The sequence below is a fragment of the Mustelus asterias genome, chromosome 1 (assembly GCF_964213995.1).
Source record: "Mustelus asterias chromosome 1, sMusAst1.hap1.1, whole genome shotgun sequence".
NCBI classification, from domain to species: domain Eukaryota; kingdom Metazoa; phylum Chordata; class Chondrichthyes; order Carcharhiniformes; family Triakidae; genus Mustelus; species Mustelus asterias.
The window spans coordinates 39,015,663-39,159,841 of NC_135801.1; the positions used below are offsets into that span (position 1 = coordinate 39,015,663).

A 144,179-nucleotide genomic window follows, 5' to 3' on the forward strand; every position below is an offset into this window, starting at 1 on the left:
TGGGACAGCCCTGTCAGCAAGGACTGGAGCATTCTATGGAGAGGGGACTGGGGACATCTGGATTACAAAGTGTCTTGGGACGGAGCCTGCCCTTGATCAGTGCTTTGTCAACCCTGGGGTGGTGAAGAACTGCAAACATAGCCAGGACGCTGGAGTGACTTGTTCAGGTTAGTGGGCTCACGTAGCATGCTACTCTCTCCTCACTCCCAGGGCCCAGGAAAGGGAGTTCTAATTACCAGGGCTTGTGCCTCTAGGGGAGCCCAAACTCAAAGACCATATAACCTGTCACTCTGGATGGCCAGAGTCTAAGGCAGCCAATCTGACTCATTGACCATTCCAGTTGACAGGCTAATTGGCCAATGATTGCTGTTGTTATGAGCAACAGCACTCATTGGTCAAGCAGTAGTGTGTGCCAAATTCCTTTCTTACTTTGCAGTCTTCTACCTGCATAAAATTGTTCAACCCCACTGTGCCTATAGTTCCCAATTCTGGGGACCCAAGGATGTTGGGGGAAGGGCTAAAGGCAGGGATTGGGTGAAATAATAGAGGCCTGGAAGCAGGAGAAACACCAAGGCCCATGATTTCTCTACCTTGCCCTGCTCACTTTCCATAACCTATAAGATCCTACCTAGTCAAGCCTCACTTTCCTAGTTGCATGTACCTTTAGTATCCTATCTAGTCTAATACCACTCTTCCTTTGCTCCCTGTACTCATTAATACCCCACCCAATCTAGTCATGCTTTATGATGTCATTCTTTATACCTTTAATATCCCACCCACTTGAATCCAACTCTTCTGCTCATATTTTTAACTCATCCACCTCAATCCCTCTCTCCTGATCATTCCCCATATCCTTTAACGTCCCACTGAGTTTAATCCTACTTTCCCGCTCGCTCCTTGCACCTTATATTATCCCACCCAGTCTAACTATACTCTCCTATGATCCTAATCTTCCCTTGGTAACACCCAGTAATCTCTGTTCTTCATCAATCTTCTCTAACCTCTTGCTGCCCTTACTAACATGCAGTGAATCTGTGCCCCATTTTTTCTTTTTTAAAAATAGTATAATGTGATGTCAAACCTATTCCCAATTTTCCAACCATGGCCTGCCCTGAGATTCAAGTTCAAACAAACTTCATGCAGTCTTGAATCCCTGTGGAAAATCCAGACATGGAGCCCAATGAAAGTGCAGGTAATCCCAGAAATGTTGAACCTTGTCCCTTTCTCTTTTCCAGGTCCAGTACCCATACGGCTGGTGAATGGTAACAACATGTGTTCTGGAAGAGTTGAGGTCTATCATAACTCTGCCTGGGGGACAGTCTGTGATGATGACTGGGATGTAAATGCAGCGAGTGTTGTCTGCAGAGTGTTAAATTGTGGGTCAGCACAGACTGGAGCTTATTATGGAGAGGGGACTGGGGACATCTGGTTGGATAATGTGAGGTGTAATGGTACAGAACCCACCCTCGATCAGTGCTCTGCCAACCCTTGGGGGGTGAATAACTGCTCACATGAGGAGGATGCTGGGGTTACCTGCTCAGGTGAGTACAACACTTGTTCTTGTCCATGTTATTTTGCCTTGTATCTTTGAGAGAGATTTGCCAAGACCACAGGCCTTTAGTGCTGAGACCACATGCCTATAGGCAGGGTGTGGGGTGGTAAACTTAGATTGTGATTGATAGTCTATGGGTAGACAGCTGTGCAGTGAAATAGTTTGGTATTGATACAGATCTATGGGAAGAGCATTGGACTGTGGGAACAGTTTGGGACTCATATAGGGCATATGGGGAGAGAATGGCACGTGGGATTAGTTTGGGATTGAGATTGACCTATGGGGAAAAAAATGGGTGCAGGAATTAGTTTGGGACATTTACAGGGCAATGGAACGAGATTAGGTCAATTGGATTGGTTTGCGGTTTGATACTGGCATGGGCAGTGAAATTAACAACAAGAGGAATATGTTACTCTTATACACCTTTACTAATGATAATATGTCCCAAGGCACTTCACAGTAGAGATTTTCAAATGAAGTTTGACCCGGAGATAAATAAGGACATTAGGACAGTTGAACAAAAACTTGACAAAATGGCAGATTTCAAAGAGAACTCTGAAAAGAAGGAAGTGAGGTAGAGAAGTAGTTGAGGGAAGTAATGGTCAGGTTTGGTACAGCTGAAAGCCCAGCAGCTGTTGGTGGAGCAATTAGAATCAGAAATACGGAAGAAGCCCAATTTGGAGGAGTGCAGAGATCTTGAAGGATTGTGAGGTTGGAAGAGGGCAAAGAGCTTGGAAGGGGATGAGGCCCATGGAGGAACATGAAAGCAAGGAATCGTAGGTTTGGTGGAGGCTACAGAGATGGGGAGCAGGTGTTGAGGGCCATGGTGAGATTTGAAGAAGAAAATAATTGTAGGGCTGTAGGAAGTTACAGGCATAGGGAGGGGTGAAGGGTGAGGGCCATGGAGGAATTTAAAAACGCAGCTGAGAATTGTAGGGTTGAAGAAGGTTACAGAAATAGAAAGGGTAGTGAGGCTAATAGAAATTTGTAGACTTGAAGGAGGTTTCAGATACTGGGGCCCTAGAGTTATGGAGGGCTTTGAATACAAAGATGAGAATCTTGAAGGTGAAGTGTCGTTGGACAGGACGCTAATTGGTCAATGAGTACAGTGGTATTTGATGTGTGTTAGGATATGGGACAGCAGAGCTTGGATAGCTGAATGTTTGAGGGTAGGAGTCCTGAACAGGAGAGTTTTAGGGACCAGATCAGAAACTCTAAAGTAAATTATGAAGTTAGGCTAGACCCCAACTATTTTTGATTTTGGTATTAATGTGAGCATAAGATGTTTCACTCCAGGTGTGATTCTATTGACCTACTAGGAAGTTTTTATTAAAACAAACTTGATTTAACAATACAGTTTAACTAAGAAAAATTACATAACCTTTACCACGTGAAGTACTAAAGTATGACACAGTATGATTCTTAACTGCTAGCTGTCTTTATTAGATCCAATTTAAGTAATATTCCTCATAGATGTAAACTCCTCATCAGAATCAGTTAGCAAAAACACACAGGCTTACATGAGTTGCCAGTCCTCAAGCCTTTTAACCCCTCTGCACAGGGAGAGACACCTGTCTTCTGACTTTCATACAGCAGCCTTTAGAGAAAGACCTGTTTTCAAACAGTAGAGGGAGAAAACACCTCTTGCCATTTGCAGACTTCTGGAAAGAGATAGCTAGTTTCTAGCAGATCCCAGACTTCAATTTCCAGGGAGAGAAAGAGCTGCTGCTTCTTTTAAATTTAAGCGGCAACTGCCTGCTTGTCTCTCTATAAGCCTAGCTCCATTCACATGACTCTGCTTGTCAAGCAGCCTAATTAAAGTTCTGAAATCCCAGGGGCCAACCCTTAAAATAACAAAACTGCATTAACTCAAATTAAAACAAACACCCCAATAATTAGGAGCAATTACTTTTCTGCAGGCTCAGCATGTGGGCTGCCACTGCAGACAATCAGCACCATAATCAGAGCTGCAGTATAAAACAGTCCCTTCACAAGAAACATGACACAAGTACATTTCTTAAAGGCAAAGTATCTTCACAAGAACGTCAAGTCCAGATGTGACAAAGGGCAAGTGTGTGAATTTTGACTGAAAGAGTTAATATTGGACTGGAGAAACAGTACCACCTAAATGATGATGTAAGGGAGAATCGCATGACTAGAAGGCAGGATGGGAAAAGCTCATGCTTTGGACTAAGGAAGACCTCCAGTCTTGAATATCTGTAAATAGTTATATTCTTACAATAAACAGTTATTGCTCAGACAACTATGTCTCTGAAGCCAATCACAACCAACATACACCAGATTTTAGCAGCAGATGAGCTGAGGCTGGAGTATGTGGATTTGATGATGGTGAGTATTTGGGATTGGAAGTTCTTCTCAAGATCAAACAGGATGACGAGGCTGTTTTTTTTTTTTGGCATGGATGTGTCTTAAGGGTGATTTAATTGAAGCATATGTAATTATGAAGGTCCGAGAAAGAGATTTGATTTATTATTGTCACATGTATTAGTATACAGTGAAAAGTATTGTTCCTTGCGCACTATACATACAAAGCATACCGTACATAGAGAAGGAAAGGAGAGAGTGCAGGATGTAGTGTTACAGTCATAGCTAGGGTGTAGAGAAAGGCCATAAAGGGCAAATTTCCCTTACCAGAGAGTTAAATATTAATTTTATTTATTAGTGTCATAAGTAAGCTGACATTAACACTGCAATGAAATTACTATGAAAATCCCCTAGTTGCCACATTCCAGCACCTGTTCGGGTACACTGAGGAAGAATTTAGCATGGCCAATGCACCTAACCAGTACGTCTTTCAGACCGGGGAGGAAACTGGAGCATCCGGAGGAAAATCAAGCAGATGCGGGGAGAATGTACAGACAATGACCCAAGCCAGGAATCGAACCCGTGTCCCTGGCACTGTGAGGCAGCAGTGCTAACCAAATAATCAGGGGTGATAGATTTAAAGCAACTGAGAAAAGAATTGGTACCTTTTTAAAAAAAATTTAATCTGGTTGCCTGTAGCCTTATTACTGGATCCCAAATGAACCTTTAAACTATTTTAGTTCAACAGCGATATAACTATCAGGCAAGAACTTGGATGCTGAATTCGCAAATAATATCAAAAAATATTAAATGAAGGTTAAAATAAAACAATATACTAATCAATTAACTAACAGAGCAAAATAACAAAAATGTATACTTATCAATAATAATGCCATTCAAATGGATGGTCACTCCAGAAGAAACACAAAATGGCTTCAACACTTCTTGCCAACTGGAATTCTGCCTCTAAATCAGAAGGAAACTGCACTATCTGGGATACACACTGACAAGAATTCTGCCTCTGTCCCTGGGCCCAGTGCTGCACTACCCATTCTCACCTCCAACAGTAATTCTAACTTTGCTCTGAGAAAACACATTACAGGGTCCTTCACTTGTATACTCAAGCAAGATGGTTCCAAAAACCTTATTCTATACCTAATTCTGATATCACCCCACCTTGATCCAAAGTTGTTGTTAACAGCCAATTGGTCAAATATATAAGGGTCAGTATTATAGTATAAGGCACATAAGGTTAATTTGGGACTGAGTACAGGCAGTGAAGTAAGAAGGCACATGATCCGGATCCAGTGTGGTGTTGGGCAGAGATGTGTGTAAACCTAAGCATAGAGACAACTCCCAACTTGTACCCTTACATGTGAAAATGGTCCTAGTAGTTAATAAAGACTTACAGTTGACCCACTGAAGGCTCAAAGACTTCTTTAAGAGACGCTGTTTTGTAACCAACGCCCTCCCAACATGATTGTGGCAATGGGATAAAAACTAAGAACCTTATTAAAATGCAAGACAAACCAAAATGCTGGAAGACTAAGAAAAATCCAACAAAGCTTTCTGACTCAAAAAGAAGTTCCTAAAGACCAGATGCAGAGAGGGAAAAAAAATTACCAGGAAACAAGCAGAGAAAAGCTTAGAGGTTGAAGGCAGAGATTTAAACTTTCTTACTGCAGTAGAAGACTCCACTGAATCCCATTTAACCCAAATTCAAGAGTCCGGAACCTGCAAGGGTGAGCTATTTTTAAAAAATTCCAGGCTCCAGCAAGTCCTGGGAACTCCTTCGGAGTAATTCAGTGTCAGAAGTTCCATTTGAAAGAAACCTGTCACTAAAACCCAATCTCTGAGTCAGAGCCTGAACATGCCGATTCTAAACATGTCTAAAAAAATAACAATAATTAAATATTTTTAGAATGTGTGATTGTCCAGCTCAGTTTAATAAAAAACGAGCTGAAGCTCCATTTCGACTGTCTTGACAGTTTAAACAGTAAACTGCTAAGCAAATGAAGTCAGCAGACAGCTGACCCAGGCAGTCCATGTTTTTTAGAGGCGAGCCTTTTCCATTTTGCAGAGCCTGCCAAATCCGGTAAGTGTGGGAAATTCCTTTGCCTCTGAGTGAATAGCTCACCACCTTGAAATCCAGAAGATCTAAAGTTGCACATACACTCCTAAAAATAGATGACAATGTGGGCGGCATGCTGGCAGTGGTTAGCACTGCTGCCTCACAGCTCCAGGGACCCAGGTTCAATTCTCAGTTTGGGTCACTGTCTGCGTGGAGTTTGCATGTTCTCCCCGTGTCTGTGTGGGTTTCCTCTGGTTGCTCCGGTTTCCTCCCACAGTCTGAAAGACGTGCTGGTTAGTTGCATTGACCTGAACAGGTGCCAGAGTGTGTCGACGAGAGGAATTTTACAGTAACTTCATTGCAGTGTTAATAATTAGCCTTACTTGTGACTAATAAATAAACTTTAAAACTTTAAACTTTAATTCCACACTTCCAAGTCAACTTCAACTAATCCAAGGCTCAGATCGATCACAAAATGAATGTATTTGGAGGAAAAAATTCTTAAGATACAGCATCGGTTCAGTTTTTAAGTAAAAAGTTGGAAAACCTGTAAGTGAAGGAAGATCTAATCCTGAAAAAGGCAATCCAGATGGTTACAGACAGACCTTGTGAGCAGCACAGGATCATCTTAAGGGGAGAGAATAAAACATAATGCAGAGACCAACCTTCAGTCAAGCTAGTTAAGCAATAAAGACACAGAAACATTGTAAGTCAGAAAGGTAGTACCAGAACAGACCGGCACAGTGGCCATGTCAATGCTCTGGAGTGAAGTACACTCATAGGTGACATAAATGTCCTGCAAGTGCAGCCCAATGCAAGGGGGTATTAAAGAAGAACGCTAAACTCATGTGGGTTTTCACTCCATGAAAGGTCCTCCATCCCCTCATGAAGCACATACAACAGCAATTGGATCAGATGACAAACATGGGAGTCATCTCCCCAGTCATGCAGCTGACCTCATGGTGATCCAGGGTGGTCCCAGTCACAAAACCGAATGGTTCCTCCAAATTTACATCTAATTGGTACAGCTTAACAAGGCCATAGCCAGAGAAGTTCATCTAATGTCCTCAATGGATGAAGGCCTCATTAAACTCTTGAAGAGTTGCAATTATGGTATCTTCAAAGCTAGATACAAGCACAGATTCTGGAAATTTATGTTAATGAATTCCACTGACAATCCCTTTGATCTTGCTACAACCCGTCTACCATATAGGATCATGTCAGCACCAGAAATATTCCAACATATGATGCTGGTCATTTGGCACATGGACATTGTCTTTGTTCACAGTTCCTGAGTGGAGGAACATGACAAAAGATATGCCTCAGAGCTAGAGTGCCTGTAGGAATGATGACTGACACTGAATGACAAGTGCATGTTTTCCAAACCATCGATCCAATTCTTGGGATACATCATCAGCAACATTGACATTGCTATGATGGCCATGGGGGATTGTTAATGGATCTCCCTGTGGGCCTCATAGAATATGAGCCCACCTATTAGGTGAATGGAGGCTATCCCGATAGGGAAGGGGCAGTGCGGGATTTAAAACCAGCTGGCTCCACTCAGGCTGTCAGTTGAAAGACTTTGGGGCTTGACCTTTGCACTGTAGCTGCCGAACAGCAGTTTGAGCACATTGTAAATAAAGGGCGATGGTGACGGAAGACTGGCCTTAGTAAGATTGGCGACAAGGAGTAAAGGGAGTTTTTTTCTTCCCTTCAGACCATTTTTACTGTTGAGACAAATAATCCTCCGATAAGAAAAATGCATCTTTTTGGCAAACTTGAAACCTACGATGTGAGCATAGAAGACTGGGCCTAATACACAGAGCGCACAAGTTACTTTTTTCAGGTTGACAATATTGAAAAGGTGACAGCATGCAGGATGCTGAACTTCAGTGTATTAAAAAGCCTGACCTACCCGGATGCCACCGATTCCAAAACCTTTGATGAATTGATGGACTTGGTTAAAGACTATTATGACCTCAAACTTGCCATGATACTCCAGCGACACAGCTTTAACATGGCGAGGCGAGCCCCTGGGAAATCTGTCACCAAATTTCTGACCAGGTTACAAAAATTGGTAGAGCACTGTGAATTTGAGCCATCCCTGAATGACATCTTGCAGGATAGACTGGTCTGTGGAATTAACAATGGGACAGTCCAAAAAGAATTATTGACAAAATCCAATTTGGATCGAAAGAAGGCCATTGAGATAGCTCTATCATTGGAGAATGCAGAGAAAGGAGCTTAGGAACTACAGGGGATGTCGGGCAGTAGTGTCCTCTGATTGGGGGGGCGAGGCCTCATGCAACATCCATCCCTCAACTGAGAGCAATGGTATTGGTAAAATATCACTGAATCCCTTACACTGGTGGAGCCCAAGTCGCATCACCAGGCAGGCAAGGAAGGGCAGGAGACAACCTTCAGACTCATAGGGAACATATTCCAGAAGGTTGTAGATGGTGGGCTATTGCAAGTGCTCCAGAAGACTACAACTGAGGGAAAGATACAGAAACAATCAAATGTATGCTATTTTGAAAAAAACGCAAGGCCAGCACTGGACCATACCTTGTATGAACAGGGACAATGCAATTAATTCGCATCACCATTTCAAAGCTTGCCTCATAATGGTGGAATTGTTAATAAATGGCAACCATTAAAAATGGAAGTGGATACAGGGGCTGTGATTCTACATTATCGGGGAACAGACTAATGATCGCCTCCGAGCTGTTATTCAGCTCCTGAACTTACAAAACACAAAGGCCAGACTGGCCACCTACACAGTGGAACCGTTACATATAAAGGGCACCAGGGAGACGCTAGTGACTTATAGGTGGCAGACAACTCAACTTCCACTCATCATTGTGCGGAGCAAGGACTTAGCCTCATGGGGAGAGATTTGCTCCAATACATCAGACTGAACTCGCTGAAGATCTTCAGGCTGGGCACAAGAGGACTGTATGAAGTTATCAATAAGTACCCCTAGGTTGTCCAGGAAGGGCTTGGAAAAATAAGGGGAGCCAAAGCTAAGATCTACGTTGACACTGATGCTATGCCTAAGTATTTTAGAGTGAGACCAGTTCCATACTCCCCACTGGAAAAAGTAGAGTTGGAACTGGAATGCCTGGAAAAGCTGGACATAATAAGGCCTGTATAAGTTACAGAGTGGGCCGCACCTGTTGTTTCTGTCTTTAAGCCGGATAAGTTGGTCCGACTTTGTTGAGATGATAAGCTTACTGTCAAAAGGGTTTCTAAAGTTGACAGATACACCATGCCCCAGATTGAACACCTGTACGTCAGGTTAACTGGGGGGGGGGGGGGGGGAAGCATTTTCAAAGTTGGACATGAGCCATGCATATCTCCAACTTAAATCAGACCAGCCTTCCTGAAAGTACATGACAATTAATACGCACAAAGCATATACAAGTACACTCACCTACCCTTCAGGGTCTAGTCTGTGTGCGCCATTTTTCAAAGGGTCATGGAGAACATACTCCAAGGGTTACCTTGGGGAACGATGTACCTGGATGATGCCTTGGTCACAGGAACTTCAAAACATGGAAGAGGTCGTACAGTGCTTCTTGGAGCTCGGGGTATGCCTGAAAAGGGAAAAATGTGCCTTCCAAGCAAATGCCATGACCTATTTAGGGTATTGGATGGATGGCAAAAGGTGTTCATCTGGTGGAGGACAAGATGAAGGCCATTAAGGAGGCGCTAACTCCAAGGAACTCCTTCCTGAGGTTAGTGAATTATAATGGGAAGTTTATTGCGAATTTGGCTTCTTTTCTGGCCCCTTTGCATATCCTCCTACAGAAACATCAAAGGTGGTTTTGGGAGGTGCCGCAGCTGGAGGCTTTCAACAGCATTCAACAGAAACCTTGTCCTCTAACTTATTGGTCCATTTTGATCCCGAAAAGGACCTTATCTTGACATGTGACGCCTCCCCTTACGGGGTGGGGGCAGTACTGGCACATCACTGGCGAGATGGAACAGAGAAACCTTTGCATATGCAGCTAGGACCCTCTGGCACTGGGCCAAGGTATTCCCAGATCGAGAAAGATCGACAAACAGCATTTGTCTTCGCTGTTTAAAAAATTCCATCAATGCATCCATGGTAGACACTTCACCGTAGTAACTGATCATAAATCATTGCTTGGACTTTGCTCCCATTGTCTCCCCCAGATATAGCATTGAGCCTTGTTACTGGGGGCTTATGAATACCTACTAGAGCGCCACCCCGGGACCCAGATAGTTAACGAGGATGCACGGAGTCATCTGCTGTTTCCCATTAGCCTGGCTTTGTTACCAGATATGGAAGAGGTTCTGATGATATTCAATTTTTTGGACAAATTAAAGCCTGGGCACAAAAGGATCCAGTGCTATCTAAATTAAAATATATATAATTACATGGAGGATTCAGAGGACAGTCTTCAGATGAAATGAAACACTACTTGATGAAGAAAGACGAGCTCAGTGTTTAGGATGGCATTATTCCCTGGCGTTCCTGCATAATTGTCCCTCGCCCAGGGTGACGTCTGGTACTTATGAAGTTACACCATAGCCACCCTGGGATTTCAAAGATGAAAATACTAGCCAGGAGCTATGTATTGTGACCCAGCCTTGATGCAGACATTACCAAATTAGTCAGACATGTGAATCATGCCAAGAGATTCAAACCGCCCTCCCCCCTCAGCCTCCCTTGTAGGCCCTGGGTGCAAGTGCATATGGACTTCGCCGGACCTTTTTTGGGTTCCATGTTTTTAATAATGGTCAACGTGCATTCCAAACGGTTGGAAATACATCGCATGAATTCTACCATTTCCCATGCTACCATTGAGAACTTGTGACAAAGTTTTTGAATGCATGGAATACCTGAAGTCCTGGTCTCTGACAGTGGCACTGCCTTTACAAGCACCGAGTTTCAGACCTTCATGCTTTCCAATGGAATCAAACACATTCGGACAGCAACCTATCACCCATCATCAAATGGATCAGCTGAAGGGCGGTGCAGACTTTTAAGTTCAGTATGAAGAAGCAACCTGCAGCGTCTAAAGAGACCAAACTGACATGATTTTTATTAGTCTATAGGACTACCCCTCACATTGACAGGAATTGCCCCAGCGGAATTGTTAGTGCGGTGCAGGCTTCAAACAAGATTAAGCCTACTGTTCCCAAACCATAAGGGAGGGTGGAGTCCCAACAAAAGAACCAGAAGAAGAACTATGATTCTGCAATGAACTATGATTCAGCAGACACATTTGCTAAAAAAAGGATGCCAGCTTTGTTGAAGAACTGAAAGCCAATCAATGAGAAGACACCACAAGTAAACTCCAATAGATTCACCAGAAGCAAATGCGCATTGAGGAGTGTGCTTGTATCTGCAAATTCTGCCAACTAACATGGCCTTAACAGAGACCAAATGGAGGTGCCACAAAAACTTGGTTTGAGCAACAAAATCCTTTTATGGTTATAGGTGACCTCCTGGTCTACCACAAACAGCTGGTAGCCAGTGTCCCTGTGGCCAGAGATCCTTCAAAAATACACCAGATTCACCTGGGCATCACTGAAGTGCATAACATGGGCCTAATCCACTTTCTGGTGACCAAAGGGACCACTGTAAATTTCTAGGTTTGAGTGTTGCACAGACAGGACCAGAGGAAACTCATTATCCCCATGCAATTCCTGAACAGGCCTTGGGAAAGGCTGGGTGTTGACCTGTTATCCACAACATCAACTCTTCCCTTACAGTGGAGGACGACTTCTCCAGGTGCATGGCGGCGAAACAACTGTACAGGTCTACTTCAAAGGCAGTAATTAAGGTGGTAAAAGAGATATTTGTGAGCCATTGCACGTCCAAAAATGGCTCACAATTTTCCAATTAATACTTTGCACACTTCTCCACAACATCTGGCTCTATACCAGCTCTGCAAGATACCTACAGTCAAATGGAGAAGTTGAAGGAGATTCTGCGCACTAAAGCTCAGGTTGACACTGCAGAGGGCACAGTCAATTGAAACAGGAGGAATGTGTCTTATCCCAAGAACAGCCATTCCCATTGCATAGTGGAGAGCTATCAACGAAGGTACCCAGATAATCAGGAACAACAGTCTTCCACTCTTCCGATTGAACTGCAAATGAAGTATCGAAGGGTTATACAGTCACCTGGGGGATAGTGATAAAGTGGTAATTATGATGATGTAAATAAGTGGGACTGATAATGTTGTATATAAAGTAAACTAGTATAGCTTCAAATGTATTGGATAAAGTTTATTTTTTTAAAGTTAATTTTTTTAGTGTCACAAGTAGGCTTACATTAACACTGCAATGAAGTTACTGTGAAAATCCCCCAGTCGCCACACTCCAGTGCCTGTTCGGGTACACTGAGGGAGAATTTAGCATAGCCAATGCACCTAACCAGCATGTCTGTCAGACTGTGGGAGGAAACCGGAGCACCCGGAGGAAATCCACACAGACACAGGGGAGAACATGCAAACTCTGCACAGACAGTGAGCTGAGGCTGGGAATCAAACCCGGGTCCCTGGTGCTGTGAGGCAGCAGTGCTAACCACTGCTGCTGTGCAGCCTCCTTGGGAGGAGGCATAATGTAAGATCTGGCACATATAGAGTTCGATCCATTTCCCACATCTCTGCCGTCACTGCTTCCCCTCCTCCCCAGAACCATGATAGCTCTCCAACCCCCTTGTCCTCACTTTCCAACCCACCAGCTTCCACATTCAAAGGATCATCCTCTGCCATTTCCACTAACTCCAGCATGATATCACCACAAAAAACATCTTCCACTCAGTACCACACCCCCACCCACCCCCCGCCTACCCCATCAGTATTCCACAGGGATTGCTCCCTCCATGACACCCTGGTTCAATCCTTCATCATACCTACCTCCTTATTCCCTGCAATTGCAGAAGGTGCAACCCCTGCCCGTTTACCTCTTCACCATTTAAAGACTCAAATATTCCTTTCAGATTAAGCAGCATTTCACTTTTACCTCCTTCAATTTTGTCTATGCTTCCAATGTGGTCTCCTGTATACTGGTGAGACAAAACTCAGACTGGGTGACTGCTTTGAGGAACACCTTCACTCAGTCTGCAAGCATGACCTAATAATCTTCCTGTTGCATGCCATTTTAACTGAGCATCTTGCTCTCATGCCCATATATCCATCCTTGGCCTGCTGCAATGCTCCATAAAAGCACGGTGCAAGCTTGGAGGAGCAGCATCTCAACTTATGGGCACATTACAACCCTCGGGATTCAACATTTGAGTTTAACAACTGTAAACTGTGACCTTTCGCCTCCATTTAAAAACTTTTTTAAAAATCCCATAAGTTTATTGTCTCAGTGTAAAAACCCTCCCTCCTGTCTATCCCCCTCTCCAACACACACATGCACATACGCACACATCCATATGTCCCTTTTTCTTAAGTTTCCTATATCTTGTTACAATCTCTCCCTGCTGCAGTACAATATCCAACACATTTTGCCTCTCTAGTTCTGATGAAAAGTGAAATTTCTCTCCCTACATATGCTGCCAGAAGTGCTAGGTTTTCCCAGCATTCTCTGTTTGTTTTTGTTTCAGATTCCAGCAACTGCAGTACTTTACTTATTTTAGGATTAATTGGGACTGACTACCGTCCATGCAGTGATGTAAGAAGGTATATGACCCAGAGCCAGACTCAGTATGGAGTTGAGCAGAGATGTGAATAGACACAAGCATGGAGACAGCTCCTAGCTTGTACCCTTTACTGTCCATGTGTAAGTAGTTCTAGTAGTTAGTAGTGGACACTAAAGGCATGGGGAGAGAGCAGGAGTATGGCATTGAGATAGAGGATCAGTTATTATCACATTGAATGACAGAGCCGTCTCAATAGGCCAAATGGCTTCCTCTTATTTTCTATGTTTCCATGTTTAATAAAGACTTGTAGTTAACCTATAGAAGACTTCAAGTATTTCTTTATGATTTATTTAACTTCATTAAGCTCTGTAACTAACAGCAATCCCCCCACCCCCACAACAAATTTCATTGGATGTGTTCATTTGCGCACATTCCCTTAAACATGAAGACGGATGAAGTACTCTAACATGTTTTCCTTATCTCAATACTGCACCAAATGCTGTATTCATTAGGCCCAGTATTAGACTAGTCAAGGTTATGTGCTCTGATAGGGACCTAGACAGTGTAGGTTCCCTTCTCAGAATATGCTGTCATAGCATGGTTGAATCTGAGATTTTGATTCCAACATAAGAATATTAGTAGAAAAATACAGAAATAGGTATAATCTGACTTTCATTAACCACCTAATTAATTACTTATTCTTCAGTTACAGAGCTAATGATCATCTGTTGCTGGCTGTTACACTAACCACTCGTATTATAAAATAGTATGTTGCATAGTTTTGTAGTAGGTCTTCAAATCACAAAATGACTTATTTTTAGATAAGGTGTAAGTACAAAGCGGCAGCTTGACCTTGTTAGCCTTTTGCTGAATACAACCTCGAAAAATTGTCAAGTAAAGCAGGCAAATTAAATCTTACTAAAATAAATGATAAAACCTAGGCCATTTTATGGAATAAAGAGCTGAGGAGCAATTTTTTCAGTCAATGGTGGTGGGGGTCTGGAACTCACTGCCTGAAAGGGTGGTAGTGCAGAATCCCTCATCGCGTTTAAAGAGTATTTGAATGCATATTCGAAACAAAGAACAGTACAGCACAGGAAACAGGCCCTTCGGCCCTCCAAGCCTGTGCCGCTCCTTGGTCCAACTAGACCAATCGTTTGTATCCCTCCATTCCCAGGCTGCTCATGTGACTATCCAGGTAAGTCTTAAACGATGTCAGCGTGCCTGCCTCCACCACCCTACTTGGCAGTGCATTCCAGGCCCCCACCACCCTCTGTGTAAAAAAAAATCCCTCTAATATCTGAGTTATACTTCGCCCCTCTCACCTTGAGCCCGTGACCCCTCGTGAATGTCACTTCTGATCTGGGAAAAAGCTTCCCACCGTTCACCCTATCTATCCCCTTCATAATCTTGTACACCTCTATTAGATCTCCCCTCATTCTCCGTCTTTCCAGGGAGAACAACCCCAGTTTACCCAATCTCTCCTCATAGCTAAGACCCTCCATACCAGGCAACATCCTGGTAAACCTTCTCTGCACTCTCTCTAACGCCTCCACGTCCTTCTGGTAGTACTGTAAACTGCAGATTTGCGGAGCAAGTGGCCTCCTTCTATGCTATAAATTTCAATGATTCTGTGAAAAATATTGTCCAGCCTCAGCATGAGGGATGGATTCTTGATGAGTGAGCAAAGTTTGCAGCGATCTTCAGTCTTCCTGATGTTTAATGGAAGGAAATTACTGCCCATAACCGGATGTTGAACAAACTGTGACCAATCAAAGGACATGTTATCATTTCTATTTCAGGTCCAGTACCTATACGACTAGTGAATGGTACCAACATGTGCTCTGGGCGAGTTGAGGTCTATCGTAACTCAGTCTGGGGGACCGTTTGTGACAATGGCTGGGATGTAAACGCAGTGAGTGTGGTCTGCAGGACCTTGAACTGTGGGACAGCCCTGTCAGCACAGACTGGAGCTTACTATGGAGAGGGGATTGGGGACATCTGGTTGGATAATGTGAAGTGTAAGGGAACAGAGCCAGCCTTCGATTTGTGCTCTGCCAATCCCTGGGGGCAGAAAAACTGCACACACAGCCAGGATGCTGGAGTAATCTGTTCAGGTGAGTGGGCACACTCAATATACTACCTTTTATTATCATGCCTAGTCTAATCCCACTCTTCTGCTCATTCCCTATATTCTTTCATATCCCACCCAATATAATCCCACTCTCTTGCTCACTCATTCGCTGTCTGTGTGGAGTTTGCATGTTCTCCCCCTGTCTGCATGGCTTTCCTTTGGGTGCTCTGATTTTCTCCCACAGTTCAAAGATGTGCAGGTTAGGTGGATTGGCCATGTTAAATTGCCCCTTGGTGTCCCACGATGTGTAGGTTAGGAGGGTTAGAGGGCTAAAAGCATGGGAGTATGGGGATAGGTTGGGGGTGGGCCTGTGTAAGATGCTCTTTTGGAAAGCTGATGCAGACTCGATAGGCCAAGTGGCCTCTTCTGCACTGTAGAGATTCTATGACCTAATGATATTGAGAGGGATGAGAAGCAGAAAGTGATCCTGTTGACAGCCTGCGAGGTGCCGAACTTCTGTGTTCCCAGACGTCTGACCTACCCAGATGTCCCTAACTCCAAAACCTTTAATGAATTGATGGATTGTGGTTAAAGGCTATTATGACCTCAAACTTTCCATAATACTCCAGTGATACCACTTTAACATGGCAAGGGGAACCCCTGGGGAATCTGTCACCAAATTTCTGACGAGGTTACAAAAATTGGCAGAGCACTGTGAATTTGGGCCAGCCCTGAACAACATCTTGCACGATAGACTGGTCTGTGGAATTAACAATATGATAGTCCAAAAAGAATTATTGACAAAATCCAATTTGGATGTAAAAAAGGGCTATTGTGATAGCTCTATCATTGGAGAATGCAGAGAAAGGAGCTTAGGAATTACAGGGGATGTCAGACAGCAGTGTCCTCTGATTAGTGGGAGGGGCCTCATGCAATGTCCATCCCTCAACAGAGAGCAATGGTATTGGTAAAATATCACTGAACCCCTTACAGTGGTGGAGCCTAAGTCGCATCACCAGGCAATTAAGGAAGGGCAGGAGACAGCCTTCAGGCTCATAGAGAACATATTCCAGAAGGTTGTAGATGGTGGGCTATTGCAAGTGCTCCAGAAAACCACAATTGAGGGAAAGATACAGAGACAATCAAATGCGTGATATTTTGAAAGAAACGCAAGGCCAGTATTGGGACCATACCTTGTAGAAAGCCCCATAACCATGAACAGGAACAATGCAATTAAATTGCATCGCCATGACAATGGTTGCCCCTATGATGGTGTAGTTGTTAGTGAATGGCACCCATTAAAAATGGAAGTGGACACAGGGACTGTGGTTCTCCATGGAATCGAATATCAGGTACTGTGTATAACATGGGACTGACTGGTTTTTGGCTTTGGCCAAAACAAATTTCTAAATGTTCCAAACGGAATCCCTTGGAATTAAGGGAGTAATTTGCGGGCCATACCAGGACAATGTCCAGGTGAGACAGAGTCATAATGTTAATGGGGAACGGTGGCATCAAAGACTCATAGAATCATACCGTGCAGAAGAGGCCCTTCGACTCTTCCAGTCTCACTGACATGTGTGAAACACTTGACCTCCCACCTAATCCCACTTACCAGCACTTGGCCCATAGCTTTGAATATTATGATATGCCAAGTGCTCATCTAGGTACTTTTTAAAATGTGAGGCATTTCACCTCTACCATCCTCCCAGGCAACGGATTCTAGACAATCACCACCCTCTGGGTAAAAAGGTTTTTCCTCACATGCCCCCTAAATCCCCTGCCCCTCACCTTGAACCTATGGCCCCTTGTAACTGACCCTTCAACATAGGGCAACAGCTGCTCCTTATCCACTCTGTCATGTCCCTCATAATCTTGTACACTGCGATCAGGTTGCCCCTCTGTCTTCTCTGCTCCAATGAAAACAACCAAAGCTTATCCAACCTCTCTTCAGAACTTAAATGTTCCATCCCAGACAGCACTCTGGTGAATCTTCTCTGCACCCTCTCCAGTGCAATTGTATCCTTCCTATAATGTGGCGACCAGAATCGCACACAGTACTCCAGCTGTGGCCTCACTAAAGTTCTATACAACTCCAACATGACTTCCCTTCCTCAATTGGTAAAGGCAAATCTCCCGTATGCCTTTTGCACCACCCTACCAACATGCCCTTCCATTTTCAGAGATCTTTGGACAAACATGCCAAAGTCCCTTTGTTCCACAAAACTTCCTTGTGTTGTGCCATTCATTGAAAACTTCCTTGTCAAATTACTCCTTCCAAAGTGTATCACCTCACACTTTTCAGGGTTAAATTCCATCTGCCACTTATCTGTCCATTTGACCATCCTGTCTGTATCTTCTTGTAGCCCAGACACTCTACCTCACTGTTAACCATCCGGCCATCTGCAAACTTACTAATCCTATCCCCATGTAGTTATCCATGTTGTTTATATAAATGATGAATAATAGCGGACCCAGCACACATCCCTGAGGTATGCTACCAGATACTGGCTTCCAGTCAGTAAAACAGCCTTCTGTCATCATCCTGTCTCCTACAACTGAGCCAATTTTGAATCCACTTTATCAAAGTACCCTGTATTCCATGTGCATTTACCTTCTTTATAAGTCTCCCAAGTGGGACCTTTGCTGAAACCCATATAAACCACATCGACTGCACTAACTTCATCTACAGACCTGGTCACCTCCTAACAATATTCAATCAGATTTGTTTGGCATGACCTCCCTCTGACAAAGCCATACTGACTATACCTATTCAAGCCATGCCTCTCTAAGTGAAGATAGATGCTCTTCTTCAGAATTTTCTCCATTAGTTTCCCTACCACTGATGAAAGACTCACTGGTCTGTAGTTACCTGGCTTATCTTTACAACCCTTTTTAAATAAGGAATTACATTAGCAGTTCTCCAGTCTTCTGGCACCTTTCCTGTGGCCAGAGAGGATTTAAAATTTGGGTCAGAACCCCTGCAATCTTCTCCCTTGCCTCCCACAGCAGCCTGGGGCACAATTCACCTTGACCTGGAGATTTATCCATTTTTAAGTCTACCAACACCTCCAATACCCTGTCCTTCCCTATGTCAATTTGTATAAGAACCTCAATTTCTCTCCCTGAGTTCCATACCTTCATTCTCATTCTCTTGGGTGAAGACAGATGTGAAGTATTCATTCAACACTCTATCAGTGTCCTCTGGCTCCACCCACAGATTCCCCCCTTAGTCCCTAATGGGCCCTATCCTTTCCCTGGTTATCCACTTCCCATTGATATGTTTATAGAAAGTCTTGGGATTTTCCCTACTTTTATCAGCCAGAGCTCTCTCATATCCCTTCTTTGCTTTTCTAATTGTTTCTTGAAGCTCCACCCTACACTTTCTATACTTCACTTATGCCTCTGCTGATTTGCTTGCCTTGTACCTGCCAAAACCTTTTCTTTTGCTTCTCATCTTATCCTGAATATCTCTGGTCATCCATGGTTCTCTGGGCTTGTTATGTCTTTCTGTCACCCCAGAGGGAACATACTGGGCTTGTACCCTTTCAATTTCCTTTTTAAAAGTCTCCCATTGCTGTTCTGTAGATTTTGCCATAGCAGCTGTTCCCAGCTTACCTTGGCCAGATCCTGTCTTATTCTATTCAACTCTGCTCTCCTTCAATCCAAAAACTCATTTTGAAAATCCTCTATGTCTTTGTCCGTAATGAGCTTAAATTGTACCAAAGGTGGAGGTGAAGGTCCGCTTGAACAGATCGGTAGCTATACAAATATTGTGTTGTATCAGGCCAAAAGCTAAGCAGTTGGAAGAGGAAAGTGCAGTTGTAAGTGAAGTGGGCGAGTTTTTTCCAGGGTTGACACAGTAAATAGTATGGTTGGGAAGTGGAACGGTGGTGAGCAGTACTGAATTTACATATTAGCCCAAATTTTTCAATTAGCATTGGAAAAGTTCTAACACAGAAAATAACATGCACTTACCTGCCAGCCTTTTTCAGTTCAGATTTCACATGTTGGCCACCGCCTGAGGCCTCCATCATAGAAAACCAGGCCTCAGCTGGAGTGGCCAAGCCATGCCCGCGCACCGCCCCCCCCCCTCCCCCCACCCCCCCACTTTTTACAACACTAGCTACCTTTAATGTTTGTGTCTCAAACTTGTGTTCTAGCTATGTTTCACATTAGAAAATGTTTTTTTTAATTCCTTGGATAGTGGAGTTAGTGATTTAAATTGCTTTTGTCGGATGGTTCCCAGCCCAGTTCAGAGGAAGTTAGCACTTCTGGGCAATTGCCGGGTAAACTCTTACATGGGAACTTTTTAGAAGGATTGTCCAGTGCATCATTGGATTACCCCGCCAAATGCGATGCTGGGGCTCCCGGATGTTATGGGCCATAGACTAGGAGGCCTCGTGAGATGGCAGGAGCGCATGGGTGACCATAAATATATGTAAGGGAGCTTATATTGAGAGAGGGATTTAGGAAGGACAGGAAGGCAGTGAACTCATGAAAGAGAACATGAAGAATGAGATGGAAATTGAAATTACAGAGAATGCTCAGTGCAGAGACAGAGGAAAGCAGTGAAGATATCTCAGTGATGGTGGGTGATAGAGAATGAGGATTTTAACAAGAGGTAAGAGGGTAGAACAAGGTGAAATGCTGAAATGAGAAGTAGAGGGAAAGAACAAGGTGGGGTTTCTTTATAAGAAGTACACTGCCACTGTGGCAGTCTTGGCAAGGCAAGCGAAGGAATGCTAGGCAGGGAGGCATCATTTACCTTTTAGCTTACTCTTGTCAAGTCTGTGATCTGTACAATAAGCTGAAGAATGGCAAGGTCTTTTCTGTTCTGTGTGCAATTCTCAGCTAGAATTTCCTTATTCACAGGGCTTTTACCAATCAGACTGACTGATGGGAGAAATATGTGCTCCGGGAGGGTGGAGATTCTTTACCAGTCTGCCTGGGGGACAGTCTGCAATGATGGATGGGACCTCACTGACGGGGATATTGTCTGCAAGCAACTGGACTGCGGGAAGGCCTTGTCGGTAACCAGGGCCTACAAGGGACAAGGGAGTGGAAAGATGTGGCTGAGTGGTGTACAATGCAGTGGAACTGAACCTTCCCTAAGCCAGTGCCTTGCAAACCCCTTGGGGAGCAGTAACTGTTCCCACACACGGGATGCTGGCATCAGTTGCTCAGGTAAGACTAGTCTCCTTGGCAAATGTCTCAATCTTCATTAGTTCCCCAAGCAGGAGTCTGTGCACTGGGCTCCTCCAGTCTGCACACTCCCATCCAGCTGGTGGAGACAGCATAAGAAGGAGGTGACTCTGCCCATCATACTTGTGGAACAACCATCCAGTCAGTCCCACTCTCGCTGCACCGTTGTTATACTTGCCAATTTTTATCCATTTCCTCCTTTAAAAGATTCTATTGAATCTGCTTTCATTGCCCTTTCAGGCACAGTACTCCAGCAGGGTCAAATTGATGATGGCAGCTGAGAGGAGGAACAGCATTAACTTAAATTATTAAAGGAGTTGATAGGCTAGATGGAAATAAACTGTTTCCTCTGGTGGGCAAGGTTCCAGAACAGGGGCAATGGTCTTTAAGTTAGCGCTAGGCTGTTCATAGGTCCTGTCAGGAAGCACTTCTCCACTCACAGTGGAGGAGAAATAAGGAACTCTCTCACCCGAAAAAAACCTGTTGGTGCTGGAGGTCAGTTGGAACTGTCAAGATCAAGATTGATGATCAATATTGGGTATGGATAACAAGGGATATGGAGCAAAAGCAGCTAAATTGATATTGAACGACAGATCTAATTGAATGATGGAAGATCCTAGTGGGCATGAATGGACTCCTTTTGTTCTTATATTGCTCCTGTTGATAAATTCACAGATTAACAGTGTTCCTATTTCTATTTCAGGTCCGGTGCCACTGCGTCTGGTGAATGGTTCCAATATGTGCTCCGGGAGAGTTGAAGTCTATCATAACTCCAACTGGGGCACGATCTGTGATGATGGCTGGGATGTTAATGCAGCAACTGTTGTCTGCAGAATGTTGAACTGTGGGACGGCCCTATCAAAAGAGACCGGAGCCTTCTATGGAGAGGGGACTGGGGATATCTGGATGCATGATATGAGGTGTAATGGGACAGAGACTGCCCTCAAACAGTGCTCTGCCAACCCATGGGGAAAGAATAACTGTACACACAGGGAGGATGCTGCTGTGATCTGTTCAGGTGAGTGGGGTGACCAGCAAATAGGTTCAAAGTAGAGGAAATTGGTAAAAAGACAAAATTAAAGGTTCTTTATCTAAGTGCATGTTTGAGGGAAAAAGCATGATTGATGAGTTGCTGTCATAAATGGAAATAAATAGATATAATGTGATTGATTACAGAAATATGGTTGCAAGGTGAAGGTGGCAGTAACTGATTATTTGGGGCTCCTTGATTATTGGAGGGGTAGTCATAGAACATAGAACATTACAGCGCAGTACAGGCCCTTCGGCCCTCGATGTTGCGCCGACCAGTGAAACCAATCTAAAGCCCCTCTAATCTACACTATTCCAATATCATCCATATGTTTATCCAATAACCATTTGAATGCTCTTAATGTTGACGAGTCCACTACTGCGGCAGGCAGGGCATTCCACGTCCTTACTACTCTCTGAGTAAAGAACCTACCTCTAACATCTGTCCTATATCTCTCACCCCTCAATTTAAAGCTATGTCCCCTCGTGTTAGCCATCACCATCCGAGGAAAAAGGCTCTCACTATCCACCCTTTCTAATCCTCTGATCATCTTGTATGTCTCTATTAAGTCACCTCTTAACCTTCTTCTCTCTAACGAAAACAACCTCAAGTCAGAAATGGAAAGAAGGTGGGGTAACTGTTCATTAAGGATGAGATTAGCACAGTAATGAAAAATGGTATTGGCTCAAAAGAATTTGAACTCAAATCAATTTGGGTGGATATAAAAAGAAGAAAAATAAGGAACAGATGGAAGCTGTTCATAGCATCCCACCACCCTCTACAACAGTAGCCACAGTATAACAGAGTATTAATCAAGAAATAAATGTAATTTGGTACTGCAATAGTTTTGGGGAGTTTTAATCTTTATCTAAATTAGGCAAGTCAAATTAACAAAGGTAATTTTGAAGATGAGTTCATAGGGTGCATTCGGGACAGTTTCTTTAAATAATACCCTTGGTATACAGAACAGAACTGGCCATTTTAAATTTGATAATATGTGTTAACAGGATTAATTAATGATTTCTTAGTATAGGATCTTTGAGGAAAGAATTATGTGATTGAATTTCACCTTCATTTTGAGGGTGAGAAACCTAAGTCTCAAACTTAAATAAAGGGTATTACAAAGATAGAACAAAAATAGAACATGCTGGAAAATCTCAGCAGGTCTGACAGCATCTGTGGGGAGAGAATAGAGTAAGAAGACTGGAGTAAGCACAGTAAGAAGTCTAACAACACCAGGTTAAAGTCCAACAGGTTTATTTGGTAGCAAAAGCCACTAGCTTTCGGAACAGGCTGTTCCTTCGTCAGGTGGGTGGGAGTTCTGATCACAAACAGGGCACAAAGACACAAACTCAATTTACATGAATAATGATTGGAATGTGAGTCATTACAGCTAATCAAGTCTTAAAGGTACAGACAATGTGAGTGGAGGGAGCATTAAGCACAGGTTAAAGAGATGTGTTTATGTTCTATGTTCTATGTATGTTCTATGTGTATTGTCTCCAGACAGGACAGCAGGTGAGATTTTGCACATCCAGGCAAGTTGTGGGGGCTACAGATAGTGTGACATGAACCCAATATCCCGGTTGAGGCCGTCTTCATGTGTGCAGAACCTGGCTATCAGTCTCTGCTCAGCGACTCTGAGCTGTTGTGTGTCGTGAAGGCTGCCTTGGAAAACGCTTACCCGGAGATCAGAGGCTGAATGCCCGTGACCACTGAAGTGCTCCCCAACAGGAAGATAACAGTCTTGCCTGGTGATTGTCAAGCGGTGTTCATTCATCCGTTGTTGTAGCGTCTGCATGGTCTCCCCAATGTACCATGCCTCAGGACACCCTTTCCTGCAGCGTAACAGGTAGACAACGTTGGCTGAGTTGCAAGAGTATGTACCGTGTACCTGGTGGATGGTGTTTTCGTGTGAGATGATGGCATCCGTGTCGATGATCCGGCACGTCTTGCAGAGGTTGCTGTGGCAGGGTTGTGTGGTGTCGTGGTCACTGTTCTCCTGAAGGCTGGGTAGTTTGCTGCGGACAATGGTCTGTTTGAGGTTGTGCGGTTTGTGGTGAACCATAGATGGTTACCACTATGGGTACTGAACCATAGATGGTTATCACTATGGGTACTTGTACATATGTTACTCTTGTTACTGTTGGGGTTAGGGTTGGGGTGTTCCACCTGTTGGTATTGTTCTGTGGTACATTCCGGTTGGCTCCGCCTACCTATAGGAGTATAAAGGTCACTGCACTTCCTAGTGACCCTTTAGTCTGGGATTGTATTGTTAAGCAGTAAGCTGCATTCTTGTTGCTAATAAAAGCCTTTATTTCCCGGGTACCATCCAGCCTCCCGAGTGAATTAATCATAGAAAGAAAGAAATCATAGAAACCCTACAGTGCAGAAGGAGGCCATTCGGCCCATCGAGTCTGCACCGACCACAATCCCACCCAGGCCCTACCCCCACATATTTACCCGCTAATCCCTCCAACCTACACATCCCAGGACTCTAAAGGGCAACTTTTAACCTGGCCAATCAACCTAACCCGCACATCTTTGGACTGTGGGAGGAAACCGGAGCACCCGGAGGAAACCCACGCAGACACGAGGAGAATGTGCAAACTCCACACAGACAGTGACCCGAGCCGGGAATCGAACCCGGGACCCTGGAGCTGTGAAGCAGCAGTGCTAACCACTGTGCTACCGTGCCGCCCCGCATCAATTTTATTAGCAACAATTTTGGTTGAAGAGAAAAAAAAACCATGGAGCAAATGTTAAAACCCGATTGGCTTACCTTAGATCCGCGTGCCGCAGGAGCGTCGAACACATTCGACCATTGGTTGAAGTGTTTCCAGGATTATATCGATGCCTCAACAGCAATCGAAAACGACGCCGATAGATTGCGGGTCCTCCACGCAAGGGTAAGTGACACTGTGTATGCAACAATCCGTGATGCCCAAGACTACAAAGGGGCCATCGAACTACTTAAGAAGCTGTACAACAAACTGCCAAACGAGATTCATGCTCGGCACCTCGATGGCGGCAGCCCGGCGAAACGACGGGACAGTACCTGCCCGAACTTCAGCAGCGAGCCAGAGCCTGCAATTGCAAGCCAGTGTCGGCTACTCAATATACTAACGATCTGATCCGAGATGCGTTCGTGGCGGGAATCGGCTCATCCTATATCCGCCTGCGGCTGCTAGAGCAAGGTAACTTAGACCTAGCTAAGACGGTGGAATTGGCTGATGCGATGGAAACAGCCTCCAGAAGTCTTGAAACTTACCCCACCGACCACGTGGGAACATCGTGGCAAGTACAGCCACCGACTCAACTCTACCCGGCGGCTCCTAGGAACTGCGCGATCGTGCTTTCCACCTCGGACCTGACGGCGGCGGCAGCCCCAGGTGGCCCGCGGTGCTATTTCTGTGGATTGGCAAAGCACCCTCGTCAGCGATGTCCGGCCAGAACGGTATTTTGCTCCGCGTGTGGGAAGAAAGGGCACTATGCTAAAGTGTGCCGAGCGAAACCACCTTCGAAGCCAAGCAGTGCGGCATGTGACTCTCCAGGATCTGTCTCCTCGTCTCCGGCTTCGTCAAGGTCTTCAACCACGTGCGATTCACGAGCGCCGCCATTCCTGAGGACGACGACACAAGACACGTGCGACCTGTGAGTGCCGCCACTTTCATCGCCATCGACCACGTGCGATCCATGGGCGCAGCCATTTTGGTCGACACCGACTGCAGACGACCAGCAGAGGTCATCATCATCGACCATCTCAGCTGCCTGCAGTTGCACTCAAGATTCAACGGTGGCGTCAATCATCCTGGACCAGGCCAAGCCTCACAGACTCGACAAGTCCATGATGGACATAGGGGTAAATGGACGCCTGATACATTGTCTGTTTGACAGCGGGAGCACGGAGAGTTTCATTCATCCAGACACTGTGAAACGGTGCGGTCTCCGAGTACAGACTGTCAGACAGACAATTTCTATGGCGTCGAGGTCCCGATCTGTTACCGTTCTTGGGAGCTGCGTGGTAAACCTAACGGTGCGGGGCACAGTTTATGAGAACTTCAGGCTCCTCGTGTTACCGCACCTTTGCGCTCCGATACTCCTGGGACTAGACTTTATGGTCCACCTGAGGAGTGTGACCCTGCAGTACGATGGGCCACTCCTTCCACTTTCAGTGGGAGAACAGCAGCCTCCAAATTGCCTAGTGCGCTCCACGTGCAGTCTCTCGACACTCAGAATCACCCCGCCGTCTTTATTTGAAAATCTCATGCCAGGCTGCAAGCCCATCGCAACTAAGAGCAGGCGTTACAGCGCTGAGGATCGGATCTTTATTCGATCTGAGGTTCAGCGGCTCCTCAGGGAAGGGATCATTCAACCTAGCACTAGCCCATGGAGAGCACAAGTCGTGGTGGTTAAGACTGGAGACAAGCCCCGGATGGTCATAGACTATAGTCACCCATTAATAGGTACACGCAGCTGGACGCGTACCCTCTCCCGCGCATATCTGACATGGTCAACCAGATTGCGCAGTACCGGGTGTTCTCCACCATCGTCTTGAAGTCAGCCTATCACCAGCTCCCCATTCGCCCAGAGGACCGAAAATATACGGCCTTTGAGGCGGATGGTCGTCTCTACCACTTCTTAAGGGTCCCCTTTGGCGTCACTAATGGGGTCTCGGTCTTCCAGCGTGCAATGGACCGAATGGTGGACCAAAACGGGCTACGGGCTACCTTCCCGTACCTGGACAACGTCACTATCTGCGGCCATGACCAGCAGGACCACGATGCCAACCTCCTACAGTTTTTACGCACTGCGTCTCGCCTGAATCTGACCTATAACAGGGAGAAGTGTGTATTTAGCAAGCGCCGCCTAGCAATTCTCGGATACGTGGTGAAAAACGGGGTCCTTGGCCCTGATCCAGACTGTATGCGTCCCCTCCTTGAACTTCCCCTACCCACCTAGCATCAAAGCACTGAGAAGATGCTTAGGCTTCTTTTCGTATTACGCACAGTGGGTTCCCAATTATGCGGACAAAGCCCGTCCGCTCATAAAGTCTACCTCTTTTCCCCTGGCAGCAGAGGCTCGCTTAGCCTTTGAAGGGATAAAAGCTGACATCGCGAAAGCCACGATGCACGCTGTCGATGAGTCCATCCCCTTCCAGGTGGAGAGTGATGCATCTGATTTTGCCCTGGCCGCCACACTTAACCAGGCGGGCAGGCCCGTCTCCTTTTTCTCTCGCACCCTCCAAGGCCCTGAAATTCGGCACTCCGCTGTGGAAAAAGAGGCTCAGGCCATTGTGGAGGCCGTCCGGCATTGGCGCCATTACTTGGCTGGAAAACGATTTACCCTGCTCACGGACCAACGGTCTGTGGCATTCATGTTCAACAACACGTTAAGGGGTAAGATCAAAAATGATAAAATCTTCAGGTGGAGAATCGAACTCTCCACCTACAACTATGATATCATGTACCGTCCGGGGAAGCTCAATGAGCCCTCAGATGCCCTGTCGCGTAGAACATGTGCCAGTGTGCAGGAGGACCGGCTACAGGCCCTCCACAATGATCTCTGCCATCCGGGGATCACTCGGCACTTCCATTTTGTAAAGGCTCGGAATCTACCCTACTCTGTAGAGGATGTCAGGTCGATAACTCAAAGCTGCCAGGTATGTGCTGAATGCAAGCTGCACGTCTACCGACCTGACAGGGCACACCTCATTAAGGCCACTCGCCCTTTTGAACGACTGAGTGTTGATTTCAAGGGCCCCTTTCCTTCGACAGACCAGAATGTGTACTGCCTCAACGTGGTTGACGAGTACTCCCGATTCCCTTTTGCCATTCCCTGTTCAGACATGACCGCTGCCACGGTTATCAAAGCCTTGCGGGATCTTTTCACCCTGTTTGGTTACCCCAGTTATATCCACAGCGATAGGGGTTCGTCGTTTATGAGTGACGACTTGAGGCAACACCTGCTCTCTAAAGGGATTGCCTCAAGTAGGTCTACGAGTTACAACCCCAGGGGTACCGGGCAGGTCGAGAGAGAAAACGCTACAGTCTGGAAGGCTGTCTTACTGGCATTGAGGTCTAAGGGTCTTCCAGTCTCCCGTTGGCAAGAGGTACTTTCTGATGCGCTCCATTCAATCCGGTCCCTCCTGTGTACGGCAACCAACGCTACCCCACATGAGCGGATGTTTACCTTCCCTAGGAAGTCTTCCTCTGGGACCTCACTGCCATCTTGGCTGACGTACTCAGGACCTGTTCTCCTGCGGCGGCATGTTAGGACCCGCAAGTCCGACCCTTTGGTTGAACAGGTCCATCTCCTCCACGCCAACCCTCAATATGCCTATGTAGCATATCCTGACGGGCGAGAGGACACGGTCTCTATTCGAGATCTGGCGCCTGCAGGGGACCTGGAAACCCCCGTCGCTCCCGCACCCCTGGTTAGGGACCCCTTGCCCTTTATCTCCCCTCCTGACACGGCGCGGGCAGTATCGGGACCACCACTTAATCCTCTTACTCCCGTGTACAGCTTGCCTGAGTCCAGGAGATTGTCGCCACCTCGGGGCTTGCCTGAGTCCAGGAGATTGTTGCCACCTCGTGGTCCACCCGTCCGTGAGGAACTGGAGTAGTCACTGGACACCGCCTTGGAGAAAGGGTCATCATGGTCACCAGAACCGACGCTACCGCCAGTGCTGAGGAGGTCGCAGAGACGGTGCGGCCCTCCAATACGACTGAACTTGTGAATATATGGACAGTTCGTACTGTTTTTTTTGCCCCACCGGCCTTTGTTTTTAAAGGAGGGGTGAATGTGGTGAACCATAGGTGGTTACCACTATGGGTACTGAACCATAGATGGTTATCACTATGGGTACTTGTACATATGTTACTCTTGTTACTGTTGGGGTTAGGGTTGGGGTGTTCCACCTGTTGGTATTGTTCTGTGGTACACTCCGGTTGGCTCCGCCTACCTATAGGAGTATAAAGGTCACTGCACTTCCTAGTGACCCTTTAGTCTGGGATTGTATTGTTAAGCAGTAAGCTGCATTCTTGTTGCTAATAAAAGCCTTTATTTCCCGGGTACGATCCAGCCTCCCGAGTGAATTAATCGCGCATCACGGTTGTTTGAAGGCAAGAAGTGGGGGTGTGTGGATGGCCTTGGCGAGATATTCGTCTTCATCAATGACATGTTGAAGGCTCCAGAGGAGATGTCGTAGCTTCTCCGCTCCGGGGAAGTACTGGACGACGAAGGGTACTCTGTCCACCGTGTCCCGTGTTTGTCTTCTGAGGAGGTTGGTGCGGGTTTTCGCTGTGGCGCGTCGGAACTGTCGATTGATGAGTCGAGCGCCATATCCTGTTCTTATGAGGGCATCTTTCAGCCATCATCTCACGCGAGAACACCATCCACCAGGTACACGGTACATACTCTTGCAACTCGGCCAACGTTGTCTACCTGTTACGCTGCAGGAAAGGATGTCCCGAGGCATGGTACATTGGGGAATCCATGCAGACATTACGACAACAGATGAATGAACACCGCTGGACAATCACCAGGCAAGACTGTTCTCTTCCTGTTGGGGAACACTTCAGCGTTCACAGGCATTCAGCCTCTGTTTTCCGGGTAAGCGTTCTCCAAGGCGGCCTTCACGATACACGACAGCGCAGAGTCGCTGAGCAGAGACTGATAGCCAGGTTCCGCACACATGAGGACAGCCTCAACTGGGATATTGGGTTCATGTCACACTATCTGTAATACTCACAACTTGCCTGGATGTGCAAAATCTCACCTGCTGTCCTGTCTGGAGACAATACACATCTCTTTAACCTGTGCTTAAGGCTCCCTCCACTCACATTGTCTGTACCTTTAAGACTTGATTAGCTGTAAAGACTCACATTCCAATCATTATTCATGTAAATTGAGTTTGTGTCTTTGTGCCCTGTTGGTGATCGGAACTCCCACCCACCTGATGAAGGAACAGCCTGTTCCGAAAGCTAGTGGCTTTTGCTACCAAATAAACCTGTTGGACTTTAACCTGGTGTTGTTAGACTTCTTACTGTGCTTAGCCCAGTCCAACACCGGCATCTCCACATCAAGAGAGAATAGAGCCAATGTTTCGAGTCACGATGACCCTCTGTCAGAGCTCCTGACACAGTAAGAAGTTTAACAACACCAGGTTAAAGTCGAACAGGTTTATTTAATGGTTGGACTTATTTAAAGGTTGGACTTTAACCTGGTGTTGTTAAACTTCTTACTGTGTTTACCCCAGTCCAACGCCGGCATCTCCACATCAGAGCTCCTGACATCAGAGCTATTACGAAAATAGAGTTGGCTGAAGTGGACTAAGAAAATAAATTAAAATGTAAGACAGTAGATGAATAGTGGTAGACATTGAAAGAAATAATTCATAATTTTTGCATTTCATTGAGAAAGAATAGGGAAGAAGGAAGGCTAACTAAAGGTATTAAGGATGGTATTAAATTGGAAGTAAAGGCATACTGTGTTGTGAAGAATAGTGGTATGACAAAAGATAGAAATGTTTCAGAAATAGCAAATGATGATTTAAAAAGGGAGAAAATTGATGGGAGTAAACAAGCAAGAAATATAAAAATAGATAGTAAGAGCTTCTGTATTTACATAAAAAGGAAGACACTTGTTATTGTAAATGTTGGTCTCTTAAAAGATGAGACTGGCAAACTAATAATGGAAAACTAGGGAAATGGCAGGGATGTTGGACAAATATTTTCTTTCTTTACAATAAAAAGCATTAATAACATCCCAATATTGGCAGAAAATCAGGGAGAGAAACGGAGAAAAGAACTTAACAATCATTATCACAAGAGAAAAGTGCATGCAAACTAATGGGACTAAATGCTGACAGGTCCCTTTGGCCTGATGGTCTGCCTCTTATTAGAGAAGAGTTGCAATAGAGAGGCGCCCTTTTGGGCGTAGGGTGGCACAGTGGTTAGCACTGCTGCCTCACAGCGCCAGGGGCCCGGGTTCGATTCCCGGCTTGGGTCACTGTCTGTGTGGAGTTTGCACATTCTCCCCTTGTCTGCGTGGGTTTCCTCCAGGTGCTCCAGTTTCCTCCCACAGTCCAAAGATGTGCGGGTTAGGTGGACTCGCCATGCTAAGTTGCCCCTTAGTGTCGGGGGGACTAGCGAGGGCAAATGCATGGGGTTATGAGGGTATTGCCTGGGTGGGATTGTGGTCAGTGCAGACTCAATGGGCCAAATGGCCTCCTTCTGCACTTGTGGATTCTATGAAAGTCATGACTGAATCTGCCTCCACGATGCTCTTCAGAGTGCAGTCTAGATCTTAATGACTCACTGCATAAAAAGGGTTTTTTTCATGTCAACTTAGATTCTTTTGGTTTATTCAGCCTAACTCAATGTCCTCTAGTTCTTGGCCCTTCTGCCAGTGGGAATAGCTTTTCTCTATCTATCCTGTCTAGACCCCTCATGATTTTGAGCATCTCTATCAAATTTCCTCTCAACCTTTGCTTCTCAAAGGCAAAAAGCTCCAACTTCTCCAATCTATCCATGTAACTGATGTCCCTCATCCCAGGAGTCATTCTCACAAATCTTTCCTGCACCCTTTATTAATGCCTTCACATCCTTCCTAAAGTGTGGTGCCCAGAATTGAACAAGATAATACTCTAGCTGAGGCTGAAACAGTGTTTTATAAATGTTCACACAAATTCCTTGCTTTTGTACTCATTGCTTTGATTTATAAGGCCCAAGTACCATACACTTTAATGGCCTCTTTCTCAAGCTGCATTTACAATGATTTATGCATATATATACCACCCGGCCCCTCTGCTCCTGCACCCTCTTTACTTTATATTGTTTTGCCTCATTCTCCCTACCAAACATCACACTTCTCTGCATTAAATTTCACGTGCCATGTGTCTGCCTATTCCACCAGTTTGTCCACCTCCCTCTGAAGTTTATCCTCCTCACAGTTCACAATGTTTCCAAGTTGGTGTCATCTGCAGTTTTGAAGTTGTGCCCTGTACTCCTTCAAGTTTGACCCAGAGGTTTGGAGATAGCCATAGGGGTTGCCAGTGCGAGCTGTTTAAAAGGCCCACCTCGATGCAGAGGGATTTTGCATCCCTAGTTATAGTAAATCCTCCAGCCCTAACCTCTCACACCCCTTTACTCTCCAAACACTTCCCATGCCTCATCAATTCCACCTCGTACCTCCCACTCAGCTTTATGGATACTCGTGCCCCTTATGCCAAACTTTGTCCTTCCGTACATCCTTTATAGTTCCTCATGCCCCCATGCCAAGCTCTGACCTTCCACACACCTCCCACCCCAAAAGGCCTAATGCCTCCCCATGCCAAACTCTGTCCTTTGCACCACACTGCACTCTCATGTCCCCATACAAATCTCTGCTCTTCCACCTTCCCTATAGCTCCTCATGCCCCTATGTCAAACTATGGCACTTCCCATGCTCATTGCCCCCCTATACACCATCTAGAACCAGTGAACCCTACAGTGACAGTCGGATGCATAAAAAGGCTTTAAAAAAGTAATTAATTCATAACTTTCTCCTACATAGAAAAAAAGGCATTTCACTACAAGTTAATAAAAGTGTTAATAATGCCCCAGACCCTTTAAAATATCAATAATATAAACCACAAGCTCTTGAAACCACTTAAATAATGTAAACTGATATTGTGAAATTGACAGCAGGGAGCCTAAGTTGCCAATTAATCGAAGTTTTCTCTGTGGCGTAGGTGGTGCAACAAGCTTAATGAATGCCTGGCCTGCTCACAGCTAAACTCAGTCATCTCAACTTCTTGAACCCTTAAGGAGTGTTTGACTGGATTTTTCCTTCAGAGTCCCTGTCCACTGCTTACAGCAAGGAACCCTCCCATAGTCTCTTTTTTTATACTTCTTTTTGGGTTGGTTATGTTGATGAATTATCGACAAGACCTTTTGGCATCTCACGAGAGATGCTGCTTGACCTGCTGGGTATCTCCAGCATTTTCTGTTTTAATGTGTTGTCAGCCATGATCTTATTGAATAGTGAAGCAGTCTCAAGGGGTCGCATAGCCTACTCTTCCTATTTTTTAAGTTCAAGGCCTCTGATTACTTGCCCAGGTCTCTGTGACATCTATATAGGCCTTGGAGTGGGTGCAACACAGAATGATACTGGGAGCTACAAGAGTTAAATAATGAAGACTGATTGCAGAGACTAGACTTGTACTTCATTGAATATAGAGGAGTTAAATAAACTAAGGGTTTGAAATAATTTAACAGGACAGATAGGTTGAAAATTCTGCCCCTGTTATGGGGAGTCCAGAACAAGTGAGCATATCTGTAAATTAGAGCTGATGTCAGAAAATATTTCTTCACACAAAAGGCAAGTGGAAATCCAGAATGCTCCCTCCCCCAAAAGCTGGGGGTCAGTTGGAAATTTCAAAACTGAAATTGTTTTTATATTAAAAATCTATCAGAGTAACAAGTAACAGAGCAAACAAATGCTAGAATAACACAGCAGGTGTGGAGAAAGATATAAAGTTAACGGGTGGAATTTTCTGTTTTGGAGACTAAACACGTTGCTGGATGGGAAAATTTGTGTGTCTGATCTTCCATTTTTCAGCTGATTAATTGCGCATCAGTGTCGAAAGTCATGGTGGAATGACAGTGATTTGTTGCCCCACTGTTACCTCATGGGGCAAAGGTCCTGGCATTTTATTTAAATAGCATTCAAACACCTGTTCACTCACTGCAGGCCAGGTGTGTGCTGATAAGTCAAACCATGGCAACTTTGGTTTGGCAAAGTCTCCTTGGGAATTCTCTTGCTGGCCATTCAGGAAAGGTTGGAAGTCCTCCTGACGACTGGGAGCAGGAGACCCTCTCACCTGACCCCAATGGCCTTGGTGGAGCTTTCCAGTGAAATCAGTGCCCAAGGGAAACAAAAGAAGGACTGTCCTGCTGTGCAGGAAGAGAATAAATGATCTCTTTTCATCAGGACATCAGGCAGTCTAAAGGATAGAGTGCACAGCGATGTCATACATTAACAGCACATGGGACACCAGCACTAATTATCTGCCAGACACTTTAAGGTCTTATGTAAGATCCTGCAAAAACAGTGTCTCAATCCATTACTGGGGAGGGCTCAGCAGGCACAACAGGTATGCATGTTTCTGGTGTCAAACAATCCATTAAGGTTTTGGGGTTATATTTGTGTTGGGCTGATTGGGCACCTGTCCCTAACAGAAGTATGTAAAAAGAGAAGGCGAATCAAACAACCAAGGACCCCAGTTGCTGGACAGAAGCTATATGTACACTACAACCTCAATATTTTCATTTTCATGGTGGTGCCCAACAGGGTACAATGCTTATAGTCATGATGTTAGTATAAGGCTAGGCCAGTGTCTAGGCTAATGGAGGCAAAGTGACACTAGGCTGAATGAGAATTATAGCACACGAATGCACTTGCCATGATCAAGATCCTCTTTGTGAATGCAGAGTCATGTCAGAGGGGGATGCTCAGCTGTATGTGAACCTTCAGGATGTAATTCAATTGCAAAGGGTACTATGGGGATGCCATGTCTAGACTGAGGGCAGCCCAAAGGCTTCACATTGGCTCCCTAGCTTGGATAAAGAGGAACAGCATTCAAGTGGAAGCTGTATGGATGTATCAAATCTATTCTTCACAAGTACAAGGAGGAGTGGAGAATTAAGGCTGCAGATGATGTGGCCTTCTTGATAGCTTTGATGCAAGTGAGGAGAAGAAGACCCCATCATCATTCGACACAGGGAAGAATATTAACCTGAAGCACTAGAGCCAGAGGGACTCCAGGAAGACTCAGATGCTGGCGAGGAGCAACAAAATCCACAGAGACTTTTAACTCGACCATCTACAGAAGATGCAACTCATCTTTGAAGTGAGAGAAAGACAGCACCTTTGGTTGTCTAGGAATGTGGTGGCTTATATTTGCTATATTCTATGTAGGGATTTGATTTATTGTCACATGTATTAGTATACAGTGAAAAGTATTGTTTCTTGCGCTATACAGCCAAAGCATACAAACATAGAGAAGGAAAGGAGAGAGTGCAGAATGTAGTGTTACAGTCATAGCTAGGGTGTAGAGAAAGATCAACTTAATGTGTGGGTAGGTCCATTCAAAAGTCTGATGGCAGCAGGGAAGAAGCTGTTCTTGAATCGGTTGATATGTGTCCTCAGGCTTTTGTATCTCTTATGGAAGAAGGTGGAAGAGAGAATGTCTGGGGTGTGGGGGTCCTTAATCATGCTGGCTGCTTTTCCAAGGCAGTGGGAATTGTAGACAGAGTCAGTGGGTGGGAGGCTAGTTTGATTGTTAGGCTGGACTTCATTCATAACCCTTTGTAGTTTCATGCAGTCTTGGGCAGAGCAGGAGCCATACCAAGCTGTGATGCAACCAGGAAGAATGCTTTCTATGATGCATCTGTAAAAATTGATGATAGTCGTAGAGGACATACCAAATTTCTTTAGTCTTCAGAGAAAATAAAGGCGTTGGTGGGCTATCTTGACTATAGCGTCAGCATGGAGGGATCAGGACTGGTTGTTGGTGATCTGAATATCTGAAAACTTGAAGCTCTCGACCATTTCTACTTCATTCCCATTGATGTAGACAGGCGCATGTTCTCCACTATGCTCACTGAAGTCGATGACTATCTCCTTTGTTTTGTTGACATTGAGGGAGAGATTATTGTCATTGCACCAGTTCACCAGATTCGCTATCGCTTTCCTGTACTCGGTCTCATCACTGTTTGAGATCCGACCCACTATGGTGGTGTCATCAGCAAACTTGAAAATCGAGTTGGAGGGGACTTGGCAACAGAGTTAAAGGTGTATAAGAAGTATAGTAAGGGGCTCAGGACACAGCTTTGTGGGGCACCGGTGTTGAGGATGATCGTGGAGGTGGTGGTGTTGCCTATCCTTACTGATTACGGTTTGTGGGTTAGGAAGTTCAGGATCCAATCACAGAGAAAGGAGCTGAGCCCCAGACCACGGAGTTTGGAGATGCGTTTAGTGGTGTTGATGGCTGAGTTGTAGTCAATAAATAGGAGTCTGACATAGATGTCTTTGTTATCTAGGTGTTCCAGGGTTGAGTGTAGGACCAGGGAGATGGCATCTGCTATAGACCTGTTGCAGCGGTCGGCGAATTGTAGTGGATCTAAGCAATCTGGGAGGCCGGAATTGATTCATGCTAGGACTAACTTTTGAGGCACTTCATAATGATGGATGTCAGAGCTGCCGGAAGATAGTCATTAAGGCACATGCCACATAGACATGGAAGCCATCCAATGTCATTTGCTCTCAATGTTATCACTGTACCCAACCTTTTTGCCAACAGATCATTCCAAGTTTCACTGCGCACCCCTGTGGAATCTCACTATCAGCCGCACATGAATGTGTAAGGGAGGTGATCGATGCCTTTTTCAATAAAACACACCATTATATGCAGTTTGACATGGATGAAGCAAGCCAGGCAGCCAAAGCCCCTAGGTGCAGGGCATCATTAACTGAACATTTGTGACCTTGAGAGCACCCTGGCAGCAGCCCATGTAGTTCATAAATCGAAAAGGATTTTACTCTCTAAACATCAGCTGATCTGTGATCATTATTAAGCAGATCATGCAGGTTTATGCTAGGTACCCTGGGAACTCCCATGACTTTTACATCTTAAGTCACTCAGAGGTGCCACAGATCTTTGTACATCCGTGGCGTTTAGAAGGTTGTCCCCTCTGTGATAGGGCTAATTCCTAAAGATAGGGTTAATGATGCCCGTTCATTTTCAACAGAGTGCATCTGAGGAGCGATATACAGATGCACGTTCAGCCACCAAGTCAGTTGTTTCAACCAATCAGGCAGGGTTCTCCAGTACTAACCACAGGGGGTGTCTCCATCATTTTTGTACAATCTAATTTAGCGTAGGGAAGATGAGTTGCCACATGGAAACATTGATGAACTGTATGTCTCCTCAGAAGAGGAAGATATTGAAGCAGATGATTTGGAGAATGGGCAAGGATTCATTTGAGCCCAATGAGAATACCAAGGCACAGGCATGACTAATGACCTCTGATTGTGGAAGACTTGCTGTCAGCAGCAACCTCATTGTGACAAGATTCCAGGAGGAATAAGGTGAATAGTGAGCTTTCCTGAAGCCTTGATGCAGGGAAGACAATAGCATCCTCATTGCCATGATCAACATCCCACAAAAAAATCATCCATATCAAGGAAGCATAAATCACCTTCAACCATAATGACGGGACTATCCATGGAAGTTGCTGTACCCTAGGGAGCATGTAGCTGCTGTGTAATGGGATAAGCACTGCTCCAGTGCTCATTGCCAAAAAAACTACACATTTTGCAGTCCTTTCAAAACATGGAGAGAAAAGGTCACTGGCTCTGACAACCTTTAAGAGGCATAAACACCAACAACAAACTGCCATGTGTGGAGCTGCTCCCTGAACAGCTACAGGCAGCTGATCCTCGCCATGCACAGTGTTACAAAGGGGAGGTTGATCTCGTCTCTGAGAACTAACACTCAACCACTCAAAGAGAAGTACCTACCTTCATAATCTGTTAAAGTGTTTGTGAGAAGAACATAAGAACATAAGAACTAGGAGCAGGAGTAGGCCATCTGGCCCCTTGAGCCTGCTCCGCCATTCAATAAGATTATGGCTGATCTTTTCGTGGACTCAGCTCCACTCACCCACCCACTCACCATAACCCTTAATTCCTTTACTGTTCAAAAATTTATCTATCCTTGCCTTAAAAACACTCTGAGGTAGCCTCAACTGCTTCACTGGGCAGGGAATTCCACAGATTCACAACCCTTTGTGTGAAGAAGTTCCTCCTCAACTCAGTCCTAAATCTGCTCCCTTTATTTTGAGGCCAGGCCTCCTAGTTCTAGTTTCACCCGCCAGTAGAAACAACTTCCCTGCTTCTATCTTATCTATTCCCTTCATAATCTTATATGTTTCTATAAGATCTCCGCTCATTCTTCTGTATTCCAATGAGTATAGCCCAGTCTACTCAGTCTCTCCTCATAAGCCAACCCTCTCAACTCTGGAATCAACCTCGTGAATCCCCTCTGCACCCCTTCCAGTGTCAGTACATCCTTTCTCAAGTAAGGAGACCAAAACTGTACACAGTATTCCAGGTGTGGCCTCACCAGCACCTTATACAGCTGCAACATAACCTCCCTCTAGTAATGAAGGACAAAATTCCATTTGCCTTCTTAATTACCTGCTGCACCTGCAAACCAACTCCTTGTGATTCCTGCACAAGGACACCCAGGTCCCTCTGCACAACAGCATGCTGCAATTTTTTACCATTTAAGTAATAGTCCATTTTGCTGTTCTTCCGACCAAAATGGATGACATCACATTTACCAACATTGTACTCCATCTGCCAGACCCTTGCCCACTCACTGCGACTATCTATATCCCTTAGAAGAGGGATTATCTGCCCTTCAACAGCTTTTAGTGCTCAAATCAAAATAACTACTTGCGACTTTCTCTGAAAAATCAACAAGTAACAGTTTATTTTTCTAACTAACATTAAACAGGTTAACTAAACTAGTAACAAACTGAATAAAACACTATTCTAATGGAATGATGTTTAGATAATTACAATTCCCACTTATTAACAAAAAAAATTAGAACTTTTAGTCACACTCAAAATGCAATCAAGTTTGTTGCCTTCCGGAATTTTCTTTCTTCTTTGCTGATTTCTTCTGCCTTCATTATCTTCTTTTGATACCTTTATGATTGAGATGAGACTTTCTTTTAAGACATAAATGTGGCTGTGACACTGCAGAGAACGGTGACTGTCTGTGTGTTACTCTCTATCTGTAAGAGCTGAACTAAGCTATTACTCGGCAGGTGCTGTCAGGTGGCCTTCTGACAGTTTTCTGGAGCTGGGAGCTGATTTTATACCCCTGATGACATACTGAAATTTGCACAATAGGATTGGTTTACAGGTTATTAAAACATCAAATTTAAATTTGATAGGCTGCTGTTAATCAAATGCCTATTTCAAATTGATTGGCTAAAATTCAAAAACATGTTCTGATTCGAATGCCTAAAGACTGTTACCAAAGCAGCCCTGTTGTTTTTGCTTCTGATACATTGTTTCAGTCTGGGTACTGGATGCACCTGCACCTCTTTTAACTCTCTAAGCATAGCAAAAACCTATCTTTTTTTTAAACAGACAATGCTATTTTATATCTCCCAGCATTTTTACAATTTGTTTATAATTTTACAAGTACTAACTTCACAACATTGTTGTCTCTGCTGTTGGTCATCCAGATCAGTAGAAACACCAACTCAATGATCTCCATGATTCTCATGAAAGACTGAGAACACCCCAGTGAGTGCTGAGGAATGTGAACAGAGCCCTAACCCTCATCGCTCCATATGTCTGTGACTTCCACCCCGGTTCTTCATATTACCTGTGTGAATTTCTCCCTCACAGCACCCCCACTTCCTCTGTCCTCTAGCGGGGTGAATGCAATTCCTTTGCATTCCAGCAGGATGAATAGAGCCTCTGTTGTCTCATGGCATCTGACCCGTTTACTCCACCCCCCCAGGCAAAGAACATAAGTCCTGACTTTGCATTAAAGTGCATTAGAAAGAATGCATGACAACAAGATCTGTTGGGGCACTTCAGAAATGGTGCAGATGTGATATTGAACAGGGGGAGTGTGCCAGCTATCCCATTCTACCTTGCCAGGGTTTCTCCATGCTGGAGCTTTATACTGCTAAGTCTTGAATTGAAAGACACTTCTACATTCTTAGGGATTGATGTTCCAAAGGGTTAACCTTTGCCCCCAGACTGTGCAACTAGATCTAGCTCTGGACATTAAATTGGCATGTTGGACTCCTCAAAGAATCGTCAATTAGTCACTCTGGCAACAACATTCATCTTGATGAGACACAGCTGATTCTTGAGAGGTATGAAATTAACTTTTGAAGCATTTCCCTAGAGGACAGTCTCATTCTTCTGGGACTTCAATGCTGTGCAGTTGAGTACCTTGCATGAGAGCAATCAATGCACTCTCACTGCTAAACTTGAGAGTCAGAGTTCGCGGAGAAGTGGATTTGAATTTCCTGTCCAATAATCCCCTCTGGCCTCACATCATTGAGAGAGTGAGGGGAGCAGATTTCACTTAATTCGCCCTCCCTCAAGTGATGGCACAGTGATTAGCACTGCTGGCTCACAGCTTCGCGGACCTGGGTTCAGTTCCAGCCTTGGGTGACTGTGTGGAGTTTGCACGTTCTCCCCGTGTCTGCGTGAGTTTCCTCCGGGTGCTCCAGTTTCTTCCCACAGTCCAAAGATGTGTAGGTTGATGGATTGGCCATGCTAAATTGCCTTTTAGTGTCCCAAGCTGTATAGGTTTGATGGATTAACCATGGGAAACGTGTGGAGTTATGGGAATAGAGCAGAGGCAAGGGCCTGGGTAAGCTATTCTATCCGAGCGTCAGTGCAGACTCAATGAGCCAAATGGCCTCTTCTGCACTGTAGGGATTCAATGATTCTATAAGAAGGTCTTTATGCCTCAAGAGGCAGGGTAGTTCCCCATCACTGCCCTTGCAGCTTGGCCTCTTCCAAAGCAGGACCCAATATTCGTCCTGAGTATTGCCACTACGTTGTGGCTGCCTCCCACCCAGTTTGCAGCTCCAACAAGGAAGGGCACCCACTCGGCTATTATTTGAACAGTAGCCCAGTAAGGAGGAACCAGGAAGTGATGCCTGCTTTGCAGCCAGCACATCCCTTTGGAGCAAGGCGCGACCCAATATGCAGGGAAGGTAAGGTCTTTGAGCGACCCATACACACCCCCTGAATTGGGCCACCCCCCCCCCAGAGGTAACAGTGACCCACAGCCCCGTCCCCGAGCTGTTTTTATGTGCGTCCCCAGAATTCTCCCCAGTGCTCCTTGAGTGTTGGTCTGCCTGAGAAGTAATAGCTGCCTGAGTGCTCACCTCTGATATTCCCCTCAGAGGTGACGGCACCAGGTTCACGCTTATGTAGATTTGTTGTAAATGGCGCCTCGTGCCAGCTGAATATTCAGTGTGGGCTCAATATCTGGAGTGCGTGCTCACTTAGAATATGCTGATGTGTTCAAATTAGGTTCCTGCCCTTCCCTGGATTGCTACACATAAACTCCACCGCCGAAGTTAGCTCAAAATTGTAAAACGTGATCTCGCCTGTGAGAATCACGCTTTCCAAATGCTCTGATTTTGATCCCGCACCGACATTCCCGTGAAGGGTGAATGTGGCCTGAAGATCCTGCCCAATGATTCTATCAAGCAACCCCAGGCTGCTGTTCAGAAGTAAAGCAACATCTTCAGAGGTCATTGGACAGCATCCTCAAGATGATCACACAGCGACATCATACAGGCATTCCTGTCTAGCAGTCGATGTCACTCAGTGAGAGCAATTTCCATCGTTCAGCGTCATGCATGGGGAGAGTGGGAGCAAATAAAGGAGTAATGTTCAACCTTAAAAATGTTAATGAAATAACACTGCTGGGAGCCACAAAAGCCGATGGTGACGATGAATACATAAGCAAAAGCTCAGTCATAAAATGAAGGCCTTTACAAAGTACAGCTGTGTGAAAAGGCAGTGAAAAAACTCACAAAACATACTTCCAAAATGCACAATTAACAACTTTCAATACTACAGCATTAGGATAATCATTAGACTAGTAAGAACAATTAGCATGAGGTGACAACCTTTGATACTCAGATGCAACACTTACATATGCATTGTCCTGCTAACATTCTCACATTATGCCTTTGTTATTGTCGCAGATGTGGAACTGAAGATAATTGGCTAAGATGAAATTGAGCAAGACTGCATGGAACTGAGGGAGAGGATGGGAGATCATCGATGTTGCTGGTGTGGGATGGGGGCTTGCATCTGGTAGCCTTGAATGAGAGCAGGACGTTGCATCACATCAATTCAGTATCTGAGACTTTGAGAGATAAAAGCGGAATATATTTACAAACATCAAAATAACTTTCAGTGAGTGAATGAATACCTGTGCCAACATTGTGCTTTCAGTACTTAATTTTTCAAACCCTGCTACAGATGTCAGGGTTGCACTGAGATGGAGTGGTAGAGATAGAGGCAGTCTGCTGACTGCCATGCCCTGTTTTCTGAGATGACTTTGATGGATGTTCTTCAAAGGACCAAGTCTTAGTGGGTCTTTTGCCAAGTCTGTTGACAGCATTTGACAACTTTGCCTGATGTTCCCCTCCCTCTCTTTGCATCTGCAACATATCTCTAAGGACCGATTGTAGAGGCTTGTCATCAGACTTGGACTCTGAAGGAACCTGGTATCCAGCAATCCTCCTAGTGCCAGGGGCATGGCACCTACTGCCTCTGCCTGCTGTGGACAGGTGTCGATGAAGTGATTGTAAACTCTTGCCTCTAGAATTAGCTTTCTCCCAAGTGTGTGTATCTGCTCTGGCGGAGGGTGCAGGTTAACACAGTTTTCTACAGATGGATGCTCATCAGCGGTGGACTGGAGGCTGGGCTGGGGCTGCGACGCTGTCTGGAATTCAGCCCCTCATTCACTCTCTTCCTCCACAGGATGGCCCTCTTTTGCTTTGAATGGATGTTCTCAGTGACCTCCCAGGCCACCAAGGTCAAGTTAGCCAGTCTCCCGCTCCCAGGCCTCAAAAAGAAGTCTTTCCTTGGTGGTCTGCAGGAGAATCTCCAGGGAGGCCTTGTTGAACCATGGAGCAGAGTGTTAATCCTTTTGGGTGTAATTTTGTGCTTTGCCACAACAGCTGGTCTGCAGTGAGTGAATGTGTGTATGGGTGCTGTTTAAATATGTCACCAGGACCTTTCAGCTAACGGCAGGGCAGACGAATTACAGGATGTAATTGTACAAATTCCTTGCTAATGCATTATTAATGAGCCGCAAAACAGAAGATTTAATGTGAAAACCCAATCCACCGCCCAATGGGAATCACACTGATTTTCAGGCCTGCCACTGCATCTATTCTCCTAAACATAAAATTCCACTCTCGCTCTTGCTTTAGACCCCCCTCCTGTGTTCCACTAGCCCACCCCAGACAAACCTCCATTTTCCCACCTTCCCCCACAGGCACCTGCCTTGGCGCAGAATCAGAGAAGCACGGAATTATCACAGCACAGATGTTAAAGGTAGCAGTATCTACTTTCCTTAAAGTCATTGATGAAGTGAGGCTCGCCAGTCGCATGCAATTTGCATACAGTTGTGGAATAGACCGTTCTAATTATCTCCTGGCAGGGCATTTAAAGGGAACATGATTCCTGCAAGTTTGCCTTTTATTGAGCATTCATTAGATGCAAGTCAATGCAAATGTGGTTTCTGACATGTATCAGTGGGAAAATAACTCACCATCAAAGTTGGAAGAATAAAATTCCAAATACGTTTCCTGATGGTGGAAACTGATTTTTGCAAACACTCCAAATATTGTGCCTCGCCCACCATGCTTCTCACTGCTGGAGGGAGCGGAAAATTCCAGCCAACATTTTAAGCCCAATATGACTCTCTTTGGATAAGGATATTAAAAGTTACTGAATCAAGGCAAATAGATGGAGTTTATATTTGGATCTAATCAAACAATGGAACAGGTTGGAGGGGAGAAAAGGTCTCCATCTGTTCTTGTGTAACAGGCTTGAGGGGTTGACATGCCTCCTCCTGTTCCTAACTTCTTACTAAGCAGTATTGGGAGGGACTTGATATCCGAGCTAAAATGTCCAGGTAAACAACCCCAGTGAAGGTCCAGATGATCCCAAACCTGTTTAACCGTGTTCCCATCTCTATTCCAGGTCCGATGCCTGTACGGCTGGTGAATGGTTCCAACACGTGCTCAGGTAGAGTGGAAATCTATTCTAACTCTGCCTGGGGTACCATCTGCGACAGTGGTTGGGATGTAAATGCAGCGAGAGTGGTCTGCAGAGTGCTGAACTGTGGGACGGCCCTGTCAGCAACAAGAGATGCCTACTTTGGAGAAGGGACTGGGGACATCTGGATGGATAATGTGAAGTGTGATGGTACAGAGATTGCCCTTGATCAGTGCTCTGCCAACCCACTGGTGAGGAACGACTGCTCACACAGGGAGGATGCCGGTGTGATCTGCTCAGGTGAGCAAATTTAACCTACTCCTTATATGTGTTTGACTTCTAACTTGTCTGGTTATTCAAAATCTAGCTTTCTGTGTGATGCGCGTTATTACTCACGAGGCTTGAGATGCTCAAGGAAATAAAGGCTTTTATTTACTATTACAACGAAACTCCAATATATATAGTACACGATCCCAGACTGAGGGGTCCCAGACAGAGCAGTGACCTTTATACCTCTCCCAGGAGGCGGAGCCCGACTGGGATGTACCATAATAACTATAATACAGGTAGAACAGCCCAACCCTAACCCCAACAGTAACAAGTAGAACAACCCATCCCTAACCCCAACAGCAACCTATATACAGACTCGTAGTACTGGCCAGACCCTGGCTCAGTACTACCTAGTGGGAACCAACGATGGTTCACCACATTCACCCCTCCTTTGAAGATAAAGGCCGGCGGGGTACAAAATAATACAGAATAATTTGTCATCAGTCTATAAGTTCAGACGGTCAGGGGGACCGCACCGTCGTTGTGACCACCTCAACACCGGTGATGACACCGGAGTAGGCACTCGCGGTGGCGTTCTCCCCAAGGCGATGTCCAACGGTTCCTCCACCGTCTCACGGGCCGGTTGACCCCGAGGTGATGATAATCCGTTGAGTTCTGACACGCCCTGAAGTGGTGACCATCTCCTGGACTCAGGCAAGCTGTACACGGGAGTAAAAGGGTTAAGTAATGGTCCCGATGCTGCCCGCGCCGTGTCAGGAGGGGAAACAATAGTTGGGGGGGTCTCTAACAGGAGGTATGGGAGCGACAGGGGTTTCTACGTCCCCTGCTGGCGCCAGGTCTCGAATCGAGACCGTGTCCTCTCGCCCGTCAGGGTATGCCACATAGGCATACTGAGGGTTGGCGTGGAGGAGATGGACCTGTTCAACCAAAGGGTCGGACTTGCGGGCCCTAACATGTCGCCGCAGGAGGACAGGTCCTGAGTACGTCAACCAAGATGGTAATGAATTCCAGGGGAAGACTTCTGAGGGAATGAAAACAGCCTCTCGTGGGGAGTAGCGTTGGTTGCCGTACACAGGAGTGAGCGGATGGAGTGGAGCGCATCAGGGAGCACCTCTTGCCAACGGGAGACTGGAAGGCTTTTTGACTTCAACGCCAGTAAGACAGCCTTCCAGACTGTAGCATTCTCATGTTCCACCTGCCCGTTACCCCTAGGGTTGTAGCTCGTGGTTCTACTAGAGGCAATCCCGTATGAGAGCAGGTATTGCCTCAAGTCATCGCTCATGAACGACGAGCCCCTATCGCTGTGAATGTAGCAGGGGTACCCGAACAGGGTGAAAAGATCACGGAATGCCTTGATAACCGTGGCAGCGGATGTATCAGAGCAGGGAATAACAAAAGGGAATCTCGAGTACTCATCAATGATGTTGAGGAAGTACACATTCCGATCTGTCGAGGGAAGGGGTTCCTTAAAGTCGACATTCAGTCTTTTGAAGGGACGAGTGGCCTTGACTAGTTGTGCCCGGTCAGGTCGGTAAAAGTGCGGTTTGCATTCCGCGCATACCCGACAGCTTCTCGTTATGGACCTGACATCCTCCACCGAGTAGGGTAGATTGCGGGCTTTTACGAAGTGGTAGAGCCGAGTGACCCCTGGATGGCAGAGGTCATTGTGGAGAGCCTGCAAACGGTCCTCCTGTATACTGTCGAGGGAAGGGGTTCCTTAAAGTCGACATTCAGTCTTTTGAAGGGACGAGTGGCCTTGACTAGTTGTGCCCGGTCAGGTCGGTAAAAGTGCGGTTTGCATTCCGCGCATACCCGACAGCTTCTCGTTATGGACCTGACATCCTCCACCGAGTAGGGTAGATTGCGGGCTTTTACGAAGTGGTAGAGCCGAGTGACCCCTGGATGGCAGAGGTCATTGTGGAGAGCCTGCAAACGGTCCTCCTGTATACTGGCGCATGTTCCACGCGACAGGGCATCCGAGGGCTCGTTGAGTTTCCCTGGACGATACATGATGTCGTAATTATAGGTGGAGAGTTCGATCATGTTATTGAACATGAACACCACGGACCGCTGGTCCGTGATCAGGGTGAACCGTTTTCCCGCCAAATAATGTCGCCAATGCCTGACGGCCTCCACAATGGGCTGGGCCTCCTTTTCCACCGCTGAATGTCGAATTTCGGGGCCTTGGAGGGTGCGGGAAAATAGGCAACGGGCCTGCCCGCCTGGTTAAGTGTGGCGGCCAGGGCGAAATCAGATGCATCGCTCTCCACCTGAAAGGGCATGGACTCATCAACAGCGTGCATCGTGGCTTTCCCGATGACGGCTTTTAGTTTATCAAAGGCCAATCGAGCCTCTGGTGTTAGGGGAAAAGAGGCAGACTTGATGAGCGGACGGGCTTTGTCCGCGTAATTGGGAACCCACTGTGCGTAGTAAGAGAAGAAGCCTAAGCATCTTCTCAGTGCTTTTGCGCTAGTGGGCAGGGGAAGTTCAAGGAGGGGACGCATACGGTCTGGATCAGGGCCAATGACCCCGTTTTCCACCACGTATCCGAGGATGGCTAAACGGCGCGTACGAAATACACACTTCTCCCTGTTGTAGGTCAGATTCAGGCGAGATGCAGTGCGTAGGAACTTAAGGAGATTGGTGTCATGGCCCTGCTGGTCATGGCCACAGATGGTGACGTTATCCAGGTACGGGAAGGTAGCCCGCAGTCCGTTATGGTCCACCATTCGGTCCATAGCACGCTGGAAGACCGAGACCCCATTGGTGACACCAAAAGGAACCCTGAGAAAGTGATACAAGCGACCATCAGCCTCAAAAGCCGTGTATTGTCGGTCCTCTGGGCGAATGGGGAGTTGGTGGTAGGCAGACTTTAGGTCTATGGTGGAGAACACCCGGTACTGCGCAATCTGGTTGACCATGTCAGATGTGCGTGGGAGGGGATACGCATCCAGCTGCGTGTATCTATTAATGGTCTGACTATAGTCAATGACCATCCGGGGTTTGTTCCCACTCTTGACCACCACGACCTGCGCTCTCCATGGACTAGCGCTAGATTGTATGATCCCTTCCTTGAGGAGCCGCTGAACTTCAGATCGAATGAAGATCCGATCCTCAGCGCTGTAACGCCTACTCTTAGTCGCGATGGGCTTGCAGCCTGGCACAAGATTCTGGAATAGGGAGGGTGTGGTAATCTTCAGCGTCGAGAGGCTACAGGCGGGGCACGTTGGGCAATTTGGAGGCTGCTGTTCTCCCACTGAAAGCGGAGGGAGTGGCCCACCGTACTGTAGGGTTACACTCTTCAAGTGGACCATGAAATTTAGTCCAAGGAGTATTGGCGCGCAAAAGTGCGGTAACACCAGGAGCTTGATGCTCTCGTAAACCGTGCCCTGCACCGTTAAATTTACCACGCAACTCCCCAGCACGGTGACAGACCGGGACCTTGATGCCATCGAAATCGTCTGCTTGACAGGTTGAATCTGGAGGCCACACCACTTCACAGCGTCTGGGTGAATAAAACTCTCCGTGCTCCCGCTGTCAAACAGACAATAAATCAAGCGTTTGTTTACCTGTATGTCCATCATAGACTTGTCGAGTCTGTGAGGCTTGGCCTGGTCCAGGATGATCGACGCCACCGTTGGTTCGTGAGCGCCACTGCAGGCAGCTGAGATGGATGACGATGACCCCTGCTGGTCGTTCGCGGTCGGTGCCGACCAAAATGGCTGCTCCCATAGGTCGCACGTGGGCGATGGCGCCAAAATCAGCGACCCCTGGTGGTCGCGCGTCTCTTGCGACTCCGTCATCTGTAATGGCTGCGTCCTGGCCTCGCACGTGGACGAAACCCTCGACGATGCCGACGACGAAGAACCGGGCTCCGGGGAGTCACAGGCCGCACTGCTGTTCCTGGAAGTAAGTTTGGATCGACATACCTTCGAATAGTGTCCCTTCTTACCGCAGGCGGAGCACAACACCGCTTTAGCGGGACATCGCTGCCGAGTGTGCTTCACTCCCCCACAGAAGTAACACCGCGGGCCGCCTGGAGCTGCTGCCGTTGTCAGGCCCGAGTGAGGGCACGCCATCACACAGCTTTTCGGACCCGAGGGATGATGTGGGATCTGCAACTGCTCCTGCCACGCTGTCTCCACGTGGTCGTCGGGATACAACGCTAGGCTTATGGAGGCCGTCTCCAACGTATCCGCTAGTTCTATCGACTTAGTGAGATCAAGATTACCTTGCTCCAACAGTCTGAGTCGGATATAAGATGATCCGATTCCCGCCACAAACGCATCTCGAGCGAGGTCATTCATGTTCTGGTCTACCGACACTGCTTTGCAGTTACAGCCCCTGGCTAGCTGTAGGAGCTCGCATGCGTACTGTTCCGTCGTTTCGCCGGGCTGCCGTCGTCGAGTGGCTAAGAGATATCGAGCATGCATCTCGTTTGGCGGTTTAATGTAGCGCTTCTTAAGAAGCTCGAGGGCCCCTTTGAAGTCGGTGGCCGCACGGATCGCGAGATATACGGCGTCGCTTACCCTCGCGTGGAGGACCTGGAGTCTGTCGTCGTCTGTGGTGACCATTGCGGAGGCTGCAAGGTAGTCCTCAAAACATTTCAAGCAGTGGTCGAAGGTGTTCGAGGCGCCCGCCGCATGTGGGTCCAGTGTAAGACTTTCGGGTTTTAACATTTGCTCCATACTCTCTGTATCGTTTTCCTTTTTGTTTAACGACGAGAGTTTAATTAATAGTAAATAAAATTGATGCGCGTTATTACTCACGAGGCTTGAGATGCTCAAGGAAATAAAGGCTTTTATTTACTATTACAACGAAGCTACCATATATAGTACACGATCCCAGACTGAGGGGTCCCAGACAGAGCAGTGACCTTTATACCTCTCCCAGGAGGCGGAGCCCGACTGGGATGCACCATAATAACTATAATACAGGTAGAACAGCCCAACCCTAACCCCAACAGTAACAAGTAGAACAACCCATCCCTAACCCCAACAGCAACCTGTATACAGACTCGTAGTACTGGCCAGACCCTGGCTCAGTACTACCTAGTGGGAACCAACGATGGTTCACCTCACTGTGTTACTACCAGCCTCCAGATTAGTGATACAGACCTTTTGATTCAATGTTCAGGCTTTTGGGTTACCAGTTTACGCCTCTAGCTCAGGCTCCAGCGTTATGAGTCCAGACCCCGGTTTATTATTATTATTGTATTATTTATTGTATTATTAGTCTAGGTCTTTGGGTGACTCGGGTTATGAGTCCAGGTCCCTGTGCTGTGAGTCCAGGTCCCTGTGCTGTGAGTCCAGGTCCCTGTGCTGTGAGTCCAGGTCCCTGTGCTGTGAGTCCAGGTCCCTGTGCTGTGAGTCCAGGTCCCTGTGCTGTGAGTCCAGGTCCCTGTGCTGTGAGTCCAGGTCCCTGTGCTGTGAGTCCAGGCCCCTGTGCTGTGAGTCCAGGCCCCTGTGCTGTGAGTCCAGGCCCCTGTGCTGTGAGTCCAGGCCCCTGTGCTGTGAGTCCAGGCCCCTGTGCTGTGAGTCCAGGCCCCTGTGCTGTGAGTCCAGGCCCCTGTGCTGTGAGTCCAGGCCCCTGTGCTGTGAGTCCCGGCCCCTGTGCTGTGAGTCCAGGTCCCTGTGCTGTGAGTCCAGGTCCCTGTGCTGTGAGGCCAGGCCCCTGTGCTGTGAGTCCAGGTCCCTGTGCTGTGAGGCCAGGCCCCTGTGCTGTGAGTCCAGGCCCCTGTGCTGTGAGTCCAGGCCCCTGTGCTGTGAGTCCAGGCCCCTGTGCTAAGAGCCCAGCACCTTGTGCTACCAGTTGCGGCCCCTGTATATGAGTTCAGGTCTCTGCAAAGAAGGTGGAAATAGAAGCAAAGTAACAGAGTTCAAATTGTTGGAAATCAAATTGGAAGCTACAGCTGCAAACTTTGTTTTGTAAAAGAACAAACAATAAATTAAGATGGCAACTTTTGATAACAAGAGTTCATTGATCAGAAAGGTTAAAATTGGCAGGAGTTAGCATCTTTGGATGTGGAGCTACTAACAGTCATTACTAAGCAGGTAGTAATTAAGATCCCCAGTAAAGACAAATTCAGGAACTCCTGAAAATGCTAGGTGAGCATTTTGAATACAGTCCAGAATTATAACAGGCAGCAGAAGCTGAATTGAAACTAGACAAGTTCACTTTGGCAGAAAGAGAGGTGGGAAATTGAGCTGGAATTTACAGGCTGAAGAAAAGAAAAGGAGTAAGAGTTTCAGGTCCAGAAAGAAAGGGTGAATCCACAAGCTCTGAAAGGAAAGAAAGAAAGACTAGCCAGAGCTCATGCCAGGAACTGCCAACAAATTCGCAGCAGGAACCCAAGCAAATGTTTCTGCAGTCCCTATGAACTCATGCCAGGAGCTGTAGGTGATCTGGGAGTTCACATAGAATCATAGAATCCCTACAGTGCAGAAGGAGGCCATTCGGCCCATCGAGTCTGCACCGACCACAATCCCACCCAGGCCCTACCCCCACATATTTACCCGCTAATCCCTCTAACCTACGCATCCCAGGGTCAATTTTTAACCTGGCCAATCAACCTAACCCGCACATTTTTGGACTGTGGGAGGAAACCGGAGCACCCGGAGGAAACCCACGCAGATACGGGGAGAATGTGCAAACTCCACACAGACAGTGACCCGAGCCGGGAATCAAACCCGGGACCCTGGAGCTGTGAAGCAGCAGTGCTAACCACTGCGCCACCGTGCCGCCATAGGAAAGCCTTGCAAATGTTTATGGAATTTGAAAGAGTCAAATTGATTGATTTTGACCAATGGGTGCACACTCTAACATACTTTCAATGGAATAAAAGTGTTGATGTTGTTACTGGAGTTCAGATATTGTCTTTCTTACAATATTAAAATGCGCCTTGTGGAACAAAAACTACCTCAGCAAAGGCAACTGCCATGAGATTATGAATTGATTCACAGACATCTGAATCACAGCAAATAATCAGAGTTTATATCTGTGGGGAAAAGACCGGAGGGTTACAGAGGGAAAGGAAATAGATCCTAAGGTAAAAGAGAAAAATGGGATAACCAATCCCAACCTTGGAAAAACGTAATGTGGAAGGCAGAGCTGCAGAACCACACCCTGTCTGTCTTAATTGCGGCCATATTAAGGAACATATTTGGCATGCAAAGAAAACCGATGGGAATCTTCCAGCATAGCCTGTAACCATAGTCACTAAAACTATGATCAAAGGCACAAAAACCTATCAGGGTTTTGTGTGTAAAGGGGAAATGGCCATTAGTGGTTTCAAAGAACTGGGAAGGGAGATTAACATTTTCTGGAGAACTGGTTGTTTGTACACACTTTTAGCAGGGAGAATTGAAGATTTCCTATGCAGAAGCAGGACAAATTCCAAAATGATGGTTAAAAGTCTGACTGATGCAGCCATTACGGTTGAGATCCACGAAGAGAGTGAACTTGTTACCAGGCTGGTGACAGTGGATGTAGTCACAAGCTTGGCCATGCAAGGGGCCCAACTTTTACTTGAAGGTGTTACCTAGCAAAACTCAAAAACTGCAAAGAGAGGCTGAGCAAACTTAACAATTTCAGCAGCAAGAATCTGTAAAGTTGCAGACAACTGAAAAGGTTTCAGAAGCCCTATAGGGAGTTAGTTATACAATCCATGAAAGATAAAATGGCAAAGCCAGATCCCAGTAAGAAGTCTCACAACACCAGGTTAAAGTCCAACAGGTTTATTTGGTAGCAAATACCATAAGCTTTTGGAGCGCTGCTCCTTCCCCAGATCCCACAGACCTCGAGGAAATCCATAAGCAAGTCAAGAGACAGCAAGGGATGCACGCCATTTAGTCAGAAAGCTTGAGGGAAGTTACTCGTGTATTAAAAGGGCTGAAGACAAACCAAGTCAGCTGAAGGAGGCAGAAAAGGCATCAGCTAAAATGGCTGTCAAAAGTCACCTGACCTTTTACAACTTCAATATTTCTTCAGCGTCTAGAAAGCCTTAAAGTGAATTGCAAGTGGACATACCCCAACATTTGAAATTCAATACGCATCTCCTTGGGTAAACAGAAATCCATTGACAATGATTTAACTGGGGGTATAAATTGCTCTTTCCTATCTCTCAGAACCTGGAAGAATGGCAGCCATTTAATTCAAGCTGAGACATATAAAATGCTAATTATCTCAGCTAAAAGGCAACGAGGACTAGACACCCTGTCCTGGGTTAACCCAATACTTAAAACGTTAACGACCATAGTAGACCATAAGCTAAAGGAGCAGTATGAGGTCATTTAGCCCATCAAGTCTGCTCCGCCATTCAATCATGGCTGATAAGTTTCTCAACCTCATTCTCCCATCTTTTCCCAATAACCTTTGATCCCCATTGCCATTCAAGAACCTATTCATCTCTGTCTTAAATATACTGAATGACCTGACCTCCACAGCCTTCTGTGGCAATAAATTCCATAGATTCACCACCTTCTGGCTGAAGACATTCCTCCTCATCTCAGTTCTAAAGGGTCATCCCTTTATTCTAAGGCTGTGCCCACAGATCCTAGTCATGCCTACTAATAGAAACATCTTCCCCATGTCCACTCTATCCATGCCTTTAATATTCGGCTTGGGGTAGCAGCCATATTTGAGTTTTGATTTGTGGAAAGTCTGGCTGAGAACAGCCATTTTGTGCAGAGGACCTCCAGAAGTCAATTCCAACTCATAGCTCTCAGCTGAATTAATGATGAACTGCATGCGAGAGCTGGATTTTTCTCTTCCACGGGGAGTCAGAGCAAGTTGCTCAGAAATCATCACTAATACTTTCTATACACCTATGACTGTGTGGCCAAATTCCCCTCCAATTCGATTTTCAAGTTTGCTGATGACACCACCATAGTGGGTCGGATCTCAAACAATGATGAGAAAGAGTACAGGAATGAGATAGAGAATCCAGTGAACTGGTGCAGCAACAATAATCTCTTCCTCAAAGTCAACAAAACAAAGGGGATTGTCATCGACTTCAGGAAGCATAGAGGAGAACATGCCCCTGATCACATCAATGAGGACAAAGTAGAAAGGGTCGAGAGCTTCAGGTTTTTAGGTGTCCAGATCACCAACAACCTGTCCTGGTCCCGCCATGCCGACACTATAGTTAAGAAAGTCCACCAACGCCTCTACTTTCTCAGAAGACGAAGGAAATTTGGCATGTCAGCTACCAACTTTTACAGATGCACCACAGAAAGCATTCTTTCTAGTTGTATCACAGCTTGGTATGGCTCCTGCTCTGTCCAAGACCGCAAGAAACTACAAAAGGTCGTGAATGTAGCCCAATCCATCATGCAAACCAGCCTCCCATCCATTGACTCTGTCTACACTTCCCACTGCCTGGACAAAGCAGCCAGCATAATTAAGGACCCCACGCACCCTGAACATTCTCCCTTCCACCTTTTTCCGTCGGGAAAAAGACACAAAAGTCTGAGGTCACGTACCAACCAACTCGAGAACAGCTTTTTCCCTGCTGCTGTCAGACTTTTGAATGGACCTACCTTGCATTAAGTTGATCTTTCTCTGCACCCTAGCAATGACTGTAACACTACATTCTGCACTCTCTTGTTTCCTTCTCTATGAACGGTATGCTTTGTCTCAATAGCACACAAGAAACTTTTCACTGTATACTAACACATGTGACAATAACAAATCAAATCAAATAATCTATTGAAAAAGGAATCCAGAGAGGTGCCATCTCTAATTGGGGGTGGCGAAGGGAGCTCCCGAGACTTCCTTGGGTGGGTTGTGGGGGGAGAGGAGGTTTCCTCAGGTTCTGATCGGGACACCCTGATAACTGAGCAGCCGGGTTTTGCCGGCGTGTTGTTACCCTGCCCCCCTGTATGACGCTGCAGAACCTGCCCCATTGATTTTTTTCGGCAGTGTCGTAAGATCTGGAGAGAAAACCATTTGGTGGATTCTGGAGAGAAACACACTGGTTTTCTCACTGGAAACAACATTCTGCCATTTTTCAGTAAGATTTCACTCAATATCTTCAAAGAATTTCACTTTTATAATTATTCTCCATCTTTATCTGCATTTTAAACTTTGTATCTGTATTTTTAATAAATTTGTCACTTTTCTGCAATTTTCAGCAATAGTTTAGCAATAAACTTACCATTAACTTGTTTAAGAATAAAGCTTTGCCTGCTAGGTTATGTTTATATTGAAATACTCAAATTAAAAAAGAGGGTGACAAACACATGTACACAAATTCTTAGCTCATGGACCACTTCAAGGAAACGCCTTTCTTTAGGCTTTTTAATCAACGTAAAAGACCTGATTGGGTTGATTATATGTGTAATATATTACACATATATATATTAATATATGATTATATTATTATCTGTGCTATTGGTAGGAGACTGATACCTGGGCTAAAGTGTCCAGTTAATGAATCTAGTTAATCCGAGACCAGTCCAAACAAGTTCTCATCTGTATTCCAGGACCAATACCTGTACGGCTGGTGAATGGTAGCAACATGTGTTCCGGGAGAGTTGAAGTTTATCGTAACTCCATCTGGGGGACCGTTTGTGACAATGGCTGGGATGTTAAAACAGCGAGCGTGGTTTGCAGAGTGTTAAACTGTGGGATAGCCCTGTCAATAGAAAGAGATGCGTCCTTTGGAGAGGGTATTGGAATCATCTGGTCTCATAATGTGAGCTGTGATGGGACAGAGTCTTCCCTTGATCAGTGCACTGCCAAGCCATGGTTGGGAACTAACTGCACACACAGACAAGATGCTGGAGTTACCTGTTCAGGTGAGTGTAGTTTTCTGCTCGGATGAGTGGGGTTCATAGGACAGTGCTCCATTCTTGGTGAGGTGGAAATGGTCCCTTGCCAGCATCAGCGACAAGCTTCCTTGCTTAGATGAGTCGGGGGGGGGAGCCTTCTCTGCTTGGGTGAGTGCTCTGTTGTGGGTGGAGGCTTTGTTGTTCCTGTGAGGGCGGAGGAGTTCTCTGCTTTGCATTTAATGTGGTCTTTGGGTGTACTGGTTCACAAACTAGTTGGATCGGAGGCCTTGTTTTTTTCCACAATCCCTGCCAGGACTGTGGATTATCTGCCCTTCCTCTGGGTTACAAATCCATCAGTTATTTGTTCAATAAAATGTGTTGATCTTGGGGCAGATCCTGCACAGATTCATCAGCAAAATACTGGGATCTGAAAGAGTTAAATTATTCAGACAGATTGCAGAAACATGGCTTACATTGAGTTGAATATAGAAAATTAAGGGGGATCTAATTGGATTTAAAGGATTTAATGGAGGAGATAGAAAGAATCAATTTCCACTGGTGAGAGAATCTGTAGAACAAGGGACTGAACCTTAGAGTGATGCAGCTCTGGAGGGATGTCAGGAAGCATATCTTTACAGAGGGGAGTGAAATCTGGAACTCTTTCTCCCAAAAATCTTTCGATGCTTTGGATCAATTGGAATTTGCAAATCGAAGATTAAACATTTTTGTTGGGAATGGCAGTTAAGGTTTGTGGAACAGAGCAGATAGTTGGAGTTAAGATGAAGGTCTTCACCGATCCAATTGATTGTTGGGAAGACTTGAGGGGCTTAAAGGCCTATTCCTGTACTTAAGTGATCTCTTTGCTAAGAGTCTGCCACTTGGGCTCAAATGTCGTGTTAATGACAGCAGTGTGAGTCAAGGTGACACAAAACAATTTAACCATATTTCCATCTCTAGGTCCTGTACCCATACGGCTAGTGAATGGTACTAACATGTGCTCTGGGAGAGTTGAAGTCTATCGTAATTCGATCTGGGGAACCATCTGTGATGATGGCTGGGATGTAAAAGCTGCAAACGTGGTTTGCAAAGTGTTAAACTGTGGCACGGCCCTGTCAGCAACAAGAGACGCCTACTATGAAGAGGGGAATGGGGTCATCTGGCCTCATAATGTGAGCTGTGATGGGACAGAGTATGCCCTCGACCAGTGCTCTGCCAAACCATGGGTGGAGAATAACTGCACACACAGCTGGGATGCTGGAGTTATCTGTTCAGGTTAGTGCCTTTAGCATGTTCTTTGTGTGTGTGGTAGTTTACAAGCTGACCTAGTGGAATTGAAGCTCTTGTTTTATGTCTGAGTTACCAGTCCAGGTCTCTGGATTACTGCAGTCCAGGCTGCTGGATTGCTAGCACAGGCCACTGGTCTCCATAGAACCATAGAAAATTACAGCTCAGAAACAGGCCTTTTGGCCCTTCTTGTCTGTGCCGAACCATTTTATGCCTAGTCCCACTGACCTGCACTTGGACCATATCCCTCCACACCCCTCTCATCCATGAACCCGTCCAAGTTTTTCTTAAATGTTAAAAGTGACCCCGCATTTACCACTTTATCCGGCAGCTCATTCCACACTCCCACCACTCTCTGCGTGAAGAAGCCCCCCCTAATATTCCCTTTAAACTTTTCTCCTTTCACCCTTAACCCATGCCCTCTGGTTTTTTTCTCCCCTAGCCTCAGCGGAAAAAGCCTGCTTGCATTCACTCTATCTATACCCATCAAAATCTTATACACCTCTATCAAATCTCCCCTCAATCTTTTACGCTCCAGGGAATAAAGTCCCAACCTATTCAATCTCTCCTTGTCCAATAATGTACATTGACCTTTGAGGAATGTAGCACACGTTCATCAGTATGATACAGGGGACTAAACCATAGAACCATACAATCCCGACAGTGCAGAAGGAGGCTATTTGGCCCATCGGGTCTGCACTGACTCTCCAGCAGAGCATCTTACCCAGGCCCACCACCACTCCCCCGGCCCTATCCGGCACAGTTATCTCGCTAATTGCCCCTAACCTACACATCTTGAATCGCTAAGGGGCAATTTACCATGGCCAATCCACCTACCCTGCACATCTTTGGACTGTGGAAGGAAAATGGAGCACCTGGAGGAAACCCACACAGATAGTCATCCAAGGCTTCAACCAAACCCGCAGCAGTGCTAACCACTGTGAGTTAAAAGATGAAGACAGATTGCAGCAACCTGGCTTGTATTCTGTTAAATGTCGAAAATAAAATATTTGAGATGTTTGAAGGATTTGATAAGGTAACAAAGAGAAACTATTTCATCTGGGAAGAGAATACAGAACAAGACACCATAAATTTAAAATAAGCGTCAGGTCCTTCAGAGGTGATGTCAGGAATGACTTCTTCACACAAAGGGGAGTAGAAATCTGGAATTCTTCCCCCAAAATAATTGATGATGCCAGGGACCAATTGGAAATTGGTGCATAGTCAAAGAGAGTGGAAATGATAAAAGGACAAAAAGCAAAAAATGTGCCGAGAGGAAGTGTGAATGGCAGAAACATGAACAATTGCAATCTGAAAACAGAAGTAAGAGAAAAACGAGCATAAAACTGAACCCTACAAAGATGCAGGAAATAAAATGCAGGGTTTCTGATAAGAATTTGTTGAACCCAGTGTTGAGTCTGAAAGGTTATAACAGGTAAGGTTCGGTTTCTTGAGCTTACGTGGAAAGGTACCATCATGGAAGAAGGTTGTTGGTAGTAATTGAGGAGTAGAACATGATATAGTGGAGTCAAAGTTTTACAGCACTGAAAGAGACCTCTCAGCCTATCGTGCCTGTGCTAGCCACAATTCCCATTTTCCAGCACTTGGTCCAGAGCCTTGTATGCTGTGGTGTTTCAAATGCTCATCTAAATGCTTCTTAAATATTGTGAGGGTTTCTGCCTCTACCACCCTTTCAGGCAACGAGTTCCAGGTTCCCACCACCCTGTGGATGAAAAGGTTTTTACTCAAATCCCCTTTAAATCTCCTGTTCCCTCCTTACCTTAAATATATGCCCCTGGTTATTGAACCTCTAATAAGATGAAAAGTTTCTTCCTATCGATGTCTCTCATAATTTTGTACACCTCTGTCAGCTACCCCCTCAGCAATCTCTGCTCCAAGGAAAAGAACCTGAGCCTATCCAGCCTCTCTTCATAGCTGAAATACTCCATCCGAGATGGCACGGTAGCACAGTGGTTAGCACTGCTGCTTCACAGCTCCAGGGTCCCGAGTTCGATTCCCGGCTTGGGTCACTGTCTGTGTGGAGTTTGCACATTCTCCTCGTGTTTGCGTGGGTTTCCTCCAGGTGCTCCGGTTTCCTCCCACAGTCCAAAGATGTGCGGGTTAGGTTAATTGGCCAGGTTAAAATTGCCCCTGAGATGCGTAGGTTAGAGGGATTAGCGGGTAAAATATGTGGGGGTAGGGCCTGGGTGGGATTGTGGTCGGTGCAGACTCGATGGGCCGAATGGCCTCCTTCTGCACTGTAGGGTTTCTATGATGATTTCTATGAGACAACATCCTAATGAATCTCCTCTGCACCCTTTCCAGTGCAATGAAATCCTTCCTGTAGTGTGGTGACCAGAGCTGCACACAGTACTTTAGCTGTTGCCTAACCAGCAGTTTATACAGCTCCACCATAACCACCCTGCTCTTATATTCTATGCCTTGGCTAATAAAGGCAAGTATCCCATATGCCTTCTTAACTACATTACCTACCTGTTCTACTGCCTTCAGGGATCTTTGGGCATGTACCCGCATGGTCCCTCTGGTCCTTTGTACTTCTTGATGTCCTTCCGTTCATTGTGTATTCTCTTACCTTGTTAGTTCTCCCAAAATGCATACCTCACACTTTTCAGGGTTAAGTTCCATTTACCACTATTCTGCCCATTTGACCAGTCCATCCGTATATATTATCCTGTAATCCAAGTGTTTCCTCCTCGGTATTTACTACACCACCAATTTTCATGTAATCTGCAACGTTATTTGTTATTCTGGTCACCACATTATTGGAAGGATGTGATTGCACTGGAGTGGGAGCAGAGGAGATTTACCAGGATACTGCCTGGGATGGAACATTTAAGTTATGAAGAGAGGTTGGCTAGGCTTGGGTTGTTTTCGTTGGAGTAGAGAAGACTGAGGGTCGACCAGATCGAGGTGTACAAGGTTATGAGAGATATGGACAGAGTGGATAGAGAGCAGCTGATCTCCTTCATTGAAGGGTCAGTCATGAAGGGACATAGGTTCAAGATGAGGGGCAGGAGGTTTTGAGGGGTTGTGAGGAAAACGTTTTACCCAGAGGCTGGTGGAGGCGGGTTGCCTCACATCCCTTAAAAAGTACCCGGATGAACACTTCACGCATCATAACTTTCAGGGCTATGGGCCAAGTGCTGGCAGGTGGGATTAGGTGGGAGTTCAGGTGTTTCTGATGTGTCGGTATGGATTGATGGCCCATGGGCCTCTTTTGCTCTGTATGATTCTATGATACCCCTGCATTCAGATCTAGATCATCAATGTACGCTACAAACAGCAAGGAACCCAGCACTGATCTCTATGGTACACCACTGGACACAGGTTTCCAGTCACAAAAGCATCCTTTGACCATCACCTTCTCCCTCCTACCCCTAAGTCAATTGGGATTAGTTTGCCAAATACCCTGGATCCCATGGACTCTTACCTTCTTAATCAGTCTCCCATGTGTGGGACATTGTCAAAAGCTTTACTGAAGTCCGAATGGTTGCATCAACTGCACTGCCCTCATCTACACACCAAGTCACCTCCTCAAAACATTCAATCAAATTTGTTAGATATGATCTCTCTCTGACAAAGCCATTTGCCTCTCCAATTGCTGATTAATTCCCACAGATTTTTTTTCCGATTATTTCCCTACCACTAATGTTAGACTCACTGGTCTGTAATTACCTGGTTTGTCCCTGCTTCCCTTGTTGAATAATAGTACCACGTTAGTTGTCTTCCAGTCCTCTGGCACTTCTCCTGTAAGAAGTTTAACAACACCAGGTTAAAGTCCAACAGGTTTATTTGGTAGCAAAAGCCACACAAGCTTTTGGAGCTCCAAGCCCCTTCTTCAGGTGAGTGGGAATTCTGTTCACAAACAGGGCATATAAAGACACAGACTCAATTTACAGAATAATGGTTGGAATGCGAATACTTACAGCGAATCAAGTCTTTAAGAAACAAAACAATGTGAGTAGAGAGAGCATCATGACAGGCTAAAAAGATGTGCATTGTCTCCAGACAAGACAGCCAGTGAAACTCTGCAGGTCCAGGCAACTGTGGGGTTACAGATAGTGTGACATGAACCCAATATCCCGGTTGAGGCCGTCCTCGTGTGTGCGGAACTTGGCTATCAGTTTCTGCTCAGCGACTCTGCGCTGTCGTGTGTCGCGAAGGCCGCCTTGGAGAACGCTTACCCGAATATCAGAGGCCGAATGCCTGTGACCGCTGAAGTGCTCCCAACAGGAAGAGAACAATCTTGCCTGGTGATTGTCGAGCGGTGTTCATTCATCCGTTGTCGCAGCGTCTGCATGGTTCCCCAATGTACCATGCCTCGGGACATCCTTTCCTGCAGCGTATCAGGTAGACAACGTTGGCCGAGTCGCAAGAGTATGTACCGTGTACCTGGTGGATGGTGTTCTCACGTGAGATGATGGCATGTGTGTCGATGATCCGGCATGTCTTGCAGAGGTTGCTGTGGCAGGGTTGTGTGGTGTCGTGGTCACTGTTCTCCTGAAGGCTGGGTGGTTTGCTGCGGACAATGGTCGGTTTGAGGTTGTGCGGTTGTTTGAAGGCAAGAAGTGGGGGTGTGGGGATGGCCTTGGCGAGATGTTCGTCTTCATCAATGACATGTTGAAGGCTCCGGAGGAGATGCCGTAGCTTCTCCCCTCCGGGGAAGTACTGGACGACGAAGGGTACTCTGTCCACTGTGTCCCGTGTTTGTCTTCTGAGGAGGTCGGTGCGGTTTTTCGCTGTGGCGCGTTGGAACTGTTGATCAATGAGTCGAGCGCTATATCCTGTTCTTATGAGGGCATCTTTCAGCGACAGGAGGTGTCTGTTGTGATCCTCCTCATCCGAGCAGATCCTGTGTATACGGAGGGCTTGTCCGTAGGGGATGGCTTCTTTAACGTGTTTAGGGTGGAAGCTGGAGAAGTGGAGCATCGTGAGGTTATCCGTGGGCTTGCGGTACAGTGAGGTGCTGAGGTGCCCGTCCTTAATGGAGATGCGTGTGTCCAAGAATGCAACCGATTCCGGAGAGTAGTCTATGGTGAGTCTGATGGTGGGATGGAACTTGTTGATGTCATCATAGAGTTGTTTCAGTAATTGTTCACCATGAGTCCAAAGGAAGAAAATGTCATCGATGTATCTAGTGTATAGCATCGGTTGAAGGTCCCGTGCGGTGAAGAAGTCTTGTTCGAACCTGGGCATGAAGATGTTGGCATATTGAGGTGCGAATTTGGTCCCCATGGCTGTCCCGTGTGTCTGGATGAAGAACTGGTTGTTGAAGGTGAAGATATTGTGGTCCAGGATGAAGCGGATGAGATGTAAAATTGCATCTGGAAACTGGCAGTTGTTGGCGCACATGGAGCAGTTGAACCAGGAGCACTCCTCGTCACAATGGATGTCTCGGCACTCTACACCAGCATCCCCCACGATGATGGCATTGCTGCAACTGCCTCAGTACTCAGCGCCAACAACTGCCAGTTTCCAGATGCAATTTTACATCTCATTGTTAAACTTCTTACTGTGTTTACCCCAGTCCAATGCCGGCATCTCCACATCATGACCTCTCCTGTGGCCAGAGATGGAACGGTCCCTTTTGAATGCTGAAAATGGGCAGGAAGTGAGGATGTATTTGGTTTTGGTAGAAAAGGCAGATAATGGTCCATTGAATATGGAGGCTAGTATTGTGGAAGATGTCAATGAGGTCTTGTGGTACAATGGTTAGCGTCCCTGCCTCTGAGCCAGGAAGTTCGTGTTTGAGTCCCACCAGGACTTGATGGCCAAGGAAACTCTGTACATAATGCAGTCAAACAGGTTGAGTATGTAAATCCTTCCTATCATGCCAGTGGAATGTGGTAAGAGCAGGAGAGATTCCTGGTCAGCCACACTTGATGTGTAGTGGCACCCCTCAAGGTGTAAGCCACTGGTGACAGTCTCGTAACCTGTTCCTCGAATTACTAGCAGTGGAAACAGACAGGAGTCTGCCTTAGTGCACCATTAGATACGGGAAGAGAATAGGAATTGTGGAAGCAGAGGACAAGGGGAACCCTGTCATAGTTCTAAGGATAAAAATTGGAAACAAATTTAATGAAATGTCCCAGTTCAAGACAGAGAAAGTAAATAGCCCTGATACAGTTATCAATGTCCCAAAAAAAGAGATGCTGGAAGAGGCCTATGTGGGACTGGAACAAAGTACGTTGCATATATCCAATATAAAGACATGCATAGCTGAGATTCTTTTGGGTACCCATAGCAACACTGTTCATAGGGGGAGGCAGTGGCACGGTGATATTTTCACTGGCTAGTAATGACTAGAGTGAAGAGAAGACAGAAGGATCAGGAAATTGTTCTTCTTCCATTCTTACACGATTCACTGCCCTAAAACAAGATGGCCGCAATATTGCCAGCGCAACTAGGCAGCACGGTGGCACAGTGGTTAGTATTGCTGCCTCACAGCATCAGGGACCCGGGTTCAATTCGGGCCTCGGGTCACTATCTGTGCCGAGTTTGCATGTTCTCCCCGTGTCTGCGTGGGTTTCCTCCAGGTGCTCCGGTTCCCTCCCACAGTCCAAAGATGTGCAGGTTAGGTGGATTGGCCATGCTAAATTGACCCTAATGTCAGGGGGTAAATGTGTAGTTACGGGAATAGGGCCTGGGTGGGATTGTGGTCAGTACAGACTTGATGGGCCGAATGGCCTCCTGTACTGTTGGGATTCTATGGAACTCGCTGGTTGATCAGCGTGGTGAGCCGGGAAGATAGCATGCACGGCCAAAAATCCGTTTGCACCTCTTCCCAGCCCTGTTTTGCCAACAAGAACTACCACCCTCCCCAGCCACAGACATTGGGACTCTTTCCACCCCCCTCCCCAGCTGATTGCTCCCTGTGCTGGTCTCCCCTCTTCCCATCAACCAATCGCCCCCTTTGTAGAGTTCCCTTCCCTCCCCAACTGCCCACTTTGCAGAGTGCCTTTCCCTCCCTGATCGACCCTTTTACAAGTAACCCCCACCCCCACTGATCACTACCTCTGCAGAGTTGGTTCCCGTCCTCCCTCACTGCTGAGTTCCCCTGCAATGCCATCTCCCCAACCCCCTCAGGCCCTGCCGCCCCGGGACTACTAGGCTGCCTGGTGGGCAGTGCCAGGGTGCCAGGTGGACAGTTAGAGGGTGCCATGCAAGCACTGCCAGGCTAACACTGCCAAAGGGACATTGCCCGGCCCTGTCCCCAACCCCCGGGGGCTGCAATGACCTCGGGTCCCACCGGCGAGGCCATCATGTCTGGTCTGCACCAATGGAGACCAGTAGTGATTCTCGCCAGTGATGACCTCGACTGGTGAGCAGGTAAGTGCAAGTGAGCCTGGATGTCAGCGTCCGAGACTACTAATGTTATTTAAGGGTGGAAAGGTGATTTTGATGCAAAACAGTGCCGGCACGATCTGGAGCAGCGAGAAACCGTAAGATCATCAACTTGTAGCATTGACTCAGGCTGGGATCTTCCAGTCCTGCTGAAAGTCAATGGAATTTTGGCTGGTCCTGCCACAGCGATGCAGGAAAATCCTGGCCTCTGTTTCTCTCTACAGAGATGGTGTCTGACCTGCTGAGTATTTTGTGCATTTTCTGTTTTTATCTCAGATTTCCAGAATCCACAGTATTTTGCTTTTGATACATTTTTGTTGTGTAAAGATATGCAGGATAATGGAACCAAATCAGATAGATCGAGTTAAGATAGCGTTTAATCATGTTCTAATTGAATGACAGTGGTGACACGAGGGGATGACTGGCCTCCTCCTGTCCCTCAGATCTTGTATTTTCTCTGTGCTAAACCATATTGCTTGGAGACTGGCACCTGGGCTACAATGTACTGACAGTGACTCCATTAGAAGTTCAGATAATCCCTGCCCATTTTAACTGTGTAACCATGTCTATTCCAGGTCCAGTGCCCATACGTCTTGTGAACGGTTCTAACATGTGCTCCGGAAGAGTTGAGGTCTATCGTATCTCCAGCTGGGGAACAGTCTGCGCAACTGGTTGGGATGTTAACACAACAAGTGTGGTCTGCAGAATGTTGAACTGCGGATCAGCCCTGTCAGGAACAGAAAATACCATCTATGGGGAGGGGACTGGGAACATCTGGTTGGTAAATGTGAGCTGTGACAGGAGAGAGCTTTCTCTTGATCAGTGCTCTGCCAATCCACAGGTGGGGAATAGCTGCACCCACAGGAAGGATATTGGAGTGGCCTGTTCAGGTGAGTGGAGTGATTTACTTACTTAGAGTTGATAACATGTTCCTTATGTGTGTTTGTTTGTAAACTCCATTTCCTGGGCTATTAGCTGAGGCATTTGGCTTATTTGTCCAAAAACTCTTTGACCTTGGAGGGGGCGCAGCACAGATTGAGCTGAATGATGCCGGGAACAGGAAGTGTTCAATTACAAGTACAGTTTACAGAGCTGACGTTCGGAATCCACTGAATACAGAATGTTAAACAGTGACCTCATTGAAGATGGTTTAAGGATTTACAATGGTTTATCGGGAAAGCTGGGTTTTCCCTCCAACAGTGCGAAACGGAATTTGTCAATGGTGCCAGGTTTTGAATCCTTTGAGAGGAAATGGTCACTCATTGAGATATTCACGGTTAGCACTGCTGCCTCACACAGTTCCAGGCTTGGGTCACTGTTTGTGTGAAGTTTGCACATTCTCCCCATGTCTGGTGCTCCGGTTTCCTCCCACAGTCCAAAGATGTGCAGATTAGGTGAATTGGCCATGCTAAATTCTCCCTCAGTGTACCCGAACAGGCGCCGGAGTGTGGCGATTTTCACAGTAATTTGATTGCAGTATGAATGTAAGCCTACTTGTGACTAAAAAATAAACTTTACCTCATTAGCATGGAGGATGGTGGGCGAACAATTGAAGCTGGAGAGCTCTCAGAGACCTTTGAACTTTTGTTATATATTTAAAAGGGTTGCATAACCCCTAACATATATTGCATACAAACATTGCAGAGCTCTAGAGGAACAGCAGGTTATGATGAATGCTAAGTAATAGGGAAGACGTTTCAAAATGGAGGCACTTTCTCACCAACGTTTTTGTAAACTTTAGCTAATCAGGGAATTACTGACCAGTGAGTCTCACCTAAGTGATAGGGAAGCTATTATTCAAAATTCTGCAGAAAAAAATTATCTCCACTTGGAAAGGCAAGGTTTGATTAGGGGTAGTCAGTGTGGCTTTGTCAGTGAGATCATGCCGAATGAATTTGATTGAATTGTTTGAGAAGGTGGCTAGGTGTGTAGATGAGGGTAGTGTAACTAATGAAATTTATATTGTTTTCAGCAAAGGCTTTGACAATGTGCCACAAGAGAGACTGATAAAGAAGTAAAAGCACATGGAATCCAGGCTAACTTGGCAAGACAAATCTGAAACTGGTTTAGTGGTAGGGGACAGAGGGTGATGGTAGAAGGCTGTTTGTGTGACTAGAGGCCAGTGTCCAGTGACGTACCACAGGGATCAGTACTAGGTCCCATATTGTTCACGATTTCTATATATATATATATATTATATATATAGGATGTGTCGGCGGCTGATAATTAAGTTTATGGATGACATATAGGAACATAGAAACATGGTAATTAGGAACAGAAGGAGGCACATTCAGCCCTTCGGCCTGCTCCGCCATTCAATCAGATCATGGCTGATCTCTCCCTGGTCTCAAATCCACCTCCCACCTGTTCCACATATCGCTTCATACTTTTTTTAATGAGAAATATATCTATCTCCTTCTTGAAATCATTCAATGATTCAGACTCCACCGTGCTATGGGGCATCGAGTTCACCACCCTCTGCGAGCAGTAGTTTCTCCTCATCTCAGTTTTAAATCTACAACCTCTCAACCTATACCTGTGACCTCATGTTCCAGATTGCCCTATAAGAGGAAACATTTGGTCTACATTTACTTTATCAATCCCTTTTAAAATTTTATATTCCTCGAACAAATCCCCTCTCATCCTTCTAAACTCCAGCGAGTACAAGCCCAAACTGTTTAATCTCTCCTCATCCATCAACCCTTTCATCTCCCAAATCATTTTGATAAACATCCTTTGAACTGTCTCCAATGCCACCACATCCTTCCCCAAATAAGGAGACCAAAACTGGACACACTACTCCAGGTGTGGTCTCACCAACACCCTATACGATTGGAACACTTTTATACTCCAGTCCCTTTGACACAAAGATTAGCAGGGTAGTTAATAGTGAGGAATAAGGTCTTAGGTTGCAAGAAGACATAGACGGGTTGGTCAGATGGGCATATCGGGTGGGAGATGGAGTTAACCCTGAAAAGTGTGAGGTGATGCACTTTGGATGCAGTAACAAGACAAGTAAATGAATGGCAGGACACGAGGAATGGGTGGAATGGTGGCATAGTGGTTAGCCCTGCTGCCTCACAGTGCCAGGGATGCGGGTTCGATTTCAACCTTGGGTGACTTTGTATGTGGAGTTTTCATGTTCTCCCCGTGTCTGCAAGGGATTCCTCCCATAGTCCAACGATGTGTAGGTTGAGTGGATTAGCCATGGTAAATGCACTGGATTACAGGGATATGGAGGAGGGGAGGGCCTGGGTGGGATGCCCTTTTGGAGAGTCGGTGCAAACTCTGTGCCGGATGGCCTCTTTTTGCACTATAGCGATTCTATGGTTCCATAGAAGCTCACAGAATGAAAGTGATCTGGGCCACAGGCTCCTGAAGACAGAAGGAAAGGTTAAGAAGATAGTTAAGAAGCAAACAGGACACTTTTGTTTATCAGTCGTGACATAGATTATAAGAGCAGGGAAGTTATCTTGGAGTTGCACAAAACTTTAGTTCGGCCACGGCTGCAGTATTGTGTGCAGTTCTGATCATCTCACTATAGGAAGGGTGTGAGTGCATTGAACAAAGAACAAAGAACAATACAGCACAGGAACAGGCCCTTCGGCCCTCCAAGCCCGCGCCGCTCCCCGGTCCAGGATTGAATCCTGAATCCAGGATCCCCGCCCAATTTTCCAGCCTATCTACATACCAATATCCTATCCACCGAGCTGTCCCTCACAGCTACGATGCTTTGTTCATTACAACCTATTAACTCACCCCCACTTGGAAAGGCTACAGAGGAGATTCACCAGGATGTTGCCTGGGATGGAGTATTTGAGGTATGAAGAGAGGCTCAATGTGCTCCGCTTGCTTTCTTTAGAGCACAGAAGGCTGAGGGAGGTCCTGATGAGGTGTATAAGATTATGAGGAGTATGGACAGGGTGGATAGGAAGCAGTTGGTCCCCTTAATTGAAGGGTCAATAACAAGGGGCGTTATTTAAAGGTGAGGCGCAGGAGATTTAGAGGAGATCTGAGGCAAGATTTCTTTTACCCAGAGAGTGGTAGGAGTCTGGAATTCACTGCCTGGGTGGATAATGGAGGCGGGAAACATAACAGCCTTTAGAAATTATGTGGATGAGCACTTGAAATGTCATAATATTCACAGCTATGTGCCAAGTACTGGAAAGTGGGAACACCGTAGATTTAGTGTAGATTTGTCAATGCAGACTCGATGGGCTGTATTGTATTGTATGACTCTATGCGCCCAATTTTACCATTTTGATTCTAAGTGCTGCGAGTATTTCAGATCCGATTTTTAGACCTGTTCTCAGGTGCCTCCATACGCACTCTACCTGCAAAAATATCAGCGATTCCGAATCACGCTGCACAAGCCTGAGTGGGGCTGAACGGGCCCGAAACACTGCAGCTCCAATCGGAGCCTCCAGCTGCGCGTGCGCAGAAAAAAAAATAGAATGCTGCTCCCCTGCCACATCCCTCTCAGGCCGAATAATGCCGCCCCCATGGCCCCCACAGTCATTGCCCCACCCCCTCATTACTGACCCCCTTATCCCCCCACCCACCCCGCCATCTAGACCCCCTTCCCCCCTACCAATTTCAGGCAGAGTGGCAGCGGACTCCTCCACTGATCTCAGACAGAGTGGCAGTGTATCCCTCCTTTCCCTCCACTGATCTCAGACAGAGTGGCAGCAGACGCACCTTCTTCCACCCCCCAGTCCCCACCGATCTCGAGCAGAGAGGTGTTGGATGCTAGGTACCTACCTCCTCACTAACTGGAGCACCTGGATTGGAGTTCTATGGAGCATGTCTGTTTCGCACCGATTCTGGATGGGCGAACGTGTTGGTAAAGGGGGAAGTGCCAGTAAACTTGGGCATGCAGCCCATTAAGTCAATTTAAATGCATGCAAATGGGTGGATAGAGTTAAGATATAGATCAGCAATAACCTAATTGAAAAGCAGTTCAGACTTGAGTGGCTGAATGCCCTCCTCCTGTTCTTCTGTTTAGATTGGGAGGAGGCTGATACCTGAAATACAGTATCCAGCTGAAATCTCTTGTGAAAATCCATGTAGTCCCAGACCAGTTTAACGTTGTTCTCATCTCTATTGCAGGTCCAGTACCCATAAAGCTGGTGAATGGTAGCAACATGTGCTCCGGGAGAGTTGAGGTCTATCGTAACTCTGTCTGGGGGACTGTCTGTGACAATGGTTGGGATGTAAAAGCAGCGAATGTAGTCTGCAGTGTGTTGAACTGTGGAACAGCCCTGTCAGCAGATCAAGGCACCACCTATGGAGTGGGAACTGGAGTGATTTGGTCATATAACGTGAGCTGTGCTGGGACAGAGTCTACCCTTGATCAGTGCATTGCCAATCCATGGATGGGAACTAACTGCACACACAGCCAGGATGCTGGAGTTACCTGCTCAGGTCAGCACATTTATGTTATTCCTTGTTTGTGTGTTATTGTGCAAGATGACTTTGTGGAATTGAAGCACTTTTTTTTGGACCCAGGTTAGCACCCAGCTGTCTGGATTAGCACTCAGTCCTTTGGCGTTGCAGCCCTCACCTCTGTATTACCAGCTCAGTGACCTAACACTTATTTGGAATTATTAGCCAAGGATTCTGGATTTGTATCCCAGGTGTTTGATTACTCACACAATGTTCTGGATTACCCAGTGTGTGGATTGCTATCCCACAGTTTGAGATTACCAACCCAGTGTGTGTACTGGTAGCCTAGGCTTCTGCATTTCTATCCCAGTGGACTGGATTACTATGCCAGTGTCTTCAATTATTAGTAAGAAGTCTCACAACACCAGGTTAAAGTCCAACAGGTTTATTTGGTGGCAAATACCATAAGCTTTCGGAGAGCTGCTCCTTCGTCAGATGGAGTGGAAATGTGCTCTCAAACAGTGCACAGAGACACAAAATCAAGTTACAGAATACTAATTAGAATGCGAATCCCTACAGCTAGCCAGGTCTTAAAGGTACAGACAATGTGGGTGGAGGGAGCATTAAACACAAGTTAACGAGATGTGTGAGACGTCTTACTGTGTTCACCCCAGTCCAACGCCGGCATCTCCACATCATTTAAATTATCAGCCCAGGGTTCTGGAATACTAGTCCAGGGTTCTGGATTGCTATCAAATGTTAGGATTAGTAGCCCAGTTTCAACATTTCTACCTGAGGGTTCTGAATTACTAGTCTAGTGTCATGGATTAGTATCTAAATATCTGAATTAATAAGCCATTCTACATTTCTGTCAGAGGGCTCTGGATTACTACCCCAGAACTCTAGACAATTGGCCCTTGGTTCTGCCTTTCCACCCTTGGTGTCTGGTCTCCTTGCTCAAAAGTGTTTAAAGTTTGTTCATTCGTGTCACATGTAGGCTTCCATTAACATTGCAATGAAGTTACTGTGAAAATCCCCAAGTCGCCACATTGCAACACCTGTTCAGGTACACTGAGGGAGAATTTAGAATGGCCAATGCACTCAACCAGTATGTCATTCGGACTGTGGGAGGAACCCGGAGCACCCGGAGGAAACCCATGCAGACACGAGGAGAACATGCAGATTCTGCACAGACAATGATCCAAGCCGGAATCAAACAGTATCCCTGGCACTATCAGGCACTGTCAGTCAAGCTGAAGAGGGTGGGGTCGATGGAAATCCTTTGGGCCTCCATTCATGGAAGAAATGGAGACCCTCTAACCATTCTGTTAGGGAAATCTGTCTATGGTGAAGAGAAGATAGATACGGTCTGGAAATCGTACTTTTTCTATTCTCACCAGGGGAATTGATGCTGCAAGCTTCCATACCAGCTCTTCTAATATGTCTTCCTTTTCCCAACTTTTCCCAGTTTTAATGAAAGGTGATTGGATTGTAACATTAATTCTGTTACTCTCTTGGCAGTTGTTGCCAGACCTGCTGAGAATTTCCTTCATTATCTGTTTTTATTTCAGTTTTTCACCATCTACAATATTTTGTTTTTTTGGTTGCGTAAAGATATTAAGGGTGATGGAACCAAGTCAGGTAGATGGACTTCCCATTCCTGAGCTCATCAATGTTCTCTGTAGTAAACCATATTGATAGGGGATAGACACCTGGACAGAAATGTCCCGCTGATGACTCCATTGAATGTTTAGTGAATCACAGATCACTTTAAACATATACACATCTCTGTTTCAGGTCCAGTGCCCACACGTCTGGTAAATGGTCCTAATATGTGTTCCGGGAGAGTTGAGGTCTATCGTAACTCCAGATGGGGAACTATCTGTGCAAATGGCTGGGATCTTAAAGCTGCAAGTGTGGTCTGCAGAGTGTTGAATTGTGGGTCAGCCTTGCCAGCAACACAAAATACATCCTATGGAGAGGGGACTGGGGACATCTGGTTGGAAAATGTGAGGTGTGATGGGAGAGAGATTTCCCTCGATCATTGCTCTGCCAACCCACAGGTGGGGGATAAGTGCACACACACGGAGGATATTGGAGTGACCTGTTCAGGTAAGAGGAGTGCTTTGCTTGGCGAAGATTTTTTAATATACTCCTTATTTGTGTGTTTGTAAGTTTCACGAGTGTATTGAAGCTTCCATTTCTGGGTTATTAGCCCTGGTACCTGGGTTACTTGTTCAAATATCCAATTGACCTTGAAGGGGGTGCAGCACAGATTCTGCAGAATGACATTGGGACAGGAGTATTCAATTACAACTGCAGTTTACAGAGATGAGGCTTGGAGTTCACTGAATACGGAACTTTTAGAGTCACCTCATTGAAATGTTTGAGGTGCTTAAAGTATTTGAAAAGGTAAATAGAGAAGACTGGATTTTCTCTCCCACAGTATGAACCAGAAGTCGGAACTGATTCTAATCCTGCCTTGGGAGGAAACGGTTACTCATTGGGATTTTCATTGAGCTGCCCACTTAATTAGCATGGAGGGATGACAGATGACAACTGGAAGCTGGAGACCCATTCAGAGATCTACCAGTTCTGGAGAAGCTGTAGGCTACAATGTTTGCGATGTAATAGGGAAGGCCCTTCAAGAATGAAGCAACCTTTTCTCCAATTGTCTGAAAGTTTCAAATAAAGGATAATCTTGCAGGTAGACCAGCACTGTGGGAGAGGGGAGAATCTCAAAAGGATTTATTGGGGGCCAACCTCCAGGCTGCTAAACCATTCACTGCCAGCATGGGAAACTGAAGACCAACTGGAAAATTCCAGTCAGCTTCCTTTACTTGGAATTAATGAGCCTAATCATCTACAAGTCCTATAGAGGTGAGCAGTCCAACCACTCCTGAACCCACCCGGTCTAAAATGGGTGGTATCAGGAACATCATTGGGACAACATCATGCTGGCTAGCACCAATGTTTCCAACACCATTCACCTCCACTCCCAACCCTGACCTGAAAATCCTGCCCAGTTAAATTATTTCCTATGGTGAGAAAAATTTAGAACAAGTGGACGTAATCTTTAAATTAGAGCCTAGCATTGAGGGCTAATGGCAGGAAGCACTTCCTCACCCGTAGGATAATAGAAATCTCCAGCTCTCTCCCCAAAAAATTGTTGATTCTGGGAATCAGTTGGAAAGTTCAAAATTAGAGCAATGAGAGTTTTGATGGTTTAGGATAGTCAATGTTACAGTGACTATTCTGTGAGGATAGGTTGAGGGAGCTCGGTCTTTTCTCCTTGGAGAGACGAAGGATGAGAGGTGACCTGATAGAGGTGTACAAGATGTTGAGAGGTATAGATTGGGTGGATTCTTGGAGGCTTTTTCCCAGGGCTGAAATGGCTGCTACGAGAGGACGCAGGTATAAGGTGCCGGGGAGTAGGTACAGAGGAGATGTCAGGGGTAAGTTTTTCACTCAGAGGGTGGGTGAGTGGAATCGGCTGCCGTCAGTGGCAGTGGAGGCAAACTTGATAGGGTATTTTAAGAGACTTCTGGATGAGTACATGGGACTGAATAGGATTGAGGGTTATAGGTAAGCGTATATATAAGCCTAGGTAGGTAGGGACATGGCTGGCGCAACTTGTGGGCCAAAGGGCCAGTTTGTGCTGTATTTTTTCTATGTTCTATGTTCTAGCAAGGTGGGTGGATGAGTTAAGACACATATCAGCCATTTCTAGTTGAAGGGCAGTACAGACTTGAAGGGGGGAGTTTTCCTGTCCTTCCCGCCATGGGAATTGTAGTGGGTGGCAAGCCAACCATGCAAAGATTTGTTGATCTCGGGCGGGATTTACTGGTTTTGGGGCGAGACGCAGCCGGAAAATCCCGCCCACGGAGCTGAATGTCCTCCTGCTGTTCTATGTTATTAAATGTTCTCTGTGCTAAATCAAGTGGGAGCAGACTGAAACGAAGCGACGATGTCCAGCTGAAGGCTCTCGTGGAAGAAAGTCCATATAGTCCCAGACCAGTTTAACAGTGTTCCCATTTCTATTCCAGGTCCAGTTCCAGTACGTCTGGTGAATGGTAGCAACATGTGCTCCGGGAGAGTTGAGGTCTATCGTAACTCCATCTGGGGAAGCGTCTGTGACAATGGCTGGGATGTAAATGCAGCGAATGTAGTCTGCAGCATTTTGAACTGTGGGACAGCCCTGTCAGCAGATCGAGCTGCCTTCTATGGAGAGGGGACTGAGGCTATCTGGCCATATGATGTGAGCTGTGATGGGACAGAGTCTACTCTCGACCAGTGCACTGCCAAACTATGGGTGGGGAATAACTGCAGTCATAGGAAGGAAGCTGGAGTTACCTGCTCAGGTAAGGACATTTAACGCAGTCTTTATGTGTGTGTGCGTGCGTGCGTCCATGCCCTGGAGTTCTTCCCCCACCCGCCCCCCCCCCCACCCAAATATCGATGATTCTAGGAACCGATTGGAAATAGGTGTAAGGTTGAAAGGAATGGAAATGTATAAAGAAGGACAAAAACAAAAGATGTCCAAAGGAGATGTGAATGGCAGAAACATTTTGCCATCTAAAAGCAAAAGCAAGTGAAAAATCAAGATAAAACTGAACCTTCCAAAGATATAGGAAACAAAATGGGAACAGAATTTGTTGAACCCAGTGTTGAGTGAAAGTGTGTAACGTACCGAATTAGAAAGTGAGTTGCTGTTCCTCGAGCTCAAGTACACCATGGTATTATGGAGAGGGCAGTCCCTTTGAAGTATGAAAAAGGTAGGAAAGAGAAGTTGTGCTTGGTAATGGCTGAAAAGCCAGAGGATGATCCACTGAATATGGAAGCTGGTGTGGTGGAAGGTGAGAACAAGGGGAAACGTCTCATGGTTCTGGGAGGGAGGGGAAATGCAGGAAATGGTGGAGTCCTGACAGCCAGGGTGGGGGGTGGGGTCATTTTCAGAAGTGCTGATTTCGAAAGTTGTATCATCAAATCCTACGTGATGGAGACGGAGAAACTGAGTATAGAACTGTAGCCTTGCAGGAAGCAGGATGTAACAAAGTGTAGTCAAGCTGGTTGTAGGCTTCAGAAGACTTTTAATGGAAATTGGCTGATAGCCTATCCCAAGAAATGGAGACAGAGAAGTTGGGTAAAGAAGGAGTTAGAGTTCGACTATGTGAACCTGAGAGAAGGATGAAACTTGAAAACCACAATTGATGAAATGTTCCAGTTCAGGGCAAGAGCAGGAAACAGACCTGATACAGTCAGCAATGTAGCAGAAAAGGGGGTGAGGAAGAAGGCCAATGTAGGACTTGACAAAGAATGTTTATCCACAAAAAGACAAGGATTCTGTGATTCTTAATAGCAACGCCATTAATGTGAAGTAAGTGAGTTGAGTTAAAGGAGATGTTGTTCAAGGTGAGAAGAAGTCCAGCCAGCTGAAAAGGGTGGTGACGATGGAAACTGTTTGGGTCTCAAGGAAGAAATGGAGAGCCATCAGACCATTTTATTGGGGAATCAAAAAGTGGAAAGATTCGATGTCCGTGGTTAAGGGAAGATGGGAAGAGTCCGGAAATTGCTTTTTCATTATCAACCAATTTACTTGCTGAAAAACTTTCTAACATTTCCCAATTCTGATGAAAGGTGATTGGCTTGGCACTAACTCTGCTTTTCCTCTCTTCAGAGATGCTACCTGACCTGCTGAGTATTTCTCGCATTTTCTGTTTTTATTTCAGATTTCCAGTATTTTGCATTTCATACATCTTTGCTGTGTAAAATATTTGTCATAATCTAATTGAATGACAGTAATAATACAAACAGTTGACTGGCCTCCTCCTGTTTCAATGTAACCGTGAGTCCATCTGTATTCCAGGTCCAGTGCCCATACGTCTGGTGAATGGTTCCAACATGTGTTCCGGGAGAGTTGAGGTCTATCGTAACTCTAGCTGGGGGACTGTCTGTGCAAATGGCTGGGATGTTAATGCCGCGAGCGTGGTCTGCAGAGTGTTAAATTGTGGGCCAGCCCTGTCAGTAACACAAAATACCCCCTATGGAGAAGGGACTGGGAAAATCTGGTTGGAAAATGTGAGGTGTAATGGGAGAGAGATTTCCCTCGATCAATGCTCTGCCAACGCACAGGTGGGGGATAACTGCACACACACACAGGATGTTGGAGTGACCTGCACAGGCAAGTGGAGTGATTTACTCAACAAAGAGGTTTTAAAAATATTCTTTATTCGTGTTAATTTGCAAATTTTCTCATGTGATTGAAACTTTTTTGAGGGTTAGTTCTCCAGTAACCCTTATTCATCTGGAGGAGGGCAGCACACATGTAGCACAATGATAACAGTGACAGAAAATGTTCAATTAGAAGTACAGTTTACAGAGACAAGACTTGGATCCATTGAATACAGAGGAGAGAATCTTACCAAAAGAATTCCAAGTCCAGGATGAGCTTGAAAATGGGAAAGTTCCTGACCTGTTTTTTGGACAAGTTCCAATCCAGTATCCTATTCGCTTAGTGCAGGAAAAAATGGGCTAAACCAATCCTCGCCTGGGGGTGAAGGGGAGGAGCTTAACGCACCAGCAAACTTGCTGTAGCAGCAGAGGGCGCCATTGCGCATGTGCAGACCTCTGTGGCTACACATACATAATGGCAACCAGCAGAGGTGTGACCAGTCTGAGAGACCTGTGAGGCCTCTGCTGCTCCAACCAGCCTAGAACCAGCCCCCTCCCCACCCCCAGCTATCACTGGGGTCCACAGCAGGTTGCGAGCCCTATCCTGCCTGGAAATATCATCCCTGTCCTCCCCGCCACCCAGAGTGATCGCTCCCCACTCACTCCCCCACTGATCGTATGTAAAGTGGCAACGGGGCCCCCCTGCCTACTCATACCGATCACAACTTCCCCCGCAACCAACCGGCCCGCAGTATGCCCGGCCCCCAAAAGGCCCCATCCCTTGGCACTGCCTGGTGCCTGGTGGGCAGTACCAGGGCGCCTGGTGGACAGTGCTAGGGTGTTCAGTGCGCAGTGCCAGGGTGCCTGGCTGGCACTGCGCAAAGGGACACCCTGCCTTTCCCCCGACCACCCTAGGGTTCCTCAATGGCCTCTTGTTCTACCAATGAGGCCATCATGATTGGCCCACATTACTGGGGACCAGCTGTCATTTTTGTCAGAGCGAACCTCTCATGGAGAGGCCACAGAGGCAGGTGAGCCCAGAAGATAGTGTTCCGAGCTTGCTAATCACATATTAAGGATCTGTAAATTAAATTTAAATAATTTATTCAACATGAAATGGGTGCAAGACTGACCTCGCCAGATATCTGGTGCCGGTAAGGTCATCAGAGGAGAGAAATTGGGTGTGAATCTGATTTTTTGGCTCTCTCACAACCTTACCGGCTCACTCCGCCCATCGGCCGGGCAGGGCACAATGGTAAAATAGCCCCAGAATGTTTAAAAGTGATGTCATTGAAGATGAGGTGTTTAAACAAATTGATAAGCTTCTTGGAGAAGGTTGGATTTTCCTTTCATCAGTGGGAAACAAGCATTGGCATTGATTCCCAGGTTCCAAATCCTCCTGCAGGAGGAAACAGTCACTCATTTGGATTTACACTGAGATCTCCACCTAATTGGGAAGGTGGGGGGTGAACTATAGATGCTTGGCTCTGGCTATAGATGAGCAGCAGGCTATGATGCTGAGGAATAGGGAATGTGCTTGAAAATTGAGTCATCCTCTCACCAACATATTGAAAATCTGAATTAAATGGTAGATCTCACAGCCAAGTCACAAGTGTGAGGGATGGGAGAGCCTGTATAGGGCAGCCTTGGGGCTCACCTCCAGACACCTAAGCTATCACCTCTGCCTAGTCAGCACATACCACATGTGGATGAACAGCGGAGCCAGTTCCGAACCCACCCAGTCTAAAATGGTCAGCACCAGGAGCATCATTGGAAAGGAGCTCGCTGGCTGGCACCAGCATCTGTTCCCGCTCCTGGCCTGAAAACCTTGATGTGGAGATGCCGGCGTTGGACTGGGGTAAACACAGTAAGAGTTTTAACAACACCAGGTTAAAGTCCAACAGGTTTATTTGGTAGCAAATACCATTAGCTTTCGGAGCGCTGCTCCTTTGTCAGATGGAGTAGAAATCTGCTCTCAAACAGGGCACAGAGACACAAAATCAAGTTTGATTTTGTGATTTTTGTGATTTTGTTTGATTGCCTCCAGCACCTACAGGCATGGCCGTTGGGTACACACCCAGAAATCGGTGTGGCAGCACCTGATTGGACTCTTATCGATCAGGGTGATTGACAAGAATAAGGAGACCACCCAAAAGGACACGAAACCAGGGAGGGATAAAAGCTGCTGCACAACAGAAGAAGCTCTCTCTTTCTCTCGCTTTCTCTCTCTCTCTCTTGGTCTCTCTCTCGCTCTCTCTCTCGCTCTCTCTCTCTCTCTCTCTCGCTCTCTCTCTCTTTCTCTGACCCCACGAACGAGCTACAACAACGGTGAACATCGCCAGCGCCGACCAGCAGGAGGAGAGCCGCCACACCTGAAAAGGAAGGAAGACCAGAGCCAGAGTGCCAGACCAGACCAAAGGACCAGACTATGCAGACGACTACCGAGACCAGCGCACAGATAAAGGCCAATATCTGCTTGGGTACTTGCCAGTCACGCAAAGTTAAGTCAAGGTCTTGCATTGGATTTGAACTTTAGTATTTTCCTGTAAGATAACTTATCGTTGGTTGAGTGGGTGATTATTGATTATTGGTTGTACTAATAAGACGTCTACTCGTAGTTATTTGTTCACCGTATTCGGGTTAAAACAGACTGTGCGGCAGATAAGAGGCAACAGTTGGCGTCCCTGGGTGGGCTCGATAAGAAGTAACTTTGTTGCTCCGATATCGAACCCCGCAGAATTTATATTGAACGGTTATTTAAAACTCAGAGCTGACAGGTGTAAACTCCTTATTGGACAAATAACTGCTTACGGGAAATTGTGTATTGTGCATGTATTGTTACTAACAAGGAGGGTAGGGTAAACTCTGTAGGTTTGTATTAGAACCCAGAGGGAGTAGGACCAGAACATAGCCCAAAGTCGTACCCACAGTCCGATCGACTCCCTATCCCTCGTCGTTAAATATAGAATGGCAGGAAACAGTATAGAGACAGAGAAGTGTCCCATATGGGAAAAAAGAATCAGGGAATATATTAAGAAGAAAGGGTGGGCCCTATGGGCAGAATCTTGTTCCAATACTGAGATGGGACCGGGATCCCTAGGGCAGAAGTATTGGGATGATCTAAGGAAAGTTCAGTTGAAAGTTGATGTTCAGTTAGAGTTAAAGTTCAGTAAAGGTGATCTGATAGAGGTGTATAAGATGTTGAGGGGTATTGATAGAGTGCATTCTCAGAGGCTTTTACCCAGGGCTGTAATGGTTGCCGCAAGAGGTCACAGGTTTAGGGTGCTGGGGAGTAGGTACAGAGGAGATGTTAAGGGTAAGTTTTTCACTCAGAGGGTGGTGGGTGCGTGGAATCGGCTGCTAGTAGTGGTGGTGGAGGTGGATTCGATAGGGTCTTTTAAGAGACTTTTGGATAAGTTCATGGAAGTTAGTAAGATAGAGGGTTATAGGTAAGCCTAGTAGGTAGGGAGATGTTCGGCGCAACTTGTGGGCCGAAGGGCCTGTTTGTGCTGTAGCTTTTCTATGTTCTATGTTCTAAAGAGTTAATGAGTTGCAACTGTTTGTGTTTGAGTTGGCACTAGAAGTGTTAAATAAATAATTGAATTACTGTTCTTGTTTGTCTCATTAAACTGGAATGCTTGGAAAGTGTTTAAATTAAAGACACATAACAGAATGGCATCCCAGACGGTACTCGATAAGAGGCAACTACTGTTACCCCAAGATTGAACCTTTTATTTGTTAAGTGGTTAAAAGTGATCCAGGCATTTCATTTAATGTGACGAAACTACAACAGAACTAGTTTAAACAGAGGAGGTGGTAACCCTATAGCCGGCCGTGAGTGGGATTAAAGACCTATCTTTCAGTAGTATTTTGGGGGGTGGATTGATTCACGTTCCTGATATGCCAGGCGTAGGGGGAGTAGGAATTAATTTTTTTAGTGTGAGCATTGTTCCTGGGCTAAGCGCCTGTCTTCCTTCCTTAGTTAATCTAGAAGTAAGACTTTGAAGTAAGGTTAATCAAGGGGAAGGGTGAACTCTATTGTCGACCATGAGGCAAGGCTCAAACCTAACTCTGGAGTAGAGAGGGGGTGTTCATCATATCCTTGATACCAACTGACTTAGAGGGACTGATTGGTAAATTAGCAGGCACTGTACCTTTTCAGTCACTTCTTGTTCCCCTGGGACTACGCCTGGAGAAATGGGTAGAATACTACAGTGAGTTTTTGGATCTGGGATCCGTGAGTCAGAGATGTTTTAATGAGAGAAGCAGAGATAAAGGAAAATGTTTGTTGAAACTGAGTAAAGTTAGTGTGATCATTAGTTTAGAAGAGTTACAGAGTGAGAAGTCAGAGAAAATGAAGTTAAAAGATGAGTTCGAAATTATGAGAGTTAGTTGAGAAGTTAGAAGAAAATAAGTAATTTTGTGGAAAAGTAGATAAGCAGGAACAAGACAATGAGGTAAATATATTGTCTAGAGTCAGTTTAAAGTATATCAAGTTAGTGAAAAGAATCAAAGTTCTGATTACTCCAAGTTCTAGCAGGAGATTAATCAATTAAAATCTCAGTTGTCAATGCAGATAGGGATGTTGTCTATATTTGGGACAGTTGAGTCTGAGGGAGATGGTGTTTATGGATTGGGTTGTGGATTGTATCTGGAAAAGAATGCTCATTTTGCATGTGGCATTGACTGGGGACTCCCACCTCCTTTTCCGGAGGCACCTAATCCCACAGGAAGCTTAGAATTTGCCCCTGGTCTGATGAATCCTGTGACTATTAGTTACAAGAAAGGCATGGAATTACCAGGAGATGTTGTTGATTGGGAAGGAATGAATGTTTTGAAGAATCCCCCCACTGTATGTAGTTCTGAATGCAGACTTAACTGTCCCCATCAATGGATAGTCTTGCTTTATTAGAAAATGTTATGCCCATGAACCCCATTAAAACAGACCATGTGGGGTAAGGAGCTTACACCCTCATTAACATCACAAAGAACCCAAGTGGTCCTTTGTTTTTTTTAAAAACAGGGAGTGTGCAGTGTGTGTTACAGAATTTTGAGAGAAAGGAACTATGTTCTCTCAACTTACGAGGGAAATATTATAAATTAATTGGCAAGATGGAAAATTGATGAGAGAAAATCTAAGGTTGAGCTAATAATTTGAGTACTGTTTGTATTTCAGTGTGTTTGTGTGGTCTGGTTGCTTGTCGAATGTAGATGGTTGTTGTTGCATCAGATTGAGAGCAGGGGTTGTTAAAGCCTGTTCTTGTGGAGTATTTATTGCGGGCAATAAATGCAATGCTTTACACTTTGGTTTAACTTCAAAGGGGCTGAGGAAGTGTTAAAACTGTTAAAGTTTAAGTATAAGATTTCTTGAATTTACTTCTGTTTTTGAGTTTAATTACAATTTGGAAGGAAGAAGAATGAAAGCGACTGTCTTAATCAATTTTCTATATTTTCTTTAAATGTTTTATTTTCATCCCAGTTTAAAATGTTAAGTTTGAATGTAAGAGGCTGTGGAATGAATGTTGGAAGCTTCCATGTGGATCTGTGTGTGTTTAATAAAGTGGTTGCGTGGATGTTTTTGTTGTTGTTTGCTTTAATGTTTTAATGTTCTTCCCCTAATTGTGATTTTACAACAGTGGGTTTGATACAGAGTTTAAATAAAAATTGGAAATTGGATTGGATTAAATTGAAATAAATTTTTGGACTTCCTTAACCTTTAAAGTATTATCAATGGCCACGATTGTGCTTAAGAGGTATAGAATATAAATACATAAATAATATATATATATGTGGGACGTTACTTTGAACACAATTTTTGGAAAGTAAATTGAAATTTCAAAATCAAAGTACATAAATTGAAGTTTGAAATAACCAATTTGAATTTTGAATAATCCTGGGTTCAAATTTTGTTAAGAAAGGATTTAAACCTTGGAGGGAACCATGTGCTCTTTCCTTTGTCTTGAAGAAATCGTGACATCATCACATTGGAATGTGTTTTATTTCTTGTGTTTTTTTTAACTGGCAGAGATTTCACCATCTTCTGTTCCTAATTTGGCAATTAAAAAATTATATACATTGGAGATTGTAAATTTTATTTTTGTTTTTAATTTGACAGATTTTGAGACCAAATTAATTCATTTGGCTCCAAGCCGAATGTATTTTTTGTGTTTTGTTTTAAATAGATGGCTCGTGAATAACAAGTCTAGCAGCTTCAAGACTCCAAGATTGTTTATCACAACCTAGTGATAATTGAGACTTGAAGAGTTTGGCTCATTCAGATTTTCTCACTGTTAACTTTCAAATTAAAGTGATTGGTTACGCTTAAGCGTTACAGTTTCTGACATTTAATTGATAGAATAAATTGAGCGCACAAAATAACCAACTTATAAATGGGAAGTTGCATAAATTCTAAAGAGGTAAATAAGTTTAATTTTGACAAATAAAGGGTAATAGAAAGAGAGTCTGTATGGGTTTTGTGTTTTAAAGAGGGATGCATTGAAACATATTCTCAGTTTATGATCTAACCATTTGAATGTGAGATAATTTTACAAAGTAATATCTGTTTGTTTTGTGACTTTCCTATACTGAGTAAATGTTATCTGTGGTAATCCTGATGTTCACATGTAAAGTTTGTTCGGTTCAATGTATGTAAATGCTAATAAGTTGGGAGTTAATTTTTCTGAAAAGTAAGGGCTCTGGAGAGTGTCAATGACTTTACAACAGGTGAGAGGATTTTTCCTAGTACTTAGTTATTTGGGGTTACAGGAGTTAAAATGCTTAAAAGAGGAACAAATAAACCATTTGTGCAAATCATGTTATTCATAAATAAAATTGGGAAAGTAGACAGAACGATGGAGGAGTTTCCTCTATAATTTGTTAAACTGGTAGAAAATCATTTGAATTACTTCTAACTTGTACTTTGGTTACATTGTGTTAATTGGATCATAAAAGAACATAGCATGTGTATGCTAGAAGGAGATAGATTTTGAGCTGTGGCTGTGGAAGTTTAAATCTAAAATGGTAACTGTGACAAAAAGTGTTTATTATGCAAATGTGGATTATTTTTAAATAACAAATACTTTGGAGAGTTAAACCTACCTCTTCAGCACTTTTGGTGCATGACCCTCCAAAATCCGAATTTAAATGTTATTTCCCTTTTGCGTCTGTATCAATGATTTATTATTGTCCTGTGCATAACTCTGAACCTAAAACGGTGTTTAGAATATGTGGTTGTTTGTATTTGTAGAGTTTTGTTGTCTGTAGCTTCTGGAATGTGTTGTAGGAATGTATTATTACTGTGCATACCAATACCTGGGCGTTACTTGACTGTTGAGTGACTGGGGAATTCCTGACAGATACTGGTCCTGAGTCTGTGATCCATCACGCTTCACGTTCAGGATCAAAGGGGGGACTGTGGCCAAACGGGCCATCTAAAATGGCGATTTGTAAAGCATTCTGGGACAATTGGGCAAGAACTAAAACGACAGGCTGCAGTTTAAAAGACAGAGATAAACAGGCTGCAACCCTGATGAGTGAATAAACAGGATATGTTTCATCTCCAGGATGAAAGAGACTTTCTGGTCACACTGGGTTGTTTGCCAGACATGAGGGCACCGTGGCCCCTTGTTTGGGGGGAAGGTGTGAACTCTATGTGCCTCCTGCACCGACAGGCATGGCCGTTGGGTACACACCCAGAGATCGGTGTGGCAGCACCTGATTGGCCTCTTATCGATCAGGGTGATCAAGCCCTGATCGATTGATTGACAAGAATCAGGAGACCACACAAAAGGACACGAAACCAAGGAGGGATAAAAGCTGCTGCACAACTGTGGTGAACCATAGATGGTTACCACTATGGGTACTTGTACATATGTTACTCTTGTTATTGTTGGGGTTAGGGTTGGGGTGTTCCACCTGTTAGCATTGTTCAGTGGTACACTCCGTTTGGCTCCGCCTTCTTATAGGAGTATAAAGGTCACTGCTACTTCCTAGTGGCCCTTAGTCTGGGATAGTATTGTTAGTAAGAAGTTTAACAACACCAGGTTAAAGTCCAACAGTTTTATTTGGTAGCAAAAGCCACACAAGCTTTCGGAGCTGCAAGCCCCTTCTTCAGGTGAGTGGGAATTCTGTTCACAAACAGAGCATATAAAGACACAAACTCAATTTACATGAATAATGGTTGGAATGCGAATACTTACAACTAATCAAGTCTTTTAGAAACAAAACAACGTGAGTGGAGAGAGCATCAAGACAGGCTAAAAAGATGTGTATTGTCTCCAGACAAGACAGCCAGTGAAACTCTGTGGGGGTTACAAATAGTGTGACATGAACCCAATATCCCGGTTGAGGCCATCCTCGTGTGTGCGGAACTTGGCTATCAGTTTCTGCTCAGCGACTCTGCGCCGTCGTGTGTCGCGAAGGCTGCCTTGGAGAACGTTGGGGAGCACTTTAGCGGTCACGGGCATTCGGCCTCTGATATTCGGGTAAGCGTTCTCCAAGGCAGCCTTCGCGACACACGACAGCGCAGAGTCGCTGAGCAGAAACTGATAGCCAAGTTCCGCACACACGAGGATGGCCTCAACCGGGATATTGGGTTCATGTCACACTATTTGTAACCCCCACAGAGTTTCACTGGCTGTCTTGTCTGGAGACAATACACATCTTTTTAGCCTGTCTTGATGCTCTCTCCACTCACGTTGTTTTGTTTCTTAAAGACTTGATTAGTTGTAAGTATTCGCATTCCAACCATTATTCATGTAAATTGAGTTTGTGTCTTTATATGCTCAGTTTGTGAACAGAATTCCCACTCACCTGAAGAAGGGGCTTGCAGCGCCGAAAGCTTGTGTGGCTTTTGCTACCAAATAAACCTGTTGGACTTTAACCTGGTGTTGTTAAACTTCTTACTGTGTTTACCCCAGTCCAACGCCGGCATCTCCACATCATGAATAGTATTGTTAAGCAGCATGCTCTATTCTTGTTGCGAATAAAAGCCTTTATTCCCGGGTACGTCCGAGCCTCCCAAGTGGATTAATCGCGCATCAATTTTATTCGCAACAAAATACTGAAATTTTGTTCGGAGAAAAAGAAAAATGGAGCAGATACTGAAACCCGATCGGCTAACCTTGGATCTGCGTGCCGCGGGAGCGTCGAACACTTTCGACCATTGGTTGAAGTGTTTCCAGGATTACATCGATGCCTTGTCAGCAGTCCAGACCGACGCCGACAGATTGCGGGTCCTCCACGCAAGGGTGAGCGACACTGTGTATGCAACAATCCGTGATTCCCAAGATTACAAAGAGGCCATCGAATTACTCAAGAAGCTGTACCATAAACCGCCGAACGAAAGTCATGCTCGTCACCTATTAGCCACTCGACGGCGGCAGCCCGGCGAAACGACGGGACAGTACCTGCACGAACTTCAACAGCTAGCCAGAGCTACAATTGCAAGGAGGTGTCGGCTACTCAATACACCAACGATCTGATCTGAGATGCGTTCGTGGCGGGAATCGGCTCATCCTATATTCGCCTGCGGCTGCTAGAGCAGGGTAACTTGGACCTCGCTAAGACGGTAGAATTGGCCGATGCGATGGAAACAGCCTCCAGAAGTCTTGAAACCTACCCCACTGACCACGTGGGAACATCGTGGCAAGAACAGCCACCGCCTCAACTGTACCCGGCGGCTCCTCGGAACTGCGCAATAATGCTCTCAACTTCAGACCTGACGGCTGCGGCAGCTCCAGAAGGCCCACGGTGCTATTTCTGCGGATTGGCGAAGCACCCTCGTCAGAGATGTCCGGCCAGGACGGTGTTTTGCTCCGCTTGTGGAAAGAAAGGGCACTATGCAAAAGTGTGCTGAGCAAAGACCCCTTCCAAGCCTAGCAGTGCTGCGTGTGACTCCCCAGGATCCATCTCCTCGTCTCCGGCCTCGTCAATGTCTTCAACCACGTGCGATTCATGGGCGCCGCCATTTCTGATGACGACAACGCAAGCCACGTGCGACCTGCGGGTGTCGCTGCTTTCAACACCATGTGCGATTCGTGGGCGCAGCCATTTTGGTCGACACCGGCCGCAGAAGACCAGCAGGGGTCCTCGTCGTCGACTATCTCAGCTGCCTGCAGTTACACTCGGGATCCAACAGTGGCATCAATCATCCTGGACCAGGCCAAGCCTCACAGACTCGACAAGTCCATGATGGACATAGAGGTAAACGGGCGCCTGACACATTGCTTGTTTGACAGCGGGAGCACGGAGAGTTTCATCCATCCGGATACAGTGAAACGGTGCGCACTCCGTGTACAAACTGTCAGGCAGACAATCTCCATGGCGTCGAGGTCCCGATCTGTTATCGTTCTTGGGAGCTGTGTGGTAACCTTAACGGTGCGGGGCACAGTTTACGAGAATTTGAGGCTCCTCGTGTTACCGCGCCTTTGCGCTCCGGTACTCCTGGGACTAGACTTTGTGGTCCACCTGAAGAGTGTGACCCTGCAGTACGATGGGCCACTCCCTCCACTTTCAGTGGGAGAACAGCAGCCTCCAAATTGTCCAGCGCGCTCCACATGCAGTCTCTCGACACTCATAATTACCCCGCCTTCCCTATTTGAAAATCACGTGCCAGGCTGCAAGCCCATCGCAACTAAGAGCAGGCGTTACAGCGCTGAGGATCGGACCTTTATTCGATCTGAGGTTCAGCGGCTCCTCAGGGAAGGGGTCATTCAACCTAGCACTAGCCCATGGAGAGCACAAGTCGTGGTGGTCAAGACTGGAGACAAGCCCCGGATGGTCATAGACTATAGTCAGACCATTAATAGGTACACGCAGCTGGACGCGTACCCTCTCCCGCGCATATCTGACATGGTCAACCAGTTTGCGCAGTACCGGATGTTCTCCACCATCGACTTGAAGTCAGCCTACCACCAGCTCCCCATTCGCCCAGAGGACCGAAAATACATGGCCTTTGAGGCGGATGGCTGTCTCTACCACTTTTTAAGAGTCCCTTTCGGCGTCACTAATGGGGTCTCGGTCTTCCAGCGTGAGATGGGCCGAATGGTGGACCAAAACGGGCTACGGGCTACCTTCCCGTACCTGGACAACGTCACTATCTGCGGCCATGACCAGCAGGACCACGACGCCAACCTCCAGAAGTTTTTACGCACTGCGTCTCTCCTGAACCTGACCTATAACAGGGAGAAGTGCGTATTTAACAAGCACCGCCTAGCAATCCTCGGATACGTGGTGGAAAACAGGGTCATCGGCCCCGATCCAGACCATATGCGTCCCCTCCTTGAACTTCCCCTACCCACTAGCATCAAAGCACTGAGAAGATGCTTAGGCTTCTTCTTGTACTATGCACAGTGGGTTCCCAATTACGCGGACAAAGCCCGTCCGCTCATAAAGTCTACCTCTTTTCCCCTGACAGCAGAGGCTCGCCTAGCCTTTGAAGGGATAAAAGCCGACATCGCGAAAGCCACGATGCACGCTGTCGATGAGTCCATCCCCTTTCAGGTAGAGAGTGATTCATCTGATTTCGCCCTGGCCGCCACACTTAACCAGGCGGGCAGGCCCGTCGCCTTTTTCTCTCGCACCCTCCAAGGCCCTGAAATTCGGCACTCCTCTGTGGAAAAAGAGGCTCAGGCCATTGTGGAGGCCGTACGGCATTGGCGCCATTATTTGGCTGGCAAACGATTTACCCTGCTCATGGACCAGCGGTCCGTGGCCTTCATGTTCAACAACACGTTAAGGGGAAAAATTAAGAATGATAAAATCTTGAGGTGGAGAATCGAACTCTCCACCTACAACTATGATATCATGTACCGTCCGGGGAATCTCAATGAGCCCTCAGATGCCCTGTCGCGTGGAACATGTGCCAGTGTGCAGGAGGACCAGCTACAGGCCCTCCACAATGATCTCTGCCATCCGGGGATCACTCGGCTCTTCCATTTTGTAAAGGCCCGGAATCTGCCCTACTCCATAGAAGTTGTCAGGTCGATAACTCGAAGCTGCCAGGTATGTGCAGAGTGCAAGCCGCACTTCTACCGGCCTGACAGGGCATACCTCATTAAGGCCACTCGCCCTTTTGAACGACTGAGTGTCGATTTCAAGAGCCCCCTTCCTTCGACAGATCGGAATGTGTATTTCCTCAACGTGGTTGACGAGTACTCCCGATTCCCTTTTGCCATCCCCTGTTCTGACATGTCCTCTGCCACGGTCATCAAAGCCTTGCGGAGTCTTTTTACCCTGTTCAGCTACCCCAGTTATATCCACAGTGATAGGGGTTCGTCGTTTATGAGCGACGACTTGAGGCAATACCTGCTCTCTAAAGGAATTGCCTCAAGTAGGACTACGAGTTACAACCCCAGGGGTAACGGGCAGGTCGAGAGAGAAAACGCTACAGTCTGGAAGGCTGTCTTACTGGCGTTAAGGTCTAGGGGTCTTCCAGTCTCCTGTCTCCCGTTGGCAAGAGATACTTTCTGATGCGCTCCATTCAATCCGGTCCCTCCTCGCTACCCCACATGAGCGGATGTTTACCTTCCCAGGAAGTCTTCCTCTGGGACCTCACTGCCGTCTTGGTTGACGTACTCAGGACCTGTCCTCCTGCGGCGGCATGTTAGGGCCCGCAAGTCCGACCCTTTGGTTGAACAGGTCCATCTCCTCCACGCCAATCCTCAATATGCCTATGTGGCATATCCTGACGGGCGAGAGGACACGGTCTCTATCAGAGATCTGGCGCCTGCAGGGGACCTGGAAACCCCCGTCACTCCTGCACCCCTGGTTAGGATTCCTTTGCCCATTCTCTCCCCTCCTGACACGGCGCGGGCAGCATCGGGACCTCCACTTAATCCTCTTACTCCCGTGTACAGCTTTCCTGAGTCCAGGAGATTGTCGCCACCTCGAGGTCCACAGGTGCGGGAGGAACTGGAGGAGTCACTGGACATCACCTCGGAGAGAGGGACACTAGAACCGGCACTGGAGCCAGTGCTGCGGAGGTCGCAGAGACGGTGCGGACCTCCGATACAACTGAAGTGGTGAACATATGGACAGTTCGTATTGTCTCTTTACCCCACCGGCCTTTGTTTTTAAAGGAGGGGTGAATGTGGTGAACCATAGATGGTTACCACTGTGGGTACTTGTACATGTGTTACTCTTGTTACTGTTGGGGTTAGGGTTGGGGTGTTCCACCTGTTAGCATTGTTCTGTGGTACACTCCGTTTGGCTCCGCCTTCTTATAGGAGTATAAAGGTCACTGCTACTTCCTAGTGGCCCTTAGTCTGGGATTGTATTGTTAAGCAGTATGCTCTATTCTTGTTGCGAATAAAAGCCTTTATTCCCGGGTACGTCCTAGCCTCCTGAGTGGATTAATCGCGCATCAACAACAGAAGAAGCTCTCTCTCTCTCGTTCTCTCTCACGTTCTCTCTCTCGCGCGCGCTCTCTCTCTTGCGCTCTCTCTCTCTCTCTCTCTGACCCCACGAACGAGCTACAACAACGGTGAACATCGCCAGCGCTGGCCAGCAGGAGGAGAGCCACCACACCTGAGAAGGAAGGAAGACCAGTGCCAGACCAGACCAAAGGACCAGACTACGCAGAGAACGACCGAGACCAGCGCACAGATAAAGGCCAATATCTGCTTGGGTACTTGCCAGTCACGCAAAGTTAAGTCAAGGTCTTGTATTGGATTTGAACTTTAGTATTTTCCTGTCAGATAACTTATCGTTGGTTGAGTGGGTGATTATTGATTGTGTGGGTTTAAATAAATATTGGTTGTACTAATAAGACGTCTACTCGGAGTTATTTGTTCACCGTATTAGGGTTAAAACAGACTGTGCGGCAAATAAGAGGCAACAGCGGGAAGGTTTGTGTATATTCCTACCTATTGCAGGAAAGGTTGAGTATGTTTGTACCTATTGTGGGAAAACAATCAACTTTGTGGTTTCGTTCTTCAATGTAACGATGTTTCTCAGGAGCTCCTTCAGTATCTTGAGAGGCAAAAGGGTTCCATGGCTGGAAATGTTTTGGGAAACTCTGATCTAATGTAATGGGAGTTCAGACACGAGGGACTGAATGTCCTCCTATTGTTCGTATGGTCGTCTATGTTTTCTGTGTTAACCTGCACTGGGGGGATTCTTGATCCTGAGCTACAAGATTCAGCTCTTGTGAAACTCCCTTTCGGCCCACACCAGTTTAACGAACTAACTCTCATCTCTATTCCAGGTCCAGTGCCTGTAAAACTGGTGAATGGTAGCAACATGTGCTCTGGGAGAGTTGAGGTCTATCGTAACTCCATCTGGGGGACCGTCTGTGACAATGGCTGGGATATTAATGCAGCGGATGTGGTCTGCAGAGTGTTGAACTGTGGGACAGCCCTGTCAGCAGAAAGAGGTGCATCCTATGGAAAAGGGACTGGGGACATCTGGTGGTATAATGTGAGCTGTGATGGAAAAGAGACAAACCTTGACCAGTGCTCTGATAACCCACAAGTGGGGACTGCCTGCACACACATCCAGGATGCGGGAGTTTCCTGCTCAGGTCAGTGCATTTACACTGTCCCTTGTGCATGTGTTAGTTTGCAAGCCAACCTAGATAAATTGATGCTCTTGTTTTTCAATTCAGATTTGCCAGCCCAGGGGATTCCTTGTCAAGTATTGCAGACACCTAGCCCAGGTTCTTGATTACTGACCCAGGGATCTGGACTCCTTATCCAGTGATCTATATTGGCCTTAGAGGGATGCAGCACAGATTCGACAGTATGATATTAGGGACTATGAGTTTAATGATGCAGGCAAATCGCAGCAACCTGGCTTGTATTCTGTTAAACATAGAAAATGAAATATTTGGAGATGTTTAAAAGATTTGATAAGGCAAGACAGAGAAGCAATGGAGTTTGACAAAGGGTCATCTCAACTCGAAATGTCAGCTCTTTTCTCTCCTTACAGATACTGCCAGACATGCTGAGATTTTCCAGCATTTTCTCTTTTGGTTTCAGATTCCAGTATCCGCAGTCATTTGCTTTTATCCTTAGACAGCACCTTCCAAACCCATGATCAGTAACATCTAGAAGGACAAGGGCAGCTGACTCATGGGAGCACCACCATCTGGAACTTCCCCTTCTAGCCACTCACCTCCTGACATGGAAATATATCGCCATTTGCGCTTTTTCAAGGGAAATTAAGATGGCAATAAATGCTGGCCAAGAAAACAAAGCCCACATTCCTAAATGAAACACTTGTCTAGAAGAGGTGTGAATGGCAGAAACATGAACAACTGCCATCCAAAAGCAAAAGTAAGAAAAAAACCAGAATAAAACTGAACTGAAAAAATGGGGACAGAGGTTCTGATCAGAATTTGTTGAACCTAGTGTAGAGCGTGAAAGGCTGTAAATTGCCAAATTAAAAGATGAGTTGCTGTTGCTCGAACTCAAGTTGAGTTTCATTGGAACAGTGCAGGAGACTGAGAGCAGAAAGGTCATTGTAAAAGCAAGATGAGAATTTAAAGGATGGGTGACTGGAATTCAGGGTTATAGTTGTCGGCTGAAGGGAGATGTTCCGAAACATGGTCTATGTTTAGTGTTACCAATATAGAACATGCCTCACTGTGAGCAGTGTAGATTCTATACAAATTAAAAGTATAGGTCACCTGGAAGGAATATTTTGGGTCTTGGATAGTAATATATGAGGCTATAAAAGGGCAGGTGTTACATCTCCTGCACTTGCATGGTAAGGGGCCATATAAAAATAAATGATTATGGGTGATTGAGTAGGCCATTGTATCGAGAGGACGGTCCATTCGGAATGGTAAAAAGGGAAGAGAAGGAAAGGTGTGTTTGTAAAGACAAAGAAAAATCCATTGAATATTGCATCTGGTGTTGTGGATCGTGAGGATATGGGGAACCCTGTTATCATTCTGGGATGGAGAGAATGTCAGAAGCCCTGTCAACCATGGGGCAGACTTTGGTTGAGGAAGAAAAAAAAGGCAATTCAAAAGGGCTGGTATGGAAAGTTGCATCATCAAAACCCCTGAGATGAAGAATCTGAGAGGATGAACTTAGTTCCTTACAGGAAGTAGGGTGTAAAGAAGTGTAAGGAAGATGTCTGTAGGATTCAGTGGGCTTATAGTGAGTATTGTTTGATAGCCTCTCCCCAGAAATGGTGACACAGAAGTTGGTTAAGGAAAACATAGAAACATAGAAAAACTACAGCACAAAACAGGCCCTTCGGCCCCACAAGTTGTGCCGAACATATCCCTACCTTCTAGGCCTACCTATAACCCTCCATCCTATTAAGTCCCATGTCCCATGAAAGGTCAGAGTTGGACCATGTGAATGCGAGAGAAGGATGAAATTGGGAAACAAAGTTGATGAAATGTTCCAGTTCAGGGTAAGGGCATGAAACACTCCTGTTGTTTCAGGTGAGAACATATTCAGTTAAGCTGGGAGCATGTTCAGTCAAGCTGAAGAGGGTGTTGCCGATAGAAACTGCTTGGACCCCCATTCAAGGAAGAAATGGAGACCCACAGATCATTATGTTGTGGGAATCAAAACGCAGGGAGATTCTATGTCCAGATCATCATGGTGGCACAGTGGCTAACACTGCTGTCGCACAGTGCCAGGAACCGGGTTTGATTCTGGCCTTGGGTGACTATGTGGAGTTTACACGTTCTCCCCGTGTCTGCGTGGATTTCCTCCAGGTTCTCCAGTTTCCTCCCATAGTCCAAAGATGTGCAGGTTAGGTGGATTGACCGTGCTAAATTGCCCTTAGTGTCCCAAAATGTGTAAGTTTGAGGATTAGTGGGGTAAATGTAGGGGGTTACGGGGGCAGGACAGGGGTAGTTCTGGGTAAGTTGATCTGTCACAGAGCTGGTGCAGACTCAATGGGCCAAATAGCCTCCTTCTGCACTGTAGAGATTCTATGATTCTATGATGGAGAGAAGACAGGGAGGGTCTGGAAATTGTTCTTTTTCCTTTCTCACCTGATTCAGTTGCTCAAAATCTATCACATTTTTAAGTGGCGCGATAGTCTGATCATTCCCACTGGCGGGATCTTCCAGTCCTGCCAATGGTGACCTTCTGCCATGGATTCTCTGGCAGCAGAGGATTTGAACAATGGGAAACCCTGTTGACTGTGGTGGGCCACTTCCTTTGACAAGGTCCCACATGGGAGACTTGTAAAGAAGACAAATGCACATGGGATACAGGGTAATTTGATAAAGTTGATTCAAAGTTGGCTCAGTTGTAGGAGACAGAGAGTGATGACAGAAGGATGCTTTAGTGACTGGAAACCAGTGTCCAGTGGTGTACCACAGGGATCTGTGTTGGGCCCCCTATTATTCATCATTTATATAAATGACGTTGATGACTATGTGGGGGGTAGGATTAGTAAGTATGTGGATGACACAAAGATTGGACGTGTGGGTAACAGTGAGGCGGAGCGTCTTGGGCTACAAGAAAATATAGACGGAATGGTCAAATGGGCAGATAAGTGGCAGATGGAATTTAACCCTAAAAGTGTGAGGTGATACACTTTTGAAGGAGTAATTTGACAAGGAAGCATTCAATGAATGGTAGGACACTAGGAAGTTCTGTGGAACAATGGGGCCTTGGTGTGTTTGTCCACAGATCTCTGAAATCAGAAGAGCACGTTAGTAGGCTGGTGAAAAAGGCCTTTATCAGCTGAGGCAAAAATTACAAAAGCAGGGAAGTCATATTGGAGTTGTATAGAACTTTGGTGAGGCCACAGCTAGAATATTATGTACTGTTCTGGTCGCCACATTATTGGAAGGATAGAACATAGAACATTACAACGCAGTACAGGCCCTTCGGCCCTCGATGTTGCGCCGACCAGTGGTACCAATCTAAAGCCCCTCTAATCTACACTATTCCAATATCATCCATATGTTTATCCAATAACCACTTGAACGCTCTCAACGTTGACGAGTCCACCACTGCTGCAGGCAGGGCATTCCACGCCCTTACCACTCTCTGAGTAAAGAACCTACCTCTAACATCTGTCCTATATCTCTCACCCCTCAATTTAAAGCTATGTCCCCTCGTGCTAGCCAACACCATCTGAGGAAAAAGGCTCTCACTATCCACCCTCTCTAATCCTCTGATCATCTTGTATGCCTCTATTAAGTCACCTCTTAATCTTCTTCTATCTAACGAAAACAACCTCAAGCCCCTCAGCCTTTCCTCATACGATTTTCCCATCATACCAGGCAACATCCTGGTAAATCTCCTCTGCACCCTTTCCAACACTTCCACATCTTTCCTATAATACGGCGACCAGAACTGTACGCAATACTCCAAATGCGGCCGCACCAGAGTTTTGTACAGTTGCAGCATGACCTCCTGGCTCCGAAACTCAATCCCTCTACCAATAAAAGATAACACACCGTACGCCTTCTTAACAACCCTATCAACCTGGGTGCCAACTTTCAGGGATCTATGCACATGGACACCCAGATCCCTCTGTTCATGTGATTGCATTGGAGGGGGTGCAGAGGAGATTCGCCAGAATGCTGCCTGGGATGGAACATTTAAGTTATGAAAAGGGGTTGTGTAGGCTTGGTTTGTTTTAGCTGGAGCAGAGGAAACTGAGGGGCGACCTGATCGAGGTGTACAAGATTATGAGAGACATGGACAGAGTGGATAAGGAGCAGCTGTTCCCCTTAGTTGAAGGGTCAGTCACGAGGGGACATAGGTTTAAGTTGAGGGGCAGGGGGTTTAGGGATGATGTGAGGAAAAACCTTTTTACCCAGAGGGTGGTGACGGTCTGGAATGTGCTGCCTGGGAGGGTGGTAGAGGTGGGTTGCCTCACATCCTTTAAAAAGTACCTGGATGAGCACTTGGCACATCATAACATTCAGGGCTATGGGCCAAGGGCTGGCAGATGGGATTAGGTAGGAATTCGGGTGTTTCTAATCTGTCAGTGTGGATTGGATGGACCAAGGGCCTCTTCTGCGCCGTATGATTCTATGACTCCATGACTTCCGTCATCGCAAAACAAGCCGCAAAGGATGCAGAAAAATCCACCCAAGGTTTTTCAGTTCTGAAGACAGATCATCAACTTGCAATGTTAATTCTGTTTTCCTCGACGCAGATGTTGCCTGGCTAGCTGAGCATTTCCTGCAGTTTTTGTTTTTATTTCAGATTTCCAGCAATTTCAGTATTTTACTTTTGATACATTTTTTGTTGCATTAAAATATGAAGGGTGAGGGATCCAAGGCAGGCAAGAATTATGGTACAGTTCAGTCATGATCCAATGGAATGGCTGTTTTGACACAAGGGGCTGACTGGCCTCCTTCTACTTCTAAACACCTATGTATTCTCTGTATTAACTCATATTAGGAGAAGACTAAACACCTGGGCTACAATGTCCAACTGATCACTCCATTGAAATTTCAGTTAATCACAGATCACTTTAACTATGTACTCATCTCTGTTCCAGGTCCAGTGCCCATACGTCTGGTGAATGGTTCTAACGTGTGTTCTGGGAGAGTTGAGGTCTATCGTAACTCCAGATGGGGAACTATCTGTGCAAATGGCTGGGATCTTAAAGCTGCGAGTGTGGTCTGCAGAGTGCTGAATTGTGGGTCAGCCTTGCCAGCAACACAAAATACATCCTATGGAGAGGGGACTGGGGACATCTGGTTGAAAGATGTGAGGTGTGGCGGAAGAGAGATTTCCCTCGATCAGTGCTCTGCCAATCCATGGGTGGAGGATAACTGCGCACACTGGCAGAACGTTGGAGTGACCTGTTCAGGCAAATGAAATGATTTACTTGGCTTTGATATCTTAACATGCTTCTTATGTGTGTTTGTTCACAAACTTCACTTGTGTGATTCAAATTTTCAATTTCTGTGTTACTTGTCCAATAATCCTTATTGATCCTAGCGAGGTTGCAACACAAATTCAGCAGAATTATACTAGCGACAGTTCAATTACGAGTACAGAGACAAGGCTTGGAATCCATTGAATACAGAACATTATACAATGATCTCATTGTTTGAGATGGGTAAAGGATTTGATACAGTAGATAGAGAAGGCTGCACTTTCCCTCTAGCACTGGGAAACACAAGTTGGCACGGATTCCGGGTTCCAAATCCTCCTTTGGGAGGAAACAGTCGCTCATTTTGTGGAAGTACCCACTTAATTGGCATGGATGATGATGGGTGAACTCTCAAAGCTGGAGGGCCATTCAGAAACCTTTTAGCGGACCAGCAGGCCACAATGGATGCTAAAGAATACAGAAGAAACCTCAACATGGAAGCACCCTCTCATCAACCTTTTGACAGATTTAAATAAAAATTACATCTCGCACTCGTGTACCACTGCAGGGGAGGGGAGAGTCACTACACAGCTGTCCCAAGCAGCTGTGTAGTGACTCTCCCCTCCCCTGCAGTGGTGCACTGGTGAATAAATCGCTCAGTGCCAGTGAGAAACTGAGGCCAATTGGAAAGTTCCAGTTGGCATCTTTTTATTGTGGTTAATAAGGTTTCAAGAAGCCTAATCAGCTACATGGTTTATGGGTGCGAGCAGCCCTGTCAGTCCAGAACTTGCCTCCTCTAAATTAGTCAGCGTCAGGAAAGTCATTGGAAAGTTGCATGCTGGCTGGCACCAGCATTTCTGGGCACTATCCACGTCTGTTCCCATCCCTGAAAATCCTGCCCAGAGAAATTATTTCCCGTGGTGGGATGAATTGAGAATAAGTGAGCATAAAATGAAAATTAGAGCCTCGCATTGAGGGTGAATGACAGGAAACACTTCCCCGTCTACAGGATAGCAGAGAACTCCAACTCTCTCACCCAAAAAGCTGTGATACTGACAATCAGTTGGAAGTTTCAAAACTGAGAGTGATGGATTGTTTATGGTTAAGGGTGTTCATAGTTACAATATGTTATCATTGGTTGTCAATGGAATGTACAGGGCCTTGATGAGACCAGATCTGAAATACTGTGTTAAGGTTTGGTCTCCTTATTCAAAAAGAGATGTAATTGAGTTAAAGGGAGTACAGAGAAGGTTCACTTGCTTCATTCCTGGGGTGAAGATATTATCTTGTGAAGAAAAGTTGACTAGGTTGGGCCTGTACCCATTCAGTTTAGAAGAATGTGAGGTTACCTTATTGAAACACATAGAGCCCTGATGGGGTTTGATAGGGTAGATACTTGAGGAGGTTTCCACTTGTGACAGAGACTAGGCCAGCAGGCCTGGTGACAGTTTAAGAATGTGAGGTGTACCATTTAAGACAGTGTTAGGAGAATTTATGTTCTCAAAGGATCGTTAGTAAATGGAATTCTCTTCCACATTGTGGTAACATGGCCCCTTGAAGGGGGAGGTCCTTGAGGGCCACATGATCGGGCAGGACCCAATGGAGAGGCTGCACTGGAAGCTGAGCCAATCAGGAGCGAGGGTACATGTCATGGTCGGGGAGGAACTGCAGTTGGAGCCAGGGAGGAGAAGAGAGTAAATGTGTATTGTAGTTCTGTCACACCCTTGATTCTGTATATATATAGAATCAGGGTTGTGACAGAACTACAATACACATTTATAAATAAACATTGTTGTTAATAAATCAATTGTTGCTTGAAGCCGCTATGAGTCGCCTTTGAAGACATTACACTGGCGATGAGGAAAAACTTTGTTAGTCCATTGGGAGAACATAGTGTGCAGGTCGAGGGGGAAGAGAGTGAGCGTCGAAGCTACAAAGTGACAGCTACATACGCCACATGAAAATGCCTTTAATTGTAAAGATTGAACCATTTGACCCAGAAGTGGAAAACTGGGGGCAATATATCGAAAGGCTGTGTTATTATTTCGTAGCAAATGAGATTATAGTGGAGGAAAAATGAATGTGATGCTACTCAGTCTGTGGCCCACAAACTTACAGCCTAGTAAAGAGTCTAACATCGCCTGACACTCCAGACACAAGGGGAGGCACCTTGCCGCGCCTGGCGCAAATGGTGACGAGCTGATAAATAATGTGCAAAGCTAAAAATCCAATTTGCACCTAGTGCCAAATGGTTTGCAATCTTCCCAGCCCCTTTTAAATAGCACAAACTGCATTGCACCCAGTAAGGGCGCGAAGCTTATTAGCATGACATTGACTGGATTTCAATATCATTAGTGAGTTAGGCATGCAATTGTCCCCCCTCCTGTAAGCTTCCCACCTCCCTGGCATGATATCACACTGGCACTAATTAGTACAGGTCTTTAAAAGTGTGGCTCAGACGTAATAGTAGCAAAGTAAAGCGAGGAGCTCAGTACTGCTGAACACCGACATCTGGGGAATGGGGTAGGGTCAGCCGCTGTCATGGTGCAGGATGGGGTGGGGAGCTTGCATGGGTGCGGGGGATTGGGGGTCATTGTGCTGGACTGGGGTCCACAGGTCGAAGGTCACTGCTGGCTTGGGGCTCATGTTGCGCACATTCCCCCTGGCCACGAAATGACCCCTGAGGGGTTGCATATGAGGTCAACCACACTAATGTCACACTGGTTACCCCTGCCATCTGTCTGCTGGACAGGCTCAATGGTTTATTACGGACATTCCATCCCAGGCCAGTTACAAGAACTAAGTCTGGCAACTGTTTCCCCAATCAAGGCAGCTTGGCAGGTGCTAACACAGCTCCTCACACTGCATGGACACTGCAGTGCTCCCTACAATGGCCACCCATCGCTTGGGTGCTTCTCCAACGTCTGTTTGAACTGCTAGCTATTTGCAGAATCCAGTGCACCAGACATCCAGGTGGGTACACACAGGTTCATGATTCAAGGGTTCCCAATGGGCACCACCTCACAGCCACTCTACGTGAGCGCTGGAGAGCAGAGTCCAGTCTGCCACATACTGCCGTCAATGGCCTGAGGTATCGGGAGTCTGTACCTGGGGGGTTAGCTATTGGGAGGGGCAGGCTCGCGCCACACACCAGCAACCAAGCAACTGCACAGGGGGTACAGAATACATCATTCTGCACCATGTGAAGGAAGGCTATTGGTGACCATGAGGGACATAGGCAGTGCCCTTGGTTGCTGTGGCGATGATGTGGCAATAGTTGGCAGCCCAATGGTCAGGGCCCAGAATAGATAACCTTACAGACTGTCTCTCTCTTTCCCTTCCCGTCCCAGTCACAGCAGAAATGGACTGAGGCTGCAGCAGGAGGTCAAGAGGCTCCTGGTTGGGGGCAGGACATGGCTGCCCATCAGCCCGAGGGGGGGCCAGAGGAACACAGAGATGGAGACCCCGGCTCTACAGGACCCACATATCCTTTGATGGGCTGACAGACAACGTGTGTCACCACAGACTGTCTCAGCAGGGAGACAGTGAGGCATCTGTGTCACGTCCTTAAGGACCTGGCACTTCGTGGGGCAGGATACATTCATTTCAGTACCCATGAAGGTTAAGGCAGCCCTCAACTTTGATGCATCTGGATCCTTCCAGGGCTCAAGTTGTGACTTCAGTGTCATCTCACAGTCTTCAGTCCACAAGTGCATCTGTGAGGTCACCGATGCCCTGTATGTCTGGACAGCCAACTACACCCACATTGACATGTGCCAGGCCCAACAAGAAGCCCAGGCTGGAGGTTTTGCCGCCATTGCTGGGGTGCCTCATGTGCAGGAGGCTATGTACGGCATGCAAATCCCCCTGTGGGCCCCATGGAATCAGAGAGCATGGGCTCTGGTGCTTCCTTCTCCCTCGGGCCCCTAAGCAGCTCCATGGGATGGAAGGGCAACTAGGGTGAACTCCAGAAACCTCTGCGTCACCTGATTCTGTCAGTCCTGGAGGCCCAATAACATCTGCACCATGGTGTGCAACAACTTAACGATGGCCTTCTGAGTCTGGACAAAGCTCTGAAGCCCCTCTGCAATTGCTCTCTGAAACTGGACCAAACTCTCGAATCCCACAGCCATGGTCCTCTGGGACTCAGCCATGCCTTGGACCCCGCCACCCATGGAGACCATTTCCTGTCCCAGGCTTTCCACTGCAGCTGGCACCCTTGCAGTGTTGGCCTGGGTGCCACGCAATGCCAGCATCGCCACCTGCACCTGAAGGCCTACAGGAACTGGGACAAATAAAAGGAGGTACGGCCAAAATTTATTTCAACCCCAAGGGATGCCACAATTTTTTCGGGCCCGCCACAATGCCTTATGCAGTTCATAATAAGGTAGAAGTGGGGCTTGGAAGATTGGAAGATTTAGGTGCCATTAAATCCATACAGTTCTCTGAATGGCCTGCACCCATAGTCCCTATCCTCAAACCAGATCATCTCATAAGAATCTACAATCATTATAAGCTAACTGCAAAAATTGAGTAGTTCAGATAGATACCCCAATCCGAGAATTGAGAACCTCTAGGCAAAATTAGCACGCAGCCTTAAATACATCAAATTAGATCTCAGCCACACCTACCAGCAGCTAGAGTTGGATGAAGATTACCAGCAGTTAGTAACGATCAACAGCCACAAAGGGTTATACCAGTACAAGAGATTGCCCTTTGGAGTCTCATTGGCCTGTGCCATTTTCCAGTGTATGATGAAAAGTTTGTTACAGGGCATTCCTAACATAATGATGTACCTGGATGATGTCCTAATTTTGGGAGCCTCACCTGAGGAACACAGGGCAAACTTAGAGGAGATTCTAAAAAGATTTAAAGAAACGGGCATCCGTTTGAAATGAGAGAAATGCATTTTCCAGGTGGATGAAGTTACATACCTTGGTTTCAGGGTTGACACTAAAGGCTTACATCCTTTGGAGGGTAAATTAAAAGCCAATAAGGAAGTGCCTCAATCTAAAAATATCAGAGTTGAAATCAGTTTAAGTTTTTATTAAGTTTATTTATTGGTGTCAAATGTAGGCTTACATTAACAGTGCAATAAAGTTATTGTGAAAATCCCCTAGTCGCCACACTCCAGCTCCTGTTTGGGTACAATGAGGGAGAATTTAGCATGGCCAATGCACCTAACCAGCACATCTCTCGGACTGTGGGAGGAAATTGGAGCACCCAGAAGAAACCCTCGCAGACACAAGGAGAACGTGCAAACTCTGCACAGACAGTGACCCAAGCCAAGAATCGAACCCGGGTCCCTGGCACTGTGAGGCAGCAGTGCTAACCACTGTGCCACCATGCTACTCATTCCTAGGAATGATGAATTATTATGGCAAATTCTTACAAACATGTCTACAATTTTAGCCCTTCTTCACCAGCTTTTGAAGAAGCATCGGCAATGGAAATGGGGAGAAGCACAAAAAGGGGCATTTGCAAATGTAAAGCAAGCATTTCAGTCATTGGCACTGCTTTTACACTTTGCTCCAACCAAACCATTGTTAGTTACCAGTGATGCTTCACCATAAGCAGCAGTTTTGTCCCACAAGATGTTTGATGGTGTGGAAAAACCAATTGCTTTTGTGTCAAGAAACTTATCAGATGCTGAGAAACAATATTCTCTGATAGACAAAGGAAATCTGGTGGTAATTTATGCGGTGAAAAAGTTTCATCTATATATGGTAGATATTTCACCAGATTATCAGATCACAAACTGTTGTTGGGTTTATTCTGAGAAGATAAACCAGTGCCACCAATTGCCTCTGTGAGGGTGCAGAGATGGGCTCGATTGCTAGCTACTTACAGCTTTCTAGCGTAGGCCAGGGATGCAAATATCAAATGCGGCACTCAGCCACCTGCCTCTGTTACTTAGACAATACTTTCACTAGCTGTACCACAAGGACTAGTGTTAGTGCTGCACCTGATAGAGACTTACCAGTTTCAACTATTCATATAAATACCTGGACCAAAAGGGACGCAGTGTTATCAAAGGTTAAGAAGCTGGTGATGCAAGGATGGAGATATGATAAATCAGAAAAAAATTATACCTTATCAGCAATGTAGGATGAAGATAACATGTGAGGACGACATGTTATTGTTGGTGGCTCGTGTTTTAGTGCAATCCCAGGGGCGATGGCTTTTATTGCGGGAGTAGCACGATGGACACCCCAGACAAAGGAGGATGAAAGCTTTCGCCTAAAGTTGCATTTGGTGGCGGGCATCGATAAAGAAATTGGAATAATGGTCAGCCACTCCCCAAGTTGTGAACCCCAGCAGTCATTGTTGCCACTGGCAAATATGCATCTATGGGAGTGGCCGGGGTCAGCCGTGGTCAAGACTACACATAGACATTGCAGGACCATTCATGGGACATATGTTCCTCATCCTGGTTGATGCTCATTCTAAATGGCTGGATGTCCAGTTGATGAAGTCCACAATGGCTACAGCCACCCTTTCTTTCCTATCCATGACATCCCAGAGGTCTTAGTATCAGACAATGGCACAGCAATTACAGTGGAGGAGTTTCAAAGATTTGGTAAGTCAAACAGTATTTACCATGTTAGGTCAGCCCATTACATCCCAGCTTTTAATGGGTTAGCAGAACAAGCTGTACAACTGTTCAAGTCATCGATTGGGAAAGCAACTTCACAGGCCATTGATTTTATGTTTGGCAAGTTACTTGTTGTCTTACAATACCACACCAAATGCAACCACAGGGGTTACGCCAGCTGAATTACTAATGGGATGCCATTTGGATTTGGTATTTCCAAAGGGTAGAGGGTGGAGGCTAGGATAACCTTCCAGAAAGAAAACCATGACTTGAGAGTTTTCCAAGTTAATGGTTTAGTTATAACCAGGAACTTTGCAGCTGGACTGACATGGGTAACTGGCAAAATTGTGGAAAGAGCGGTCCTGGTCTCCTATATTGTAGAAGTCCACGGTTGTTGTGCAAAAAAGCATGTGGATCATCTGAGGAAGAGAGTTGGGCTTGATACAGGGAATCAACGGATGTGTCCTGCTGCAGACTCATGTGCACAAATGGCTGATCCTGGGATCCCTGATGTAAATGTGGAGCCAAGGCAACCAGTGGTTTCAGAAGCTGAGGAGGCTGTCGACCCCAGATTGATGAGTTTGCCTTTTGCATTGGGCCACCTTGATTCTTTATTCATCAAAGTACCAGTACCGAATTAAGACATTCCTCCAGGGTCTGGAAGTCTTCTAACCAACTGAATTTGTGATGAGTTTTTCCAGATGTACCCATGATGTGTTGTGTGCCTATGTTCAATGATGTTCCTTTTTGTTTCATTCATATGTGGACTCAAGAGTTAGTGGGGAAAAAGTGTGGTAACATGGCCCTTTGAAATGGGCGATCCTTGAGGGCCAGTTGATCAGGCCGGACTCTACGGAGAAGCTGCACAGGAAGCTGAGCCAATCAGGAGCAAGGGCGCATGTCCTGGGTCAGGGAGGAACCTCAGTTAGAGCTAAGGAGGAGAGAGAGTAGACATGTATTGTATTCTGTCAGACGCTTAACAGTACATATATAAATATTGTTGTTAATAAATCAATTATTACCTGAAGCCACTACGAGCCACCTTCGAAGATACTACACACATGCAGCAGTGGAGACTGGACTATTGAATTTATTCAACTCAGAGTTAGACAAATATTTAATATCCAAGGGAGTCAAGGGTTAGGGAGGCAGACTGCAAAGTGGAGTAGAGACCTCAGCAAGATCAGTCATGATCTCTTTGAACGACATCACAGACCTGAATGGCCTACTCCTACCTCAAAGTCTTATGTTCCTAAGAAAGGTGACTGGATGCATTTGAGATACAGATCAGCAAGGATCTATTGAATGGCAGTACAAGCTCAAGAGCTGAATGTTCTCCTCCTGTTCGTAGGTTTTTAGATGTCCTCTGTGCTAACCTGCAATTACAAGAGATTTAATCCTGAACTACAATTTCTGCTGATATCTATTGTGAAATGCCATGTGGTCCCAAACTAATTTAACCATGTTCTTATCTCTAATCCAGGTCCAGTGCCTGTACGACTAGTGAACGGAAGCAACATGTGCTCTGGGAGAGTTGAGGTCTATCGTAACAACACCTGGGGGACTGTCTCTAACAATGGCTGGGATGTAAAAGCAGCGAATGTGGTCTGCAGCATGTTGAACTGTGGAACAGCCCTGTCAGCAGATAGAGGTGCCTCCAATGGAGAGAGGACTGAGGTTATCTGGCTATATAATGTGAGCTGTGCTGGGACAGAATCTACCCTTGATGAGTGCACTGCCAATCCATATGTGGGGAATAACCGCAATAATATGAAAATCGCTGGAGTGATCTGCTTGGGTGAGTGGGGTTCCTTGGGATAATGTTTGGTGGTATTTGGTGATATCTAGGTATAGGTTAGTGTGAGGTTGATGTTGGAGTCTCGGTTTATGTTGGGAAATCTGGCATCCCCACAATGATATTGGGGGCGATCTATATCACTCATGTGATAGAGGAGAACACAAGTGTGTGTTCAAGGCAGACTGATATCTCGACCTGCTCTGTAACTCCACCCATTGTGTGAACCAGTTTAAGGGTGTTCCATCTCTATTCTAGGTCCAATGCCAGTGCGTCTGGTCAACGGTAACAACATTTGTTCTGGGAAAGTTGAGATCTACCGAAATTCCATGTGGGGAACCATCTGTGACAATGGCTGGAGTGTAAAGGAAGCAAGTGTGATCTGCAGAGTGCTAAACTGTGGGACAGTTCAAGCAGCAACGAGAGATGCCTACTTTGGAGAAGGGACTAAGGACATTTTGTTGGATAATGTCAGATGTAAGGGGACAGAGCTTGCCCTTGATCACTGCTCTGCCAACTCACAGTTGGGGACTAACTGCACCCACAGGAAGGATGCTGGAGTGATCTGCTCAGGTAAGTCGAGTGATCCCCTCAGCTTTTTCAAAAGTTAAGTTATTCCCTATGAATGTGCGGTACTGAGGTATAGGGATTGTCGCTCACTTGTCACACCATTTAAGAGCCCAACCAACCTAATGCCACTTTCCAGCTCAATCCCCAAAGTGTGATTTTAAGAATTATTTTACAGGACATGGGAATGGCTGGCTACGCCACCATTCATATTGCCCATCCCTAATTGCCCTTGAAAAGGTAGTGGTGAGCTGCCTCCTTGAACCACTGCAGTCCATATGATGTAGGTACACCCATGGTGCTGTTTGCGGAAGGATATATTGGCCTTGGAGGGAGTGCAGAGAAGGTTCACCAGGTTGATACCAGAGATGAGGGGTGTTGATTGTGAGGAGAGACTGAGCATATTGGGTTTGTACTCGTTGGAATTTAGAAGGCTGAGGGGGGATCTTATAGAGACCTATAAGATAATGAAGGGGCTGGATAGGGTAGAGATGGAGAGATTCTTTCCACTTAGAAAGGAAACTAGAACTAGAGGGCACAGCCTCAAAATAAAGGGGGGTCAGTGTAGGACAGAGTTGAGGAGGAACTTCTTCTCTCAGAGGGTGGTGAATCTCTGGAATTCTCTGCCCACTGAAGTGGTGGAGGCTACCTCGTTGAATATGTTTAAATCACAGATAGATGGATTCCTGATCGGTAAGGGAATTAGGGCTTATAGGGATCAGGCGGGTAAGTGGAATTGATCCACTTCAGATCAGCCATGATCTTATTGAATGGCGGGACAGGCTCGAGGGGCTAGATGGCCTACTCCTGCTCCTATTTCTTATGTTCTTATGTTTGGGAGGAAGTTCTAATTTTCCACCAAGGTTAATCCCAGTCTCCTCTTCACTCCCCACTCCTTCTAATGTCCTATTCAATCTAATCCCACCCTCCTACAAACTTCCTTTCCTTTAATATCATAGCCTCCTGCTTAATCCATGCAACATTAAAAACCCACCCAATCTAATTGTAATGTCCCATTTGTTCCACACATGCTTTAAATTCCCAACTGGTCTAATTCCACTTTTGCACTCACTCTCCAGTCCTTGAATATCCCACTCTGGCCTCTGCTCTATCCTCACATCCTGTGTAACTTTACTGGGCTACTGCGAGTGTGGTTGGTGATATGGGTGTGTGTAGAGACATCTTAATAGCACTTCCAATTATTTTTTTTAAGTACAAATAGTTTAATTGCACGTTTCAGTCGATGCAACAAAAGGACATTACTGGTCCAGTATTCAAGTGTTTCCATTCTGGAAGAAACATTGAACATTGTGTTCTTGCATCTCAAGTGTAGGAGTTCTTTATGCTTTTATTTTGCAATCCCCAACCCCAGCAATTCAATGTGTATACAAGCAATACTCAGGCAGATACTTCCCGGGAGAGTATTCACCCCGAGTGCCGATACCCCAGACACTCCACATTATGTGTCTCTGCAGAGCTCCCGTATTGGGAAGCCTTAACAGGTCTCAATTAGGGAACTCATATTCCAGCACGTCCAACTCATGGACCTCGTTGAAGTCATTACACCCTCCCCCTCTAGGTCTGAGGAATGGCGGCGTATCTACCACCTTGCGAGACCTTTTCTGTATTTTAATGCTGGGTCCGGTTACTCCTGCTCAACCTCAGAAGTGAGTGGGGTGTAGTGGATTGGAGCTTACCTTTTCCTTCGCGACATGAGTTCACTTGCTTCACAGGCAGCAAGGAGGTTGAGGCAGCTGAGTCCACCGTGTCCATTTCAGACTCAGAGGTGTAGTGGGATCTTTCTTTTTACTCCACTTACAGGCGGGTATTTGGGGGTCTGCCAATAGCTGCGACTGTCTCTCTCTTACAGGCCTTGAAATTTCAAAGGCCGGGGAATGCTGCACTGGGGCAACTCCGCAGGAGAGAGCGCTGAACCAGGCTTACCATTTATACCTGACCGGTAGCCTGATACTGATATCACACAGCCATTCCAAAACCGCCACCAAGGCCTGAGTGGTTCTCTCCCTTGTCGGTGGGACAACGGCCACCCTGCACCCACTCCACTCGAGTAGGTCTCCAAGAGAGAGAGCAGAGAGACTCTGTTCTTTATCTCCTGACCAGCAGTCTCCTTTGAGTGAGCGGGTTCGAATCGCTCAGATCACCCTCGGTTCTAGACTCCGGATTTATGGTAAGGGATATTGAAACTGTGACCGCGCCAGAGTGCGTTGATGAGAGAACAAGAGGCAAGATGAACTCCAAACGAGTTTCAAAACTTACAAGTGATTTATTTAACAATAGAATCAACCTCTCCAATACCACACCACACATGAATAAAACTTGTACTTTATACTATCACTATGGGAGAAATGCTAACGGGTACAACGTAAAATCTTACTTTACACAGTTCAAAACAAGATACTGAACTTTAAAATTACAATACACCACCCCTCCCCTTGCCTCAACCTCTATCCTATCCTCGGGAGCTTCACAAGGTTGGCTGGGATACTCACAATTCTAAAAGGGGTTCCTTTGTGATGGGCTCGAACGTCTTAGTGCAGGGTCGGAACTAGGTTGCTGTTGGTCTTCACCTCTGCACGTGAGCTTGCGATTCTGGAAGAGAGCTCGGTTTGGCTTGTCTGCCTCCCTTGATCTTAACTTCAGCCCAATTTAACAACTAACTTCCCTGCCCCCATAGGTGATTTTCAAGGACGAAGGGCTTCCGATCACCGGCAGTCTCGGTTTAATTGAGTCAAGTCCAAACACAAAAGGCTGGAACTGCCTTGACCCCCCGTTGGTCGTTATTTTAAAGTCTTTTTAATGCTCCTCCGGAGCTTCCTGAACGGTATCCCATTAGTGGGATGGGTCTTCTTGTCTTCTGTGGATGGGCCGATTTCCGTGGCCATTGTCTCCCTGCTGGTCTGTTTACTGTTCATTTGCTGGTCTCCATCTCCCTTTGTCCTTCTGATGATTAGATCTCTGGTGTGTCTGCCTTTCTGCCGCACCTGGCCACTTGCATATTCAGGGGGCTCACACCTTTCCTGAGCACAGTCCACAGACAGGTCATGTTTGTCCTGCTGAGCCTTCTGGGAGGTTTTATCAGCCAGCAGCCAGAGTTGGCCACTTTTAAACTGTCAGGTTTCTCCTGAGTCCTTTTAAAATATGGAGGATTGCCCTGAAACTTACAAATGCCCCTACGATACATCCGGACTCGCTCGGACTGTATCGATTTAAAACAGTTGATGGGCAACTCCTCCAGCCTCCAGGACTGTAACCATCCCTTTGCCAACCTGCGAAGTTATGTACCCCAAAGGTCCCCTTAATCACTAAACTAAACCCTCAAAGCACATCAATTACAGACAAAAACAGTATACATACAGGAACAAAAAAATCACGCATTGATACAAAGAACAAAGAACAGTACAGCACAGGAAACAGGCCCTTCGGCCCTCCAAGCCTGTGCTGCTCCATGGTCCAACTAGACCAATCGTTTGTATCTCTCCATTCCCAGGCTGCTCATGTGACTATCCAGGTAAGTCTTAAATGATGTCAGCATGCCTGCCTCCACCACCCTACTTGGCAGCGCATTCCAGGCCCCCACCACCCTCTGTGTAAAAAACGTCCCTCTGATATCTGAGTTATACTTCGCCCCTCTCACCTTGAGCCCGTGACCCCTCGTGATCGTCACCTCCGACCTGGGAAAAAGCTTCCCACTGTTCACCCTATCTATACCCTTCATAATCTTGTACACCTCTATTAGATCTCCCCTCATTCTCCGTCTTTCCAGGGAGAACAACCCCAATTTACTCAATCTCTCTTCATAGCTAAGACCCTCCATACCAGGCAACATCCTGGTAAACCTTCTCTGCACTCTCTCTAACGCCTCCACGTCCTTCTGGTAGTGCGGCGACCAGAACTGGACGCAGTACTCCAAATGTGGCCTAATCAGCATTCTATACAGCTGCAACATCAAACTCCAGCTTTTATACTCTATACCCCGTCCTATAAAGGCAAGCATACCATATGCCTTCTTCACCACCTTCTCCACCTGTGTTGCACCTTCAAGGATTTGTGGACTTGCACACCTAGGTCCCTCTGTGTTTCTATACTCCATAACAACATAACAACAGTTCCTTAAAACGGAGGGAACATAACTTATATACAAAAAATCATGGGTTACGGCTGTGTCACAATAACGGGACTTTGTTCTGGCTGCGCCTGGCCGCTCGATTCATTAGTTGTTGTAGCTTGGTCGTCCTTCTCTGTCTTCTAAATTTAGAATTTGTGAACAACAGGTGCACGACAATTATCATCTGGCAGACAATGAGTAAATGGGAAATGATGCGGGCCCCAGGCTGGAACTACAATCCACGATTCCAGGTCCCACCAATTTGGAGATTTAATGTTCTCAATTTCCCTGGCGATATCCAGCGTCTTTTGCTCTCGGGAGAAGAAGTGTTTATGTGACAGCTCCCCTGCTGCCAGCAACTTCTTTCATTTCTCTCTGACTGGGGGAATATCACACCCAAAATGGGCCACATATTGATGTAAATTTGTTACGTTTTCACGTACCGAGAGGTGAACCGAGGAAGGTTCCGGGATGGGCGATATTCGCAGGTGTGTCACATGGACTTCTGCCCTGGGTTTAAAGCAGAAGCTGCTGTGCGGTACCGGGCACCACTGCCGTGGTCTGTGCTGAAACCGCTGGGCATTGGTGGTGACACAGTACGTCCCACTTCCTATATATGCCACCTGTGGAGGGACGTGGCCTGCGGCCATTGCCTCCATGGTGCAATTTATAGGCTCTGCCCCAACAGTCGTGAACCCACACTGAGGCCTAGCCTCGGTGTCCATGTGCTGGGGACACAGGATTTCCTGTGCTCCCCGGCTCCAGCAACCCAAAAGGTCGATGCCTGTCACAGTCTGCTCCCGCACTATGACATAGGGTGGGACCTTCCCGTAGCGAACATGTACCCCCCACCACGAACAACTCCCACATTCTCCACTCGGTACAGTGGGGCTGGTCGTGCCAAGGTTCCCGTGACTGGGATCCTCACGACCACCCCCATAATCGTATGGTTCGACTTCCCACAATTCACCGGTACTGGGTAGCCTCCTGAGGCTACACGAAGCTGACAAGGACTCAAGGTGCTGTTATAAGGGTGCAACGCTGCCAGGTGCTGATTGCTTCGGTTACATTTAGGACAGCAGAGGCCACAGCGTAATGTACCCCCTGGTACAACACCTTCTTAGTGGGGACAAGTACTAACCCATCTCCGGGCCCCCTTGGTGGTGGGCAGACAGTGGTGAGGGTCGGTTGGTTGAGCTGTGGGTACCTGAACCAGTAGTTCGGTAGCTTTCACTGTCATCCCCGTCCCAATTCATCCCGTTTCTGGAGTCCTGCCCCCACCTCACGAAGGTGATCGATGCCCCTACTGGACATACCTTGGCAGACCCCCATAGGCACAAATACAGTCTCTGGTCGTATGCCCTCAGTCACCCTAACCCGGTCGGTTGCCACCTGTATCTCTGCACAGGGTACGGATGCTTCCCCGTAAGTGAAGCTCCTGTGGCTGGAGAACCTGGTCATCCAGGCTATCTCCCCTTATGGGAGTATCCGGCCTGGCTATCCGCTACTGGGTTCCCTCGCCCGGTCGTTACGAGGGGTGCCCTGCCCCAGAGCACCCGTACACCATGGATTCCTTCGTGTCCCCACGACGCGCCGTGCACATCCTGAGGCACATCATCACCATCACCCATACAGCTGGGCGACCCATCTGCAAGACAAAACAGAAACACCCTCCTCGCCTTCACCTCGCTATCCACCCTTCCTGCAATCCATCAAAAAATTGGAAAGGAGCCATTTGACCGATGGTAGCGGCGACCACTTTGAAATTGCAATATGTGTTTTGAAATTGCCGGCTGTGATCCTGTTTTTCGCAGGGTCCTAGTGCCCGGTGTCCATTTGATACAGCCGAAGTTCCCGTATTATACACTCCTGTGATCCCATACACTTAAAGAATCTACACACTAAACTCAAACAGAACACAATGCTATATACAACTCCACCCGTCTCCGGGTGGCCAATTCAAAACTGGTCCCCGCTATGCTGGGGCCGTCCATCTCGTTGGCCCAACAGCCCGGACCAGACTTTCTACTGTCGACGGGCCTGACTGCCTCTTGTCTCCCCTCCTGTTAAGGGGTTCTGGGATCCCTCTACTCTCCCTGCGGGGACTGGGTTCCCTCCAGCAGTACTCTGCAGTGCCCTGTTCCCACCACTCCCTTCCCTGGCCCTTCTACTTCGGGCCCGGGTCCCAGGTGTTAGGTACAACGGGGACCACCTTACCGGGGGCTTGGAGACCCTATCGCTCCTACGTCCCCCCGGCGGTTCCCATGCTAATGGTGATACCTCCATTTCCTCGGTTTCTATGACCTCTGCCTCTCTGAGACAGTTCGCCCGACCTGTGAGCGGGTGCTTGGAATTTCCCTTACTGCATGGGCTGGGTGCCTGTATCACCGTTGGCCTCATGGTGGACACTACCTCTTGTACTGTTGGGCAGGGACAGCACGTTGCAACAGGCTGACTAACGGGGGGGGGTCGGTCATCTCCCCTACCGTCTCTACATTCACTGGGGCCTGTTCACCCGTCAACTCCCTAGCTCTCGGCCCCCTCTTGCTCTTGCCTGCCCTAGTGGGGTCGAGCAATTTGCACTGGTTCACATGGAACCACTTGACTCTGCGGGGGAGCTGGACAGTGTATACCATGGGACTGGCTTTATCTACAATACTATATGGGCCAGCGTACAAGGGTTCAAATGTCCCTACCCTTGCAAAACTGCGGACCATCACCTGGTCCCCTATGGCCCACTCGTGATTCGTGCGGGGCTCCAGCAGCAGTCTGTTCCTGCGGTGCTGGGCCCCCATGTTACTGGCTGCCTGCCAGTGCATCTGCTTAAGCTGCTCTAACAGCTTTTCGGCAAACTTGTCCCTATTTACCTCCCTGAGCTGTCCCTCTGTCAGGGCAGGCACCATGACATGTATCGGGGTCCTCATGACCCGACCGGTCATGAGTTGATGTGGAGAGTACCCCGTGCTCCTAGACTGGCTAGCTCAGATCCCCATGAGTACCAAGGGCAGAGCTTCCATCCACCGGTTGGGAGAGTCGCCGGTCTCTTTCCGTAACCTCTTCTTGATGGTCCGGTTTAGTCTTTTCTACGGGGCCCGAGGACTGGGGTTATAGGCCACATGCCACTTGGCCTTGATGCCCAGGACCTTAAGGGTCGCATGCATCACTTGCCCCGTGAAGTGGCTCCCTTGGTCGGACTCCACGAACTGTGGGTGTCCCCATCTAGAAAACACCTCCCGAACTAGGATTTTGGCCATGCCTACAGCGCTGGTTGTCCGACACGGGAGAGCTTCCACCCACTTGGAGAACACGTCTACCAGTACCAGACAATCCTTGTATCCCCCTGAGGCAGAGGGAAGGGGTCCGATATAGTCCGATGAAGTCACACCTGGAATACTGTGTACAGTTTTGGTCTCCTTACTTGAGAAAGGATATACTGGCACTGGAGGGGGTGCAGAGGAGATTCACGAGGTTGATTCCGGAGTTGAGAGGGTTGGCTTATGAGATGAGACTGAGTAGACTGGGGCTATACTCATTGGAATTCAGAAGAATGAGGGGAGATCTTATAGAAACATATAAGATTATGAAGGGAATAGATAAGATAGAAGCAGGGAAGTTGTTTCCACTGGTGGGTGAAACTAGAACTAGGGGGCATAGCCTCAAAATAAGGTGAAGCCGATTTAGGACTGAGTTGAGGAGGAACTTCTTCACACAAAGGGTTGTGAATCTGTGGAATTCCCTCCCCAGTGAAGCAGTTGAGGCTACCTCATTGAATGTTTTAAGGCAAGGATAGATACATTTTTGAACAGTAAAGGAATTAAGGGTTATGGTGAGCGGGCAGGTAAGTGGAGCTGAGTCCACAAAAAGATCAGCCATGATCTTATTGAATGGCGGAGCAGGCTCAAGGGGCCAGATGGCCTACTCCTGCTCCTAGTTCTTATGTTCTTATGTGTCATGTAATCCGATCTTAGTTTCACTTTTGCTTTGAGCGCAGCGCTGACATCTTGAATCCTCATAGCTATGTGTAAATATTTTCACATGCATCATCTTAATAAATAAACTCACAATGTGTTTAAACTCGCAATGTGTTTACAGTATGAGTGATTGGTGCGTTGTATCTTGTACAGTAAATAGGCTGAAAGTATTATATCATTATAATAACATGACAGTCGGTTGGTGCATGTCAACTAGAACCTCCATGTTAACAGAAACTGTACAGAGAAAAGTAAACTCCAAGAGGTTTAAACAGAATTTAAGGTCTGAATGTGTTTTAGTGAGAGGGAAGAACTGAGGGAGATCAGTATTAGTAGAGAAATGGCACTGGGAAAATTGATGGGATCGAAGGCGGATAAATCCCCAGGGCCTGATAATCTACATCCCAGAGTACTTAAGGAAATGGCTCCAGAAATAATGGATGCATTGGTGTTCATCTTCCAGGATTCTATAATTCTCTGGAACAGTCCCTGCAGATTGGAGGGTAGCGAATGTCATTCCAATATTCAAAAAGGGAGATAGAGAGAAAACAGGGAATTATAAACCAGTAAGCTTAACACCGGTAGTGGGGGAAATTCTCAAATCCATTATCAAGGACTTTATAGCAGAGCATTTAGAAAGCAGTGGCAGGATCAGACAGAGTCAGTATGGATTTATGAAGGGGAAATCATGCTTGACAAATCTGTTGGAATTCTTTGAAGATGTAACTAGTAGAGTTGACAAGGGGGAACCAGTAGATGTGGTATATGTGGACTTTCAGAAAGTGTTTGACAAAGTCTCGCACAAGAGATTATCGTGCAAGGGATTGGAGGAAGTGTATTGAGATGGATAGAAAACTGATTGGCAGAGAGGAAACAAAGAATGGGAATTAATGGGTGCTTTTCAAATTGGCAGGCAGTAACAAGTGGGGTGCCACAGGGATCGGTGCTGGGACCCCAGCTATTCACAATATATATTAATGATTTGGATGAGGGAACAAAATGTAATATCTCAAAGTTTGCAGATGATACCAAGTTGGGTGGGAGGGTGAACTGTGACAAGGATGCAGAGATCCTTCAGAATGATCTGGACAGGTTGGGTGAGTGGGCTAATCAATGGCAGATGCAGTATAATTTGGATAAGTGTGAGGTTACTCACTTTGCAAGCAAAAACACGAAGGCAGATTACTACCTGAATGGCATGTAAATTGGGAGAGGGGAGTGTGCACCGTAACCTGAGTGTCCTTGTACACCAGTCACTGAAGGTAAGCATGCAGGTGCAGCAGGTGGTAAAGAAGGCAAATGGCATGCCGGCCTTCATTGCGAGAGGTTTTGACTACAGGAGCAGGGATGTGTTGTTGCAACTATATAGGGCCTTGATGAGGCCACACCTAGAGTATCGTGTGCAGTTTTGGTCTCCTTTTCTGAGGAAAGATGTTCTTGCTCTTCAGGGAGTGCAGCGAAGGTTTACCAGGCTGATTTGGGAACAGTGGGACTGATGTATGAGGAGAGATTGACTAGGTTAGGATTGTTTTCGCTGGAGTTCAGACGAATGAGGGGGTATCTCATAGAGACTTATAAAATTCTAACAGGTCTTGACAGGATAAATGCAGGCAGGATGTTCCCAATGGTGGGGGGTCCAGAACCAGGGTCACAGTCTGAGGATTCAGGGTAGACCATTTAGGGTGGACGTGAGGAGACATTTCTTCACCCAAAGAGTGGTTAGCCTCTGGAATTCATTACCACGGGAAGTAGTTGATGCCAAAACATTGAATGCATTCAAGAGGTGGCTGGATATATCACTTGGGGCAAATGGGATCAAAGGTTATGGGAAAAAAGCAGGATTAGGCTATTGAGTTGGATGACCAGCCATGATCTTAATGAATGGTGGAGCAGGCTCGAAGGGCCAAATGGCCTCCTCCTACTCCTATTTTCTATGTTACAGAGTGGGTGGCTTAGATCCCAGTCTGTTCACTAATGGCAACTTATGACATTTAAATGCTCACTGATAACCTCACCCAAGCACACAACCCCCAAACTCCAAACCCATTCCCACCTCAGATCCATAATTACAGTAAATTCTAGATCATTCTAGTCAAAACCAGAAAGCTTTCTAACATTTCTTGATCTCTATTCCAGGTCCAGAACCCATCCGGCTGGTGAACGGTACTAACATGTGCTCTGGGAGCGTTGAGGTTTATCGTAAAGCTACCTGGGGGACCATCTATGGCAACGACGAGAATGTTAACGCAACAAATGTAATCTGCAGAGTGTTGAATTGTGGGTCAGCCCTGTCAGCAACACAAAATACCTACTATGGAGAGGGGATTGGGGACATCTGGTTGAAAGAATGGAGGTGTGACGGGAGAGAGATTTCCCTCGATCAGTGCTTAGCCAACCCACAGGTGGGGAATAGCTCCACACACACAAAGGATATTGGAGTGACCTGTTCAGGTGAGTGGAGTTCTCTGCTTGACTGAGTGGGTTCTCCTTTAGGAGAGCAGGATTCTCTTTTTGGTTGAGTGGCTCAGTTCACCAATATATACTGGAAAGCTGATGTCAGAGCAAGGAGCTCTCAGCTCCAGTACAATAATGGATTGTTCCAGCAGTTTTGATACTTTAAAATTCACATCATCATGTTTAAATCCATCCACGACCCTTTCTTCAAAGTTAAAGTGTATTTATTAGTCACAAATAAGGCTTATATTAACACTGCAATGAAGTTACTGTGAAATTTCCCGAGTCGCCATTGTCTGGCGCCTGTTCGGGTCAATGCACCTAACCAGCACGTCTTTCAGAATATGGGAGGAAACCTGAGCACCCGGACGAAACCCACGCAGACATGGGGAGAACATGCAAACGCCACACAGACAGTGACCCAAGCTGGAAATCGAACCCGGGTCCCTGGCACTGTGAAGCTGCAGTGCTAACCACTGTGCTACTGTGCCGTCCCCTCCCTTTCTCTCTCTCCCTCTGTAACTTACTCTGGATCTTTGATTCACATTCTTCTGTCCAGATCACTCCAGGGCCCTCATCCATTTCCTACCTCCAATCCGATAATTCTCACCTTCCTGTTCAAATGCTTCATTGATTCCTGCCTCTCCCTGTCTTTGCAAACTCCGTAAGTGGTTTAACAACACCAGGTTAAAGTCCAACAGGCTTATTTGGTAGCAAAAGCCACACAAGCTTTCGGAGCTCCAAGCCCCTTCTTCAGGTGAGTGGGAATTCTGTTCACAAACAGAGCATATAAAGACACAAACTCAATTTACATGAATAATGGTTGGAATGTGAATACTTACAACTAATCAAGTCTGTAAGAAACAAAACAATGTGAGTGGAGAGAGCATCAAGACAGGCTAAAAAGATGTGTATTGTCTCCAGACAAGACAGCCAGTGAAACTCTGCAGGTCTAGGCAACGGTGGGGGTTACAAATAGTGTGACATGAACCCAATATCCCGGTTGAGGCCGTCCTCGTGTGTGCGGAACTTGGCTATCAGTTTCTGCTCAGCGACTCTGCGCTGTCGTGTGTCGCGAAGGCCGCCTTGGAGAACGCTTACCCGAATATCAGAGGCCGAATGCCCGTGACCGCTGAAGTGCTCCCCAACAGGAAGAGAACAGTCTTGCCTGGTGATTGTCGAGCGGTGTTCATTCATCTGTTGTCGCAGCGTCTGCATAGTTTCCCCAATGTACCATGCCTCGGGACATCCTTTCTTGCAGTGTATCAGGTAGACAACGTTGGCCGAATTGCAAGAGTATGTACCGTGTACCTGGTGGATGGTGTTCTCACGTGAGATGCTGGCATCTGTGTCGATGATCCGGCACGTCTTGCAGAGGTTGCTGTGGCAGGATTGTGTGGTGTCATGGTCACTGTTCTCCTGAAGGCTGGGTAGTTTGCTGCAGACAATGGTCTGTTTGAGGTTGTGCGGTTGTTTGAAGGCAAGAAGTGGGGGTGTGGGGATGGCCTTAGCGAGATGTTCGTCTTCATCAATGACATGTTGAAGGCTCCGGAGGAGATGCCGTAGCTTCTCCGCTCCGGGGAAGTCCTGGACAGCGAAGGGTACTCTGTCCACTGTGTCCCATGTTTGTCTTCTGAGGAGGTCGGTGCGATTTTTCGCTGTGGCGCGTTGGAACTGTTGATCAATGAGTCGAGCGCCATATCCTGTTCTTATGAGGGCATCTTTCAACGTCTGGAGGTGTCTGTAGCGATCCTCCTCATCTGAGCAGATCCTGTGTATACGGAGGGCTTGTCCGTAGGGAATGGCTTCTTTAACATGTTTAGGGTGGAAGCTGGAGAAGTGGAGCATCGTGAGGTTATCCGTGGGCTTGCGGTACAGTGAGGTGCTGAGGTGACCGTCCTTAATGGAGATGCGTGTGTCCAAGAATGCAACCAATTCCGGAGAGTAGTCCATGGTGAGTCTGATGGTGGGATGGAACTTGTTGATGTCATCATAGAGTTGTTTCAGTGATTGTTCACCATGAGTCCAAAGGAAGAAAATGTCATCGATGTATCTAGTGTATAGCATTGGTTGAAGGTCCCGTGCGGTGAAGAAGTCTTGTTCGAACCTGTGCATGAAGATGTTGGCATATTGAGGTGCGAATTTGGTCCCCATGGCTGTTCCGTGTGTCTGGATGAAGAACTGGTTGTTGAAGGTGAAGATGTTGTGGTCCAGGATGAAGCGGATGAGATGTAAAATTGCATCTGGAAACTGGCAGTTGTTGGCGCTGAGCACTGAGGCCGTTGCAGCAATGCCATCATCATGGGGGATGCTGGTGTAGAGTGCCGAGACATCCATTGTGACGAGGAGCGCTCCTGGTTCAACTGCTCCATGTGTCCCGAGTTTCTGTAGGAAGTCCGTCGTGTCGCGACAAAAGCTGGGGGATCTTTGTACAATGGGTTTCAGGATGCCCTCAACGTAGCCGGAGAGGTTCTCGCACAGGGTCCCATTGCCCGATACGATGGGACGGCCGGGTGTGTTTGCCTTGTGTATCTTCGGGAGGCAGTACAGATCTCCAACGCGGGGAGTACGTGGGATGAGAGCACGGAGGGTGTTCTGAAGGTCCGGATCAAAGGTCTTGATCAGAGTGTTGAGTTGACGGGTGTGTTCTTTGGTCGGATCTGCAAGTAACTGTCTGTAGTGTTCCTCCAAGGCGGCCTTCGCGACACACGACAGCGCAGAGTCGCTGAGCAGAAACTGATAGCCAAGTTCCGCACACACGAGGACGGCCTCAACCGGGATATTGGGTTCATGTCACACTATTTGTAACCCCCACCGTTGCCTAGACCTGCAGAGTTTCACTGGCTGTCTTGTCTGGAGACAATACACATCTTTTTAGCCTGTCTTGATGCTCTCTCTACTCACATTGTTTTGTTTCTTAAAGACTTGATTAGTTGTAAGTATTCGCATTCCAACCATTATTCATGTAAATTGAGTTTGTGTCTTTATATGCTCCGTTTGTGAACAGAATTCCCACTCACCTGAAGAAGGGGCTTGGAGCTCCGAAAGCTTGTGTGGCTTTTGCTACCAAATAAACCTGTTGGACTTTAACCTGGTGTTGTTAAACTTCTTACTGTGTTTACCCCAGTCCAACGCCGGCATCTCCACATCTTTGCAAACTCCTCCAGCCCCAATGTTCCACATCCTCCTGTTCAAATCCCTTGATGGCCTCTGCCTCTGCCTGTCAGTATAACCTCCTTTAGCCCCACAGCACTCTGAAATCTCTGCTTTCCTCCATATCTATCTTCATGAGCGTCTCCTATTTTGATCGTAACACCATTGGCAACTGTGCTTTCAGGTACCTGGGCCTTGAATTCTGGAATCACTTCCCCAAACCTTTCTTTCTCTCCTCCTTAAGATGCTCCTTAAAACAAGTTTTCCGAATCATCTACCCTTTTGCTGTTCCAGACCCTTCAACAGCAACAAATTATATTCATATAACAAGGCACTACTCTCGGCAGCGGCGTCCATCCATCCAGGTAAGGTGATGGACGTGCGACAAATCCATTGGTAATGCAGTAGTTAGGAGTGTTGCACTTTTACTGATGTTTGAAAAGAACAATCTGAAAGAGGCAGGTTCTGTCACAAGTGCACATATGAGGCAGTTATTAGGTGGCATTGTGGAGTGCTGTTTTTGGTATGGGCATCTGTTATCAAGCTGCTGTTGCCCTGATCCGCATAGTGGTTTCACTTTGCACATAGGCAATGTCAGCACCACTCTCATTTGTTGGCTGTCATGAAAATTAGATTTCAGCTACAAATTACTTAAAGGCATATTGAATATTTTAAAAAAGATCTGTGTTTTTTAAAAAAGAAATGCAAGAAAAGACATTGAGCAGAAAATATCTGATAATGTAAAGTGACTCTTGAAGAGTCAAATTGTGTGTCACCATTGATCCAATGTAACTCAAATTTGCTAACCAATTTCAAAATAGTGTTGTTTAGTGTGATTGAGCCCTTGCCATTATTAAGACCCTTAACTGGTTACTTAATGGCCTTTCTCCACTCAGCCTCAATTTTTAGGCTGGTGGGTGCCCAATGACTGAGGGTAGGAAACTGAAAAAGTTCTCACTCTTGGTCTCAGATGGGGGGGGAGATGTTTGCCCCAATCAGAAGTTGCATGGAATCCAGAAGCAGTGGAGGTTTGTTCTTCAACCCAGGTAAGTGGTTTTCTGGTCAGGAACAGATTGAAGTTGAAAAACCAGAAGATTGAATTCTCTTAATCACAGCAGTACTTCCAATCCCTGTGCTAAAATGTCAGATGTGTTACATTGTAGGCTACGTATGCTGGGCTGTATTCCTTGGAATATGGAAGATTTAAGGGGTGATCTAATTTAGATGTTTAAAACTTTTAACAGATTTGATATAGAACATAGAACATTACAGCGCAGTACAGGCCCTTCGGCCCTCGATGTTGCGCCGACCAGTGGAACCAATCTAAAGCCTCTCTAATCTACACTATTCCAATATCATCCATATGTTTATCCAATAAGCATTTGAATGCTCTTAATGTTGATGAGTCCACTACTGCTGCAGGCAGGGCATTCCACGCCCTTACTACTCTCTGAGTAAAGAACCTACCTCTAACATCTGTCCTATATCTCTCACCCCTCAATTTAAAGCTATGTCCCCTCGTGCTAGCCATCACCATCCGAGGAAAAAGGCTCTCACTATCCACCCTATCTAATCCTCTGATTATCTTGTATGCCTCTATTAAGTCACCTCTTAACCTTCTTCTCTCTAACGAAAACAACCTCAAGCCCCTCAGCCTTTCCTCATACGATTTTCCCACCATACCAGGCAACATCCTGGTAAATCTCCTCTGCACCTTTCCAACACTTCCACATCTTTCCTACAAAACGGCGACCAGAACTCTACGCAATACTCCAAATGCAGCTGCACCAGAGTTTTGTACAGTTGCAGCATGACCTCCTGGCTCCGAAACTCAATCCCTCTACCAATAAAAGCTAACACACTGTACGCCTTCTTAACAACCCTATCAACCTGGGCGCCAACTTTCAGGGATCTATGCACATGGACACCCAGATCCCTCTGTTCATCCACACTACCAAGTATCTTACCATTAGCCCAGTACTCTGTATTCCTGTTACTCCTTCCAAAGTGAATCACCTCACACTTTTCCGCATTAAACTCCATTTGCCACCTCTCAGCCCAGCTCTGCAGCTTATCTATGTCCCTCTGTAACCTGCCACTTCCCTCCGCACTGTCTACAACTCCACCGACTTTAGTGTCATCCGCAAATTTACTAATCCATCCTTCCACGCCCTCATCCAACTCATTAATAAAAATGACAAACAGCAGTGGCCCCAAAACAGATCCTTGCGGTACACCACTAGTAACTGAACTCCAGGATGAATATTTCCCATCAACCACCAACCTTTGTTTTCTTACAGCTAGCCAATTCCTGATCCAAACCACTAAATCACCCTCAATCCCATGTGTCCGTATTTTCTGCAAAAGCTTACCATGGGGAACCTTATCAAACGCTTTGCTGAAATCCATATATACCACATCAACTGCTTTACCCTCATCCACCTCTTTGGTCACCTTCTCAAAGAACTCAATAAGGTTTGTGAGGCACGACCTACCCTTCACAAAACTGTGCTGACTATCTCTAATCAAATTATTCCTTTCTAGGTGATTATAAATCCTATCTCTTATAATCCTTTCCAAAACTTTGCCCACAACAGAAGTAAGGCTCACCGGTCTATAATTACCAGGGTTGTCCCTACTCCCCTTCTTGAACAAGGGGACAACATTTGCTATCCTCCAGTCTTCTGGCACTGTTCCTGTAGACAATGACGACACAAAGATCAAAGCCAAATGGTATGGTAGATAGAAACTATTTCCTCAGGTGAAGAAGGCCAGAACAAGAGGGCAGTTCCTTAAAATTAGAGCTCAGTTATTTAGGACTGATGAAACACGTCTTCACACAAAGGGGAGTGGGGATCTGGAACTCTGTGATGCTTGGAATCAGTTGGAAACTTCAAAACTGAGATTGATAGATTTTTGTAAACTAAATGTATTAAGGTTTATAGAACTATGGGTGGATGGAACTAAGATACAAATCAGCCATGATCTATTTGACTGATGGTGACTCAAGGAGTGGGTAGCTATCTTTGTAACAGGCCTGATGGCTGAATGACCTCCTCATGTTGCTATGTAACATGCTCAAGGTGCTGACTCGACCTCCTCTGTTCCTGTGCATTATGTTCTATTAACTTCTTGTACTTGCATAACAAACTTGAGGTGGCTAAATGGACCTCCTCCTGTTCTTGTGTAACTGACTCAAGGACTGAATGGCCTCTTCCTGTTCTTCTATAACCAACGCAAGGGACTGAATGGACCTCCTGTTCCTGTATCCCTACCTTCCTTGTTCTCTTTCCTCTTCAATCATCTTCCTGTTGTTTTGGAAGCCCTAATGAACTTGGTTTCAGTCCATGAATCCAATGCAATGTTTTACACTTCCGTTATGCAAGTTCATTAAACCACCAACCATCCCCTCCCAAATCCTCTCATTGGTCACGCTGTTCCACCCCCACCCCACCTCCCACCATCTTCCAGAGCTCCTCCTTTTTTTTTTTGCATCCAGGTAAGATCAGCTAACTTCTGCTTTCCCTGGCTTTCATCTTCGTTTTTCTCCATGTCATGCTGTCTGTCAGGGAGACCAAGGTTTGTGCTGATGGCACTGACACTTTCAGAACAGGAAGCAAGGTTTCCTTCTGTGTGTGGAGCACACCAAGTGAGATCAATTACTCAACACAGACTAGGGATGGAACCTCATTCTTTACTGGTGTGTGCATGTGTATGTCAACTGCTCTCTGACTGGTAAAGAGTAATAGGAGGCATAGATTCTCAAAGGACATTATGTACCAACTCTTTCTTTCTGTTTTTCAGGAAGTGTCAGGACTCCAGCTCAGAAAACTTGCCTTACCTCTGAAGGTGTGTTGAAGAAGAATAACATTTATCTTTCTATCAGGACCTGTGTGCCACTTGCTCCCTTCAGAGCACCCACTCTGGGCATTCCTGGCAAGTAGGAGAGCATTGCTCTGCCCTTTGAATGCATGCAGAGCTGGTGATGTTTGCTGGAAGGGAGTTGAGGTACTAGCCACCATTGCATCAAGCCAGTTCCCTTCAGAGGAATTAGGAGGCCACCTACTGGGAAAGGGTGTGTAGATAGTTTGAGTCATGTTGAGATCAAAAAGGAGGTGGTATTGGGGTTCTTGAGAAACATTAAGATAGATAAGTCCCCAGGGCCTGATGGGATATACCCCAGAATACTGAAAGAAGCAAGGGAGGAAATTGCTGGGCCTTGAGAGAAATCTTTGTATCCTCACTAGCTACAGGAGAGGTCCAGAGGATTGGAGAATAGCCAATGTTGTTCCTTTGTTTAAGAAGGGTAGCAAGAATTAATCTAGCTAATTACAGGTCGGTGAGCCTGATGTCAGTGGTAGGGAAATTATTGGAGAGGATTCTTCAAGACAGGATTTACTCCCACTTGGAAATAACAGGATGTATTAGCAAGAGGCAACATGGTTTCGTGAAGGGGAGGTCGTGCCTCACTAACTTGATCAAGTTTTTTGAGGAAGTGACGAAGATGATTGATGAGGGTAGGGCAGTGGATGTTATCTACATAGACTTCAGTAAGGCCTTTGACAAGGTCCCCTGGTGCAGAAGGTGAAGTCACATGGGATCAGACGTGAGCTGGCAAGATGGTTACAGAACTGGCTCGGTCATAGAAGACAGAGGGTAGCAGTGGAAGGGTGTGTTTCTGAATGGAGGGCTGTGACAAGTGGCGTTCCTCAGGGATCAGTGCTGGGACCTTTGCTGTTCATAATATATATAAATGATTTGGAAGAAAATGTAACTGGTTTGGTTAGTAAGTTTGCGGACGACACAAAGGTTGGTGGATTTGCAGATAGTGATGAGGACCATCAGAGGATACAGCAGGATATGGATCAGTTGGAGGCTTGAGCGGAGAGATGGCAGATGGAGTTTAATCCAGACAAATGTGAGGTAATGCATTTTGAAAGGTCTAATACAGATAGGAAATATACAGTAAATGGCAGAACCCTTAAGAGTATTGATAGGCAGAGGGATCTGGGTGTACAGGTGCACAGGTCACTGAAAGTGGCAACGCAGGTGGAGAAGGTAGTCAAGAAGGCATACGGCATGCTTGCCTTCATAGGCCGGGGTATTGAGTTAAAAAATTGGCAAGTCATGTTGCAGCTTTATAGAACCTTAATTAGGCCGCATTTGGAATATAGTGTTCAATTCTGGTCGCCACACTACCAGAAGGATGTGGAGGCTTTGGAGAGGGAACAGAAAAGATTTGCCAGGATGTTGCCTGGAATTAGCTATGAGGAGAGGTTGGAGAAACTTGGTTTGTTCTCACTGGAATGACGGAGGTTGAGGGGCGACCTGATAGAAGTCTACAAGATTTTGAAGGGCATGGATAGAGTGGATAGTCAGAAGCTTTTTCCCAGGGTGGAAGAATCAATTACTAGGGGGCACAGGTTTAAGGTGCGAGGGGCAAAGTTTAAAGGAGATGTACGAGGCAAGTTTTTTACACAAAGGGTGGGTGCCTGGAACTCACTGCCGGGGGAGGTAGCGGAAGCAGATACGATAATGAGTTTTAAGGAGCATCTGGACAAATACATGAATAGGATAGGAATAGAGGGATATGGTTCTCGCAAGGGTAGGGGAAATTTAGTTCAGTTGGGCAGCATGGTCGGTGCAGGCTTGGAGGGCCGAAAGGCCTGTTCCTGTGCTGTAATTTTCTTTGTTCTTTATACTGCTGAAAGCATAATCAGTATAATGGGAAAATCTAGGATTGAGATCAGGAGAAATGTCCTTGCTCAGAGAGTTGTGACTCTTTAGAATTCTCCACCCCAAAGGCCTTTGAATGCTGAGCCATGCAATATATCGAAGACTTGAGACTGATTTTCAGTTACTAAGGGGCTTAAGGAATATGGGGATCAGGTAGGAAATTGCAGTGGTGATACAGATTTCTCATGATTGAATTGAATGGCCTCCTGTTCCTATAGTGTTTGATGAGTCAGTGTAGAGAGAGTTTTTCCCTGTATCTAACCCTGTGCTGAAACTTCATTGGGCAGTGTAGATCTTTACTCTGCATCTCATCTGTGTTGTACCTGTCTTGGAAGTATTTGATGCAGCAGTTCAGAGGAAGCTTTACACTGTATCTGGTCCCTCACTGGGAGGGAGCAATCTCGGGGGTGGGGAGGGGGGTGGTGGGGGTGGAGGGGTATAATTTAAGCAGCCCTAATCTCTCCTCAAGCCACCCATCCATAAACTGGAAGGTTTTGATGTGATCTGATTTCTATTAATAACCCCACAGCAAACTCAAGCTGGGATGAATTCAAAGGGTTAGTTTCAAAGGCAGAAGGAGGGTCACAATGTTGCCTCTCTTGTTGCATTCAGACAGTAAAAGAGGAATAGAGGAAAGGAAGATTTACACTACAGAGATAACTGGGAAAACAGATATTGTTTCCAGAGTCCAGAATCAAAGTCCTGTGAGTTATTCCTTCACAGAGGTTGGTAAACTGAAAATGGGGTTCAGTTACATTTTTGGTGATATTGACTTCACATGCTGGAATTAGCATGCAGGATGAATCAGTACTGTAGGCGATGGTACAGATTTTCCAGTAGAAGCTGTGTAGGTGGCCTGGTGTCCAATCTGAAGCAGACTTTCCTATCTGCAATACTACCATTAGCTAGATAGTACATTGGCAAATTGACTTTTCAATGCAACAAGACAATATTATTGTTCCACATATCAGAGGTCTATGTCACATGACTCCCATCTCTTCTCACTGTCTTTTGACAAAAGATTTGTATTCCTCATCTGGGTCCCTGAGATTGGTAAATTTCTCAACCATTAAGAATCAAAAGAAAGGTGTGGGGCCCTTTGTCCTAGCAGACAAGTAGACTCTGGATGGTCAGCCTGGGTTATAAAATTCAGCTGGCCTTTGTAAAACTCTCTTTGAATTTAATCTGTGCAACCCACAGGGGGTCATTAGTGTTTCTTCAGAGATAATGAGAGGAATGATTTTCCGATCATGCCAGGTAACTCCTTTTGTTCAAGTGTCACAGACTAATAGGTACAGTTTTTGCAATATAAATGAGCATATCTCTATTTCATTTTTAAAAAATATACAAGGTGAGGTCTTAATCCCCCCATATGTGGAATTCCCTTCCTAGATTTTGCCACCTCTCTTTCTTTAAGACATGACCTGAAATCTGCATCTGTGACTAAGCTTTTGGTCATCTATCCTAATATCTAATTTTCTGACGAGGTGTCAAATTTCATTTGAAAATCAGTCTTGTGAATTTCTTTGTTTACTATGTTGAGGACACTATATAAATGTAAAATGTTTTCTCTCCCACAAATCATTTCTTGTTTTCCAGATTTTGCTCAGAAACGAGTTGGTGGAACAGTGCATTACTCTTTGACTGGTGGATATTTTTGTGCCTCTGATCCCAAGGTGATAGATACTCTGAAGGAAATGGTGAGTGCTACTTATCCCTGGGAAACTGTTCCAATTTCAGTATCTGTCTTCTCCTGACTTATTAGGTTATAGGATGAATGCTATTAATCGATCCCTGCGACACTGATCTAGTCTCAGCTAGATTTTTTGTGTCATAGAATCTTTCTGGGACAGAAACGGACCTTTCACCCCATCATGTCATGCCAGCCATCAAACATCTATCTATTCTAATTCCGTTTTCCAATACTTAGTCCGTAGCCTTGTATGCAATAGCGTTTCAAGTGTTCATCTAAATGCTTCTTAAATGTTGTGAGAGTTCCTGCCTCGACCACCCTTTCAGGCAGTGAATCCCAGATTCCTACCACCCTCTGAGTGAAAACGTTTTTCCTTAAATCCCCTCTAGATCTCCTGCTCCTTACCTTACATTTATGCACCTTCCCCCACCCCCCTGGTTATTGACTCCTCTACTAAGGGGAAAAGTTTCTCCCTATTTACCCTATCTATATCACTCATAATTTTGTACTCCTCAATCAGGTCCCCATTCCCTGCTCTAAGAAAAATAATCCCAGGCTGTTTAGCCTCTCTTCACAGCTGAAATTATTGGAAAACATTCTGAGGGACAGAAATAATCTGCACCTGTAGAGACACGGATTAATCAAGGGTAGTCTGTGATGCACTATCAATCGAGCCGAGACTAGTTGTGAGCAAGACAGATAGGCTTTTATTAGCAAGAACTTGGAGCCATCCCTGTCGGTGATCTGGTCTGAACTGAGAGCAAGGGGGAGGAGCCACCGCCTTTATACCCAGACCAGGGGGAGGAGACTTGGGCGGAACCGACAGGGATGTGCCACATATACAGGTACTGAGAAATACTAACTACGGTGGTTAACCTCTATAGATAACATATAACAGTGGTTTACCACATTCACCCCCTGTTTAAAAAAAGAGTCCGTCGGGGGTGAGGCAGAGTGAACAATATTTACAATGTTTACAGATTGAATCTATCCGGAGGCCTGCTCTTCCGCTGCGATCTCCGTAGTACCAGTTCCGACGTGGTTTCAGGTCGCGGTGTCGTTGCGGGCGCCGGAACGTAGCTGTCATCCGTGTTTTCATCTGCCCATCGGGTGCGTGGTGACGACTCCTGGGGCTCAGGCGAACTGTACACGGGGGCGAGAGGAGCGCATAGTGATTCTGACATGGTAGGGACAAAATCGGGGGTTGGGGGTGAGGGGTTGGGGGCTACAGGGGTCCCTCAGTCACCTGCGGGCGCTAGGGCACGGCTAGATACTGTGTCCTCCCACCCATCAGGGTACTGCAGGTAGGCGTATTGGGGGTTGGCATGGAGGAGTTGTACCCTCTCGACTAGGGGGTCAGACTTACGGGTCCTGGCATGCTTCCGAAGCAGGACAGGGCCTGGGTGTGCCAGCCACGATGGTCGTGAAGTCCCTGAGGAAGACTTCCTGGGGAACACGAACATCCGTTTGTGGGGGGTGGCATTGGTTGCTGTGCAAAGGAGGGATCTAATGGAGTGTAGTACCTTCGGTAGGCCCTCTTGCTAGTGGGTGACTGGAAAGCCTTTAGACCGTAGTGCTAGTAAAACAGTCTTCCAGACAGTGGCGTTCTCTCTCTCCACCTGTCCGTTACCCCGAGGGTTGTAACTGGTGGTCCTACTTGAGGCTATGCCTTTGGAGAGCAGGTACTGTCGCAGTTCCTCACCCATGAAGGAGGATCCCCGGTCGCTATGGATATAGCTGGGGTAACCAAACAGAGCGAAGAGGCCGTGCAGGGCCCTAATAACTGTGGCCGAGGACATATCTGGGCAGGGAATTGCAAAGGGGAAACGTGAGTACTCGTCAATGACATTGAGGAAGTATATGTTGCGATCAGATGAGGGGAGGGCACCTTTGAAGTCGATGCTGAGGCATTCAAAGGGGCGGGTGGTTTTTATGAGATGTGCCCTGTCTGGCCGGTAGAAGTGCAGCTTGCATTCCGCGCAGACCTGGCAGTTCCGAGTTACGGATCTGACATCCTCGACTGAGTAGGGCAGGTTTCGGGCTCTAATAAAGTGGAAAAACCTGTGACCCCTGGGTGGCAGAGGGCGTTGTGAAGAGCCTGTAACCGGTCCACCTGTGCACTGGCGCATGTTCCATGGGACAGCGCATCAGGTGGTTCATTGAGCTTCCCGGGCCGGTACAAGATATCGTAATTGTAGGTGGAGAGTTCAATCCTCCACCGTAATATCTTGTCGCTCTTGATCTTGCCCCGCTGCGTGTTGTTGAACATGAAGGCAACGGACCGTTGGTCCGTGAGTAAGGTGAACCGTTTACCAGCTAAATAGTGGCGCCAGTGCCGTACAGCTTCCACTATGGCTTGGGCCTCTTTCTCGACAGAGGAGTGTCGAGTTTCGGGGCCCTGGAGGATTCGTGAAAAGAAGGCCACGGGTCCGCCCGCCTGGTTAAGGGTGGCAGCTAGGGCGAAATCAGACGCATCGCTCTCCACCTGAAATGGGATGGATTTGTCTATAGCGTGCATCGTGGCCTTCGCGATGTCTGCTTTGATATGGTCGAAGGCCAGCAGGGCCTCCGCTGTCAAGGGAAAAAGGGTGAATTTTATGAGCGGGCGGGCTTTATCCGCATAGTTGGGGACCCACTGTGCATAGTACGAGAAGAAGCCCAGGCATCTTCTCAATGCTTTGAGGCTAGTGGGGAGGGGAAGTTCCAGAAGGGGACGCATACGGTCGGGATCGGGGCCGTGGACTCTATTCTCCACTACGTACCCCGAGGATGGTGAGGCGGCGTGTACTGAACACGCACTTCTCCTTATTGTAGGTCAGGTTAAGGAGCCTATCCGTGTGCGGGAATCTGTGGAGGTTGGCATCGTGGTCCTGCTGATCAAGGCCACAGATGGTGACGTTATCCAGGTACGGGAAGGTAGCCCGCAGCCCATTCTGGTCTACCATTTGGTCCATTTCGCGCTGGAAGACCGAGACTCCGTTGGTGACGCCAAAGGGGACCCTGAGGAAGTGGTAAAGGCAACCATCCACCTCAAACGCCGTATATTGGCAGTCCTCCGGGCGGATAGGGAGCTGGTGGTACGCTGACTTCAAGTCAATGGTGGAGAATACCCGATATTGTGCAATCTGATTGACCATGTCAGATATGCGGGGAAGGGGGTACGCATCCAGCTGCGTATATCGGTTAATGGTCTGACTGTAGTCAACGACCATTCTGTGTTTCTCCCCGGACTTAACGACTATCACTTGTGCTCGCCAGGGGCTGGTACTAGCTTCGATGATCCCTTCCCTGAGGAGCTGCTGGACTTCGGACCTCATGAAGTCCCTGTCTCCAGCACTATACCGCCTGCTCTTGGTGGCGATGGGCTTGCAGTCGGGAGTGAAATTCGCGAACAAGGATGGAGGGGCAATCTTAAGAGTCGAGAGACTGCAGGTAGTGCGCAGTGGGCAATTTAGACGCTGCTGATTGCAGATGGAGAGTGGGCGAAAAGGGCCATTATACTGTATAGTGACACTCTTCAGATGGGTCATCAAGTCGAGCCCCAGGAGTACGGAAGCGCAGAGGTGTGGCAGCACGAGGAGCCTGAGGTTATCATATACCGTGCCCCGCACCTTCAGGGTCACCACGCAGCAGCCGAGGACATTTACAGAGCGGGAGTGTGACGCCATGGAGATCGTCTGCTGGACGGGTCGCACGGAAAAGGCGTATCGGCGCACCGTATCGGGGTGAATGAAGCTCTCCGTATTCCCACTGTCAAACAAACAATGCTCCCTGTGCCCGTTTACCTCAATGTCCATCATGGACTCGGCGAGACGATGAGGCTTCGTCTGATCCAGGGTCACTGATTCCACTGTTGAATCCTGCAGATAACTGTAGGAGGCTGATGAGGTAGGAGATGGCGGCCCCTGCTGGTCACTCGTGGTAGTTGGCGGCCAAGAGGACGGCCCCCGCGGGTAGCCGATGGCCGATGATGTCATACAAGATGGCGACCCCCGCGGGTCGCACGCGGCTGGGGTCATCCAAGATGACGGCCCCCGCGGGTCGCACGCGGCCGGGAGCGTCCAAGATGGTGGCCCCCGCAGGTCGCACGTGGCCGGGGGCGTCCAAGATGGCGGCCCCGCGGGTCACACGCAGCGCTCGTGGATTTGGGAGCAGACTTACGGCAGGCCTTTGCGTGGTGCCCCTTCTTCCCACACGCGGAGCAGAACGACTCCCTCGTCGGGCAGCGTTGTCGGGGGTGCTTGCCCAGGCTGCAGAAGTAGCATTTCGGGCCTCCAGAAGTGCAGCCGTGGTCAGGTCACCGGAGAGGCGTGGGGCAGCGTAGGGCTGTGGTCCTCCCGCTAGCGACGGCCGCGGTGTCCAGGATGCGCCCACGTGGTGAGGTGAGTAGGATTCAAGGTACTGTGAGGTCACTTCTAGGGATACAGCCATTTGCACTGTTTTCTTTAAGTCCAGCGCACCCTGTTCCAGCAGCCGTTGCTGGATGTAAGTAGTTCCGATGCCCATGACAAAGGCATCCCGGATTAAGTCGTCTGTATATTGGGCGGCAGTCACAGACCTACAGTTACAGTCCCGGGCAAGCAGACGCAACGCGCGCAGGAACTGGTCAACTGATTCACCTGGCTGCCGTCTGCGCGTAGCGGGGAGGTGTCTTGCATAGACTTCGTTAGGCCGTTTATTATACAGGCCTTTTAACAGTTCGATAGCGGCCGTATAATTTTCTGCGTCTCGGATCATAGCATATACTACGTCGCTTACCCGACTGTGGAGCACCCGTAGTTTGTCAGCATCTGTACTGATGGCAGTGGAGGCTCTGATGTAATCTTCGAAGCATTGCAGCCAGTGATCAAACGTGTTAGAGGCTCCGGCAGCTTGCGGGTCCAGATTCAGCCTTTCGGGTTTCAGTAGCTGCTCCATTCTTCAAAAAAAAAGCTTGCTAATAAAATTGATGCACTATCAATCGAGCCGAGACTAGTTGTGAGCAAGATAAATAGGCTTTTATTAGAAAGAACTTGGAGCCATCCCGGTCGGTGATCTGGTCTGAACTGAGAGCAAGGGGGAGGAGCCACCGCCTTTATACCCAGACCAGGGAAGGAGACTTGGGCGGAACCGACAGGGATGTGCCACATATACAGGTACTGAGCAATACTAACTACGGTGGTTAAGCTCTATAGATAACATATAACAGTGGTTTACCACAGTCTGCTGCTTTCAAACCTGATCCTCGCGACCTTTGCGAGCGTAAGGGGAAGATGGGAAGTCATCTGCATCATTAATCGGGCACGTTAATGTAATTAAGGCATTCATTAAGAGTTTGTGTTCTGAAGTAAAGAGATTTTTGGGCGGTTGGCTGGCCATTGGGAACTGTGTAAAACTGAAAAGTTCCAGCCTGTCAGGGACAGGGTCAGGCAGTGTTGAAAATGTTTTGTATAAAAATGAAGTTTTGATGAAAATCTATTGCACAGCAATGTAATTTTAATAACCTTGACACTTCCTACCTTATCCTGGGTTCCAGCTCTTCATCTACCTCAGCCAATTTGAAGGTGCAGGTTGTTTCCTCTAAAAAAAAACTTATTCACATATGGCAGCCACAGCAATGTCTGAACCAACTTCCACTTTCTGCCTCATCTGCAATACTCCTCCCCCAGTAACTGCCTCTGCATGGAGTATTGAAGGATGTGGTCATTGTGATTAATGTATCCCTGGGACACTGGTCCACTCCAAGTGGCTGTCTCCCTGTAGGTATTGGAGGACCGGGTTAGTGTTATTAATCTATCCACAAGATCACATCTTACTCGAAATCTTTAGAATTGAAGGTGGGCTATAAACAAAAAATGTTAATATTTTCTTCTTCCTCTTCATTTGCAGGTTATTTCAATTCTATCATCCATCCCCAGGAATCGAATCATGAAACTGGACGTTAACCCAAAAAGCAGATGCAGACAGTGAAAATAAGTTTGGAAGTAGACAACAGAGTTGAAGCCTTCCGTTTTATAGCCAACTTTAACACAATGGCAGGAGTGGAAAATTGGAAACTGTGTAGTCTTCAGATCTTCAACTCTGTTTGCTAAACCCCAAATGCAGGCTGTGGTGCATGGTCTATTTAATAACTAGGATAATTCTCTCTGTTCTCTGCGCAACCAGCTGGGTCCTGTCTGCGATAAGCCATCTTCAACCTTCCCTCGCTCTATGGTCCTCACTATAATACTGGACTCTGTCTGAGGAGGAGAATTCAGAGTAATGGGCTAGACAGGTAGGAAAGAGTGGCTAGGTTGCAACTGTTAGTGATTTGACTGTGTATTAATTTTCAGCTTTCACCTGTGAAGGAAGATTCAGACTTAAATTGTCATCACATTTGCTTTATTTCACTAACATAAATGCAGTGATGAGCAAGTTTAGATAGTGAAACTGAATTTCTTATATTGAAACAGCGATGACACCTTATAAAGCACTTCTTTGGCTGCAAATTGCCTGAGGTGGTGAAAGATGTTGAAACTGTACAAGTTCATGTCTCAGTGGAAAGCAGAGACAGAGAGCTTCAGTGGACGATAGGATTAGAAGAAAAAATTAGTTTTATGGGCAACTTTGTGAGCAGCTTGAGGAGGTTCACCACTGTACGTCAAGATTGTAACTTGTTTTGAATTTGATACTTAATAAATCATGAATATCTACATTCAATGTTGTGAACCCTTTTCTTTTATGAAATTACTTTATACAAAGGCCACAATCCAGCCCACCTTCCCATTACAGAGGAAATGCTGTACTGTCAAAGAGAGACGTATACAATTTTGAATTTGATTTCCACAATCCAGCTCGATACTCACTAGTGCCAGTACTGAGGGAGTGCTGAGTTAGGTACCTATACTTTAGGACCTGAGCCCCATAATCCAGACTGACACTTCCAGTGACCGTGAGTGTTATACTTGTAGCGGGATTCCTCTTTTTAACTCCACTGGGCTTATTTTAGGTTTGGTTCTCCGTCACCCAAACCCCACCAATGCCCGAGTGATTCTCTCTCTTGCCGATGGAACAATGGCCACCTTGCGTCTACTTCACTAGAGTAGCGCTCCCAAGAGAGAGAAAAGGAAACTGCTGCCTATCCACTACCTGGCAGCCTTTCCTGAGTGGGCGGTTTCGAAGCGCCCAGGATACCCTCAGTTCTAGACTCCGGAATTATGGTAAGGAATATTTATATGGTGACTTAGCCAGAGATCATTGGTGAGAAATTGAAAAGATCAAAATGGACTCCAACGGAAGTCAAAGATAGATATATATATATAAAAACATCAAGGTCAAAGGTCACCAAACACCAGGAAAACAACACACCATGCCTTATGCTCTATGAGACTATAGCTATGGAAGGAATACTAAAACGGACACCACGGAATTCTTACTTTATACAAGTTTACCATGTCTTAAACTATGAAAGGTACATGCAAAAGCCCCCCCCTCACTTTCCCCAAAGCCTCATCCACTATGATGATCTCGGGAACTTCGCGAATTACCAGGGGATACTCACGATCCTAGTTTAAATTGCTCAGTGGGCTTCGGGCTGCGTGCTAGAGACGACCGAGAGGCAGGAAACAGGAGAGGAGTGCTGTCATGCTGGTCCGAAGAGAAAAGAGGAAGAAATGGCCGGCCTGACCATCCTTTTATATTGTAAAACTTGAATTATTTTCCTGCCAACTCCGCCCCCCTTCCAACCGGCTGTTCCACAGACGAAGGCTTGCTCGTTATCTGCAGCTGCGATCTTACAGTCCATAGAGACCAGATGGTCCCATCCCAGGTGATAGGTCTCTTGCTGTCCTGAATTGTTCCATCGGAGATCGTTTAATTGTTTTCCCATTAGGGAAATGGGCTTCTCCTCGCTCTGGGACAAGGCCATTATCACCTGTATTGAGTCCAGACCAGGTGCATTGTCTTGCTGCCGGCCTAGTCTGGTGATGTCGTCAGGTCCTTTTGTTCTGCTGATAACCTAATCAGCAGTCTGTCTGGTTTCTGGCTGCTTGCAATTTTTGGACTGGGCCCCTTCACACACACACACACACACACAGGCTGGCTGGGCTCCCTGGGACATTTTTGGTCAAGTCCTAAAGCCAAGTGTGGCCACTTTCACAGTTCTTTAGGGTTCAAGTCCTTTTCCCAGCTCATAAAAAAAAAGGCCTGAGTTGCCCGAAAAACTTACAGATGTCCCTTCGATACATCCAGACTCGCTCGGACCGTATCGACATAAATGTTTGAGGGGCAACACTTCTCCTCCTTCGTGACTGTAAGCACCCCTTATTAACCCGCGAAGCTCTGTGTCCCGAGGAGTCCCCTTAATCTGAGCTACACCCCTTTTATATACAGCAACACAGAGAAAGGTGACATAGGTAGGTACATTACAACAATCCCTTGCAATATGCGGGATGGAAAAACATTAAATACAACAAGTACAGCAATAAACCAGCGGCCCCCAAACGTAGGGGTTACCGCATATATATATATACAGAAACTTCACAGCATTGGGATACAGTAGCGGTTTTTGTTAAACTGGCGAGGTTCGGTTCGGGCTGTGGAGGTTTGATCGAGTTAATAACTTCCGCAGCTTCGCGGTCTTCCTCCGCTTTCCGAACTTGCAGTTCTCTGTCTCGCGAGGGCACCATGCTGATAGACGCACTTCAGTCAAATTTAACACAACGGAGGCAACAGTGTAATGTACCCCCTGGTACAATACCTTCTTGGTGGGGACGAGCACTAGGTCATTCTCGGGCCCCTTGGTGGTTGTTGGACAGTTGTGGGGGTCGATCGGTTGGGCCGTGGGCAGGGGTCTCTTTACCTGAACCAGCAGTTCGGTAGCTTTCACAGTCATCCCAGCCCTGGGAGTTACGCATCCCTTCCCACTGCGGCCCCAATTTATCCTGCCCCCGGAGTCTTGCCACCACCTCACGAAGTTGATCGATGCCCCTTGTGGACATACCCTGGCAGACCCCCATAGGCACAAATATATCCCCTGGTCATAAGCCCACCACTTCTCCCAACATACAGTAATCCCTCCTGGTGACCCCGTGATGGTCCGGTAGGTATTATTGTCCAGTTGTTCCCAGTCCGAGGATCGATCCCTCATGTCCGGGCTCAGCTTCCTGAGCCACCACCACTTCCCCAAAGGAACATCCCCCTTACAGGTTAAACACACCCGCCTGCCCTCAGTCACCCTAACCCGGTCAGTCGCCACCTGTATCTCTCTGCAGAGTACAGAGGCCTCTCCGTATGTGAAGCTCTGGTGGCTGGGGTACCTGGTCGAGTTCGACCCCAGCCACCCAGGCCACCTCCCCACGTGGGAGTAGCGTGCCTGCTCCGAGGCCACCAGGTCTCCCTGACCGGTAGTTACGAGGGGTGCCCTGCCGCCAGAGCACCCATATACCAACGACTCCTCCATTTCCCCTCTACGGGTCTCGCACATCTCCAGGCACATTGTTATACTCAGTATCCATATGGCAGGACGACCCATCTATAAAACAAAACAGAAGACCTCCTTGCCTCCACACTGCCGTCCACCCTTCCTGGAACCACTTCAAACGGAAGGGCGCCATTGTATTCCTCGCTTGCAGTTACCGCTTTTGAAATTGCCGCCGTGCAATTTCACAAGCTGCCGGCTGCAGTACTGTATTTTGCAGCCTGGTTCCCCAGGGTCCTAGTGCCCTGCGTCCATTCTTAAACAGTGGAAGTTCCCGACCTCCACACTACTGTTCCCAATTCGGAAAACATCACATACACAGAATAATCTACACGGAAAACTACTAAACCAACCAGAATGTGAATCCTATATCTATTTACACCGCCACCCGTCTCCGGGTGGCCAACTTAAAACTGATCCTCACCCTGCTCAGGCCAGTTGTCTGCCTGGCCCGACCGTCCGGTCCGGACCTCCGTGGGCCGAGGGTCCTGACTGCCCCTGGCCTCCCCTTCCCCAAAGGGTTTCCGGAATCCCTCTCCGTTCCCTGCGGAGACTGGGCTACCCGTGGCCGCACTTGGTAGTGCCCCACGCCTTCTACTTTCCACCCAGGCCCTTTTGCTGCGGGGTCGGGCCCTGAGTGCCATGTGTGAGGGAGACCACCTTACCGGGGGTCTGGAGACCCTGCTGCTCCGACAACCCCTCCCTGACTCCCATACCAGATATGATACCTCCATCTCCTCTGCCTCCCTAACTTTGGCCTCACTGAGGCAGTTGACCCGGTCAGTGAGCTGATGCTCGGGTAGTTTAAAATTACCCGGGCTGGGTGCTTGTATCACCGTTAACCTCACTGCGGCCGCTACCTCCGGTGCTGCCCAGCTGGGACAGCACATTGTCACCTGGTGGGTAATGGTGGGGTCGGGTATTTCCCCTACTGTTTCCACCTCTACGGGGGCTTCCTCACTTGCTACCCCTTTCCTCACTCCCTTCTTGCTCTTCCCGGCCCTGGTGGGGTCAAAGAGCTTGCATTGGTTTACATGAAACCATTTCACCTTGCGGGGGAGCTGAACAGCGTATACCATGGGGCTGGCCTTGTCCACTATACTGTACGGCCCCGCGTACAGTGGCTCAAAGGTCCCCACCCGCGCAAAATTGCGGACCATCACCTGCTCTCCTATGGCTCACTCGTGAGTTGTGCGGGGCTCCAGCAGCAGCCTGTTTCTGCGGTGCTGGGCCCCCATGTTACTGGCTGCCTGCCAGTGAACCTGCTTCAGCTGTTCCAACAGCTGTTTTGCGAACTTATCCCTATTGACCTCCCTGAGCTGCCCCTCTGTTAGGGCAGGTACCATGACATGAATCGGAGTCCTCATGACTCGCCCGGTCATGAGCTCGTGTGGGGAATATCCTGTACTCCTGGACTGGCTAGCCCGGATCCCCATGAGTACTAGGGGCAGAACTTCCACCCACCGGTTAGGAGAGTTGCCGGTCTCCTTCCGCAACCTCTCTTTAATGGTGCGGTTCAACCTCTCTACAGGACCCGAGGACTGGGGGTTATAGGCCACATGCCATTTTGCCCTGATGCCCAGGACCTTAAGGGTCGCCTGCATGATCTGCCCCATGAAATGACTCCCCTGGTCCGACTCCACAAACTGCGGGAGTCCCCACCTGGAGAACACCTCCCTGACTAGGATCTTGGCCGTGCCTACAGCGGTGGCTGTTCGGCACGGGAAGGCTTCCACCCACTTCGAAAACACACCCACTAATACAAGGCAGTACTTGTATCCCCCTGCAGCGGTGGGAAGGGGTGCAATATAGTCGATCTGTACTGACTGCCAGGGCCCCTCCACCCTACGGACGTGCCCCAGCGAAACCTTCCTCTTTTGGGGATCAGGATTATTCGTGGCACACACTAAACAGTTCGCACAAAAGTCACAAACGTCCTCCCGGAGGCCAGGCCACCATCCTACCTTCTCTACCCGCTGCCAGGTGGTCTCGGGACCGGGGTGTCCCGCTCCCGGGCTCTCAGGAGCTACCTCTATGAATTCCCTCCTATGCTGGGAAGGCACTATCCACTGGTCTCCTCTAAAGAGCATGCCTTCCTTTAAGGTCATGTCCTTCTCTCCATAAGGACCCTCTACCCTTTCCTGCCTACCCAGGGCTGCTATGGCGGTCTTCAACTCGGGGTCCTGTGCCTGAACAGTGGCTAGGTCTGGGGCCAAGGTCACTCTTGGATCCCCTCTCCGGGGCTGTCCCCTGACTGCTGCCACCTGTCCTTCCCCGTAAGGATCCCACTCTACCCCGTACCTAGCCCCCACTCTGGCCAGACTGTCTGCCCTCTGGTTCCCCTCACCCCGTGGCTCTGTCTTGGAGTGGGCTTTAACCTTATGGATGTACCTATCCCTGCCCTCTCCTACAGCAGCCACTATCCTCTCTAACAGGGGTTTTGTAGCGAGGGGCTTCCCATCCGAGGAGGTGTACCCTCGGCGGGACCAGGTGGCCAGATACTCCGTGCACGAGTTGCACGTAAACATGCTGTCTGAGCAGATGGTGTATGGAATGGGGAAACGCTCCGGGTGTGTGACCACATACATCACTGCGGCCAGCTCTGCCTGCCGAGCGCTCAGTGTGTGGGGGAGCTTGAGGGCCAGGGCTATCTCTGCTTTGGGGTCCCAGATCCCACAACCCGTGAATCTGATGCCCCCCGATACGGAACTGGATCCGTCTACGTATATCTCCCTACCCGTGGGATGCAGCCCTGCCCGAAAACCAAAACCTACCTCCCATACCCCCTCTACGGAACAATGGTGTGGCTCCCCTGGGTACACCAGGTTGGCTGCGAGCTGTGGCTCACTCAGCCCCTTCACCCATAGCACCATTTGGGACAACAAGAGAGTCCACCGGGTGATCCTGGCACTACTGACCGTGCCATCTTTAATCTGGCCGTTTAACAACATTTGGGTTGGGGTGTGATGGGTCAGGAGGGTGATGGGTGCCATTCTAATAAAAACCTGCACCCGCTTCACCGCCCAGTATGTAGCTAGCAGGTGCCGTTCACAGTTGGAGTATGCCCGCTCCACTTCTGTGAGAACTCGGGAGGAATACGCCACTGGCCTCAACTTGCCATGCCGTTCTTGGAGGAGTACAGCACTCAGGCTATCACTGCCTGCTGCTACCTCCAGGAAAAATTCCTCCCGGGGGTCAATGGCTCCCAGAGCTGGGGCCTTTTGCAAGTCCTCCTTGAGTCGGACGAATGCCGACTCGCACTTGCTGTCCCACTCCCATTCCACCCCCTTGTGCAGCAGCCTGAGCAGAGGCGCTGCAGTCGCGGCGTAATCTTCAATGAAGGCACGGCAATAGCCTGTGACTCCCAAAAAGGATCGTACCCCCCTAACGTTTACCGGGACTGGGAGTTCCTGCACTGCCTGTCTCCTGGCCGCATCTATCCCTCTCTCCCCAGCCCTAAGGGTTAAACCCAGGAACTCGACCTCCCTCAACCCGATTTGGGCTTTCTTGGGGTTAACTTTTAACCCTCCCTTATGGAGTAACCCCAACAACTCGTCTACCAGGGGGCCATGTTCCTCGCTACTGTCCGTGAACAGTAGTATATCGTCCACATACTGGACCAGTCTGTGGGGCTCACTAAACTCTTTCAGGCGTTCGGCCATGCACTGGTGAAAAATGCTGGGGCTGTTGTGGAAACCCTGTGGGAGACAGCTCCATGTATACTGCTGCCCCTTAAACGTGAAGGCGAACTTATACTGGTCCTCCTGCCTGACTGGGATGGACCAAAACCCATTCGAAATATCCAGCACTGTAAAAACAGAGGCTGACGCTGGAATTTCTCCTAACAGGTCCGCCACGGCTGCTACCGTTGGGGCGCATGCCGGAATAGAGTGGCTGTGGAGGGGTCTTTCTCTGCATGGAGGTCAGTGACCAGTGGAATGCCCCAGGGATCTGTTCTGGGACCCTTGCTGTTTGTCATTTTCATAAATGACCTGGATGAGGAAGTGGAGGGATGGGTTGGTAAGTTTGCTGACGACACCAAGGTAGGTGGTGTTGTGGATAGTTTGGAGGGATGTCAGAAGTTGCAGCGAGACATAGATAGAATGCAAGACTGGGCGGAGAAGTGGCAGATGGACTTCAACCCGGATAAGTGTGTAGTGATCCATTTTGGCAGATCCAATGGGATGAAGCAGCAGTATAATATGAAGGGTACCATTCTTAGCAGTGTAGAGGATCAGAAGGACCTTGGGGTCCGGGTCCATAGGACTCTTAAATCGGCCTCGCAGGTGGAGGATGCGGTCAAGAAGGCGTACGGCGTACTAGCCTTCATTAATCGAGGGATTGAGTTTAGGAGTCGGGAGATAATGCTGCAGCTTTATAGGACCCTGGTTAGACCCCACTTGGAGTACTGCGCGCAGTTCTGGTCACCTCATTACAGGAAAGATGTTGAAGCCATTGAAAGGGTGCAGAGGAGATTTACAAGGATGTTGCCTGGATTGGGGGGCATGCCTTATGAGGATAGGTTGAGGGAGCTTGGTCTCTTCTCCCTGGAGAGACGAAGGATGAGAGGTGACCTGATAGAGGTTTACAAGATGTTGAGAGGTCTGGATAGGGTAGACTCTCAGAGGCTATTTCCAAGGGCTGAAATGGTTGCTACGAGAGGACACAGGTTTAAGGTGCTGGGGGGTAGGTACAGAGGAGATGTCAGGGGTAAGTTTTTCACTCAGAGGGTGGTGGGTGAGTGGAATCGGCTGACGTCGGTGGTGGTGGAGGCAAACTCGTTGGGGTCTTTTAAGAGACTTCTGGATGAGTACATGGGATTTAATGGGATTGAGGGCTATAGATAGGCCTAGAGGTAGGGATATGATCAGCGCAACTTGTGGGCCGAAGGGCCTGTTTGTGCTGTGGCTTTCTATGTTCTATGTTCTAATATTCTTATTAAGGACTCTGTAGTCCACTGTGGCCCTCCAGGAATTATCTGGCTTCCTCACCGGCCAAAGCGGTGAGTTCACGTGTGGCAATTGGCCTCAAAATGCCTTGCCCTACCAGTGAATTTAGGGACACCTCTAAATCTGCCTCCGCTTCCCGGGGGAAACTATACTGTTTCTGGGGTCGGGACATGGGGTCTCCATCTATCCTGACCTCTGTCCCAGTGACCCTCCCGCAATCGTGCTTGTGGGTCGCAAAGGCGGCCAAATTCTTCCGGACATACCCCCTATATTCCTCCAAGGTATTCCCTACCATGGCTTCCAAATCATACCCCTCCTTGGGTTTCACTACACACAAAGCCCCCCTTTCTTGTGCCCTCTCTATGACCATGACCTCCTTCTCAGCCCCTTCCCCTGCTATGCCTGACAAACAGTGGTTCTTCAGGTCCACCAAGACCTGATGAGCCACTATAAATTCGGCGCCTAGGATCCCCTTTCCCTCCTGCTCCCATCTCATCAGGACGCATTTCCACCGCACCTGGAGTGTCCCCAACCTGATGGACAGGGGAACAGAGAAAAAACCAGTCTTCTCGTTTCCCGTGAAGCCGACAAGACTGTAGGGCACCCCGCTGGATAGAGGGGATGTTTGGGGATTGTCCGTGTGGACAATGGTACTGGAAGCACCTGTGTCCAGTAGGTAACTCCCGACCACATCCTGGACCTCCATCCTGACCCAGGGTCTCCCGCATGGGCCATACTCTAATGGACATAGGAAGGTGGGTTTCCCCGCTGGCAGTCATAAGGGAGCTCGTGGTGCGGGTGCAGGCTGGCCCTGGCCTGTTGCCATCGCTACCTGCCCGGACCCTATTGCCTTGGTCTGCAGATAAGCCAGCAGATCCTTTACATCGATCGTCTCCGGGGGAAGTGCTCCTACCACCGGGGTTGGTGTCTTTTTCATGGGAGCCCTTCCCTCCCTGCTCGGGTTCCTACACTCCCTCCTGAAGTGCCCGGGCTTCCCACACCCGTAGCACACCGGCCTCCAGTCTGAGGCCTGGCTGCCTTCCTGCTTCCACTCCCTCCTAAGGAGGGGTGCCGGTGCGACCTCATGCACCTTGCCCTTATGGGGCTGTTCCTTACTTCTCTCCCCATTGCGATACGCAAGGGTGAGCTTCCTTATTACCTCCGCCTCGTTAAGGTTGGGGTCCAGCGGGTCGAACTAATGCTCGGCCTTTGCCCTAACTCGCGGAAGGCAGTTAGCCACGAGAGTCTTCAGCCAGTGGGCTGTCCTCTCGTCCAGATGTTGCCTGTCTAAGGGAGTCCCACACGCTCCCTCATACACCATCCACAGCCTGTCTGCGAACATGTCCGGGGACTCAGCGACTTGCTGCCTTGTCTCCCACACCCTCGTGAAGGGACTACCCTGATTTAACCCCATGGCCTCCAGAACTGCTGTCTGTGCCGCTACCCATGTGGCAGGTCTTCCCCCTTCCCTGGAGGTCACTGCCTTACATAGATATGAGTCTAGGGTCATCAGTAATAGTTTTACCCTTTCCACCTCATCACAGTCGTTTATGTCAGCTGCCTGCTGCACCTCCATAAAACGTAATGACGGGTCTCCCGCCCTAGTCAGTCTTGGGATTTGGGTTACCATCCCCCTGAGCGCGTGTGCCCCATGGGGAATTATTATATCGCTCTCTATCGGTCCCCTTGCGTCCCCTCCCACCGGGGGACCATACTTTCTTTGTCTGACTGGGCACATCTGCCCCACCTGGGGCTGTTGCCCCCCTGCCTCATCGGCATCCGGCTCTCCCTCCATGCTCGATAGCCCCACCACTCCGGGGTGTGCTACCCATGTCGGAGACACCACAACCTGGGGATACTCCACTGACCCCCCTTGGACCTGCCCCTCCCTGGACGTCCCGAACCCTACCTGCTGACCCGGACACATTACCGGCATCTCAGGCAGCGGTCTGTTCCCTTTCCCAAAGGAATGGTGCACTATACCCGGCGGACACGCCGCCACCTGGGGGTGCCCCGTTGACTCCCCTTGGACCTGCCCCGCTCTGGACAGCCCGAACCCCACCTGCCGACCCGGACACGTTTCCGGCGCCTCAGGAGGCGGTCTATTCCCCTTAGCGCCCGGGGAATCATCCGCTGCGAGGAGCCCTCTGCCCCTAGGGGACTCTCCTGGACCTCCCAGGTGCACCCGTCCCCTGACCTTGGACAGAGCCTCCTCCAGCTTTTCTATCCGTGCCTGGCACGGCCCATGCTCGCCATCACCTAACTCGTCGCAAGCCACCCTGTACGCTGCCTGGATGTCCCCGAACCTCCCTTCCAGCTCCTTGTACCTCTGCGCACCTTGAGCCAGGAGTTCCTGGGCCTCCCGTTCCCTCTCCTTTGCCTCAACTACCTGGCATTGGAGGAATTCCTTTTCATATCGGTGTGACTCGCTAGCTTGTAGGATGCACTGCCTCGCATCAGTTAATTCATTAAATAACTGTTCCTCTGCTCTAGCGCTGTCCCCCGCGCTGGCCCTAATTTTGCTCAACTCTCCCTCCAGAACAGCAATCCTCCTTTCCATTTTGGCTACCTGCTGGGACAGGCAGGCTAGCCAAACTGCCTTTTCCAACCCTTTCGTGTATTCCTTGCTCTCTGTCCATGCAGGCGCAGCCATTACGGGCTGCTCTGCATTGATTAGTGCTAATACCCACGTTTTGGTGAGGTTGACCTTTTTCCACAGATATGAGGAGATTCTCTCCTCCATTTTGCTTCTTTCCCTCACCCCCTCTGACAAGTCACATATTCCAGACCACCGGAGTCCTGCCGCGGTCGCCATTGTAGCGGGATCCCTCTTTTTAACTCCACTGGGCTTATTTTAGGTTTGGTTCTCCGTCACCCAAACCCCACCAATGCCCGAGTGATTCTCTCTCTTGCCGATGGAACAATGGCCACCTTGCGTCTACTTCACTAGAGTAGCGCTCCCAAGAGAGAGAAAAGGAAACTGCTGCCTATCCACTACCTGGCAGCCTTTCCTGAGTGGGCGGTTTCGAAGCGCCCAGGGTACCCTCAGTTCTAGACTCCGGAATTATGGTAAGGAATATTTATATTGTGACTTAGTCAGAGATCATTGGTGAGAAATTGAAAAGATCAAAACGGACTCCAACGGGAGTCAAAGATATATATATATATATATATATATATTAAAACATCAAGGTCAAAGGTCACCAAACACCAGGAAAACAACACACCATGCCTTATGCTCTATGAGACTATAGCTATGGAAGGAATACTAAAACGGACACCACGGAATTCTTACTTTATACAAGTTTACCATGTCTTAAACTATGAAAGGTGCATGCAAAAGCCCCCCCCCCCACTTTCCCCAAAGCCTCATCCACTATGATGATCTCGGGAACTTCGCGAATTACCAGGGGATACTCACAATCCTAGTTTAAATTGCTCAGTGGGCTTCGACTGCGTGCTGGAGACGATCGAGAGGAGAGTGCTGTCATGCTGGTCCAAAGAGAAAAGAGGAAGAAATGGCCAGCCTGACCATCCTTTTATATCGTAAAACTTGAATTATTTTCCTGCCAACTCCGCCCCCCTTCCAACCGGCTGTTCCACAGACGAAGGCTTGCTCGTTATCTGCAGCTGCGATCTTACAGTCCATAGAGACCAGATGGTCCCATCCCAGGTGATAGGTCTCTTGCTGTCCTGAATTGTTCCATCGGAGATCGTTTAATTGTTTTCCCATTAGGGAAATGGGCTTCTCCTCGCTCTGGGACAAGGCCATTATCACCTGTATTGAGTCCAGACCAGGTGCATTGTCTTGCTGCCGGCCTACTCTGGTGATGTCGTCAGGTCCTTTTGTGCTGCTGATAACCTAATCAGCAGTCTGTCTGGTTTCTGGCTGCTTGCAATTTTTGGACTGGGCCCCTTCACACACAAACACACACACACACAGGCTGGCTGGGCTCCCTGGGACATTTTTGGTCAAGTCCTAAAGCCAAGTGTGGCCACTTTCACAGTTCTTTAGGGTTCAAGTCCTTTTCCCAGCTCATAAAAAAAAAGGCCTGAGTTGCCCGAAAAACTTACATACTGTGGAGCTGCAGTCCTTCAGATGATGTGTTAAAGTCGTGTCCTTCCCGGGACACTACAGCTCTCCCAGTGTCCTTGAGTTAATATTTATCCCTCAATCATCATCATGGAAATAGGAGCAGAGGAATGTAGAATCATTAATAGTAGCCGACTGGTTAATAAGACCATAAAAATGGAAACTAAACATTGCTTTAATTCACAAGGGATTGAATAGTAAAGTAAATTTTTTTTGAAACCTTTTTTAGACCACACTTGGGTAACTGCGCTCAGTTCTGCTCTCCATATGGGCAGCACTATGGCACAGTGGTTAGCATTGCTACCTCAGTGCCAGGAACCCGGGTTCAATTCCGACCTCGGGTGACTGTCTGTGTGGAGTTTGCACATTCTCCCCGGGCTGCATGGGTTTCTTTGGGTTTCCTTCCACACTCCAAAGATGTGCAGGTTAGGTTGATTGGCCGTGCTAAATTGACAGTTTTAGGTGTAAGTGGAATCCTTAATGGGGTAACAAGAGTTTTAAACCAGTGGACATTAAGGCACTGACAGAACTAGCAGCATTCAGTTAAATGACTTTTAAAATAAGTTTATGAGCTAACAAGAAGAAATTTACACATACGAGATGCAGTAATTGATTCAAACAAGTGATTATGATTGTAAAACATATATGCTGATATTTTGAATGTATTATTGATTTTAAGGAATATTGTTCACTTTAAGTCAAAAAGTATTTTACCACAAGGCATCATGGTGGAAGTCATTGTGGCAAAGCCATATTTCGAGAAAATATTTGGGCCTTGGAAATATGCAAGTTTCATCAGTAAAGTTTCGGATGGGAGAGCATTTAAAACGCCATTATATTTCATGAATATGGTTT

The 144,179-nt window shown here is 47.0% G+C and overlaps 1 protein-coding gene across 1 annotated transcript; it reads left to right on the forward strand.

Moving 5' to 3' along the window:
* The first annotated feature begins 9,608 nt into the window (after nucleotides 1-9,608).
* Nucleotides 9,609-98,686, forward strand: LOC144506271 (scavenger receptor cysteine-rich type 1 protein M130-like). The gene is made up of 13 exons (XM_078232184.1): nucleotides 9,609-9,688; nucleotides 11,697-11,758; nucleotides 15,381-15,695; nucleotides 21,561-21,884; nucleotides 43,716-44,030; nucleotides 55,751-56,065; nucleotides 64,018-64,332; nucleotides 68,552-68,866; nucleotides 72,874-73,188; nucleotides 73,555-73,683; nucleotides 89,205-89,470; nucleotides 94,336-94,470; nucleotides 98,420-98,686. Exons 1-13 carry the CDS (start codon nucleotides 9,609-9,611, stop codon nucleotides 98,684-98,686), a joined length of 3,153 nt encoding a protein of 1,050 aa, XP_078088310.1.
* Nucleotides 98,687-144,179: the final 45,493 nt, after the last annotated feature.

What these genes read in the sequence shown, in the direction of transcription:
- LOC144506271 (XM_078232184.1), top strand. Translation starts at nt 9,609, where the DNA reads ATGGCAAAAGGTGTTCATCTGGTGGAGGACAAGATGAAGGCCATTAAG. An exon ending in AGCTGGAGTTACCTGCTCAG is followed by an intron (nt 73,189 to 73,554) that starts GTAAGGACATTT and finishes CTCGAGCTCAAG; the next exon opens with TACACCATGGTATTATGGAG. An exon ending in GGAAGCTGGTGTGGTGGAAG is followed by an intron (nt 73,684 to 89,204) that starts GTGAGAACAAGG and finishes TCTCTATTCCAG; the next exon opens with GTCCAGTGCCTGTAAAACTG.